Source organism: Dromiciops gliroides, chromosome 5, assembly GCF_019393635.1.
Source record: "Dromiciops gliroides isolate mDroGli1 chromosome 5, mDroGli1.pri, whole genome shotgun sequence".
Taxonomy (NCBI): Eukaryota; Metazoa; Chordata; class Mammalia; order Microbiotheria; family Microbiotheriidae; genus Dromiciops; species Dromiciops gliroides.
The window spans coordinates 117787468-117919268 of NC_057865.1; the positions used below are offsets into that span (position 1 = coordinate 117787468).

Below are 131801 nucleotides of genomic sequence, written 5' to 3' on the forward strand. Positions count from 1 at the left end.
GCTCTGGGGACTGGGAGCAAAAAAACAGGAGGATTAGAGAGCTCAAGGGTCCCTAATCCCAAACTTTGTCTTCAGGATTTAAGATCCTCGCTGATCTTCCAGGGGATCCGTAAGTGGCTTTGAGGGACTTTTCAAGGTGGTTTGTGGTAGGGGTGGGTAAGCTATAAGAGGAAGCAAGTGGGCATATTGATAGACAATCCAAGAGCAAGATGTCAGGGGATGAGGAGTTCTACCTGTTCAAGAACATCTCCTCGGTGGGGCCGTGGGATGGCCCTCAGTACCACATTGCTCCTGCGTGGGCCTTTCACTTCCAGACGGCTTTCATGGGCTTTGTCCTCTTTGCAGGGACGCCGCTCAATGCTGTGGTGCTTGTTGCTACACTTCGCTATAGGAAACTGCGCCAGCCACTCAACTACATCTTGGTGAATGTCTCCTTGGCTGGTTTCATCTTCTGCACCATCTCCGTCTTCACCGTCTTCATCTCCAGCTCCCAAGGCTACTTCATCTTTGGTCGCCATGTTTGTGCTATGGAAGCTTTCCTGGGCTCTGTGGCAGGTACTGGCAAGACAAAGGAAGGCAGGAAGCTGGGCCCAATGTTGGGTCCTCCAAGGAGCAGGCTGTCGGGCTTGGGGGACACTGCCAAAGGAGCATGCTGGGAAGGAGAATACGGGCATGTTTTGAGTTTGGGAGTTAATGAAGCATAGGACAGGGAGAAGGGCAGGAGTCCAGCTTGGTTCTGACCAAAGTGGGATGTCTACGTCCTATGTTTTACATTGAGAGTGTCTGTGTATTTGTCTTTCCTTAGACCAAGGGTTGTTGTTGTTGTTGGTTTTTTTAGTGAGGCAATTGGGGTTAAGTGACTTGCCCAGGGTCACACAGCTAGTAAGTATTAAGTGTCTGAAGCCGGATTTGAACTCAGGTACTCCTGACTCCAGGATAAGTAACTGCGCCACCTACCTGCCCCTGACCAAGGGTTGTTTACTTGGGATCCATGTCCTCCTCATGAGGGTCCACGAATGTGTTATTTCGACATAATGGGTTTCTTTTATCATCATCTGTATTTTATGCATTTAAAAACCCTATTCTGAGGTGTCCACAGGCTTCACCAGACTGTTAAAAGACTGCTCCACACTCATGGAAAAAGGTTTAGAACCTCAGTTCTGACTCTCGATTGTTTTTCCATCTGCCCTTCCATGCCCCACATCCTGCGCGCCATTGCTTTTACTCAGCTTGTCCTCATGTTTGGCCTCAGGTTTGGTGACAGGCTGGTCATTGGCCTTCCTTGCCTTTGAGCGCTTCATTGTCATCTGTAAACCTTTTGGCAACTTTCGCTTCAGCTCCAAGCACGCAATGATGGTGGTCCTGGCTACTTGGGTCATTGGCATTGGTGTTTCCATCCCACCCTTCTTTGGCTGGAGCAGGTGAGAACGAAGAGGGTGTGGCATCGAGCCTGGGATCCTAATGCTAGGAGCCTGGGAAAGGAGCTAAAATATAATATACTCCCACCAGGATTTTCATCCCCTAGAATTTAAAGCTGTGTTCAGTGAGAAGCTCAAGAGCTAGAGCCCTAGGTGGAGGTTTGGATGAGAGAAATGGGTACTGGGAACTGCTCTAGTCAGGGTCACAGATCCAACAAGATGCAGAAATCCTGACTTCCTCCCAACACCTAGGAATTAACTTTTTTTGGGGGGTGGGGTGGGGCGATGAGGGTTAAGTGACTTGCCCAGGGTCACACAGTCAAGTGTCTGAGGCTGGCCTTGAACTCAGGTCCTCCTGAATCCAGGGCTGGTGCTTTATCCACTGCACCACCTAGCTGCCCTCTAGGAATTAATTTTTAAAAAAAATTTCCATTTTATTTTTCAGTTCCAAATTCTCTTCCTCCCTTCCCACCTCCCCCACCCCAAATCCATTCCAAATATGTATAGCAAATACGTGAAACCAATCCTGGCCTTAGCCATGATGAACTTTCCTGGAACCGTCTTCCCCTTCCGAACTATGGACTCCCCTTGCCATTGCAGGTTCATTCCTGAGGGTCTACAGTGCTCCTGTGGCCCTGACTGGTACACAGTAGGCACAAAATACCGCAGTGAATACTACACTTGGTTCCTCTTCATTTTCTGCTTCATCATGCCTCTCTCCCTCATCTGCTTTTCCTATTCCCAGCTGCTGGGAGCCCTCCGAGCTGTGAGTACTTAGAACAGGGTCTGGGCTGCTGGGAGGAGGGCTGGCAGTCAGGGTGAATGTTTTCTTTTCTTTTTTTTTGTGGGGCTATGGGAGGGGGTTGAGTGACTTGCCCAGGGTCACACAGCCAGTAAATGTCAAGTGTCTGAGGCTGGATTTGAACTCAGGTACTCCTGAATCCAGGGCCGGTGCTTTATCCACTGCACCACCTCGCTGTCCTCCAGGGTGAAAGCTTTCTAATATAACTGTGCCATGAATCCAGGCGGCAGAGAGGAGTCCAAAAGTGCTTCACATGAAGTATATGTGTCAAGGCAGGAGCTTAGAAGGCATGGGAAGTGGAAAGGTAGGAGATAAGCTAAGTGTGAGAAACAATCTGAAGTGCCAAGGTGATACCCTGACAGATACCAGAAATCAGCAGTGGTTCTCTCCTGGAACCAATGCCAAAGCTTATGGAAACAGAGAGATCAAGCTAAAATCTGGGGTGAAAGTCTATGAGACTGACAAGACCCGAGCCCTTTGAAGGCCAGAGAGAAGAGGCCTAGGGCTCACCTCTCCTGTTTTTTTCCCTCAGGTTGCAGCCCAACAACAAGAGTCAGTCACAACACAGAGGGCAGAGCGGGAAGTGAGTCGAATGGTGGTGATGATGGTGGGCTCCTTCTGTCTTTGCTATGTGCCCTATGCTGCCCTGGCCATGTACATGGTCAACAATCGGAACCATGGGCTGGACCTACGGCTTGTCACCATCCCTGCCTTCTTCTCTAAGAGTGCTTGTGTCTACAACCCCATCATCTATTGCTTCATGAACAAGCAGGTGAGGCTCTGCTACCCCAGGCCCCTTCCTTGGCAATATCAGAGCTTCAATACATCTGTGTGCCTGAAGAACTAAGCCACAGAAACTCTTAGTGGTTTAGGAAACAAGTACTGGCTATAGAAAGGATAGAGGTCATTATGACTGAACTTGAAAGATGTCCAAAAGACAGCACAAGATTGGGGCAGCTAGGTGGCGCAGTGGATAGAGCACCTGCCCTGGATTCAGGAGGACCTGAGTTTGACCTCAGACACTTAACACTTACTAGCTGTGTGACCTTGGGCAAGTCACTTAACCCCAACTGCCTCACCCCCCTCCCCAAAAAAAAGACAGCACAAGGTTACTCACCAACACGTGACTTTGTGAAGCGAATGGATATTCTCCATGTCCTTAAAAGATGAAAGGTTCCCCCCCTCCCCGGGAGTTCTCTTTCAAAAACTGAAAAACCAGGCATTCTTCCAAACTTTGACCCCGAATTATTTCTCTCATCTCTCCAATTTGGATCCTTCTCCTAGCCCAAGGAACATAAGGAAGCCTAGAGTCATATTAACTGAAGAGACTGACAGCTCCTGCTCAGTCCTGAATTCCCTCTTGGCTTAGACTTCTCCATGTTCTCCAATGAGGAGGCTGGAGTCTGAACAGAAGACCTGCCTAGGTTCGTGTAAGGAAAACTCCTAAATCTCACAAGGCAAAACACCCTGGAATCCCACTGAATATCATTTTGCTCCTTCCTCCAAAAGTTAATTCAATTTCAATTCAATACTAAAGGAGGTTGGATGGGGACTCACATACCTGTAGGAGGTAGAAGTTTACCTGGCCAAAAGTCATCTCCAGAGTATGCTCTGCGGGGCTGGTGCCATTCTAGGGTTATCTCCTGAGCTAGGCTGTTGCTTTGGGCAATACCCTGATCTAGCTTTCTAGGTTTGGAACTTCACTCTACAGTCTAGACCAAAGGTTCTTACCCTGGGGTCTGCAAATTTCTTTACTATTTTGATAACTTTCAATAAATCAATTTCCTTTGTAATCCTATATATTTTATGCTTATAGAAACATTCTGCAGGTTGAAACATACCACTTTTTGTTTTCCATATCTCCTCCACTTGGGTCTGTCTTCTTTCACGTGGCTAATATGTTTTGCATGATTGAACACATATAACCTATATCAAATTGCTTACTGTCTCAGGGAGAAAAAATGTGGAACTTAGGCTTTTAAAATAAATGTTAAAAATCGTCCTGGAGCAGCTAGGTGGTGCAGTTAGAGCGCTGGCCTTGGAGTCAGGAGGACCCCAGGAGTACAAATACAGCCTCAGACACTTACTAGCTGTGTGACCCTGGGCAAGCTACTTAACCCTAACTGCCTCCAAAATAAAATGAAAAATTGTCCTTACATGTAACTGGGGAAAAAATAAATTAAAAACAGTCAATACAACACAACAAAACAGATTATTCTGAGAAGGGGAACATGATACAAAAGGTTAAGGACCTTTGGTCTAGATTAACCCAAAATGAAATGAAGCCAGAAATTTGGATTGGGGAGATGAAGTTTCTCCTCTCCATATTAGACCACTTATATTAAATTTAAGATTGTTTCCTACTCAGTAGATTGATTGCAATGTCTTATCCCTGTAGTTCAATGCCTGCATCATGGAGATGGTATGTAGAAAGCCAATGACAGATGACTCTGACACATCCAGCTCTCAGAAAACTGAAGTCTCCACCGTCTCCTCCAGCCAAGTTGGCCCTAGTTAAGGGATCCCATACTGGCTCTTAATCTAAGAAACCTGTCTGGCGGCAAATTTTCAATTCCTTTGTCTCCTCTGCTCAAGACTCCTACAAGGTGGTGGCCACATGTCGGGGTATTAGCTATTTTCTTCAAATTCTTTCTACCCTCATCTTAATGAGACAATGGTTAATAGATCTTCTCGACTAGCCTCCCTAGTCCAGTGGTTTTCCGGCTGAGATAAAGTCAAAACTGCATTGGTGTAGCTTCTATTCTGAATATTTTCCACAAGGAATTCTGAAATTATTTTCATGTGGCTTGTGGAATTAATCTCATTCCTTTAACACCATGTCTAGGTTTCTCTATCAGAGTTTATCCTGGGATCACTGTATCCTGAGATAATCTCCTTTCCTCCTCTCCCTTTATAAGGCCCTGAAAAATGAGATCAGAAATAACACATCAGGGCCAGGGCAGGGCCTGCCCTGCAATGGCTCGCTCTTCATGCTGCCTCCAGCCTGGCAGGTGCTTTAGTGGCTTGATTACCAGAAACCCTGCAGCTAGCACGAGTCACTTAAGTACCACCTTTGTTCTTTTGCTAAGATCGGGATGTCTTATGTACACACTTTGCATTTTATTCAAGAAACCCCAACCCACAGAACAAAAATGGCAGACTAAGCCTACTTATGAAGTTGTCCTCCTTAGATAAGACAATTTTACTAAATGTCTGACCTCCAAGAATGTCCCTATAGCTCTCAAAAAGTCTAGGGATCGTTAAGAAATAAAGCAATTGGTATTAACGTGCTACGTGTCTCCAGGAGTGGCTTGTGTTTTGGCATCAGGAAATAGTAAGCACTCACATTACATTGGCATGCAGCTGGACCTCATTCTAGCAGCAGAGCGCTGGGGAAATGGAGAAATCAGCAAGATTAGTTACAGCTGGAAGGACAGAGAAAACTGCTTACAGAATTTTAGAAGGATGTTGTCAAGATGGCAGCATGAGTGGATGTTAACTTGCTTGGAGGGTACCCCTCATATCAACCCCACTTCCCTTGGCCCCTTTCTTTTGGGTGACCTCAATACTCATGGTATCAAAGTTACATCCCCATGGCCTGAAGAGGGTATATACACACAGATACAATGAATGTAAACAGTTTTATTGAGAAACAGATAGGAACCTGTTTGCATTACAGAATATAAAACTTGGTTTACACTCCATAAAAAAAACCCAAAACACCCAAATCAAGAAGAGAACTAGCATTTACAGGACACACGCTGTGTGGGGTATGGCCTGTTTGCTCATCAGCTTCATGCTTTCTTGAAACCAAAAATAAGCCAGGGGCTTCATGAGGGATTGAAGTAAAATACACGCCGCTGAGCACCCAGCATGCAGAAATCACTGCTGCTGTAATATGCTAAGATTCACTCTTTGGGTGGGTGATTTAAAAACTAGAGCTGAGCTCTGTGCAGGTAGCCTGCTGTGTGAACCCTCCCCACATAACTCATGACTGAACTGCATTAAGTAAGCCGAGGCTGGGGTATGGACCATTAGGCATCTTCAGCCAGTTTGGCACCAAAACTGGGGGTCTAGTAGGGCACAGGTCCTCAAATCAGGGGTTGAACCTAACAGATAAGAGTCACCCAGACTAACCAGTCTTTCTCAACATGGCCATTAGAAGATCAAAGTCCTGATTTTGTTTAGAGTATTCACCCAGTTCCACCTGATGCTATCAAGTTATATCAAAGGCATGTTATCTATAAAGAGATACATGAAGTAATAAAGGATATATACACGTCTTAGTGACCCAAAAATTGCTCACCTGGAACACAAAATGTGTTTTCATAAGAGGACCTACAATTAAGGTCCCTCAAAAGATATAGTTAGTGTTGTATGAAGCAGCGAGGAAGGGAGTCTGTGGAGTTGAAAAAGAACCATTTCTTTGACCATACTTAACTGGAAAATATAAAGCTTTCCAATTTTTCCCCTTCTCCTCTAAGAAGGGTTGGCAGCCTGCTTAGCCATGAAAAGTTTTATGGGGGGGGGGGATTGTTGGTGTGGGCTATGGCACTCAAACCATAGGGGCCCTGCCAGGAAAGCCATATATTAGGGGTATTCCCATCTCTAGACCTGAGCCATGGAGTTCCCTCGGTGACACGACTGAGGCCTGCGCAATTTTCATCTAGTAGAAAAGTGGGAATAAGTGGTTTTGCATTGTGAGGTATGAGGATCCCTGGTAAATTCGGCAGCATGTGGTTTTAGGAAACCAGCCCACAAGGATATAAAGAACACTGCAACTGAGATTTTTTACTAATACTGTAAGAGGGAAACAAGAATACCCCATCCTGCACCGGGGCGCTTCTGAGCTCAGCAGCTTTCACATGGTGCATTTACAGGAGGACTTTCTCTGCTCCAAACCAACACTCCATTTGAGCCCATTTTCCCTTGGGGTTCCATAAAAGAAATGCCTTCACTGATCATTTCTCCTGGCAAGTAAAGGCACTTCAATGACATGATTGGAAAGGAGTAAATCCTAACTATTTGAAGCAGAAGTCATTTGCCCAGTGCTACCAGGCCGGCCTGGAGAGTCTGGCATGGGGGAGTCTATCACCCGCCTGCAGGCTGGCTGGCCACTCAGCAGAAAGTAAGATGACCTCAACAGCCATCATACAAGCTTGCCCTGGGTACTTCAACGAGCAGATCCACATAGACCTGAGAGAGACAATGAAGAGACTGGTCTCCTTTTCCTTCAGTTCTCCAGCTGTCCCTAAGCAATAACTTTGTGAAAGGAAAGATCAAACCCACTACATGATTGATTTTCAAGTCACTGTTCCTAACCCTTTTCAGCCCAGCTGTGCTCGTCAGAATGTGTAAATACAGCTTCTTCAGCAGAGAAAACCTGCATCAGGGCAAGCTTGGTCTGGGTTTACGAATAAGAATCTTTCCTTGCCCGGACACGCTGAGGAGGGTCAGGCACAGGAGAGCTAACTGGTCACAATAACCAGCTGGGAAATGGCATACTTTGGGGCAGACAAGTGCCAGGATGTTGTCTCTTTGCTATGAAATGCAGGGCACATTTTTCTTTTTCCCTCCTCTGGACTTTTTCTTGTTGATCTTAGGCTTTACAAAATTAGTTAGCTAAGTAAAAAGTACAAAAAATTATAGAAAGGGTTGGGGATGATGATAAACCAATGTGAGCCTGTGAGTGTGAGGTGAGGATGGGCACCCTTCATTTCAGACTCCCAACCAGCAAACAAATACAAAAATAAACACAACTTATTACACGTAAAACAAAGTGTAAATCTAAAAAACACAAGTGTCCTAATTACAGTTTCTCATCAGAAGCACAGAATGTCCCTCCAGTCCCTTTGGGAGGAGGAAAGGGGACGGGATAGGTTTTGCTGTTGTGTTTTTTCACTGCTTTAAAGTTTGTAATAACAGTCTCAGTAGCGAAAACGATTTTCATGTGAAACCAGAAGCTGTAAAAAATAAATTACTTTTGAAGAAAAATGGGTTTTGTCTGTCAACAATTCAGAATTCGTCATGTCGTACTAAGGCTTCACCGAAATCTGTGGCTTGGCTGCCCACAAACAAATCGTACTTGTCAACGATCTCCTCCTTGGTAAGTTTGCCATCCTGAAACCAAAGATTACATGTCAGTACGGTTGACTTTTTCCCACCCCAAGTTCAGAAGCATTAACAAAGTACAGAGGCTAAGCAAGATTTAAGATTACGATTCTCTTCTGCATGATAACCAAGCATGAATCCTAACACCATTATAAAGGAAGTAACCAGTAAGTGATGCATCTATTTTACAGATAAGGAAAATAAACTGTGGCAGAGGGAAGTGGGCAGTCAGTTAGAAATGATTTATTTAGCTTAGTGTGTTCCTGGAGGGAGAGCTCTCAGAAAGATGAGAGACAAATACTTCAAAGTGATTCAAGTTATTATACTGTTTGACTGTTGTCCATTGGAAATCTGCTTATTAAAACCCCAAGAACACTTCCCACCTATATCAGTTGCGATAAAAAATGCTGCTGTTTCTCATCTCTAAGGTTAACATGAGCCAGAGGACAGATTTCAAATACCTGAACCTTTAAGTGGCAATTTCCTTTTCTCAAGCAACAGTCAAGAACTAAAGGAGGGCCTTCTCTAACAAAGACTCCAAGTGAAAAAATTTTGTCTGTGGCCTAGATAAAAGGATACACATTTTTGGAGTTTTGTAAATATCTCATATATCAGCCTAAATGAAACATCCTGGAAGTCTGATTTTACCATGGTTGGGAAATCTCTTCACTGTTCTGTAGGTTAACCTACGACTTCATAAGTAAGAGATACTGAAGAAATGCCAATTAACATCCCAACACACAAGACCATGGCTGTCTCTCCCAGACACAGTAAAAAGTATATCTGGGGGGCAGCTGGGTGGCACAGTGGATAAAGCACTAGCCTTGGATTCAGGAGGACCCGAGTTCAAATCCGGCCTCAGACACTTGACACCTACTAGCTGTGTGACCCTGGGCAAGTCACTTAACCCTCATTGCCCCTCAAAAAAAAGAAAGAAAGAAAGAAAAAGAAAAGTATATCTGACTCGGAAAGGGAAAGGACAGATTTCCTTGAACAGTATATAAAATATCAGCAAAAAATATTCTACCCAATTTCCTAGAAATATGGGTGGACATGGAAAGGTGGTAATCACACCTTAAGAATGCAAAGCAGGTCCTTTTTAAGAAAGCAGCCTACATCAACAAGGCATATTTTCAGTAGCAATGGGCAAGTGGAGTCTAAGTGTGACCAAGAAGGTGCATACTGCTTACAAGAAAAATTAAATCCTTAATTGGTTCAGCTAAGGCCTCAGTTACTCTTTGTGGTTTTATGAAAATTCAGGAAACTGATCAAAAATAGACTTTTGGGTAACTTCCAAGTTGCTAGACTTACCTTGTTCTGGTCTGATTCATAAACCAGGTGCCTGGCCTCAGCTTCTGCATGATCATAGTCAGAAGGTAGGATCCAGTCTTTGGTTTCCTCTTTATCCATCTTCCCATCACGATTTTTATCTCGGAATTCCACAAATTGCTCACGCTCTGTCTTCACCCACTCTGGCTCATCAGCATTTCCATCATGGCTATACATGTCACCTGTTTGTGCCCACAGATAAATGTTAGAACTGTACATACAATTAGCAAAAGGCTGTCTCAGTGCCAATCAGATCCAGCCTTTTCTCCTTCCCACTGGGGTATAGCCTGGCAGATAAGCATCAGCTAACAAAAATTAGTTATTCTGGTCAGAGAAAGCTCAGACATTCTTCAAGTTTCAATACTGCTCTTGTTACTAAACAAGAATTTGAGTGGATTAAGTAGAATAATCTTATAGCTTAAAAATAAAAAATAATGGGAGAACACACACTCAAAAAAAACCTAAAATGATGAAGGGGCTTATAAAGAACTCCCCAAATACCACTGAGTATCAAAGCACCACCAAGAAACATTTCTTTAAAATATGAGAGATCTGGGGCAGCTAGGTGGCACAGTGGATGGAGCGTGGGCCCTGGATTCAGGAGGGCCTGAGTTCAAATCCGGCCTCAGACACTTGATGCTTGCTAGCTGTGTGACCCTGGGCAAGTCACTTAGCCTCAATCGCCTCACCAAAAACCAAAACAAAAAAACCCAAAACAAACAAACAAAAAAATATGAGAGATTTGTAAAAAGTCTGTATTTGATAGCTGAAGGCAAAAGAGTATATATAGGTAGCATAAAATTACAGGTCTTTCACTTACCTTTCCTGAAAGGGAAATTGTCCATCAAAACTATGTGCGAAGCATTCTATTAACCACAATGGACAGATCTAAAAACCATGAAAACTTCCAACTCTAGTTGTGCCAATAAGCATAGACATCTATGATCTCATCAATGCAGGTACTCCTTTCACTAGTACAGGCTGCAACCCAGTTATACCTTCTTCTGGGAGACTGTTACCTCACAGGTAAACAAATTCTTCTAGCTCCTCCCCAGAAGATCTGAACTGATAGGCTAGCATTATTCCTTTAAGTCTGTGTTTTGTTTTTGGTTTTTTTTGGGGGGGGCCCAGGTAAACCCTTGCTCTGACCCTTTGCTACCTTTCACCAAATGACTCACCTCACTTCCATTTCTGATCATACATGTACTTGAAGTAAATGATGGGCCAGCCTTGGGAGGAGGAGAGTGTATTACACGCAAGACTTCTACTTCATCAAATGAATCTCGTACTGAATAATCAAATGCTTTTTGGTAAGAATCAACAAATATGTGAGGAGGAACTTGTATTCTTTGTACTTTCAATCAAACTCTAACAGAAACATTTCCAGTCAATTGTATTCATTGTAAAAGGTGTGGTCAGGCTTGTGTGATATGTGGTACTGGATAGGGTTAATAACTGTCTCCAAACTCCTCTAGCAGACACAAAATGTTGTTATTCAGTCATTTCAGTAGTGTCCAACTCTTTATGATGCTATTTGGGATCTTCTTGGCAAAGATACGAGAATGGGGGGCAGCTAGGTGGAACAGTGGATAAAACACTGGCCCTGGATTCGGGAGGACCTGAGTTCAAATCTGGCCTCAGACACTTGACACTTACTAGCTGTGTGACCCTGGGCAAGTCAAGTCACCCCCCACCTCCTGCAATGGTTTGACATTTCCTTCTCCAGTTCATTTGACAGATGAGGGAAGTGAGGCAAATGGTGAAGTGACTTGGCCAGGGTCACACAGCTAGTGTCTGAGGCTATATTTGAACTCATGAAAATGAGTTGTCCTGACTCCAGGCCCAGCACTCAATCCACTGAACCATCAAGCTGCCTATGACCCAGTAACCAGATGGTCAAGAAATGGTCATTTTCCAACCTGCTTCTCTGAACAGTTAAATAGCAATTAGTAGTTCTAACCTTTCTCCTCTGAATTCCTGTTATTGAAAGACTTAATTTGAAAAAAATAATTTTAGTCAAAGTCAGAATTTTCAATATCACTTAAGTGCTTCTTCCAATCAAGTGGTTAAAAACAAAGGTGATCGAATGAGATTCAATAAGTGACTCCTAATTTCACTAGAAGTGGCAAAAGTCCTCTTCCATTAACAATCTCTTTTAAATAGGGCAGAAACGGCTTTGTTAGTTTCCATGCACTAAAATGTAGTACAAACCTCTCTAACAGTATTTAAGCTGGCAGGTGATCTTCATACATAAATTCCTACTCTATATACCCCAAAGGGTAGAGAAGGCCCTATCAGTACCAGAAGCACCCCTTCTGCCTAAGAACCAGCTGAGATTCTGAACCTTAAATTTTTCTTCCTGAAACTAGGTATAATCTGAATGAAGGGCTTAGCACCTAAAAGAGCAAGGCACTAATATATATATATATATATATAGTTTCCAAGCAAACTTCTACCTTCCAAATCTTTTTGTAAATATGGCACTTACTTTCACTGTATCCCAAGAAATCACCCCCAAAATGCTGTTCTCTCCCTCCTTCCTAAGTGGTCCAAAGTTCTTTATAGAGGTTTGGAAGATGACAAAATGTCAGAATTATTCGTCTAATGGGACTGGGATCATCTATTCCATTCCACTAGAAAGTCTGAAGAGGTTATTTCTGGAAACACTAAAGCTCATGACAAACTTGCCCAATGTAATTTGAGAAAACTATTGGTATGCCTAGCCAGGGCAAAGGTCTCCCCTTCAGAAGTGAACTTTATTTTAAAAGGAAGAATTCCTGGTAAAGCATCAGGAGCCCTAAAGTGGCCTGTGAAACTTAAAGCAAAGGCTTCATTAATACATGAGACTGGCCATACCTAATTAGGAAGAGAATAAGGTATTGCTAATTGTTGTTGACAAAGGACAACAAAATTCTACAAAGTGTGGCACAAGCAGATGCTGTTTCTCAAACAGCCTATACGAGGAGTCATAACTGTGTAACTGATACCACAGCCACATGATTCCCATTAGCTCTCCTCTGTTCCTTGTCTCTTGGGTTCCCAAGATGCAAACTGGGCTTATTGTAATTTTTTTCTGTACCATAAAGCAATATGATTAACTATTATTAAATGTCTATGCAGGGGGCGGCTAGGTGGTGCAGTGGATAAAGCACCGGTCCTGGATTCAGGAGTACCTGAGTTCAAATCCGGCCTCAGACACTTGACATTTACTAGCTGTGTGACTCTGGGCAAGTCACTTAACCCCCATTGCCCCGCGCAAAAAAAAAAAGTCTATGCACATCGGTTATTGCTAATGCCAGCCCCTAGCTTTCTTCTTTGCTGGATCTTTAAAAAAATTGCTGACACTTATGACTGGCCTAGAGTAAAACCATTTCTGTGGTTGGACACAATTCCCAACAGCTTCTTCAAGGAACAATTCTCAAAACAGGAACTCACCAATGTATTCTTCCAGATCAATGAAACCATCGGCATTCTTATCTATGTCCTCCATTGTTTCCTAATGAGGAGAAAAAGGGATAGTTTGTACTTGTGAAAATTTGTGGGACAAGGAGTATAATCTGAGTATAACAGAACAACCACTCTACACACATACAATTTTTTTTGACAATAACCCTTTGAGAAAGATAGTGCAAGTATTATTACCCTATTCTATGGATAAAAAAATCTGAGTATCAGAGTAGTTAAACATCTTGCCCGTGTTCATACATCCAGTAAGTGCTGGACCTGGAATAAGAATCCAGGCGTCCAGATTCCAAGTCTAGACCTCTTTCAACTACAGAGATGAGATTAAGCAAATTTTAAAAACCCACCAAAAACCAAGAATGAAACTGAGAGGATTCTGTACCATCAAATTAATCTTCATCCCCTTTTCTCTGTACCTGTGATTCTCACAGCCAGATGGTGTTGAGTGACTTCTAAAACCATGAAACCTGTTTACCTCAATACATTCAATTCAGTTCTTTTTCAGTGGTGTCTGACTCTTTGTGACCTGACTCTTCATGACCCCATTTGGTATTTTCTTGGCAAAGATACTGGAGTGGTTTACCATTTCCTTCTCCAGCTCATTTTACAGATAGGAAACTGAGGCAAACAGTGTTAAGTGATTTGCCCAGGGTCACACAGCCAGTAAGTGTCTGAGGCCAGATTTGAACTAAGGAAAATGAGTTTTCTCTCTCAGTTAAAAAAACCAAACCAAACCAAACCCCAAACAAACCATGAAACTCATAATTACTTGGTAATTAGATAGCCTGTCCAACCTTTGGTGAGAATCACTATTATTCTTATGATGTCTGATAGTCATAGGTTCACAGTCAATTAAAGGTTATAGGGAAAGTTAGATCTTGTCCTTTTATAGAGGTCACTATCTGGACTTCAAATAACCCAATAAAAAGTGTTCTCTATCACATGGTAAAATTGAGGTACACTAAAAAACTGTCTCCTCAAGGTCACAGTGAAGTGTTAAAGCTCTGACTAGAAAGATTAATAGTCACTCTATACAGAAGACCATTCAGAAAAAGGATAGAAAAGAGAAACAGCACTAACAGCATGGAAAGAAGTTTAGTTTATAGTTATGGAATCAACTGGCCTGACAATCACCTGAACAACTATATCTTTCATGTAGTCATATTCTTCAGGGTGAAGAAAAGCTGTGAACTCTTCCTTTGTGGCAATGAGATCTCCATCTTTGTCAGCCATTTTGAATCTCCGCTCATCTCTCATCATCATCTGTTTATAGTTAAACCCATCATCAGGGTCTGGATCATCTGGACAATAATAACAGGTCATATTCATTAGAATCCCAGAAAAAACCCAAAAAGTATGGAACAGGGAACACACCAAGGTAAGTACAAACCTCACCAGCCTAAATACCAAGACATATTTTAGGCTGAACCAAGAGAGGAGGAAAAAGCTATTAGGCCCAAGCTTTATATGAGGAGCTGCTGGGCCAAGCTGGAGGCCTAGTTCCTAGACTAACATAGAAGGCTTGATAGTAACATAAACATTCTGGCCACTGAATAACTGGAGTTATAGAGGCCATATGTAAATGCATCTGTGTGAAAAAGAATGAGGCAGCAAAAAGAGTTTTGTCTTTCGAGTCAGAGGACTTGGGTCAATTGCTTAATACTTATCATTTGCATGAACTTGGGGCCAATCACAAATGAGCTGGACCTCAGCTTTCTCATCTATAAAACAGAGCTCAGGATGGATGACTTCTAGGGTTCCAACTCCCTTCCAAGTTAAAAGCCCTTTGGCCTTAATCCTAACTCCTGCGTAAGTTCATGTAATAGAGTCCTATGTATTGAAAAGGTAAAGAGATTTAAGTTTGGCTCTTTTTCGTTTGGAGAGGCCATACTTGGGCACATTTGCTCTTCTTCCCAAACATAGAAAGTTCAACTACTCATGGAACTACCAGAATCTAACATGGAGATGTGTGTCTGCCCTCAAAATAAATTCATGAAGATTTTAACCAATCTGGCTTTGGACCCACCCAGATTTTGTATAAACTAAACTGGGGGAAAAAAATAAATAAAACAGCTGAGTTGAAGAACAACAATTTATTCTCTATAGATAACAGTGGCTCCCTTTGAGAAACTATGAAGGAACCATTTTAAAAACAAGAATAAAAGTTTATTCTCTATCTATCTCACAGGATTATTGTGAGGATAAAAGATGACAGGAAGAGTGCTGGAACTGGAGTCAGGAAGACCTGGATTCCAATCCCACCTCTCTGATACAAGCTACATGGTCTATAAAATGTGGGGGTTAGATAGATGGCCTCTAAGGTCCCTTCTATGATCCTACGTATCAGAACACGCTTTTTTTTTTAGTGAGGCAATTGGGGTTAAGTGACTTGCCCAGGGTCACACAGCTAGTAAGTGTTAAGTGTCTGAGGCTGGATTTGAACTCAGGTCCTCCTGAATCTAGGGGCAGTGCTTTATCCACTGCGCCACCTAGCTGCTCCCCACCCCCAACACTCTTAAAAGTAAAAGGCATTATAAAAGTGTAAAGTATTATTAAAACAAATCGAATTCAATCTGATATGCCATCAGCTTTATAAAAAGAACTGTAGGGCCTCTTCAGCAGTAACACTGCACTGGCGACCTACTAAAGTAGTTTTGAGACCAGCCTTTCTATACACTTGGAATACAGCTGTAAAAATATTACTGCTCTATTTTAAGAGTAGAACTTAAAGCTTCACTTTCTAGTGTCAAAAAATTCCATAAGGCCATAGGATCATAGATTTAGAGCTGGAAGGGACATTAGAGGTTATCTAGTACCTCCCCCCATTTATTTTAAAAAAAAGGCCACTGAGATCCACAGAGATTAAGTGATTTGTTTGTGGTGATATAGCTAATGAGTGTCAGGTAGTATCTGAACCCAGTTCTTCCCAAGTACACTTAACTATATCACATCGCCATAATAACCTACAATTTTAATGAAAGGAAATGACACTTTAAGAAAGATCATTTTAGTAACTATTTTGTTCAAAAGCAAGACATCTTTTCACTCCTAAACAAAAATATAGTAGCAACTGTGAAAGAAATATATGGAAGATACAAGATTAATATTGGATTCTTAGTAAACAATCTTCCATTCCTTCTTTGAAGGCTTAAACAAAATCTAAGACTCCTGAACTTTGATGTGCAAAAAGCAAGAGAAAAAGGAAGCAAACATAAATTTAGATGTCTATTATTACTCCTTATCTTACCTAGGCAGAGATTTATTTACCCCAGCTGAGGTATACAAGACCATGAACAGAATCTAACTCTCTTGCTCTAAGTAGGGTAGATTTCAGTCTTGGTGACTTATTTTGCTTGTAGCAGAGATAAAGCTTTCTTTCTCTTCCTTAATGAAATTTGTCACATTATGACAAACTTCAACTACGTATTACTAAACCAAAACTGTTAACTAAGAATAAAAAATTTACACAAGGCAAAAAAAAAAAAAAAAAAGACTCCTAATCCTTTGAGAGCCATACCTTCTCCACACTCCAGGGAGGGATGCCTTATAAAGACACTGCTATTCTCAGCCAGTGCTTCAGAACTGTGTAGTCTGTCCACAGCAATACAAATACCCTTTATGTTGAATCATCTTCTCTGTGAGGCAACAGAGCTCTCAAAGGGTACATACGCATTCAGTGAAAAAGGTGCGAGTGCACCTCAGACTGAACCACAATTTATTATCGTGCCATTTCACTTAGATCACCAACAGCCTAGTTTCTGCTTAATATTTGTTCTTAATACCAGATAAATCAGGAAGATGTCTGCATGCCAGCTATCTAGCCATGCAAGCCTTACTTGATGTCTCCCCATCTGCCCTGACTTTTGCATACACAAGTTCTTAAATTAGGTGAAGGGATCTGTGCAGTTCTTGGCTATATGCCAAGCATTTGAGAGATTTCTACTTTAGACTTAGGCATGAGAACAAGTTGGTCACAGACATGAAGGCCTCCTTACAAGAAATGCATACAGTCCTACAATTAACATAAACAGTTGGTTATCTAAGGGGAAAAAGATTATTACACAGGCATCAGCTGTTAATACGTATGTATTTTTGTGAAACAGAACACTTAAAAAAAAGAAGCTTGCCTAATTTATAGGCTAATGGTGTAGCAAGGAATGACTATTTGTATCATATCTGCAGTTAGTCACCAAGGCGAGGGGGCTTCCTCACCACTCACTTCCTCAATATAACCCTTAAGATCCAGTGTTTAGCAGTAAGCAATCTAAAACATGTAAACTGCTAACAAGTAGTTAATCATATAGCAATGGTAAGGCTACCGACCAAGCTAATAGAAAACAATCAAAAGTACCATTGCTTTGGGGTTTTTTTGGTGAGGCAATTGGGGTTAAGTGACTTGCCCAGGGTTACACAGCTAGTAAGTGTCAAATGTCTTAGGCCACATCTGAACTCAGGCCCTCCTGACTCCAGGGTCGGTGCTCTATTGACTGCACCACCTAGTTGCCCTGGTACCACTGCTTTGTAAGTACACTTGCAAAGCAGTCAAGTAAACCCATGAGCCTGAGAATGTAAGAGGAAAAGATCAATCTTCAAAAAGATTTGGGAGAAAATGCTCCACAGAAATTAAATTTTGTCAGGAAAATAAAATTACATATCCCACCCATACCTTGTATGTAAAAGGCACTTAAAGCTTTTTTCTTTTATTCTCACTAATTATTAAGACACTGACTGATGTGAATTAGGGATGCAATGTTGTTAGTTAATCAAAGTGTATGAAGAGTTGTAGTTTTTTATTTTGCATCCCATCTGTTTATGTGAGGTCTACCACAAACAAATCTATGTGACGGACATGGAAGAAAAAAGGAAGAAGGGAAATGTACTTGCAGAAGAAATGTTGAACCTGGCACAATAGCAAAGCAAAAATCACAGATGCTTAAAACAATGAAAATTTATGTAAACCAGCTCAGTTTTTGAACCGAAGCTGTAAAAGGCACAGCAAAATTGTTTTACCCTTTCCCTTATTTTGCGACCCTTTTATTTCTTTGATTCAAGCCCGTGTCGGCCTCGTTTAGGCTGACATCTTGCCCCTTACCCAGGTAAGTGCCATAGGTCACGTTTCTGTACTCATCCCAGGAGATTAAGCCGTCTTGGTTCATGTCAAACTCCTGCCATTGGCGTTCAACATTGTCAGACATGTATTTCTTCTGGGTGTGCTTAAGCCAGGATTTCAGCTCCCCCTCGGTCACAAACCCATCTTTATCCACGTCTATTTTATCTACAATCATTCTACAAGACAAAACAGTTACGTTTCAAGGTGCCGGCTCCATAAGACTTTCACCCAGACAAGACCTACCTAATATGTAGCCGTAGGTGGCATTTTTATATTCCTCCCAAGAAACGAGGCCGTCCTCATTGAGGTCATGCCCCTTCCACTGTCGTTCTACATCCTCGTAAATCCAGCGCTTTTGTGCAAATTTAATCCAGTCTTTGAGCTCATCCACAGTGACAAACCCGTCCTTGTCGCCATCTATTTTACTTACAATCTTTCTGTAGAAAAATCCAGCAAGAGGTTAAAGGATACAAGGTTCTAGATTTGCCAGTGCTGAAAGTTGTGACCATATGTGCAGTCTCGTACTACAGCAACAGAAGTAAACTAATTGTCTCCAAAGCAGAACAACAGGAGCCAAACAGGCCACTATTGCTCTTGCTGTGATTCACCAAGAGAAGTTATGGTCTGCCTCTTCTAGCACTGGCATCCACATGGACAGCCTAGTGCGAGTAGTGGGCCACAGGCCATGACTAGATCACAAGAGTACAAATAGAGTTTCTTCTAGGTTCTCCAGACTTTGTGTATATAGCACTCTAGTCTCAATACTTATTTACTTATTCTAGAAGAAGATTCCCAGTGCTTGGTAAAGCACAACCACTGACATATTTTCATAATCCACAACACTTTAAGATTTAAAGCAGATTTCATTGGAGGAGGGTGAGAAAATGTTGGTGAAATGGACAAAATTCTGAAACTGGACCCCGCCCCCCAAACACTGTTCTGGGATAATTTTTACTCCAATAATGTTCAGGGGCACAACAAACCAGGGCAGGAAGTCATTAATGCTGCAGCTTAGTCCAAGCCGTGAAAAGGGTACTTTCTACATGGTGAGTTGGTTGACTACAGAGTAAGCTGTTAAATTTGATGACTCTTATGTGTGGCTATAGAGAAAGACAACATCCAACAAAAATGTGCCCTACACGTATTTAGTTTACTTAGTAAGGCCACACACCCTTCAGTGAGCATGTTATGCTGGAAAGAGGAAGAAGCTAAAGTGGCCTGTGAAACCGCTTCCCTCTTTTCATTAGTCCTTCTTTCCTTCCAAGTTAAACTAGCCATTTTCAATGTGAAGATTTCACAGCCCTGTGTGCACCAATTTATCTGTGTTTTACAGGAGGCATTCTATATAGTCCTCATCACCTGAACAGTTACACATAGGCACCAGCAGGATGAGCCATGTAGCTGTCTTGTGCCACAGCTCAGCGGCTGGCCATTCTGAAAGACACTCTCCTTGGTGACACCCACTGTTTTTCCTACTTACATAGGATTCATTCTATAAGAATCTGGAAGAATGGTGGCACTTAGAGGTGTTTCCTGTCCCTATGTTGGTATCAGCCTTACAACAGAGGGAGTGACAAGCAACAATCACAGTCTTCAGCAAAGTGTACTTACTGCTCTAGTTCTTGCTAGAGAATTTCTAGGGAGCTGTTTGTGGGGAGTCAGAGCCTTGGTTTAAGTCTACTATTCACTAAGTGTGGGACTTCGGGGAAAGCTAAAAATTTCAAAGGTGATTTCCTCCTGCAAAATGGGGACAACCTACACAGCAGGAGTAATCAAATTAACTATTTCATTTCATGCAAATTGGAATGGGAATAAGTAAAAGGGGCCTGGATTTGTGATTTAAATGGTATAAGGTACTCCTGGGTAAGGAAATTCCTCTACCAATGCAGGTGAACCTCTCCTCTGCAATTCAGAATTTAAGAAAGCTGTCTAGAGTGCTGAGAGATTAAGAGTGCTCAGTGCCTGATGTGTGAGGGCTTGGAACCCTGCTCTTTCTAGCTCTGAGGCCAGTTCTACGAACTTGAACACAGGACTCTCACTTTCACATAAATATGGTTACAACAGTAACTTGCTATTTTGATTGAGGCAGAGTATGATGAAAGCTTTGGCAAAATCTCAACTACAGCTGTATTATACCCATAATTAAGCTTTGAATCTTTTCTATGAGAGGAATGAGTGCTGAGCTTAGAATGATACAGATTACCAACAAAACCACAGAACAAGTATTACCAAACTAAATAAAAAGGGCATGTACAACAACAGGAGAAAGATTCCTGAAATAAGGGAAACAAAATTTCAAAGATGGAAATACTTTCTTGAGACTCAATTTTATTTACATCACTAGCAGAAACAGCCTAGCTGGTTTCTGTATGTATGTATATATGTATGTATATATGTATGTATATATGTATGTATGTATGTATGTATGTATGTATGTATGTATGTGCACACACCCGCACATGCACAGGGTAATGAGGGTTAAGTGACTTGTCCAGGGTCACACAGCTAGTACCTGTCAAGTGTCTGAGGTTGGATTTGAACTCAGGTCCTCCTGAATCCAGGGGGGTGCTTTATCCACTGCACCACCTAGCTGTCCCAAGCTGTTTTTTTTTGTAAAAGAGGACTAGCTTTCTTTGTCACAAGGAAAAAGTACAGTATATACAGAAAAGATTGTTATATAAAAACAAAAGACAAGATAAAAACTTATTTTGTAAAAACTGGAAGCACTAGAAGATGGTAAAGTCCTATTTTTTTTTCTTTTTCTTTTTTTAGTAAGGCAATTGGGGTTAAGTGACTTGCCCAGGGTCACACAGCTAGTAAGTGTTAAGTGTCTGAGGCCGGATTTGAACTCAGGTACTCCTGAATCCAGGGCCCACGCTCCATCCACTTCGCCATCTAGCTGCCCCGGCAAAGTCCTATTTTAAGAAAAAGTTTTAAATTCTGATCTTAACTTATTTTTACAAATACATAAAGTTAAAAATAACATTAGGATTCCAGAGATCTTTCAAGATACTAGAAAATTATGTAATTATGATAAGCTACCATACTATTTTGACAACTGAGATTATGTCACTCTCCTTAACTGACTGGCAGCTTTGCATTGCAGTTGACACAAGCAAACCCAACATATTTCTCTTTTTAAGTTCTATAGGGGTAGAAGGCCCTTTTTTCTATTAAAAACACTGACCTACAAAGAAAAAGAAATAAACACCTTCCCTGACAAAAAATGCAAAAGCTTAGTTAGAACAAGAGCAACAAAAAAATACTGTTTTCATTCATATTTAAGACTATATATATTTCAATTCTCTATTATGGACCGTTTAAGGAAGAACTGGCAAATGGGAACAGGAGAGAAGAAAATGGAGAAGGGGAGAAAGCCATGAAAACAAATCAAGACTCACAGGGTTGAAGTCACCAAAGTGGTTTGTAGAAAACTTTTAAGTGCAATGTAAATATTAGTTGTTATTACAAAAGAGAGAGAACAAAAAGAGCTGACTTTCATAGATTAACATCTTCATCTAGTGGCTGTTTGGGGTATTACATTTATACTTAAATAGACACTACATATTTGCACCAATAAGCATCAAGAGTGTTATTTTCTCTTAAGCACTGGCCTCACAGTTCAAAGTTGAGGACCACAGCATATGGTTTACTCAAGTTTTGTTTTCCACTAATATCCTATGACTGCCTTGGGCTGGAAATTGAGGGGATTGGATTAGATGACCTCTTTGGTTCCTTCTAGCTCTCAATCTAGAATTCTAGGATACTATATTTTCAAAAGGGGCTACTCTTGGTTTGGTGATCTTCAAGTCAACAGATAAGTTTTGTAATCAAAATTTCAGGAAGTCATTCTCATGAAAACAGAACCCGAATCTCATGGCCCTTAATAGTTTAAGAGTAATCCTGGGGAATGTATTAAAGCAAAGTGGGCCGAGCAGGGCACAAAAGGAAAATGGAAAAGTGAAGGACTGGCAGATGCTTGAAGTACAATTAAAAAACAAAAAACCCCCAGCTCAATACATTCTTACCATCTTTCCAAGATTTATAAGATACAAAGTAAACATGCAACTGAACGTGAAACTTTTGTGAGCGTAAATCATTCTGTTTAATAGCTTTTTTGTGTGTAGTACTTGTTCAAACTGAACTTATTTTGTGCCACGAATTCAGTTGGCAATCTAGTGAAGTTTATGGATCCTTTCTCAGAATAATATTTAATAATAACTGAAGGAAATGCTAAATTTCAGTGAAAATAAAGATGTAGTTTTTTTTCTTATGCAAGTTCACAGAACAACTGAAATAAGTTAAGAACCTTTGCTTTATAAAGTAAAAACATCTGATTGCTTTTTTTAAATCATTCAAAGATATATGTCCTTTCCTGTAAACAAGTTTGTGAGGAAGGCTTAATTATAATAAACAATATCACACTAAAATAGAAACAGGAATAGCTTTGCAGATTGACAGATTAGAAGCAAATAGGATTTTTAAAAGAATAGCTTCCTGGGGCAGCTAGGTGGCACATTGGATAGAGCACCAGCCCTGGAGTCAGGAGGACCTGACTTCAAATTCAACTTCAGACACTTGACCCTTATTAGCTATGTGACCCTGGGCAAGTCACAACCCCAACTGCCTCACTTAAAAAAAAAAAAAAGAATAGCTTCCTGGCAGGAAAAACTTAATGATAAACTTTTTAAACTAAGGGCCAATTCAACTAAGATGATCACCCAAAGATAACAGGTGATAAATTTTTCAGCTCTGGAAAACATGAAATTTATCAGTAAGGAGAACCAATTTGCTAGTGAAAGCATGGATCATTCAAAAGTTTGAAATTTAATGTATACAGAAGATATGCTCCCAAGGGCTATGGAACCTGGACTTTCAATAAGCTCTCAACTATAAGGAACTGAAAAGGTTCAGGCCCTAAAAGCCACAATGACAAATGGAAAGGCTTCCAAAATTATAATGGTCCCACTCTTACTGTATCAGTCCTTGTGTCCTGGCACTAAAAGCTATAATTGTCATGAGTCTGTAACCATCAAAAGCTTTTTAGCAGCAACTGGAATATCTGGAAGATGAGAGCTAACAGAAGGCATAGAATCCAAAATGTAGCTTACTACTCACACAAGAATGTGACCTCAGTTATAGATCTTCTAACAGCATGCTGGTATTAAAACTAATACAAAGCAACATCATTGTATCAAAATAGTCTAACACAAGGAGAAGCCTTTAGCCACTCTTCATTTTTATGTAAAGATGATTTAATTTTACCAATATGTACTGGTATGAAAATGTCTATAAGAAGATTTAGGAAGCAGGCTCTCAACTTTCAATGGCATTGGTCTGTAGCCAGGCTTCAGAGGTTACAATTAATATAGATCCAAAGGAGAGGAAAGCTAGAGAAGAAAAAGGGGAATGATTTAGATAGCTCTCACAGGACTAACCCCTTACCCAAGCCGCTCCTTGCTCTCCTCTGGTGTCAGCTGATCAAAGGTCTTTGCCTCTTCTGCACCCAGGAATGCATCATGGTCATAGTCAAAATTCTGGGCATCATCATGAGGCTTGTCACTGAGCTGAGGCTCATGGTGTACTCTTTCCTTCTTCTCTGTGGGTTTGCTCAAGGCACAGACTGTACATAGGGATAGGCACATGAGAAACTGTCGCAGGTCCATGACTTGATCAGATCTTAAAGAAAGGAAGAAGCAAAGGATTCATATTGCAGTATTATTTACTAGTTATAGCACTAATTTGTTTTTATCATATGAATCTGGGCAAATCGCTTTTAAGTCTTCCTGTTTTACTTTGTATTTTCAAAAAAATTAGGGTGTTAGCACTTAACAGATACTATGTAGTACAGTATTGGGATGTGTTGTCATAGCTTCCTTTATTTGTTTGCAGGTTGAAAGTTAAGAATCTGGAACTGAAACAAACACCAAAGTATATGGGCAAAGTACAGCTTCAGCTGAAGGAACAGATCAACTTTTGTTGAAACTCATAGATCCTACTATCAATCTGACTAAAATTAAGTCCCTACTATATAGCCATAATACTTGATAGGTATGAGACTCAAAAAGCTTATAATCCAGGAATTAATACATTATCTTCTACCCCCCCCATACTGTCCATTATTATCTCAGTAAACTATAGAAAGCATCTACTCCTTGAATTTCTGTTATAGAAATGTGAGGATTCAAACTAGAGGGATCATTAACAGAGAGGAGCTAGGAGCAGCTAGGTGGCACAGTGGATAGAGCATCGGCCCTGGAGTCAGGAGGACCTGAGTTCAAATCTGGTCTCAGACACTCAACACTTACTAGCTGTGTGACCCTGGGCAAGTCACTTAACCCCAACTGCCTCACCTAAAAAAAAAAAGAGAGAGAGAAGAGCTAATGATATGCTATGCTGATTAGAGGTATGAAGGACCAGGGGAGGAAAAAAAAAAACCCCGAAAAATGGCTACAATCATGTAAAGGTCATTCTCCTCCCATTAAACCTTTTATATTTTTCTGAAGCCTTAAAAAGAAAAAAATGTTACCTAGATTTGTTTTAGTTCCCCCCCTGGCTTTTACATTTCAGAGGACCAGATTTAAGGCTGAAAAGGACCTTCAGAGTCATCTGATCCAATAAGTAAGGAATCTGAGCCTTAGAGAAGTTGTGATTTGTCTATGGGTCAATCATTCAGGTAGTCAAGTGGCAAAATCAGGATCTGACTCCCATCTAGCACTTTTCCCCCCTGTACTTTTCTACTAACTCACACACAGATTCCATTCATTTCATCAGTACTGAGAACACGTTTAGGCTCATTCATTCACTTACTCATTCATGACCTCTTTCTCCATTGCGATGGTGACTAAATGCACTGACAACTCTGGTAACTGAATGCACAGTATGTGGTACTGAACAAAGGGGAGTAAAATGGCCCACGTGGAACATAAATCTACAATCCTGCCTAAAGAGTACAGTGCTCTTACCAAAGGGCTTTTAATTCATCATATAGGAAGTCACTGGTAGTGGATCTGGTCTAAGTCCCTACATGTCTGTAAGACAGAAGCCAGTTCTTAACCAAACATTAAAGAACCTATTCTGAGTACAGAGTACATTTAATAAATACAAAGGAGTATTACCTATCCCAAACCACCCCATTAAGTTCTATGGTTTAGCCAAAATTTGGGGACTAGAAGGTAAAAGGTGTGGGGGGATTTGGGGGAGCTGGAGGGTTAAGTATGGGTAGCATCCTAGGAAAAAACAATGGCAGAAGAAATGTAGTTAAGTTTTCTTCGTATCTGAATTTCTGTAATCAACCAACCAACCCACCCACCCACCCACAAACATTTATTAAGGGCCTACTATGTACCAGGCCCTATGGATACAAATACAAAGAATGAAACAATCCCTACACTCAAACGAGGGAGTCAACAAGGACATATGTAAGTATAAACAGAACAAACATAAAGAGAATAAATACCAAGTAGTCAAATACAAAGCAGTTTGAGAGGGAGGGTTCTAGCAACTGAGGGGATCAGAAAAGGCAGTGCTTGAGCCATGTCTTGAGGAAAGACAGAAATCCTGAAGCAGAGATGAGGTGAAAGAGTATATTTCAGGTAGGAGGGTCAGCCAACAGAAAGGCAGAGACAGGAAATGGGGTGTCATGTATGAGAACAGAGTGTAACTAGATCACAGAGTATGGGTGAGGGAATACATCTAGAATGCTCCCAGTTCTCTAAACTGAAAATATAAAGTTCTACTGGATTACATTCTATCAATGCATTTTTTAAGCCAGAAAAAATAGCTTTTCCCCTAAAGTATCTCAAAGGATAAATGATAAGAATGTTATTTAAAGTCATGGGGAAAAAACCCACAAAAATAAAGTCACGGAAAGGAAGGAGAAAAGATGGAAGTAAAAGATAACTTACATTTTTTTTTTTGGTGAGGCAATTGGGGTTAAGTGACTTGCCCAGGGTCACACAGCTAGTAAGTGTTAAGTGTCTGAGGCTGGATTTGAACTCAGGTCCTCCTGACTCCAGGGCAGGTGCTCTATCCACTGTGCCACCTAGCTGCCCAAAGATAACTTACATTTTAAGATAAACTTGGAAGTTAACTGCACTAAGGTGTAACTCTGATTCTTCATTAAAGATTTCCAGATCATCAAAGAACAAAGCTAGAATTCTGAATGCTTTTTACCCTATACCAATACCATACTCTTTCTCCCCCCCCCCCCTTTGGGCAGGGCAATGAGGGTTAAGTGACTTGCCCAGGGTCACACAGCTGGTGTCGAGTGACTGAGGCCGAATTTGAACTCAGGTCCTCCTAAATCCAGGGCCAGTGCTTTATCCACTCTGCCACCTAGCTGCCCCCTGATACCATACTCTTTGCATGCTACCAGCATTTCCAGTCTCTAGGTTATGGAACCCTGAGGTGGGTTGAGGGAGAGAAATCCTTGAATTCATGCCCTGAATGTTCAATGTTTTTCAAATATGTAGATTGTTGTAATTATGAAAATACAGATTTTAAAGCTGCTGAATTCATAATATCTCTGTTGTTATTCATTTTCTTAATGTATACTAATAGTATAGACATCACTGTGAATCTGTGAAGGGATTCCCCCCCCACACACATTAAAAGCAGTTATACTCATCATACTCAAAGGCTGGGAACTGTTATACACACCAGAGCTGCCTATGGTAAGTCATACTTGATATATATATTTTATATTTCACTTTCAAGTTTGCAAAGTGTTTTTTCCTTATAACCCTGGAGAGTTGAAGTGGTTATTATTATCCTATTATCATTGCTCATTTTACACATTAGGAAATGAGGGTGGAGATTAAATGACTTGCCAAAAGTGACATAATAAATATCAAGGCTGGGATTTGAACTCATTTCTCCTGACTTAAAACCTGTGCCCTTCCACTATACCACACCTCTTAAGCCAATTCTACTTGATGACATCAGTAAACTGCAGTTTACTAGGCAGGATACCACTGTACTAGCAACATATAGACTCTTAGAGAATACTGGCTTTAGCCATATTTCTATCTTATTAGTCTAAGAAACATTTTGGCAGAGAGACTATTTCCCTGAAAAACCACTCTCCTACAGTAGTCTTTTTAGCCATGTGTTATTATGTGTTCACATGTGGACCCAAAGCAGTTAACCAATTTTATAAATACATATTATGTATCTTAAAACAGTCAAATGTTAAGTCATCACGTCTGGGGAGCTTTAGATTATTTTCATACCACGGCTCTCAAAAGAATTCATAGCATTAAAATTTATTTCAAATCTTTTTTATAGCATTTTCATTTTATTGGCAGCTTGGTGACATAATGGACTTGAAGTCAGGAAGACTGTGACTTTGGACTAGTTGCTTAAATCACTTTGGCCTCCAGGTTCTTCATTTGTGAAATGAGATGAGATAATACCCACACTGCTTCTTTCACAAAGTTGATAGAATCAAATGAGATGATGCATAAAACGTTTTGTAAACTACAAGGTGTTACAGAAAGCATCAGCCACAATGACAGTACTGATATTGGTATGGTTATGCAGCCAATACAGCCAACACTAGGATTTGAATGCACAACTTGTTATATCGGAAGCTGTTTTGTTCATTATTGGCAAAAATCTTAGTCAACCTCAGAAACTCAGTAAGGCAAATTAACTTATCTGATTTCATCAAGTGTCTAGATAACAAAAGAACAAGGACAAGAGAGAGTCTGTCAGTCAGAACACTCAGGCCTCTGTTCTAACCTGGCAGCAGAATCACTTCCAAAGCAAACCAACCAATCAAGACAATTTTAAAAGGAATCATGACCCAAAGCCCACTTTTCACAGCAATAAATAAAGTAGGAAAAGCATCAACTAGGCCAGCTAGAGCTTCATTTGTAGGTTATTATTCTTTTTTTGGGGGGTGGGGGGAATATATGTGTATATAGTGCCAGGCACTGTGCTACAGTTGAGGAAACTGAGACAAATAGAAAGTTAAATGACCCAGGGTCACACAGCTATTATTAGTAGTATCTGAGACAGCATATGAACTCAGGTTTTCCTAATTCTAGGCCTAGCTCTCCATCCACTGCACCACCTTGCCAGTTGCCTCTACTTATTAGAAACCTGAGCCGTGAACCAATTTGTTTTTGATTTAGAAACCAATTCAAAAACATCGAAGCCAAACTTTCAGCTTTTGAAGAAAAAGAGAATGTATGTGTGCATGAATGCTGTGTTGAAGTGTTAAATAAGGAGTAACCCTTAATGAGGATTAAAGAACTCTTTAGCTAAAAATATTAGATTGGGGTACTTCTTGGCCAAAATTCATTAGAGGGGGGGAAGCTAGGTGATGCAGTGGACAGTTCATTGGCCTTGGATTCAGGAGGACCTGAGTTCAAATCCGACCTCAGATACTTGACACTTACTAGCTTTGTGACCCTGGGCAAGTCACTTAATCCTCATTGCCCTGCAAAAAAAATTTAAAAAAACAAAAACAAAACCAAAATCGGTTAGAGAGAAAGAAGTCTTAGTAGCCAGATCCCTTCTTTACCACCACCACCAATAGATGTAGAAAACAAGCTAAAGCAGACACACAGACTAAGGAGATCTGGTGTTAAGAATTTCCTTTTAAGTTGTTATAATAGTGAAACACAAAGACATATGAACAGGGAAGAAGGATATGCTCTTTTGTAGTTTTAGCTAAGATCACCATCCAAAGACTAGGCAACAATTTGAAGTTGCTAGGTGCTGTGGTGCGGTAGCCCAAAAAACATTCGGGTTTTTGGACCTCTGAGGTTTACTTGTTACAGGATGCCTCTGTTCTAAGAACACCTCTTCCTCAGGTCCTGCTGTCTTCTATATATCTTGCTTCCTTTCACAAAGTCCTTTGTTAGAATGGAAACCTCCATGCTCTAGGCCTGGAAGAGGGGAAGTGTTGCTTTCCTGGCCAATACCTAAACTTCCTGCTTATGACATCATAATTAAAAAAACAATCAGATGTGCCTGAGACCCCATAAAATTAATGGTCCTCTCAGGTGGCAACATTGCTCCTCTTGACTGCCCAGAGCTTCCTTCATGAGAGCAGGCCTAATTAGGAGGATACTTTTTTGCATCCCTTCCTAGGTTTTAAAAGTATTGGAGGTTGCAGGTACTTATTAAATGCTTCCTGACGCATCAATTGCTGTGGCTCCTTCTGGAGGTTTATGGAGGGGGTTTCATTGGTTTTGAAAGTAAAAGTGTCAGTTGCTGCCAGGTTGTCAAACCTTTCTTTACTCCTACCCCAGGGTTTCTCCATAATTTGAAAATAATCTCAACTGTTTATTACCTGTGTGACCATGAACAAAATACTTAAATTCTCTGGGCCTAGGTTTACTCATCTGTAAAATAAGAGTGCTGGACTTTGATCAAGTATTCTTAATCTTGTTTATATCATGAACCCCCCCTTTTGGCAGTCTGAAGCCTATGGATCCCTTCTTGAAATGTTTTTAAGTAAATGAAATACTAAATTTTAAAAAAGTAATAAAACGCTTTTTATTTAAAGTTCTGAGTTCCAGATTTTATTCCTCCATCCCTCCCTCCCAGAGGGGGGTAAGGAGATATAGGTTATACATGTGCAATTATGTAAAACATTATCATACTGTCCTTTTGTATAAGAAAACTTGAATAAAAGAAAAAAATGAAAGAAAAAGAAAAATACTAAATTTCAGTTAAGAGATTAGTGAAAATAAAGATCCACCCCCCCCTTCCCATCCGAGACACCCCCGCCCCCCATCTATGCACAGAATCTTTGAGAAGTTGGTCCTTGGACTCTAGGCTAAGAATTGAAGGACTGGATGATATGCTGTAGAAGTAGTCTCAGGTCTATGCAAGCTGGGTTAGTTTCCCTTTAAGGGAGTGGGGAGAGCCATTCTTAGTATTACCATTGGTTTGGCTTCCTTGCTGACAAAGACATAAAAGGTCCAGCCTATGAGGAGTTGAAGTCTGAGAATACCCATTGTCCCATGGGAACAATACCCTTCTGACCTTAGGAACTGCAGCCTTTTAATCCTTTTTTCTGGGGGAAAGTCATCTCTTCGAAATTTATGGTCAACTGGTGCCTGAATGCATTCTAATCTTGAGTTTGAGTCACTGGCTTGGCCTGTTCTAAATGCTAATCTGACTGACCCTACCCAAAACTGCAAAGAATGAGAACAGCTGTGTCAAACTTAAAGAGAAGGGGTGGGGGTGGGCCCTAAACCGCACACAAGGATCCTGGTGGGCCACACAATGACTTAGAAAACCACATATCAACATTATCTGTGTTCTGCTGTATTTTTATGATTTTGTTAAATGTTTTCACATTACATTTTAATCTGGTCACTCTGAGTGCCTGGCACCTCTGGAATGGAACATGGAGATTTGGCACTTAGAACTTATTGAACCTTGCCTTGAAACATGGTACAGTGTTTTTGTAAACACACTGGATGGGGGGGGGGGTGTCAGAGAATTTGGGGTCATATTCCACTTCTGATACTAATTTCCCATGTGAGTTTAGGTAAACTACCTAACATTTATGTGCCTTGGTTTCCTCATCTGTGAAGTAAAAGGGTGGGGGTGGGGGTGGGGGGCTGGGAGTAGTCTAGATGAACTTTATGATCCCTTTCGGCTCTGTAGAGGTGACTGACCCGACTCTTAAAAGACTCTCCCTATCTCCTTTATCTATCTATGACCATCTTATGACCTTCTCCCATAAAACATACTGATGTGAGTTTTCCCCTTCCATGGTGAGTGAGTGATTCTCTCAAACCCTCCCCATTCACGAACCACTTTAGTAGGGCAAAAAGAGAACCTTCCCCTAACCCTGCCACTTCCCCATAGCCTGAAAATCCCTCAATGGAACTAATAGGAAAATATTTTTAAAAATAAACTACGATGGAGTAGATTTCATTTACCTCACACTAAAAAGTACGGCAAATTGTCACATTTGAAAAATTAATACCAATCCATGAACCAGCAACTGGAAAAACCTCATGAATCAGTAATTCTTGGACTACATTTAAAGTATCCCTGCTCCGAGGAAAATATTAAATAGAGGACATAGGAAATGTGGGAAAATTCAAGCAGTTAATAGTTTACATTTATACAGTAAGCTAGAGTATTTACCAAGTACTGCCCTTACAACAACACATACAATGTAAACAGGATATTATCTCCATTTTATACATAAGATCAAGTGACTTGCTCATCCAACTAATTAAGTTTTGAAGCTAGAATTTGAACACAGGATTTTCTGCTTCCAAATGTGTAGTCATTTACATTATATCACTCTCCCTAGAAGTCATACCTCTATTAAATTCAATTGTTCAGTCGTGTCCAACTCTTCATGACCTCATCTGGGATCTTCTTGGCAAAGATACTGCAACACTCTGGCATTTTCTTCTCCAGCTCATTTTACAGATGAGGAAACTGAGGTCAACAGGGTTAAATGACTTGCCCAGGACCACATAGTTAAGAAGTGTCTGAATCCAGATTTGAACTCTGAAGATGAGTCTTCCTAACTCCAGACCAGGCACTCTCTCTACTGTACCACCCAGCCCCCCCCATAGTATATTAGTAATAACCTAATTTTTAAAGTTGATTTTTATGAACTGTTTCAGTAGCTGTTAAGTGGAGAAGATTAATGACTTGTGGTACGAAATTTTTGTTTATAACAAAATCCTATGAATTCACTTTCCTTACAAAATCTAAATCATCTTATTCTCCTCCTCTTTATTCCCACTTAATTTAGTCATTTTGGGTAAAAGGTTATTTGTTGACAGAATGAGACCAACTGAAGAAGTCTAGTCGGTCAGAATTACTTGACTAAACTCAGTAACTGGAGATGGACATGGCAAACCATTCCAGTTCTTTGCCAAGAAAACCCCATGAACAGTAGTACTAAAATGGTAAAAGAGATGACACTGGAAGATGAACCCCTCAAGTCAGAAGGTGTCCAACATGCTACTGGGCAAGAGTGGAGGACAACTACATATAGCTCCAGTACTAATGAACATCTGGGCCAAAGGCTAAAGGGAACTCAGCTGGGGTGGATGCATCTGGTAACAAAAGGAAAACCCAATGCTGTAAAGATAAAGATAGTGCCATGGAAACAACAAACATGAACTTGAACAGACTTCAAGAGACAGTGGAGGACAGAAGGGTCTGGTGTGCTATAGTGTGTGGATAACAAAAAGTCGGATACAACTGAACAACGGCAAAAATAATTTATAATAATACCTTCGAACTATTACTAAAATTTTATTTTTAAATTCAACTTTATTTTCAGCACTCAATTTCTCTCTCTCTTCACCAATGGAGGGGAAAAACCCCACAAATTTCCTCAAACAAAGCCAATTTCCCGATTGGCAATGTATTTTTTTTTTTTAAAGGAGGGGCAGCTAGGTGGCACAGTGGATAAAGCACCAGCCCTGGATTCAGGAGGACCTGAGTTCAAATCCAGCCTCAGATACTTGACACTAGCTGTGTGACCCTGGGCAAGTCACTTAACCCCCATAGCCCTGCAAAAAAAAAAAAAAAAGAAAGGAGGAAGGAGGAGGAGGAGGAAGAGGAGGAGGAGGAGGAGGAGGAGGAGGAGGAGAAGAAGGAGAAGGAGAAGGAGAAGGAGGAGAAGGAGGAGGAGAAGGAGGAGGAGAAGGAGAAGAAGAAGAAGAAACAGCAGCCTCATTCTGCACTTTGAGACCATTACCTCTCTATCTGGAAGTGGGTAATAAGTTTCATCATGAGTCCTCTGGAATTATGATTGGTCATTGTGTTGATCAGAGTTCCTAAGTTTTTCAAAGTTTGTCTTTTACAGAATTACTGTCACTGTATTACGTGTTCTTCTACTCACTTTACTTTGTAACAATTCATAAAAGTTTTTTCACTTGTTTCTCAGAAACCACCCCCTTCATCACTTCTTTCAGCACAATGGTATTCTATCATATTCATATATAACAACTTGTTTGGCCATTCCCAAAACTGATGGGTACCCCCTTAGTTTCCATATCGGACTTTTCCCCCTCTTTGATCTCTTTCAAGGTACAGACCTGGTAGGTGAAAGGGTATGTAACTTTTGGGTACAACTAAAATTTTCTGAGGAACTTTGATGAGCAAACAATTTTTCTGATAGACCAAATATCTAATGTTCAATACTAAATCATGTTAGAAGTGGGTATAGTGACAAACACCTTCTTTCTGAGCTAGATTTGGAAGGGAAAGGATTTCCATAATTAGTGAAAGGGCCTTATTGCATAAAAGCGGTTATTTCAACCCAAAGAAAAGAATTAATGGATTTCAATAACCTTCCCAAACTAAGATGAGCCCAAGAAAGATAAAGGCTATAAAAGTAAAATTCACCCATTATCTAAAATACACAATCTTCACATACAAGACATTCTTTTACAAGTACCCTCAACCTCCACCCCCTGTTACTAGGTCGGTCCTTTCGGTTATCATCCGGGAGCAACTCCTGTGGAGAAGAGGACAACCAATTTCTGTCATTATCAACACCAACTATCAACTTCCTTCTACTGCCAGAGCAGGTTAACCAACCTAGCCAAAGCAACAAGGTGCCAAGCAAGACAAGCTACTGCTAAGCACCTCAGCCACTACAACCACCACTTATATCCAGGCAACATGCTTGACAACATGTAAGGTCCAGCATTTTCCTGACAGATTCTTTCTTTCCTTTCATCCACAATACTGGGAGGCTTTACTTAAAAGATAAATCTGACTCCAGGACCTGTGTCTGACTCCATAACCTATGTTATGTGATAGTCCCTTCTCTGACCACAGCTAGGAAGCTTCCCCTTCCTTTCAGAGGCAGCCAGGTGGCAAAATGGATTAGAGCAGTAGGACTGGAATAAAAAATTCCTAGGTTCAAATCTAGCCTGAGACACTTACTAGCTGTGTGAGCCTGGGCAAGTCACTTAACCTCTGGTTGCCTCAGTTTCCTCAACTGTAAAATGGGGATAAATAGCACCTACTTGGCAAGGGTGTTGAGGATTAAATGAGGTAATATTTGTAAAGTGCTTAACACAGAGCCTGGAACATGGTAGGCACTTAATAAATGCTTATTTCTTCCTCCTCTTCCTAATCTCCCTCTAGTCAACATAGAGGGGGGTGGGGGGAGTCCAAGAGAAACTAATTGCCACTATATTCTTGCTGCATATCCTTGCTCTGTGGGGGCAAAGCAAGCTTGTGTTAAATATTTAATGATTTTCAAGTGCCTCATTTCATCCTAATATCAACTCAGTGTGGGTGTTAAAGCCAATACTGACCCTGCTCCCAGCCCAACCTAGAAGCTATCATCCAGGTGAAACAAAACCTGTAAAAAAGCCCCCTATCCCTGCCACCATCCATACCAACTATAAACCAATGTATACCCAAGGGTCCTGAGTTTAATAGAAACAGATTTGGTATCACTGATGGAGTAACACTAAAGATGCATTACTATCTGTCTTGACATTGTACTCTAAGGCAAGGCTTCTTAAACTTTTTCCACTCTCAACCCCTTTTCACCCAAGAAATGTTTACTCGACCACAGGTATATAAAATAGGTATATAAACCTTTTACTGTTGCCAGATTTTTCATGACCCCCATATTCAGTTATGCAACCTCATATGGGGTCGTGACCCACAGTGTAAGAAGCTAGGCTTCAAAAGTAAGGAACACTATGCCTTTTCGTCTGCTCTACAGCTGAAACTTCCCATATGTGTTCTCTCCCCCTATTAGAATTAATCCTTTGAGACTAGGGATTGTTTTTCTATTTGTAACCCCAGTGATTAACACTGTGTTCTGCACATAGTAAGTGCTTAATAAATGCTTTTTCACTGACCAAAAAAGATGCCTCTGATCCACTGCACATTTTCTTTCTGTTGTAGTCTAGTCTATCTACTTTAGGGGTTCTAATCTGGGGTCCATGAGCTTGTTTTTAAATATCTTGTTAACTATTTCAATATAATCAGTTTCCTTTATAGTCCTATGTGTTTTATCCATTTAAAAATATTCTAAGAAGTAATCCATAGGCTTTATAAGACTGTCAAAAGGTTCCAGAAAACACTGAAAAAAGTTAAGAACTCATGATCCACTTGCTTTCTCTCCATATATACACTTTATGATCAAGCCATAAATAGCTAATAGGATCTAAGAGTATAAAACATATTAATAGAACAGTGAAAAGTTAAATAGCCCAGACGGCGACTGAATCCATGACCCTGAAATCATCACTACTATGCTGAAATAAGCCAACAGGTAAATAAAAACTCACAAAGTCAAATAAAAAATAAATTCTGGAAAACACATTATTATTCTCCATCAGCTAAATATGTGTAACTTTACATTATACGAATAGCCAAATAAAAATACTAAAGCAAGAGGTAGAAATAACTCAGGTTCAGAAAGTTCTTGTGACCTTGGAAATTGACATTTTAGTTCTCCATACTATAAATCCAAGTGACAGACAATATCTGTCTACAAAGAACTCTAAGACCCTGCTTGAAGTGTTTTTTAAAATATTAACCTGTCCATGAAGCTTGCTGTGATCATTTCAGTTCAAAATAATCTTCCTGGCCTCTAAACTCTTATTGAACCTGTCAATATCACTTACTGCTGAATGGCATAGTTATGTATGTATGTATATGTCTTATCACCTATAATAGCCTGTATATGAAGAACAAGAACTAGATCTCACATATCCCTGTATATTCCTACAACAATGTCCTTTGACTTGGCTAGGATCTAACAACAAATAGGTCAATATGTTGTTTCAGCCATTCTAAGGGAAAGACATGCTTCACTGCTGTCACTACTGTTTATTTTTAAGTGTTCACATTAACATACAGCATTAAGCTAGGTGCTATAATCCACACAAGAATAATCTAGGAATGTAGGAGCCAGGAAAACGTTTTCCCCTGGCCCTCTCTCTACCAAATTTTCCCATATACTTATGATTATGATACAGTAAGTGGTACAGTGGCAAAAGGACTATCTTTAGGAGCTGTTTCTGTGATTCCAGGCAACTTTCTGAGCCTAAAAACCTGAAGATGTTTCTGTGGAAGAGTTTCCACACAAAGAGGTCCCCATCAAATAGGAATGATATTTGTACTACCTACCTTATTAGGTTTTTGTAAGGAAAATCCACTTTAAACTGCTGTATCTAGTCATCATTATGTACACCATTTGTGTATTAGGCTCTCAATAAATATTTGATTACTAATGGGTGAATAAAGAACCACCAGTTATTTAGTAGTAATAAAATGTTAACTTCAAAACTGCCTAAGAAATCTGTTTTGGCAGCCTATGTAAGCATACTCAAACAACATGCAAAAAACCGTTTTTGGGTTTTTTTTTTTGGTGCAAAAAAGCTCTTGAGAAATTTCATGCAAACATGCTTTTAGCTTCTCTAACTATATCATTACTATTGGATAAGAGCCTTAGAAAAATCCTAATGAAGACCACTGATATTCAGCAAAACTCTTGTATTGGTTCTAATAGTGTTACTTGAAGTTCAACCTCATTTCAATTTGTATACAAATGTTTCTAAACATTACACCTGGGGATGTTCTGATATAGAGAGCTGACCCTTAAGTCAAAAAGACCTGGGCCTTAAGCAGCCAGAAACCTCTCTTTAACATCACTACTGATGGTTACTGACTGTGTGACCATATGAGTTAGTCATTTAATATCTCAATGCCTGTGCTGCAGAATATTTTGTTCCATTCTTTAAATTCAAAGACGAATTCACTGAAGCATGTATGAGTATGTGTGGTGGGAGGAGTGGTGAAAGAAAGAAGCTAAGAATTGTGTCCTGGATCCAGACCACTTTTATATAGACGAAAAGACCTTACTGCAATGACAAATCTTGGTCCAGAAGAAGATATTACTAAAATCTTTTTTTTCTGTTCTCAGAAAAGAAATTTCGAGAAAAATGTTGATCTCATTGTTCAACTTTTTTTTTTGGGGGGGGGGGATGAGGGAAGGAGGGAGTTAAGGGGGTGGGCTCTGGAGGAATACTGGTAAAATGACTAAGGTGTAAAAAATATATATATTATGGGTTCAAGTCCAGAGTTAGACACTGATTTTCTGACTCAGTGCAAGTCACTTTATTCCAGGCAACTAACTCTCTAGGGGATATAAACTGAAAATCAGTTGTAATACATAAGAGGGAGTGAGTTTCCTGGGGTGGGGCAAGAGGAAGATTCCCTAAGTCAATGAAATCAGGGAGAGGAGGGGGCCCTTTTCTGTACATCATTTTATTTGAGCCTCAAACCAACCCTTCGGAGTAGGTTCTACAGGTATTACTATTTATATATCCCAATATATTTTACCTATATTTTATATACTTATATATCCCAATTTGTTTTTATCTGTTTTATATATTTATGTCAACATTCCGATTTACTGGGACATATATATATATATATATATATATATATATTTATACATGCCAGTTTGTTGGGGTATATACATATACCTATACATATACATATATACATACATACATACACACACACACCCATATATACTTATATACTCCAATTTTACAGATGAGTGACCTTGGACAAATCGCCTCGCCTTTCGGGAACTCGGTTTCCTTTTCTGTAAAATGAGGGGGTGGGGACTAGATGAACCCTCTGGTTCCTTCCCGCTCTAAAGCTGTAGGATCTTAGGACCTGTCCTCATAGTCACACAGGTAATCAACCTCAGAGACTAGTTTCAAGGTCAGGTCTTTCCTAAGTCCAACGGGTTTTCCAAAATACCACGCATGCCTTAAACTTCAAATCTTAAAGTTTTTAAATGGTTTCCCAGTTGTACCCCCTACCTACCTACCTATCTGTTTGGGGAGGGGGTTGGGCGGCCCGCTCTCCCAGCTCTCTCCCACCTGTGGGCTGACGGTTCTTGTAGGACTGGCCTGGGATACCATTGAAATAAAAAGTAGCAGCGGACCAGCACTCATCGGTAGCCTTAAGGCTGGCCGGTCCGGCGTGTGCTGTGCCGCCGTGCACTCCCCAGCCCGGCCCGACCCAAGAGTGGAGGAAGGCCAGAGGTGTCCCAAGAGCTCGGGAGACGACGGGCCTCGGCTTCACAGTCACCAACTTTGGCTCCGCGTCCTCACGCGGACCGTGGCGGGGATTCTGTCGCCGGCTCACCCGGGGCTGGGCGGCTTTGCCGACCAAGAGAGCGCCTTGGTCCCTTCTCTCCCCCCCGGACACTCCATAAATACCCCAGGCCGTGCTTCCAGGCAGGCCGCCGCCCGTCCTCTCAGACCCGGCTTCGGGGAAGCTGCCCGGGAGAAGAGGGGCCCTACGGGATGAGGGGGTCCCGGGAAGCCGAGGCGGCCTCGGAGCCTGTGGGCCCAGGCCCCCGAGGCTCGGCGGACGCTCCGGGAACTGCAGGGGGGTGGGGGCATGCTTACCACGCCGGCGGGGGCGAGCGAGGCCGTGGGAGGAGAGGAGTCTGGGAGAGGCCGTCCGTTACCGGGGCCGCCGCTGCCGCCGCTGCCGCCGCTGCAGCCGCGCCTCACTCGGACCGGTTCGCCTCACGCGCGCACGCACCACCCAACCGGAAGTGGACGCAGGCACCGCCCTCGTCCGCCCAGCCGGCTCCGTGCGGACCAATCCTCGGACATCCCGCCTCCGACGCCCGGACTCCTCGGGAGGCCATTGGCCCGATGGGCACATAGCGCCGATTGGCTGGAAAGCGCCACGTCCCCACGAGCCCGCGGAGTGGCGTGGATCCGATTCCCGCCCAACCGCCTTCCCTGAAACCCGGTCCTCCCCACTGGCTGTGGGTTGTTCCCGGTTCTCTCTCTTCACCAGCCAGGGGACTTGGGTCCTAGTGTGAACGTTTCCATTGTCCCTTTCCCAGGCCCGGGGATGCGCTGTAATAGATTATGAACCTTATGAGCAACAAGTAGCTATTTCTTTGTGGGTCCTTGGCCTCCAGGACCCCTGGTGCCACCCGGCCTCTCATTTTATTGTTTAGTCTTTTCGGTCAAATGTTTCCGACTCTTCTTGAACCCTTTTTGGGGGTTTTCTTGGTGAAGACACTGGATTGGTTCTCTATTTCCTTTTCTAGTCCGTTTTGTAGATGAGGAAACTGAAACAAACGGTTAAGTGACTTGCCCAGGGTCACCCAGCTACTGACTGTCTGAATTTAGATCCTCTTGACTCCACTGTGCCACCTAGCTGCCTCGCCCTCTCATTTTGCAGATGATAAAACTGAAGCATAGAGTGGGATAGTGATCTAACCCCTGATGGGCTAGCAAGGGGCAATCGGAATTCTGATATGGGGAGAAAGCACGTGGGTCCTTGTGAGAAATGGGTAGTTGTCTCCTCTCAATGTGGATATAACAGTCATTCATACTCCCCGTGACCTGTTTGTAGGACAAAGGTCTCAGATCCCCTCCTCCCCCTCAGGTTAGCAAGGTCACATGGTTCAAGGAGCCCTGGTCTCAATAAGGTCAGCTCCAGAGTTGTGTCCATATAAGGAAGCATAAGATCCACTCCTGAGTCATGCCCATACAAGGAAGAGGGGTGGGAATATTGCATTCTGATTAGCTAGTTTTTGCCGTAGATTGTAACCTCACCAGTGATGGAAAAGGGGAAGGTCCATTAGCGTTAGAGACTAGGGTATAAAACAGGGCCTTCGAGCCCTCTTTCTGGGCACCCACTAGCTGCACACTAGGGTGCCTCCTTTTCATGAGAAGAAAATAAAGCTTTTGTCACTTCGCTGCTGAGTTCCTGAGAATTATTGAGAAGAGGATGGATTTTTTCCCTCACAGTCCTTATGATTCCTCTGTAAAGAATTACACTCTAGGACAAGTCCTAGTTAGGAATAAAATAACAGGTTTATTGGGGTACAAAGGAAACTAGCCGGGAGGAAGGTTTTGGAGAAACAAAACGCTTTTCCTTCCTGACCAGCTTGGGGAGTACCTTTTTATAGAGTTCAGATGACTAGGTGAGAATGTCCCTTATTGGGTGGTGGGCTAGGGTAGGTGATGATGGGTTGTGAGAAATCTGGTGATGGGCGTTAACTCCATCGTGGTGGGTCCGAGCAGTCTGCTAGTGAGCAGTTCCAGGTGGTCTCCTGGTGTAGTCACTCCCAAAAGGATTGCCTCATCCGGGTGCTCAGGAGGTCTGGAGCAAGCTCAGTTTGATCTGGTGTTGCTTATCTCTTTTGGGTGTGTATGTCCCTGATTGAGCTCAAGGAGAGGCCTACTTGATTTCAAGGGAAAACTCCTGAGGTTTCAAGGAAAAAGTTCCTTGGCCTCCCCAGACAACTTTTGTGGTAAGGGGCCCATAATCCTCCCATAACAATTCGAACCCAGGTCTTCCCAAGCTAAATCTAGTGTCTTTGCTATGCTCAGAGCTCTCACCTCATTGTGTATTGAAGACCCAAGAAGCATGTTCATTTTAATTTGGTTCCATTAAGTTTAAGAAATATTTATTGAACACTTTAAAAAAGTATACAAATAATTCAATTCAACAAGTGTTTATTGAACAGTCGGTCCACTACAAAATTACCATGTTGCATATCTGTGACCCCAGAGGTACCAGGGCACCAGTACCACTGTGTTCAGGAAGTGTTTAATACTTGGCCCAGAAAAAAAGGGGGGGGGGAATGGTAACAATTAGTAGATGACTTTTGACCCTTTCTACTGTTGCAGGATTTTTGTATGCAGGCTGAACGAGCCCTTTTTCCCTCCCCAGGGATGTTGTAAAGGACATTCCTGTTCAGGTGCTGGTTGGAATAGATGACCTCTGAATCGCTTACAATTTTAAGATTTTAAGATTCTAGGAAATAAATGCTTGTTGATTGACTGATGTATGTTCAGGTTTCTATCCCATAGGAGATCTGGACAAGGATATGTGAAAAAGGTTTAAAAGTTAATACAGGGCAGTGCATAAAGTCCTCTGCTGACATGTCACTTGAGGCAGTGGGGATGAAGCTGACCCTGGATTAACAAAGGCTACATCAGCAGAGTGCAGTTTTGTCAAGTCCCACTAAATTAGAAGTTTTGCCCAGGCCTGGGAACAGTAGACCCAACTAACTAAATTCAGAGCTCATCAATGCAAGATTATCCCTCAGATTATGAAAAAACAATTTTGGCCCTATTAACTCATGTCAATCAAGGGAGAAGCTTATGAGAATTCCATGCTGACATTCTTGAGTGGGGAGAAGTAGAACAGAAGCAAAAGAATAGAGTTAATATCTAGATCAACGTTTAGCTCCTGTTTCCTCTTTACTGACTATAAGGAGAATGTAATTGGTTTGATTCTTAAACCTTTATAATCTTCCTTTGTTGTTTTTTTAGTTTAAACCTCTGGAATTAGTAGCAATTAAAAAAAAACACAACTACCACTCTGAAAGACCTCAATAGAGGTGCAATGTACATATTTACACTGCCCCCCACCCCAGACTCCAAGGTGGGATCAAAGTTGGAAACTTGGCATTGTAGCTTTCCCTTCTGTTTATCTTATAACGTCCCTCCCCACTTTCCCAGTAGTAGCAATAAATACCCATAGAAAACCTAAGACAGTGTTGGGCAGTTATTATCAAGGGCAAGAGGAGAGGGTTAGAAACATGGTTTCCTTTCCAAATGAGACCTGATTGAGAACTCTGGATGGAAAAAGGAGGAACAAGTAAAAACTAAGAGAAAGCAGACAGACATCACCCCAGGGCTCGAACATGTCTTTTTTAAAAGTTGGGAGTCCTCACCATATTTTAAAAGTGCTTCCAGATGTTCAATTCCCAACATCTATTCCTCTCCAGGCTCCCAGTTCCCATGATTAAATGCAAAGATGAGTGATACAGGCAGCAAATCCAGGAATTCAGAAAAAGGAAACTATAGTAACCTAGAGTCATCAAAAAAGACTTCATAAGAAGGGAGGAGTTGAGGAACCTTGAAGGAATTTAGTATACAATTCATTCCCACAAATACTTATTAAATATCCACTGTGATAAGAGCATTGTGCTGACTCTAGGAAAGATACCTGTTGGTTAAGGATGGGGGTTGCTTCCCTAAAGGACTTCCCGTGAGTAAGTATGTGTGTGACATACACAAATTACCCAATAATACTTGTGTAGGAGAGATGTATAAGCAAATGAGTATGTAAAGTCCTTGGTAAGAATTTTCAACTGGGAGAATCAGGGTAGGCTTCCTGAGGAAGTTGGCATTTGAGTTGAGCTTTAAAGGGCTGTAGGAGTTTGGGAGTAGAAGACCATTTCAGGAATAGAGAATAAATAGCATGACCAAGAGCATAGAGTTTCAAAAGTTAGAATGTTTGCTTTATTTTTTTCCTTTAAATATATAATATAAAAGTATTAACTATTATATGGGATGGCTCTCTAGGAAGGGGAAAGGGGTTAAATACTGAGAGAAATTTTAGGGATGTAAAAACAAATATCAACAAAAGTCTATTTTTAAAAAAAGAAAGTATGGGAGGGGCGGTTACAGGGGATGGGCAAATAGTTCAGGCATACTAGAGCATGGAATATGTGGAGGGGAATAGTATGAAATAAAATCTGAAAAGGTAGGATGGCACCAGAATGTGCAGGACCTTAAATGACAGGCAAAGAAGTCAGAATTTTACTTGGTTTGTAGTGCTTCCTACACCCACCTGGGACCAGTAGAACCTGTTTGTACCAACTCCAATTTTCTACTTGGCCCAAGCATGCAAAATCATTAGGGTGTACTTTCATTATCATGGATGGGGGACCTTCTATAATACCAACTACTTTCTCAGACCTCATGCAGGTTCAGTGATAGCCTGTTAGAATAATCCAGCTTCTATTATTGCCTCAAAAACTGAGTTCCCTCTGGGGAACTAAGCTTGAACTCCCCATCATGATGGCCCTTTTTCTTGTCCTGACAGCCATCTCACCAGCTGTACTCACTACCACACATCCAGAACAGCTGGCCTGAGGGTTGGGGAAGAGTTCAGTGCTACTATATTTGCTCACATTGATGGGATGTGTTCGGTTAAAAGTCAGAAGCCAGTTCAAATCTCAGCTCTGTCATTTATCTTTCCAATGCCTCCTTTTTAAAATGAGGAGGTTCTCTAAGGTCCCTTTCAACTCTAAGTCTGGGATCCTATGATTATAGGCTTTCTAGCCCAGTGACTTCAGTCAATCAACAAGCATTTATTAAGCACCTACAGCGTATGAGGCATTATGCTAGGTGCTAGACCTACACATAAAATAACAAAACAATTTCGCCTTGCAAGAGGTCTACATTCTGATGGGGAAAACAACAAGGAAACATATACAATGTAAATATAAAGAGAATAATGACAAAGTGGTTAGGTTGAGAGGGAAGGGTCCAGAATTAGAGTGGGGGGTAGAAAGGTTTCGCAAAAAAGGCAGGGTAGCTAGGAGGTGCAGTGGATAGAGCACTGGCCTTGGAGTCAATAGGGCCTGAGTTCAAATCTTATCTCAGACACTTAGTAGCTGTGTGTCCATGGGCAAGTCACTTAACAAAAATAGGGCCATCTCCAGTCATCTTGATATATGTCTTGCCACTGGACCCAGATGGCTCTGGAGGAGAGAGTGAGGTTGGTGACCCTCCCTCCCTTAAATCCAAAATTCATTGCAAGTCTTGACAGCACTCAATGTCTCAGCCCAATACCAGAATGAAGGACAAATGACAACAATTCTAAAAAGGTGGTGCTTGTGCTGCTTATTAATGGGAGAGAGGGATTCTTTAAGGTAGAGGTGAGAAGGTATGCATTCTAGGTTTATGGGACAGCCAATACAAAGCCACAGAGACCAAAATTGGACTGTCCTATATGGGGAACAGAGAGAAAGCCAGTTTGGCCATATTGCAGAGTGAGGGAGGGGGAGCAATATACAATAAGGGTTGGGGCCAGATTAGGAGGCACTTGAAAAGCTAAACCGAAGAGTTTATATTTGATTTTAAAGTTGATAGGAAGCCACTGGAGTTGACTGAGTAGGGTGCTTGCCATGATTGTATCTGTGCTTAAAAAAAGTCACTTTGGCATCATCGTGGAGGGTAGACTGAAGTGAGGAGAGATGAGGCAGAGAGATCAAAGGGAGATCTTTCAAATCATCTAAGTGAGAGGCAATGAAAGCCTGGGCTAAAGTGGAGAGAAAGGATTGGATTGGAGAAGGGATGTTGTGGAGGTAGAAACAAAATTTGGCAACCGTGATTGGCTATGTGGAGTGACAGAGCAAATAGTGCAGTATAATGCCAAGGTTACAAACTTGGGAGACTACAAAATGGTGGTGCCTTCCGCAGAAAGAGAAGTTTAGCAATTTCCCTTTCCCCTTTTATTTCTTTATTCCCCCTCCCTCTTTACCTCTTCTCCAAGTATTTCCCTCTTAATCTCTCCTATTCTCTTGTCTATACTTCTGTTTATCTCCACCCCATCATTCCTTCTCCAACTACCTCTTTCCCCATTTATTTTAAACAAAACTAAGAATATTTGTTTCTAGGGGTTTTCTAGTGTTTTTCTTTCTTTTTTCCCAATGGGGGAAGAGATACCTGGGAAGATGGAGTAAAGTATAGAGTAACAAAAAAGAAAAGAAAGAGGGTCATTGAGGCATCTTAAAAAGAAAATGTAGAGAAGAGAACAGAAGGAAGTTCAGAAGGAACCACAGACAAGCAGGACAGTTTTGAAAACTACAGTTTAAATTTATCATATACTTAAAAAGAAAAGTAAGTTGTGCTTAATAGAGATCTGTAGTTTTGTGTATAGATCTCTTTTTCTGTTCTATTATGGGTACAGAAATACTCATCTTATTTTATGTTTGTTAAGTTCAGAATAAAAATGTAATTTACACCAAAAAAAAAAAGCATGGATAAAGAATCCTGACAATTAAAAGAAAATCACTCAGTAATTGTTATGGCAATTGAAATTAAACAATTTAAATGTAATTAGTTATAAAACAAGTTTAGTTGGCTCCCTCCTTACCCATTTTCCTACCCTTTCTTCTATCTCCTCTTTTCCTCTGATCTTTAGACCTCTATTCTCCTGCCAACTCTAACTATGGAAAGAGTGAAAACAAGCGAGAATGACTAGGGGCCTCAAAGACAGACTTCATTTACAGGAGAACTACCTAATTCTGACTTCTATCTCTCAGCCTTCCAGCCAGGATTCTGGAATTTGTCTGTAATGGTGGAAAGCCCAGTGTCCTGGATTTTTGTGGGTGCATTTCCCATTAAGGGTATACCTGTTTCAATCACTGGGTCTAGAAGTCTGGGGAGAGCACTGGGTACTCAGCATGTGGCACTTCCTCAGTGCTCAGAGGAAGTCCCAGGCAAGTTGAGGTAAGGGCAAGGAACTTCTACGGAGGTGGAACAATTTCCCCATCCAGAAGGGCTGCTACCAAGTGGCTTCACCAAGAGGAAAGGTTCTGCTCACCATGAAGCAATCCTAGCTTTTCTTTATTTGCCACTTTTCCTCCACTATCTATATATTATCCCAGCAGAGAATAAAATACTAAAAATTATGTATTTGAAGAGATAAGGTGAGGGTAAGAGGTTGAATGAATTCTCTCCTTTTGTGTCTGGAAGGGAGTTCAGTTAATTCCCTCTTAGAACTGAATGGTCCATGGTCATTCAGACAGAAATTAATCCAGTCCCAGGTTTCCCAATTTCCCCAGTTCATTCTCTTATTCATATCAAAATTGTTTTATGTCTGATGGTGTTTCCATACAGATAACCTTAGGAGACTTTAATATAACTTAAACCTTTCATTTAAAATTTGGAGCTGTTGCAGCTCTGAATTGGACAGCTTGATTCTCTTTTGCTTTGGAACAATTCCCTATCTCCGCCCCCATTTCCTGTGCTTTTGCTGAAACAATTGCTGTTAGTCCGGTAAGTTTATTAGCAAATTCGAGAGGTCAAGAGTTGTAATAGAAAGATTGTTGGACTTGGGAGTCAGGCAGGCTTAACTCAAATAGCCATGCTTAAGCTTTTTTCAGTCTGTTTCCTCATCTTTAAAAAGGGGGAATTAAAAACGTTAGCAGTATCTGTTTCATGGGTCTATTGCAATACTCACATAACATAATGTATAAAAAGCAAAAATCGACATGTCTGCCTTTTTTAATTCCCTTGGTTTCCCCAAGATATCTGGCAGAAATTAGAGGAATAATCTGTTGACAGGAATATGATGCTATCAGGAGAAATGATGCCCACATTGGTCAGACCAGATGACCTCTCCCAACTCTAGGATTTTATGAATCACTAATTTCTTTCCACATGTTTAATTTTTCTGGGTTCAATTCAATTCAACAAACATTTATTAAGTGCCTATCATATGCAAGGCACTATGTTAAGCACTGGAGATACATCAAAGACAAAAACAAAAAAAGCTCCTGCCCTCCATGAGCTTACATTCTGCCAGGGTATACAACATGTACACAGATAAATCAATAATATATGCATAGTCATTTCAAGACAGAGAGAGAGAAAGAAAAGGAGGGAGGGAAAGAGAGAAGGAATGAGGGATGTGGAGAGGGAGGTACATACATAGGATTGTATATAGCACCTGAGTTATACTTTGAAGGATGCTAAGAGTTCTAGAAGTTGGAGGTGAGTGGGAATACATTCCAGATATGGGAGGCTATATCTGCTTTGTCTACTTTCTTATCACAATGCCTGTATTAAGAAGACTTTTATGACTTCTTAATTGCCCAGATTGCTTTTCCTTAGTTTTCTCATTAAAGACAGATTGTCAGGGTAGTTGTGTAGCTTGGCCACTTTAGTATCACTTGTCCGATTTCCATCATAATTTTTAAAGGGTCTACCTTGATATTCCTAGTTTTGTACTCCCTTGGGGCAACTTTGAAATTCATTCTTTCCATTGCTGTCGAGTTCATTTCCACTATTGAAATTTCCTGTTGAGCCTTAATAGACTCTAGATATCCATGTTTGGTCATTGATTGCATCTGCCATCACCTGTGTTCTCTGCCCCTCTGGTTACCAGTTGCTGTTGTTGCTGCTGAGTGACAACTACAGGTTTCTGTTGCTGCTAGCTGCTGCTGTTCCTAGACACCTCTACTGGGTAACCTCGAATCCCTCCGTGGCCATCAGCCACCTCTTCGGACAGTTCCAGACTGCCTTCCCTGTTGTTGAGCACCTGATTGTTCTGCCAGCCATCCCTTTATCTGCTTCTGTTAAACACCTTCTGCTGCAAAATCCACGCGATGATCATGGCTGCACCCCCCCTAATTTAGGACCAAAAAAAGATAGGATAAAAAGTGTGCATATTATGTGAGTAAATATAGCAACTTGAGCAATTGGATCTTTGTTCTGGAAACTGGAGTACATAAATAAGAAAGGAGATCATCCTTTGAATGGATACAAAACAGGGCCACCCATGAAGACCTATTCTTGTCACAACTAAAAACACTATGTTCTAGTCTTATTTACCATGGACTCTATTATAATACAATGATGCAATGAAAAGAGTATCCAACTTGGAGTCGGAAGATTGGAGTTTGAGCCTTGGCTCCAACCTTACCAGCTATATATTTTGGGCAAAGCACTGTAACTACTCCTTCAGCCTCTATTTCTTCATGTGGAAAAACAAAAAGACTAATGCTTCCAACACCTACACCTCATAGGGTTGATTGAGTAAGGTGTTTTATAAACCTTAACACTCTAGATGAGTATGAGTCGTAGTAGGAAAATAAGCACTATCCTAGGACTGCACTATTGACAAGAACTTAGAGCAACCCAAGATACAATATTGATACAACAGCAAGAAAACATGATTCAGAAGTTGGAGAAGTGAGCATATTTTCCCTGTCTCTTTTATACAATATTAAGTTTGCTTTAAAAAAAAAAAGAAAGAAAAGAAAAGCCATCCATCTATGCTGTGTTTCTGGCACTGCCACTGGTGACACATTCTCACAGGATCATAGATATACAGCCAAAAGGAGCCTTAGAGATCATCTAGTTCAACCCCCTCACATTTGACAAATAGGAAAACTGAGGCTTATGGGGGTTAAGTGACTTGCCCAAGGCAACTCAGGTAGTAGCAGAGTTAGAATTCAAATTCCTGTTAAAGATCATAGATGTAGATCTAGAAGGGCCTCAGAAGCTATGTTGAGTCCAACCTCCCATCTTACAGATGGAGAAACCAAGACACCCAGAAAAGTTAAATGACTTGCCCACAGTCAGCAGTGATAGTAAACTTCAGAGGGATTTGAATCCAGGTCCTCTGACTCCAAAACCATCATTCTTTCTATTGAACCACAGAATCTTCTCATTCTGCTATTAGTCATTTTAAAGCATTGAGAGCCATGACCTTAAATTGAAATGACCAGATTTCAGAAAAGACCATTGAGACCTAGTTTGGAAGAAAAAGTCCATATCATATTTTTCCCTAGGAGTCCTCTGTACTCCTCAGACTTGGACAAACAACAGATAATTCAACAAATATTTATTGAATGCTATCCACCTCCAGAGAAAGAACTGATAGAGTCTGAATAGAGATTGAAGCATACTATTTTTTACTTTTTTGTGTGTCCTTTTTGTGTGTGTGGTCTGTGTTTTCTTTCACAACATGACTAATATGGAAATATGTTTTGCATGACTGCACATGTTTAACATATCAAATTGCTTGCCTTTTCAATGAGGGAGAAGTGGAGGGAGGGAGGGAGAGAATTTGGAACTTAAAATTTGAAAAAAACACACCAAATGTTAATTGTTTTTACATGAAATTAGAAAAATAATAAAATATTTAAGATTTGTAAAAAACATCACTATAGCAGAAAAATTTTAGTCTACATATCTTACCTAAGACTGTGGACCAAAGTAATAAGTGGAGGCTGCCAGGGTGCTAAGAAGAGATAGTGGTTGTGGCCCAGAGGGATTTTCTCTTTCCCACATACTATGAGAGAAAGAGTCTCTCAAGCGTAGGTCTCCTTCAATTCTTTGAATGCTTTCTTGGGAAGAAGGTTCTTGTTCTAGATTGAAAAACAAAAGTCAAGGAATTTTATTTCCAGGTTAGATCATTCAGCCGTATGGGTAAACCATATGCCTACCTCTCAGAGGCCTGCAGGACTCTCCTTATGCCTTTTTTCCTTTTCAAAAATTATTGATTCTATAAAAATTAACTATTAATAAAATTAATTAAATTTACTTTGAAACTGTTTGATATTTTCTACAGAGATTCTTGTCCCTAGTTACAAAGAACTAGCTGAGGGGGCAGCTAGGTGGCGCAGTGGATAAAGCACTGGCCCTGGATGCAGGAGGACCTGAGTTCAAATCCAGCCTCAGACACTTGATACTTACTAGCTGGGTGACCCTAGGCAAGTCACTTAACGCTCATTGTCCTGCCCGCCCCCTCAAATAATAATAACAAAGAACTAGCTGAGACTCTTGTAATTTGCTCTTCCTAGGGTAAGGAGAATTTATATGACCCAAGGGGATAGTAGGATCATAGGATTTAGAACTGAAACAGATTTGAAAAAATCTAGTCCAACCCTCTTATTCCTATTACAGGTGGAACTATATGTGTGGGGCACTGAATAAGAATAAAAAATAAAGAGGGCAATCAGAAAAAAAGTAGGGCCAATGACCTCTCGAGATGGTTTGATTGACATCAGTCAATCATAACTGAGGGGTATGGTCCCAATGATCCCAGCTTGTCTGATGACCCTACAAATCACATGAACTTCTCAAAATACCTCATCAAGTTTAAGACTTATTCTTATTATGCTAAACCCTGGTGTTAAATGCACCAATCACCATGATTTTTTTTATCCAGACTTCTGATTGATCCCATTCTTATGGAGAAATCCCAGTGTGGAAACTCCCTCCACCAATGCAGATTGGCAACTCATGTGACTTTGAGAGTTTCCTAGGGTGCTGTGAGTTTAAATGACTTGCTCATGGTCATACAGCTAGTACATCAGAGGCAGGACCTGAACCCAGGTCTTCCTAAATCCATGATATGCTGCCTCTATATAGAGAAGGCTTCTGTGAAGACAGAAGAAATGATGGACAGTCTCAGGTCTGTATAGCTTGTAAATGGATTTTAAAGAAACACTTCCAGATGTAATACTATTGTGCTATAAGAAATGATGATCAGGATGCTCTCAGAAAAACCTGGAGAGACTTACACGAACTGATGCAAAGTGAAATGTATTGTGTACAAAGTAACAGCAATATTGTAAGATGTTCAGCTGTGAAGGACTTAGCTCTTCTCAGCAATACAATGATCCAAGAGAACTCTGAAGGACTGATGATGAAAACTGTTCTCCATCCCAGAGAAAGAAGTGATGATGTCTGAATACAGATTGAAGCATATACACACACACACACACACACACACACACACACACACACACACACACACACATATATATTTTACTTTATTTTTCTTGAGGTTTTTTGTCTGTTTTCTTTTACAGTATGACTATTATGGAAATGTTTTGCATGACTACACATGTATAACCCATATTGAATTGCTTGCTTTCTCAAAGGGGGAGGGGGTGGGGAGGGAGGAAGGGAGAGACTTTGAAACTCAGAGTTTTAAAAATGGATATTACAATTGTTTTTACATGTAATTGGGGAAAATACTACAGAAATACTTCCAGACCTCTTATCCTGTACTTACTGCTAAATATTTAGATTTGCTAAATTACGACATTCTCTCTTCTTTTTTTTTTTTTGTGGGGCAATGAGGGCTAAGTGACTTGCCCAAGGTCATACAACTAGTAAGTGCCAAGTGTCTGAGGCTGGGTTTGAACTCAGGTCCTCCTGAATCCAGGGCCAGTGCTTTATCCACTGTGCCACCTAGCTGCCTCCGACATTCTCAATATATCCAGAGCAAAATTTGGAAAAGGACTTGTGTGCTTGCTGATGTAGAGAGGATGTTTGTATATAATTCAACCAACATATATTAGAAACTATTCTAGGAGCTAGAGGAATGCAAAGATAAATAAGACTGGAAACTTCATGCTGATCTAGCAATAGGAGAGATAACATATCTATCCAAATAGCTATAATACAAAGTGCTACTAGAGATGCAAAGCATGAGACATTACTTCTGGCTGATGCAATCTTGTGGGAAGACTTTATGAGAAAGGCAGTGCCTGCATTTGGTCTTTAAGGACAAGGAGGATTTTTAGTAGAAGGAGATCCTGGGATTGCATTCCAGGCATAGGAATGGAAGTAGGAATGAGTAGAAAGAGCAGAGTCTAGAGGGAAGTATGATGAGATGAAGCTGGAAAAGTAGACTAGAACTGGATTGCCTTAAATGTTCTTTATGAATTTTGAGGAGGGCAATCATGTAATCATAGGTGTATGTTAAGTATATTTCCCTGGCAGTGATGTGTAGAGGATTTTTTCCTTGTGGGTAAGAAACTCATTGCAGTATTCTTCTTCTTCTTCTTCTTCTTCTTCTTCTTCTTCTTCTTCTTCTTCTTCTTCTTCTTCTTCTTCTTCTTCATGAGGCAATTGGGGTTAAGTGACTTGCCCAGGGTCACACAGCTAGTAAGTGTTAAGTGTCTGGGGCCAGATTTGAACTCAGGTACTCCTGAATCCAGGGCCGGTGCCATTGCAGTATTCTTAGCAAGGGATAATAAGGACTTGTACTCTGGTAATAGTGGCATTGGTGGTAAGTATGGAAATTAGGACCTTAGTTTCTTCACCTATAAAATGAGGGGGTTGGACTAGATGGCCTCTGATGTCTCTTCTAGCTCTACATCTCTGATCATTGTGAACAAGACTGCAAAGGTAGAATGGACAGGGCTTAACAACTGATTGGAGTTGAGGGGCAAGAAAGAAGGAAAAGACAATGTGGACTCTGATTTCAAGCCAGTGAAAACAGGAAACTAGGAAAGTTAGGGGGAGAAACAAGTTTCAGGACAAAGATGGTGGATTCTGTTTTAGACATGGACTTGAGACATTGGTGGGAAATTTAGGAATATATTCCAGCAGACTTTTAGAGTTCAGGTCTGGAGCTCAGAGATGATGTCTATACATTGTATTTGGGAAGTGGGAGTCATAGAGCTGAGTTGAAGGAATGAGGACAGCTGAGCTCGTCGAGAGAGGGAGAATATATGATAAGAAGTTGAGTGTCTGGTTCAAAGACTTGGGGATGCCTACATTTAAAAGAAGGGAAGCCAACATTTGGAAGGGGAGTCAAAGAGGGAGAAGTCAAAAAGATGGAAAGGGAACCTAAAAGCCAGTGTCAAAGAAGTCTAGGAAGGGGAGGAGTGGCTGTGACGCCTGCAAGCTCCCAGTAAACCCGTCCACTCACTCCCAAATAATGCCATAAAAAAAAACCCCAGAGCAGCCTAACTCACATAAGAACAGAGTGAGACTATTTTCCAGCCCAAAACAGCAATTGAGATCACCTGCTGATTGGGCCAATAGAGGAGCTCAGTGCGTGGCCTGGACCCAACCAGAAACAGACACCTCTGAGTCTTTAGCACCAGTGGCTTCTTCTGAGGCTCAGCTAGTAGACAGATGGGTAAGGGGGTTTGGTAGTTGGCTGGGGTAAAGTGGCTGTAGTCTCTGCTGGAGTTGGGGTGAAGCACTCTGGTTCTGAACCAGTGGGCCAAATCGAGTGGTGGTAGTCCAATGGGGGAGGGGCACAAGCACATCAAGCTTCCCACCATATAGAATCAGATTTCAATAAGACATCTACTTCCAGCTTGAGATGAGTTGGCAAAGAAAACAGTGAACAATAGACAGCTTCTTTGGGGGAGGGGTAGACCAGAATATACCCTCAGAAGAAGATAATAACAAAAGCAAAGCTCCAACTTCCAAAGCTTCCAAGAAAAATATGAATTGGTCTCAGGCCATGGAAACTCTCAAAAGGGATTTTGAAGATAAAGTAGGAGAGATAGAAGGAAGATTTAGAGAGAGGGAGGAAATAATGGAAAGAGAAATGAGAGCAATGCAGGAGAGCTATGAGAAAAAAGTCAACAGCTGGAAAAGCCAAATGGAAAAGAAGATAAAAAAGCTCTCTGAAGAAAATAATTCCTTAAGAATTAGGATTGAACAAATGGAAGCTAGTGACTTTATGAGAAACCAAGACATACTAAAGCAAATCCAGTTGAATAAAAAAATAGAGGGCAATATGAAATATCTCCTTGGAAAAGCAGCTGACCTGGAAAATAGATCCAGGAGAGACAATCTGAAAATCATTGGGCTACCTGAAAACCATGACCAAAATAAGAACTTAGACATCATCTTCCAAGAACTTGTAAGGGAAAATTGCCTTGATATTCTAGAAGCAGAAGGTAAAATAGAAATTGAAAGAATCCACTGATCACCTCCTAAAAGTTATCCCAGAAGGAAAACCTCCAGGAATATTATAGCCAAATTCCAGAGATCCCGGGTCAAGGAGAAAATATTGCAAGCAGCTAGAAAAAAGGAATTCAAATACTGTGGAGCTACAATAAGGATAAAAAAAGATCTAGCAGCATCTACATTAAAGGACCAGAGGGCATGGAATATGATATTCCAGAGGGCAAAGAAACTTGGACTACAGACAAAAATCACCTACCTATCAAAACAGTATGATCTTTCAGGGGGAAAATGGGACTTCAATGAAAAAGAGGACTTTTAATAATTTTTTATGAAAAGACCAGAACTGAATAGAAAATTTGACTTTCAAATACAAGACCCTAGAGAAGCATAAAAAGGTAAATAGGAAAAAGAAATCATGAGGGATATTAAAAGAGTAAACTGTTTATATTTCTATATGGAAGATAATACTTCTAACCCAAAAGATCTTTCTCAGTATTAGGGCAGCTGAAAGGAATATACTTAGACAGAGGGCACAGGTGTGAATTGAATATGAAGGAATGATATCTGTAAAGCATATATCTTTGTTTTTTGTGGGGCAGGTAGGGTGGGGTGGCTTATGTCTGGGGCTGGATTTAGACCTGGGGCCTCCTGGGTCCAGGGCTGGTGCTTTGTCCAATGTGTCACCTCGCTGACCCATGATGACATCTTTAAAATAAAGTTAAGGGGTAAGAGAAATGCACTGGAAGAAAGGGAAAGGGAGAAGTGGAACAGTGTAAAAAAGCTCACATAAAAGAAACAAGAAAAGGCTTATGGAGTGTAGGGGAGAATGGGGAAGGAGTGGGGGAGTGAGTGAGCCTTACTTTCATCAAAATTGGCTCAAAGAGGGAATAACATAAATACTCAGGTGGGTATAGTAATATATTTTCCCCTGAGGGAAAGTGGGAGGGGAAGGGGGAAAAGAAGGGAGAGGTGAAGGAAGGGAGGGCAGATTGGGGCAGGGGGCAGTAAAAAGCAAAAAACTTGAGGAGGGATAGGGTGAAAGAAGATGGAGTAAATATCAAGGGCAGGGAATAAGATGGAGGGTAATACAGTTAGCAGTAGTAACTGAAAGAAATGATGGGCAGGATGCTATCAGAAGGTCATATAAAAATGCAAATCATCAACAGAGAAAGAACTGATGGTATTTGAATACAGATTGAAGTATAATTTTATTTGTTAGTTCCTCTTCCTAAAGTTATTCTGTCTATTTTCTTTCACAACTTGACTAAAGTGAAGATGCTTGGCATAACTGCACATGTATGACATATTGAATTGCTTGATTCCATAGGGAGGGTTGAGGAGGGAGGGAAGAAGAAAATTTAGAACACAAAGTTAAAAAAAAAAAACAATGTGAAGAAATGATGAGCAAGCAGATTTCAGAGAAATCTGGAAGGACTCACATGAACTGATGCTGAGTGAGATCAGCAGAACCAGGAGAACATTGTACACAGTATCAACAATATTGTGTGTTGATCAACTGTGATAGACTTGACTCTTCTCAGCAATACAATAATCCAAGGTAGTTCCAAAGGACTCAGGATGGAAAACGCTCTCCAAATCCAAAAACAAAACAAAACAAAAAAACCCCCCAAACCTGTGGAATCTAGATGCAGATTGAACCATGCTATTTCTACTTTTTTTGTTTTCCTTTTTTTGAGTTTTTCCCTTTTGCTCTGATTCTTTTTTCACAGCATGGCTAATGCAGAAATATGTTTAGTGTGATTTTACAAATATAACCTATATCAGATTACTTGCTGTCTTGGGGAGGGGGAAGGGAGAGGAGAAAGGGAAAAAAATTTGAAACTAGAAATCTCATAGAAACAAATGTTGAAAACTATACGTGTAACTAGCAAATAAAAAAATAAACTAAAAAAAAAAGAAGTCTAGGAGGGAACTGGTCAAATAGTGTCACATGCTGTGGAGAAGTCAGAGAAAAAGGATGGAAATCAAGCAAAGACCATTGGATTTGGTGATTAAGAAATCACTCATCCTTAGAAAGAATCACGTGAGAGGGATGGAGGATGGAAGCCAGACTGCAAAGGGCTGAGGACTAAGTAGAAGAAGTGAAATGTGTCCACAGAGGTCTGTATACTTTTGGAGCAGAGTTAACATTGGCCTCTGGAAGGTTGTGCTAATAGAACACAAAGCCTTAACAGGTCTTACCAAATTGAAAAGCTTTGATTAGGAGCCATAAAATGGCTCATGTACATCTGCCTTCAGAGAAGCTACCTAGCTAAATTTATTGTTATTTTTTAAAATTGTAAACTTTAAGTAGCAAAAAAGGAAAAAGAAAAAAAGTATCTCCATACACAGAGTAGAACACAAAAAGAGGATTGTCTATGAAACAGGGACATTTCATACCACTTTTTAAAAAGTGTTCTGCAGTTTGTCCTCAAAACGGTACTGCTTTGCTTGTCCTCAATTCCTTCTCTAACATCCTTCTGTTCTCTCCTGGCATTTGGGCTAGCTAAGTTTGGAGACGCCCCATACTAGGTCACCTTTGGATTTTTTTTTTTTTGGCAGGGGTTAGGAAGGGGCTCACACCAAGTCTCCAAGACCATATACCAATTCATAGTGGGATTGTGATCTTATCCTAGAACTATAACTAGTATAGGATTGTCCAGCTTTACGCAGACAAGTATCTCCAGACCTATCCCCAGACTTCCACCTTCTCCCTCCCTGCTAGGTTTTTAAAACCCCCAGGACCACAAGGAGGCCAGGTCCCATTGAAGTACTGAGATGAGCCATCAGATTTGCCTAATAAACAGTCAAACATTTGAATTGCAGCTTTGAGTGGGTTTTGAGACTGTGTAAGTTGATTGTGGTAAACTGTGATTTTCCCTTTTCTCTTTCTCCATCCCCAACTTGCCACCCTGTTTTGCAGACCAGGAACATCTAGTTGCATTCAGCTGCAAAAGGCCTTTGAGTATAACTGTCCCTGTATAAGGGGCTAGGTAGAGAAGAAAATAGATCAAAGACTCTGACTTTACCAGAAATGGTTATGGCTTTTGCTTAGCAACTTTAGATGTTAATGAGATTATCATTTACTTTTGATTTTACTTGAATAAATTTCTTAATCTAAATGCTAGATGAATAAATTCTTTGGGGTGGAAAGGAATCATAATTGGGTCTCCATCTGGGTGGGTATTTGAGTCATTGTGATAAATTATTATTTTAAAAGGGGAAAAAAAGACCTCCATGTAGAAAATATACATTATAGTAGCTCTTTTTGAAGTAGCAAAGAACTAGAAACCAAGCAGTACTGGTCTATTGAGATATAGCTAAACAAATGGTGGTATATGAATGTAATGGAATATAATTACATTGTGAGAAAGGATGCAATGGACAACCTCAGAGAAACCTGAGAAGATCTGTGTGAACTGATGCAGAGTAAAGCAAGCAGAACCAGGGTAACAATTGTCATAATAACATTATGAAGAAAAACAACTTTGAAAGATTTGAGAGCTCTGATCAATGCTATATCCAACCACACTATTCCAGAGCACTGATAATGAAGCATGCTACCCAGAGATGTGATAAATTCAAGACGCAAAATAATACATATTTCAGTGAGAGGAGCAGGAAAAACATACATTTTTAAATGTAGTAAATGTGGGGGGCAGCTAGATGGCGCAGTGGATAGAGCACTGGCCCTGGAGTCAGGAGTACCTGAGTTCAAATCCGGCCTCAGACACTTAACACTTACTAGCTGTGTGACTCTGGGCAAGTCACTTAACCCCAATTGCCTCACTAAAACAAAACAAAACAAAACAAAACCCCCCAAAAATGTAGTAAATGTGGAAATTTGTTTTGCTTAACTATGCATATTTAGTATGATAACTTTGTTTTTCTTTTCCTTTTCTCCTCCTAATAAGAGGATAGAGATGGAGGAAGGAAGAAGGAGGAGGAGAAGGAAGAGGAGGAAAAGGAAGAAAAGAAAGTCATTGAGACATCTTTTTTTTTTTAATGAAGAAATTGAAAGGAAGGCAAGAAAGAAGAATAGACAAGTAGGACATCTTTGAAAACCATATGCTTAACTTTAAAAAAAAGAAAAGTAAGCTATACATAATAGAGATCTGCAGGTTCATGTATATTTCTCTTTATGTTTTATATATATATGGAAATATTCATTTTATTTAGTGTTCAAGTTCAGAATAAAAATAAAATTTTTACTATACCCCAAAGAGATTTTTTTAAAAGAGAGGGAAAGAATTAATGTATAAAAATACTTACAGGGGTAGCTAGGTGGTACAATGGATAGAGCACCGGTCCTGGAGTCAGGAGTACCTGAGTTCAAATCCAGCCTCAGACACTTAACACTTACTAGCTGTGTGACCCTGGGCAAGTCATTTAACCCCAATTGCCTCACTAAAAAAAAAAATACAGCAGCTCTTTTGTGGTAACAAAGAATTGGAAATTGAGGAGATGCTCATTAAATGGAGAATGCTGAACAAGTTATGGTATATGAATATGATGGGATACTATTGTGCTCTAGGGAACGATGAAGGGGATGGTTTCAGAAAATCTTGGGAAGATTTGTTTGAACTGATGTAAAGTGAAGTGAGCAGAACCAAGAGAACAATGTATATAACAACAACAACAATTGTAAAAAATAATCATAGCTAAAAGACTTTGGAACTCTTACCAACACAATGACTGATCATAACTCTAAAGGACTCATCTACCTTCAGATAGAAAAGCAATGGTAAGAAAGAAGCATACTTTCTTTTCTTTCATTTCTTTTTTGAACTCAAAGTTGTTGTTTTTGTTGTCGTCATCATCGTCGTCGTCGTTGTTGTTTTGGTGGGGCAATGAGGGTTAAGTGACTTGTCCAAGGTCACACAGCTAGTAAATGTCAAGTGTCTGAGGCCAGATTTGAACTCAGGTCCTCCTGAATCCGGGGCTGGTGCTTTATCCATTGCGCCACCTAGCTGCTCCCCTTTCATTTCTTTTTTAATGGACATGGCTAATGCAGGAATCTGTTTTGTATAACTCTACATATTTATAATGGGTTCTATTTTTCTTTTAAATAAGAAATTCTTTTTTTGCAGGGCAATGAGGGTTAAGTGACTTTCCCAGGGTCACACAGCTAGTAATTGTTAAGTGTCTGAGGCTGGATTTGAACTCAGGTCCTCCTGATTCCAGGGCCAGTGCTTTATCCACTGTGCCACCTAGCTGCCCCCTAAATAAGTAATTTTTAAAAAATCATTTATGAGGCGACTAATTCATTCCCCTAGACTTTAAATGGTAACCAGTAAAGATATAAAAGAGGCATGGAGGAGGTGCATCTGAGCACCCTCAGTCTGCAGGGAGCTGGGGTAGTTAATGATTTCAGCAACACACCTGGTGGCACCTGGAAGTCAATAGCTGCTCTTCTAGAACCACAACCCTTATGGAGAAATGCAATTCTCTCTCTGATGTTTTTTTGTTTCTCCTCCAAGATTCAGTGATGGGCCTCTTCTCTTTTTGTTTTTTGGTGAGGCAGTTGGGGTTAAGTGACTTGCCCAAGGTCACACAGCTAGTAAGTGTTAAATGTCTGAGGCCGGATTTGAACTCAAGTCCTCCTGAATCCAGGGCTGGTGCTCTATCCACTGCACCACCTAGCTGCCCCAACCTCTTCTCTTTTTAATCTATACCATCTCACTAGGTGATCTTGTCCTCTCCTGTAGGTTAAATTACCATCTCTGTACAGATGAGTCTATAAATCTAGACCTCCACTCTATCCTAAAATAGAGTTGAAGCAACTGCTTCCTTTTGGACATCTTGAATTGGATGTCCCATAGGGATCTCAAACTCAACATGTCAAAACAGAACTCGTCACATCTCCTCCCACTCCCCACCCCCCTTCTCAACTTATATTTCTCATTGAAAGCACCAGTATTTTTCCAGTCATGCAGGCTCACACAACCTTCATCCTCAAGTCCTCCCTTTCAGTCACTCCACATGTCCAATCTGTTGCCAAACTTCATATTTCCTACCTTCCCTACATCTCTCACATATCCCCTTCTCTGCACTCACAAGCTGCCACCTTAGTGTAGACCTTCATCATCTCTTGCCTGGACTTCTGGAATAACTTTCTATTTGTTCTTCCTGTCTCAAATCTCTGCCTGCTATAATCCATTCTCTAACTCAGCTGCCAAAGTGACTTTTCTAAAGCATGGGTCTGACTGGGTCACCTCCAATCCTGCTGGCTCCTTGTTCTAAATCTAAATGACTCTGGTTGCCATTTAAAGATCTTCACAAGTAGGCCCCTAGGGGGCAGCTAGGTGGCACAGTGGATAGAGCACTGGCCCTGGATTCAGGAGGACCTGAGTTCAAATCCGGCCTCAGACATTTGACACTTATTAGCTGTGTGACCTTGGGCAAGTCACTTAACCCTCATTGTCCAACCAAAAAAAAAAAAAAAAAGAATTGACATTAAAGGGCGGCTAGGTGGCACAGTGGATAAAGCACCGGCCCTGGATTCAGGAGTACCTGAGTTCAAATCCGGCCTCAGACACTTGAAACTTACTAGCTGTGTGACCCTGGGCAAGTCACTTAACCCTCATTGCCCCGCAAAAACAAAACAAAACAAAACAAACAAACAAAAGAATATGAGTTCCTTGAAGGCAGGAACTGCGATTCTTTCTTTCTTCCTTCCTTCCTTCTTTTCTTTCTTTTTTTCCTTTCTATTCCCAATGTTTAGCACAGTGTGTGGCATGTAGTAAGTACTTAATGCTTGTTGAGTGTGTCCATGAATGTCATCTACATACCAGTGTTTCATCTATACATAACAAATAAGGTCAGCTTAGTGGTAAAGTCTGTGTGACATGATAGAGCAGAAAGTCTTGGATATAGATAAAGTCAGAGGACTGAAGTTCAAATCCTGTCTTGGATTTGCCTAGGACTGCCACTTATTTAATGTATGAACTTGGAAATTCGAGTAAAGTTTCTAGGTCTCAATTTTCTCAACTATAAGACAGGATGCAGGCTTGAGTAGCAGTAGCCCAGGTTGGGGAGGGGCGCAGGCTCATTGGAGCTAACAACCACAGCACACAAAGTTTTGATGCCTGGTTAATTAGCAAGTTGGCCTGGGGTTATCTATGGGCCAGGGAACAGGCCAGGAGAGTGAAGAACCTGCCTCTCCTTAAATCATACCACCTGGGACCACCTGAAGCTTGGGACAGTGCAGTCTGGAAATAGTGCCCCACTTTAAGGAGCTAAAAGTCAAGTAAAAGACAGGCAAGATGAGCAGACAGAGAAAGGTGAGGACCATAGAAAGTTTCTTTAGTGACAAGGAAGATTGAGGTACACCCTCAGAAGAGGATAGCAACGTCAGGGCTCCTACATCCAAAGTTTCCAGGAAAAATATGAATTGATCTCAGGCCATAGAGATGCTCAAAAAGGACTTTGAAGATAAAGTAAAAGAGGTAGAGGAAAAAATGAAAAGAAAAATGAGAGTGATGCAGGAGGATGAAAAAAAGTCAACAGGTTGAAAAGCTAAATTGGCCAAATGGAAAAAGAGGTACAAAAGCTCTCTGAAGAAAATCATTGCTTAAAAATTAGGATTGAGCAAATAGAAGCTAATGACTTAATGAGAAATCTATAAGACAGGACGGGCTAGTCTAGATAACCTCTAAAGTTCCTTCCAGCTCTATATTTATATCCCCACCCCACTAAACTTTTAGTTCCTTGGGGGCCAAGATGGGGGGGTAGATAGTGAGTAGAGAAGATACCATGTTGGTTATTGTTGTTTTTTTTTAATCTTTGTACTATCACATGCCTATAGAATGTTCTGCTTATCCTTAGTCTGTCTCCAGTGATTAGATATAGGTGGGGACAAGGGGTCCTCCTATTGGACTTGAGTGTCTGGAGGCATTCCAGACACAACAGAAGGACCAGGACTAAGTTGGGGGCAATTGTTAGGTGAACCTCAAACTCTGAAATACAATATTTGGGGCTTACTTAAGTAAGGATGACCCCATACGTCAAGGAGGTCAGAGAATTAAGCTATCTCCTTGGTTCCTAGCTGTTGATTCCAGGGCTTGATTCTTTACCTTTGGCAACTTGTTGAATACAGGGGACACAAAGGAGAGTAAAGGATCAAAGAGAATTCCAAGTTTCTAAACCTAGAAGACTCATTGAGCCCTTGACAAAAACCTTGAAGTCAGAAAGAGAAACTAGTTTAAGCACCATGTTCCTTTACTTGTGAACTTGTGTAGATTCTCAAAACAGTGTGTGTGTGTGTGTGTGTGTGTGTGTGTGTGTGTGTGTGTGTGCATATGAGAGAGACAGAGGGACAGAGAGAGACAAGAGAGGGGGGGGGTGCCTTGTATTCTGCTTTACCTGAGTTGCTTGTCTTAACATCTCTGACGACCTCCATGTTGTTGATGTCATTGGTCCTGATGATCCAGAAAATATTGTCGAGGTCAAGAAAAAAGACAAAAGGAAAAGGAAAGCGCATTGAAATCTTATTTCAAACTTGGCTTCCAATAGTGTTCTTCCAAGTGCAAATGCCTTAGGCACAGATATAAATGGAAAAAGCTATATTGGTGAGTATGACCTACTTAAAAAGTGACTAGAGAAGTGAGAAAGCCAGGGAAGAGGGACAGAAAAAAGCTAAGTTCTGTCTTTGCTGAGAAGGAGTGGGTACCTCTCCATCTGCTCACATTCCATGGGAGTGGAGGAATTAATTCGTTTTATCTGTTGTAAATTGCATATATCCCAAGTGCAAAAACAGCCTTGAATACCATCAAGCTAGTATCTGCTAGAAAATAATAATATAGGGCCTTCAATTAAGTTAATTTTTAAAATACAAATTTTTATTCACTTTTGTTGATGCTTCTTACATCACAACCATTTCTAGATATACTCTCTTCCCCTCTCCCTCATTCCATAAGTTTGTCCTTAGAACAAAGAAATAGAGTGAAGCCAAACTAAATAACATAGCAACTACATTGTATGCAAGGTTCTGCTCCCCAAGTTCTCACCACTTCAAGAAAAAGAAGGAAGTTAATTTCCTTGTTTTTTTCTCTGGACCAAAATTGTTCATTATATTAAATTTTAAGACTATTTAATAATTCAGAAAACAGTGAGTTTTTTTAACTAATTAAAATTAGTTTAAATTAGATGGGAGACTATGAACATGGAATATTACATATGTTGTCAGACATGGTTGAATCTATTGGTTGTTTTTGTTAGAACATTTTCCCCCCTTTTAAAATTTCTTTTCATAAGGGATGACTAGATTGGGGAGGAGAAAGGATAGAATTAAGATTCTAAAATCCTTATATAACTACAAAAGATATCAATTTAAAATAATTTCTAAAACCTATTTTAAAAGTTCTTATTGACCTATTTGTACAAAATATTTATAGCAGCACTTTTTGTGATGGCAAAGAATTGGACGTTGAGGGGGTACTTGTCAATTGGAGAATGGCTGAACAGATATATAACTGTGATGAAATACTATTGTGCTATAAGAAATGAGAAGCAGGATGATTTTAGAAAAACCTAGAAAGACTTACATGAACTGATGTATAGTGAAATGAGCAGAACCAGGAGAACCTTGTATACAGTAACAGCAACATTGTATGATGATCAGCTGTGAATGACTTACCTATTCTTCAGCAATACAATGATCCAAAACAATTCCAAAAAACTCAATGAAAAATTCTACCTATCCACAACTAGAGAAAGAACTGATGGAGTCTGAATGCTGATCAATGCATACTGTTTTTCACTTACTTTATTTTTTAAGTGTTTTGTTTTGTGTTTTATTTCACAACGTGACTAATATGGAAATATGTTTTACAAGACTGCACATGTATAACCTAAATCAATACTTACTGTCTCAGGAATGGGAGAGGACAGGGAGTAAAGGAGGGAGAGAATTTGGAACTGAGAATTTTAAAAAATGAATGTTAAAAATTGTTTTTACCACGTAATTGGGGAACAATAAATTATTTTTAAGAGGCCTTTATTGAGGAAACTGATTTTTAAAACAAAAATTTTAAAAGATTCTTGTATCAAAGTTAAAGTGAGAATAAAAATTTCTAAGAATTTTATTTTTTTAAAGTAATTTGCTTTAAAAATTGGCTACACTTTTTGGGGTATATTTCCTACCATTTTCTTAGACAAGTTACACTTCTCAGTCTTCCAATGGGCAGACCCAATTTGCTCTTGGGTTGGTTTTCCCAGCTAGACAATAGTGGCAAAATGACATCAGGCTGCCATCTTTTACTATCTGTCACATTCCTATTGCCTTGACCCAAGGCATAGGGATTTTACTTGAAGACAAAGACTGTTTTTAATTGTTTTCTTTGTATCCCCAGGCCCTGGTATATGGTAGATACCTCAATAAATGCTTGTTGAATTCTGGGGGCTGTGACTTACAGGCAGGACTCCCTTTTATCTCTCCTATATCTTTTCCTCAGCACTATTATCAGCAGGACCAAAGGATTTATCACAATACTAATTCTATACAGGTATAGTAAAAAAAAAAAGTCAATACATATTCATTAAATGCTTATTCTATGCATTAGGTACTCTGTGTGCTGACATAGAATTCATCTAAATCTAGCTTGTCACTCAAAATGGTATGTCTTAGGAGACCCCTTGGTTCTAGATGCCTTTAACCAGTCACCTGAATTCAAATCATTTCAGTCCTGGACTCCCAGATCTTCCATTTGAGTAAGTCTTATAGTCTTATTTCCCCCGTTTCTATCCCCAAACCTAAGTTTGGGCTCTCTCTCTAAGAAAAGGGTTCTTGGAGGCAGCTAGGTGGCACAGTGGATAAAGCACTGGCCCTGGATTCAGGAAGACCTGAGTTCAAATCCAGTCTCAGACACTTGACACTAGCAGTGTGACCCTGGGCAAATCACTTAACCCTCATTGCCCTGCCCCCCCCCCCAAAAAGGGGTTCTTAACCTTTTTGTGTCATGGACCCCTTTTGCTGTCTGATGAAACCTTTGGAGCCACTTCTTCAAATCATGTTTTTAAATGTGTAAAGTGAAATCTATGGGATTACAAAGGAAACTTAATTATATTAAAATACAGTTAGCAAAATATTGAAGAAAAAAGGTTACAATTAAGGTGAACCTGCTCAGCTTACGAAGCCCTGCTCCGAGACTTTTTTTTTTATCAAAGAAATACTCTCCTGTCTGATTTTCTGAGTGTCTGAGCTGTCCATCCTGTGTCCCCCAGAAGCCTGTACTCCTTTTGATTTTGTATTTCTGTCATCCAGCTAATTCTACTAATGATCTCATTCCTGTTCTGTTTTTCATTTTCTTTTTATTCCATACACCATCCTTCAGGACACCTGGGTTTCCCTTTTCATTTTGGCAGACCGTGTTCCTTTTAAGTAAATGCTTTTAATCCATGCTTCTACCTAAGCTGTCTAGTTGGGCAGTTTAGCGAATGCAGGAGAATTTAAACAGATCACTTAGAAGCTGCCATCTTGCCTCTAGTATGTCTAAGGTGGGGGAGGCTTTTCTTACATATGTAAAAACGGAACAGAAGTGCAGGTAAGCTATTCCTCCTATGTTCATATAGCACAAAGCATGTGCTTCTGCGTATGAGGGGACATATGGAGATACTGACCCAAAGACAAGAACAGGAGGGAGCCCATGCATCAATATAGCTCCTCCAGGGAGCTACATGGACCAAGGAGCAAGAAGGCACAGAGCTAGTGAGGGAGGCATGAATCTTTGTGCCTAAAACATAAGCAACCTCTCCCTTTGCTCCTACTCTGAGTGCTGTGGTCTATATAGGTCTGGGTGGTGGGGAGGGGAAGTGAGTCCTTTAGAGTCCCGGAAATTCTTTTTTTATGAGGAAAGTATGAATATTTTCTTGACTACCTATGGGCTCAGATACAAGGTTTTTTCTCTATTTTTATTGTGTAAATAAAGTCTCTCTAATATTTGATGTTTGTCTTGTTAGTGTGAGTGATTTAGAAGGGAGCTGAAGTCCTTTTGGGGAAAGTGCAATAAGCCAGATTTTCTGACATTCCCAGAGCTTCTCTGGGCAGCAGCACAGGCTGGTGATGATTTTTGTGTGTGAGACCTTCCAAATTATACCCATGTCCACTGGGTCTTAAGGGCTGAAGCCTGATTGACACCAAAAAGTATTACAGGGAAAAGGAGCACAGATGAGATTTACATATTTGCCAAGCAGAGGAGTGCTAATCTCTCTCCCCCACACCTCAGTCTTTCTCTCTCTCTCTTTTTTTTTTTTGTGGGGCAGTGAGGGTTAAGTGACTTGCCCACAGTCACACAGCTAGTGTCAAGTGTCTGAGGCCAGCTTTGAACTCAGGTCTTCCTGAATCCAAGGCTCCAGGGCCAGTGCTTTATCCACTTCGCCACCTAGCTGCCCCCAAGACTAGATGATTCTTTTTTTTTGGGGGGGGGGGGCAATGAGGGTTAAGTGACTTGCCCAGGGTCACACAGCTAGTAAGTGTCAAGTGTCTGAGGTCAGATTTGAACTCAGGTCCTCCTGAATCCAGGGCCGGTGTTTCATCCACTTCACCACCTAGCTGCCCCATCTCTGGAGTTTTAAACCAAGTTGCCTGTTGTAAAATAAGAAGGTGACACATGAAGAAACATGTGAATTGTCCGGGGTCATGGCATGAGGATAGAGAGTGGTTAGGGTTCCCGAGCAGTTGACTCCTTAGTCTTGTGCACAGTCCCTATGCTTTCCCTACTGTCTGCCTTAATGACAGAACATAATGCCAGGAGGGGTGATGCACTTACCTAGTTGCTTTCCTATGATGCCTCAAGTCTTCAGAGCGCTTTGAAGTGGCTTCAGACATTCCCTTGGCAATAAGAAGAACCAGGCTTTCACTTGGTCTCGAAGGTGGCAGTCTGCTCATTTCGAGCTGGAGAGAGAGAGATCATAGGGTAAAGTGAGGCTGCGAGGCTCACCCTCTCTTTGGTCTGAAAGGGACCCCTATTGCCTCCTGCCATGTTATGGGGCCCCCAGCCATGAGGAAATGCCCTTTGCATATCTGATTACTATGGGACTCTCTGGAGTGGCCGTGCTATTGATTCACCTGGAATCTGGAGACCGCATCTATTTCTCACACCCCAGGCCTGGATTCCTACCTGTTAAATGTATTGTTCCCACCTGATACTTTTTATTGTAGTCAGACAATTCCATGGTATTCTTGAGTAATAAAGCTTTTTGCTTTCTGTTCATGAGAGTGAAATAATTTCTGTTTCTCTGAGGGAAAAAAGCCACCCCCATATTTACTCGTTCCTTGGTTGTACAAATAGGTTTCTTCAGTTGGCTAGTGACTCTTGATAGACCTCCTGCATTAGATCCCCACATTTGTAACTATCAAAAGACCCACAAAAAACAAAACTGGGGAAGACTGTTTTCAGGCAACACACTGTGGGGCCGAGTAATCCATAGAGTTCTCCCCTACAATGTGCCGGCTGCTGGAGGTTTAGATTGGATGACCTCTGAGGTCTCTTCATGCTCTCTTTCCATGATCCTGTAATCTGATTTTTGCTAGTTGAAGATTAGGGCCCCAGGGAGCCCACTTACTGTTTCTGGGGCATTCCCAGGGGGTTTGCTTGGGGCCTTGGGCACCAGACAGTGGGTCACATGAATTCTTGGATCTTTAGTGGTGATGGACAGTCCCCTTTCCAGAATGTACAGCAGTCGGACCCAGAATTGGAACACAACCTCAGGATGGTCCAAGTGGAGTTTTAGGTAGTAAATTTTTTCAGCCACTGTCCGGACCCTCAAGATTCGCTGGGACCAGTCGCAAACTTGGAGTTCCACAAACTTTAGTGGAAGGATCCTGGGGACATAAGAGAAGAGGCAAAATGCAAATCCCTCCACAGTAGAACTCATCCTTTTATTTTTTTATTTTTTAGTGAGGCAATTGGGGTTAAATGACTTGCCCAGGGTCACACAGCTAGTAAGTGTTAAGTGTCTGAGGCTGGATTTGAACTCAGGTCCTCCTGAATCCAGGGCAGGTGCTCTATCTACTGCGCCACCTAGATTCCCCAGAACTCATCCTTTTTGAAAAAGCCATATTCCCAGTCAGCGGGATCAATGGCACAACGAGGAATTTCCCATAAGGTGATCCCCCAAACCAACCACCCCCCAAAATACTATAGGTACCCAAGGGGGAAAGTGGGTAAGGGAAGGGAAGAGAAAGGGCAGAATAGGGAAAAGAGGGGAGAAGAAGGGAAAGAGAAAGAAAATGAGGAAAGTGAAAGGGAGGGGGAAAATATGAGGAAAAAGGGGGAAGAGCAGAAAAAGAAAATAAAAAGATCTGAGGGAGAGAGAGATGGAAAGGCAGACAGAGACAGACAGCTAGCTAATGGAGGAAGACAGGAGTTAGGAAACAAGGAGGAACAATTCTGGGGCATGGGGAGAAGCAGGTCAAGGTTGGCTAGGAAGGCTCAGGACCGGGAATTTAGCTAAGCAGGAAGGTCTGCAGATAACACAGTTCTAGGCAGGCAAAGGGGCCAAGTCTAGTTAAGTCACACTAAAAGGGAGGAGGGAGCAACAGTTAATTGTGTAGATTTAGACAGACCCACAGGGTCCAGAGTCTGGAAATTAACAGTCACCAAGGATAACACTGGCCCACGGGGCTGGTGAACTTGGATCCTAGGTCAGAGGCTCTCTACTCTCTGCCCTATTTCAGTAGTCTGCTGGGAGCTCCAAGTCCAAGAACCCAGTTATGTTGAGAATGTGAGAGGCCTCCTGGGGAATCCAGGCTTCCAGAGCAGTGAGGACAGAGATGCTGGATCATTTATACACACACACATACACACATATATACACATACATATATATGCACATATAATACACATATACACACCCACAGCACACATACATATACACACAAAATAATAGATGAGAAAATTAATATATTTATAAATATATGTGTATGTGTAGATGTAGGTGCATATATGTATATATGTATTGTATGTGTGCACATGTGTATATGTGTATGTATATCAAGTGCATGCACACGCACACATGTTTGTCCTTCCTCCTGAAGAGGACCATGACATCAGGGTGATGCCATGGCTTGCACTGAATTCGATTTAAGTGAGGGAGAGCTGTGCAAGGTCATCAACTTCACTCTCTCCTCCAGAGCCATCTTGGGTCTGGTGGCAAGATATGCAACAGGATGACTGGAGATGGCCCTGGATGGTTAAGGCAATTGGGATTAAGTGACTTGCTCAGGGTTGCACAGCTAGTAGTACATGTCTGAGGTGAGATTTGAACTCAGGTCCTCCTGACTCCAGGGCCAGTGCTTTATCCACTGCATCACCTAGCTGCTCAAATGCTAGGATTACCTTACAAGAAGGGAAGCAAAGGAGAAAAACAGAAGACAGAGTAACATTAGATTTTTTTTCACTCACTGCTATCTCTTCTACATCCCTCTTACCAAAGAAAGTGATTGGGCTCCAAGCATAAATAATTCCTCCCTCTTCTGATGGGCTGATGGGTAGGATTGCCCTTAGGTAAAGAGCCTAGGAATGAGGTTTATTCAATCCATATGGAGAATTCTGGTAACTGTTATCCAACAAATCCCAGGACATTCTCCTTCCTTCCTCAATAAGGTCAGTGCCCGGCTTACTGTCTTCCCAACTCCTGCCTTCATGGTAGGGGGCTTCAACATATGGCCTGATATTCTCTCAAACACCCTAATTTCCTACTTCCACCTATTTTCCTTGGTTTCCTTCAAGTCTTATAAGGTCCTTTCCAGAAGCCTTTCCTGGTCTTGCTTAATGATTGTATCTTCCCTCTGAAATTACTCCAATTTAACCTGTATATAACTCTTTTGTTCATAGCTGTTTTGCATATCATTTCCCCCATTAGGCTGGGCTATGATTTCCTTGAGAGCAGGCACTATCTTTGGCCTTTCTCTATATTCCTGCACTTAACACAAGACACAATTTTTTTTAAGGTATCCAAATTTTAGCACTGGAAAGAGATATTAGAATTTGTCTAGGCTAGCCCCCTGCTCTTACTGATGAATACACAAACCCAGAGGCACTTATTCAAAGTCACATAACTTTCTATTGCATCTTGTAACAAAGGAAACATTTCCTTTAATTGGAGCCAGTCTCTAGTTCTATATTATCTTTTCTCTCTCTCTCTCTCTCTCTCTCTCTCCCCAGGTAATTTGTCTTTACACCCCTAGCCCTTTTCCCTCATTCACCAGATATTTTTTCCCCTTACCTGTAAAATGGGGGAGTTAGACTGTATGATTTCTAAATAGTCTTAAAGTTCTGACATTGTAAGTCTAACTTACTGGACCAGAAACCAGCATTGCTTCTGGAGACCCCTATGTTTTTTCTTTATCTGTGATAATGGCATAGTGGCAAAATAAAAGACCTAGGTTCGAATTTTAGCTTGGCTGCTTCCTGGCCATGAAACCTTGAAGAAATCACTTAAACTCCCAGAGCCTCAGCTTCCCCAAGTATAAACTGAAAGACTCGATCTTTAATGTCCTTCCCAGATCTAACATTCCATGACGCTGTAATTCAGTTTTAGAGCATGCACTCTCTCAGGCACTCAATAGTATTCACCCTCATTAATTTCCTTACCTCTTGAGGGTGATAGTTGGCGCTTCTATTGGACTGATCCACTTTGGAGATTGCCCTTTGGGCCACTTGACTTTGGCCATCAGGAGGATGTTGGGAAGAGGCAGGCATGCCACTGACGAGGTCACACCAAGAGCCATAGTTGTAGATGCATCATAGATGTTTCTCCAGTTCTTGTACTTTGTGACCTGAAAAGCAGCCCCAAGGGCATGTAACAAGAAGGGATAGAAGGGGGCAGCTAGGTGGCACAGAGGATAAAGCACCGACCCTGGATTCAGGAAGACCTGAGTTCAAATCCTGCCTCCGACACTTGACACTTACTAGTTGTGTGACCCTGGGCAAGTCATTTAACCCTCATTGCCCTGAAAAAAAAAAAAGAGTAGAAGGTACTTTCAACCAGGTTGGTTGAATCAATAAATCAAGTCAATTGTCAACTATCTGCCTTGTAGACAGTCAGTGTTGTTAACTCTCCAAGAAAATTTTAGTCCTGAAGTGTTTCCTCAACCATCTAACATACCAATCATTTAATTTGTCCATTTAGACAAGAAGTTCACCTTTTTTGTGTCGTGGATGGCTTTAGCAGTCTGGTGAAGTCTAAAGATCCCTTCTCTGAAGCATGTTTAAAGTGAAATCTAGAGGGATTACAAAGGAAACCGAACACTAATGAAGACAAAGATGTATTTTTTCCCCATCTAATTTCACAGAGAACTATTTGATGATGACATGGGATGCCACAGATGCCAGGTTAAGACTCTTAGACAGGGGTCTTAGCCTATTCAAATCTAGGTCCTTGGTCTTTTTTTTCTGAAGGGCTCTATTATTTTTATGAAATTTCCTATTCAATTTAGAGTATCATAAAATTGAAAGTTGTGATTTTGGTAACGACTTTAGTTTGGTCTTATTTCCATATTAGTCATCCTTTTATGCTAATGGCCTAAGCTTGGAGGTTAAATTCCAGTTTGATCAATCCCTAGTGTATGATGACCACTGACCCTCTAGCTGAAGGTTCATACTTGGTGCCTTATATAGTAGAAGTCTTGCAGGTGACACTATTACTCTGCATATACAAACAGGGGGACCTTGGGACTTAATCCCTTGAGTTTTTTCTGGGTCCTCATCCCTTTCTCCCCCAGGGATTCCAAAGCTCAAATAAGTGTTTTAGGTGACTCCTGGGTATAAAATTTGGGAGAGGGGAAAAGAATTTGCTTGAATTGCTGCATAAGGGTACCTGGATGAAGTTGCTTTCAAAGACAGCTGAGTTGGGAAACAAGTTAAACTCTGGAGAATGAAGCAGTTGGCAGAGTAACCCCTCTTCCACCCCAAGTCCCACTCCAGGGTCTGGTTCTTCAACTGCAGGTGGGAGGCCCCTAATGACCATTGCTGCATCAGGGGAATGGTAGGCTTGATAGCATTTTGGGACATCCAGTGTCTTCTTTGACTTCCACCGAGATCTTCCACTTAGAGGAGTTGATGGTAGCATGTCTCTCTATCCAGTCAAGGGGCCAATTGTAAGTTCCTGATTTGACCTCCCTTTCCTACTTGCCTGGGGTTTGCTCATCAAGGCCCAGGAAATTCTGTCAGCTCACAATGGATGACATCACTGAGATAGTGAGTGTAGTGTAGGGGAAAGAGTAATGATGGACTTGGGAGTCAAAAGACCTGGGTTCAAGTCCAGGTCTGATGTTGACAAGGCTGTGTGACCATGGGCAATTCACTTAACCTTTCTGAGTCTCAGAGTAAAATGGGATTTAAAATATTTACATTTCATATTAAAATATGAACATTTTAAATATTCAAAGAGTCATGAATAAAATACTTTGTAAACCTTAAAATTCCATACAAATATGAACGATTATGATAACTAAAAACCTTGGCTCCTTAATAGGAAGGATAAATCAGGAAGGATGTTCTTTCTTTCTTATATATAGATAATATTTTCTAATCTATCCTTCTGAATACTAAATATCCTAGAATTTCTATGGACGTGGGCAGAATAGTTCTCCTTCCAGAGGATTATGTGGACCATGCAGTGAACCACTTTGCAGCATTGCAAGACAAAACCCACCACAGTCACTGTGGCGAGGTGTTGGACAGATCACTAGACTTATGTAGTAAGTACAGAATGTATTTGTCACCCCTCAATATACCAGCTAGCCCACAGAAGCAACACCATCTTAGGTAAGATACTTCAAAACAAAACCAGAAACAAAACTTATAATTTACCTCAAGCTTTTCCCTTCCCTACCATATATGCACACTGGCATAATTTCATTCAAATTCTCCCATTCCTCAGCTCTTCCCAAACCCCATACATGTTGACCTTTGGGTAAAGACTTCAGCTACCCATTGATCCATAGAATGGCCTATCAGAAAGAAAGTAAGATTTTGAGATCCACAACTAGCATGTCACTTGAATTGGGAACCCAGCAGAAAAAGAGGGCTGGTTACCACTGGGCCATGGCTTCAGCCCAGAAAAGCACAGGGTGGGCCTGGTAGCAGTATGATGTTTGGATTCACTTTCAGGAGCTCCATCCAGGGGACAAAGTCCCTCCATGAAAGCCTGGTGTCACTAGAAAACACAGGGCAGCAAACAGGTAGAGAGGTCATGCAGTACCAAGTTGCTGATAAACTGGATCAATCTATGCTATAACCTTGGAGAAAAGCTGAGGTTTGCTTTTCTATAAGCGAGATCATACAAAAATCATGCAGTACCACTACTTGCTGCCTCTATGGGAGCCAGGTGGGTTCTTTTGGCAAGCAGGAGGGTACGTATGCATGTCCCACAAAGGCCCTATTGATCTGCTCTGGAGGAAAGCCCATAGAGTGATAATCCAGGTCAGGATTCTGATGAAGCAGAGAAGAATAACAGAAAGGTTAGGGTATTGTTCTTAAGTTCTATTAGGAGAAAAGGATCACAAAAGAAGACATAGCACCTTTATTTAGGGTACATGGGATGGGGATAACAGACAACAAATGAAAAGCAGAGCTGTTCAGTTCTCATTTTGGTTCTGTTTTCTCTAGGTGGCAGCTAGGTGGTGCAGTGGAAAAAGCACTGGCCCTGGATTCAGGGGGACCTGAGTTCAAATCTGGCCTCAGACACTTGACACTTACTAGCTGTGTGACCCTGGGCAAGTCATTTAACCCTCATTGTCCTGCCAAACAAAAAAAAAAGATAACAGTTCAGTGTTGACAGGAGATCCTTAGCAGGTGTGCCTTAGGGGGTTCTGTGTTTGGCTTTGTACTGCTGAATATTATTATCAATGGCTTGGTAAAGAAATAAATGGTATGGATGCTCAGCACATTTGCAAATGATGCAAATTTGGGAGAGATAGCTAACACACTGTGTGTCAGAGTCTAGATCCAATAAGATTTTTTTTATGGGGCAATGAGGATTAAGTGACTTGCCCAGAGTCACACAGCTAGTAAGTGTCAAGTGTTTGAGGCCAGATTTGAACTCAGGTTCCCCTGAATCCAGGGTTGATGCTTTATCCACTGCAACACTTAGCTGCCCCCTCCAATAAGATCTTTTAAGATTACAGTCAAGGGCTGAGTCTTATAAGATGAAACAAAGTAGGGATAAACATAAAATCTTGTGCTTAGGTACAAAAGTCAGCTTTGCAAATACAGTTATCCCTTCCACATTGAGGGGGTTAGGGACGCAGCACCCCTGTGATCTGGAAAATCCATATAAAATTTTTGGCCCTCCCTTTGTACCAGAAAAGAAGTTGAATTATTATGGGATTAAAAGATAAAATATGTTGATGTTATACAATTCTACACATATGTCTTATGCATTTCTGAGTTTCTAAACTTTTTCTGTGCTGTCTACGGCTTCTGCAAAACACCCCCCTCCAAATTCCCATTTCGTTTCTTATGCTGCCCCAGGATATGTTGAAACCACAATAGGGAAAGTCATAATGTGCAAAGGATAACTGTATAAAAAGAAGAAGGCATGGATAGAATAACAGTTTTTCTGAAAAGAATCTGGGAAATTTTAGCGTGAGTCAGCATATGAATCAGGATTGTGATACGGAAGCCAAGAAACGAATGTGGTTTTGAGTGTCCATATCTTCCAGGAAGAGAGAGGTGTTAATCCTACTGGATATTGCCCTCACCAAACCTCATCTAGAATACCACGTTCAATCTGGGACACCAGAATTTAAGAAGAACATTGATAAACTGGAGATTGCCCAGAGGCCCTCGGGTACTAAGGATGGTGACTACTCTTGAGTCCATAACAAATTATCCATTGGATTAACTGGGGTTGGGGGCAGCTAGGTGGCGCAGTTAATAAAGCACTGGCTGTGTGATCCTGGGCAAGTCACTTAACCCTCACTGTCCCACAAAAAAAAAAAATTATGTGTTGCCATTATTTTCTAGGTGTATGAAGGTGTCATCTGCTCTAGAAACCATTCCATAGAGTATTCAAACTTAGGTCTTCCTGACTTCAAGTCCAGTACTTATGTACTGCTTAAAACTGCTTCATATTATCTACAAGATATTGTGCTAGCTACTGAGGAGAGGTTGGGGGCTTAGGACATCCTTTTGTGTCATGCATGGACCCCTTTGGCATTCTAGTGAAACTTATGGGTCCCATCTCAGAATAATATTTTAAACACAAAAAAAACCTCATAGGTTTACAAAGGAAACCAATTACATTGAAATATAGTTATCCCTAATGCAGAAATATGTTTAATGTTATTATGTATATATAATCTATATCAGATTACCTGCTGTCTAGGGGAGGGGTGGAGGGAAGGGAGGGAGAAAAATTTGAAATTGGAAATCTTATATAAACAAATGTTGAAAATTATTTTTACATGTAATTGGAAAATAATAAAATACTTTTATTTTAAAAAGAAAAGAAATATAGTTATCCTGTCTGTGATAGACTTGACTTTTCAGAAGTACAATGATTCAAGTCAATACCACATTCAGAAAAAGAACTATGGAGTCTGAATGCAGATTGAAGCATACTATTTTCACTTTTGTTGTTTTTTTGTTATTGTTCTTGTTTATTCCTTCTTGCATTTTTTCCCTTTTGTTCTGATTCTTCCCTTACAACATGACTAATGTGGAAATATGTTTAACATGATTGTAACATATAACCCTTATCAAATTGTTTGATGGCCTAAGGAGGAGGGAGGGAAGGGAGAGTGGGAGAAAAATTTGGAACTCAAAAAAACCTTTACATGTAATTTGGAAAAAATTAAATTTAATTAAATTTTTTAAAAGAAATATAGTTATCAAAATAGTTCACAGAAAGAACTGATAGAATCTGAATGCGGTTTGAAGCATACTATTTTCACTTTGGGGGTTTATTTGTGATTTTTTTCCTTTTGTTCTGTTTCTTCTTTAACAACATTATTAATGTGGAAATATGTTTTACATGATTGCACATGTATAACCTGTATCAGATTGCTTGCCATCTTGGGGAGGGAGATGGAGGAGGGAGGGAGAAAAATTTGGAACTCAAATTCTTTCCAAAAAACGAATGTTGAAAATTGTCTTTATGTGGGATTGGAAAAAAATAAAATGCTATTAGATAAAAAAATAAAAACAAAGAGTTCACAGACCTCAGTTAAGAACCCATGCTATTATTATATAATTAAAAAGAAAAGCAAGTTATACACAACAGAGACATGCAATGTCACGGACAATTCCATTTTCCTGTTTTACTCTGTATATGCAAATGCTCATCCTACTCCGTGTTGGCTAAAATCAGAATAAAAATTAAGATTAGTGCAATAAAAGGAAATTAGGGGGGCAGCTAGGTGGCGCAGTGGATAAAGCACCAGCCCTGGATTCAGGAGGACCTGAGTTCAAATCCGGCCTCAGATACTTGACACTTACTAGCTGTGTGACCCTGGGCAAGTCACTTAACCCCCATTGCCCTGCAAAAAAAAAAAAAAAAAAAAGGAAATTAGGTGGATAACAAAATAAAAATTCAGGATGACAGCCTAAAGGCAATTTCTCTGCCAGACCTCTCTTGGCTATGATCCTTCTGCTGCCTGAGAAATCATCAACTTTTAGAGACAAGCTACTTCACCATAACTATCCAAGGTTCTTGGGGTAGAGTGAGCATATCTATTTATCAGGCTTCTCAAGGAGATGGGGAACTGGGACCCAAAGAAGTTAATTGAGCTTTCTAGAGTCATATAAATAATAACACTAGAATTCAGAGTCAGGTCTTCTGAAAAAGGGCCCATAAACTTCACCAGAGTCCCAAAGGAGTCCATGGTATCGAAAGGGTTAAGAACTCCTTGCCACTCATTTTACAGATAGGGAAACTCAAACCTAGCAACATGAAGTGATGTACCCAAGTTCTACTGACTTAGCGGTGGGAAAGAATTGAGGTCAGCTAACTCCCAGGCCACTCCTCAGGCCCCAGCTTACCTGGCTTCTCTCTGGGTCTCAGTTTCCTCATCTCTAAGATAAAGGGAGGAAGACTCCATGCTCATAGATTTCATCGTAGAAGAGACCTCTGAGGCTGGTTTCAGAGGTGGAAACCAAGGTCCAGTCCCTTAAATGAGATTATCACATTATCATGGACAATGAGTTTCAGGAGTGGGATTTGAATTGAGATTCTCAAACTCCAACACAAGGGCTTTTTCTACCTTACCTTTCTTTGCCAGCTCTAAAATCCTAGCCTTGATTTAAACTCATTTAATCATTTGGGGGGGCAGGGCAATGAGGGTTAAGTGACTTGCTGAGGATCACACTGCTAGTAAGTGTCAAGTGTTTGAGAACAGATTTGAACTTAGGTCCTCCTAAATCCACGGCCGGTGCTTTATCCACTGAGCCACCTCGCAGCCCCTTCCAAACTCAATAAATATTTATGAAAGGTCATATCCTGGAAGAATATTATGCTAGGCATAGGGGAATATACAGTTTGAATAAAACAAGGTCCTCATGGAAAATTATAGTGTAGTTAGAAGATAGGAAAGATACATGTGATTAATACAAATTGATAAGTACACAGTAAATTGTGCACTTATCAATGATATAAGGTATGAAGAACAAAGAGTCATTTATGACTAGGGTGAATCAGGGAGGGCTTCATGGAAGAAATGGTATTTGAGCTTCACTTTAAAGAATGAGGAAGAGGGGCAGCTAGGTGGTACAGTGGATAGAGCACTGGCCCTGGATTCAGGAGGACCTGAGTTCGAATCCAGCCTCAGACACTCAACACTTAATTAGCTGTATGACCTTGGGCAAGTCACTTAACCCCAATTGCCTCATAAAAAAAAAAAGAATGAGGAAGAACAAATGAAAGTCTGAGCAGAGTAGAAGGGAGGGAGAAGAGGCAAGGCATTCCAGACAAAGGAAGAAGCATGAGCAGGAGAAGAGGCTGAAAACCAGAGAGTGTCTGCAGATAACACGGAATAATCCAGCTCTGCTCAAGAAAGCATGCAATAGCAACAGAAGGACTTGTTTCCCATAATGCCATGGGCTGAGTCACATGCACACAAGAGAGTCCATGAGCTCAGATTGACCAAAGCTAGTTATAAGAAAACTTGAATAAAAGAAAAAAATAAAAGAAAGTGAAAAATAGCACTTTCTTTTATTTTTTTCTTTTATTCAAGTTTTCTTCTACAAAATGACTTATGTGGCAATGTTTTGCATAACTGCACATGTATAACCCATATCTGATTGCTTACTGCCTCAGGGAGGGGGGAGGGGAGGAAGGGAAGGAGGGATAAAATTTGGAACTCAAAACTATAAATAAAAAATTTATTATTTAAAAAAAGAAAGAAAGAAAAGGGCCACATAGGGCTGGTGTACCTCCTGTAGCATCCAGGACCCTGCTCACATCATAGTCCCTTGAAAGCTTCCAACACCATAGACGCTCATTGCCAAAAATAAATAAATAAATAAATAGAATTTTAAAAAGAAGCAGCATATTGCTATTCAGCACCCATTTCTTTTCTTTTCTTTTCTTTTTTGCAGGGCAGTGAGGGTTAAGTGACTTGCCCAAGGTCACACAGCTAGTAAGTGTCAAGTGTCTGAGGCTGGATTTGAACTCAGGTCCTCCAGGGCTAGTGCTTTATCCACTGCACCACCTAGCTGCTCCTCAGCACCCATTTCAAACTGTAGCTCACAATCTCAACAGATTTTTTTTCTCCTTAACAGGCAACTAGAAGACCCATTAGTTTAAAGCAAAAGCTATTTAATTCAGGAGCATTGGCAAAATCAGTGACAAGAGAGCTCATCCTGTACCCACTGACCAACACTGGGAGAGGAGGCATATATGCCTGGAACACATATGGTCAGAGAATACTCACTGGGGGGGGGCAGAGAGGGGTGGACATACATAGGCAGCAAATGGGGCTGGGGAATACACATGGACAAGACAGCTTTTAGGATTAAGGTGATGTTCTCTTGGGGAACACTTCTCTTCCTCCAGTACTGCTGCTGCTGGTGTTGTCTTGCATTCTTAAAAAGGACCAAAATGATATCACTATGTTGGGTTCAAGTTACAATGTGTCTGACTGTGGCAGATCAGACCAATAGGAGCTTGGAAGGCTCTACCACAAGTTGGGCACAAATAGTCTGCATGAACATTTGGAGTAGGGAATATCTCTAAATTTGCACATCTCACATTTCTTTTGAGGCTCTGCAATTCTGCTTTGCTCATAAAGTACACCACCTTCTTTGATGTAGGCATGCCATGCTGTGTGGTCCTGTGCTAGTGTGTCCCATGTCTCACAATGGATTCCAGAGTTCTTCAGAGAGACCTTGTGAGTGTCCTTGTAATCACTACTGACTTCCGTGTGAGCACTTGACTTGTATGAGTTCTCCATAAATAGTCTTTTAGGCAAACATGTTTGGCATTTGAACAATGCAGCCAGCCTATCAGAGTTGCTTTCTCTGCAGTAGAGTTTGGATGCTTGGCAGTTTAGCTCAAGAAAGGAGCTCAGTGTCCCATACCTTATCTTGACAGGTGATCTTCAGAATCTTCCTAAGGCAAATCAAATGGAAGTGATTCAGTTTCCTGGCATGGCACTGGTAGACTGTCCAGGTTTCACAGGCATACAACAATGAGCTCAGCATAATGACTCTGTAGACCTTCAGTTTGGTAGGCAGCCTAATACCTCTTCTCTACCACACATTCTTTTTGAGCCTTCCATGTGGTTTCTTGTTTCTGGGAAGAGCTGCTATTGTCTTCTGGCATGTCATCTTGTTGGGAGCTGGGGTCTTTGTGGATCTAGGTGGGGAGGTGTGGTCTTTGCTGAGTTGCTGCTCTCTGCTGCCATCTGCTGGTCTTCTGGTTGCTAAGCTCTAGGGTAGGGATCAATTCAACTTTGAGCTCATAGCCCTAAGGCTCTTTTGTGATTTAGATCCCTGCCTGACACACCCAGCCAGCTGGTTTGGAGGAGCTCTTGAGGTTTGTTTTTTTTTTTAATTAAATTATATATTTTTAATCAGCAAAAATTGTCTTCTCTCCCTCCTACCCCATCCCTTCATCACTGCCCAATTAACAAAGAAACCCTATTATAAGCATGTATAGTCAAGCAAAACAATTTTCTATGTTGGTCATGTCCAAAAAATATCTCATTCAGCACTCTGAGTCTTTCATCTTTTTATAATGAGGTGGTTAGGATATTTCATCATTAGTCAGCTGGAATCATGGTTAGTCATTAGGCCAATCAGAGTTCCTAAGTCTTTCAAAACTGTCTTTTCAAATGATCTCTCCTGGACCTATTTTCCAGGTCAGCTGTTTTTCCAAGAAGATATTTCACATTGCCCTCTATTTTAAAAATTCATTTGGATTTGCTTTATTGTGTCTTGATTTCTCATAAAGTCACTAACTTCCATTTGTTCAATCCTAATTCTTAGGCAATTATTTTCTTCAGAGAGCTTTTCCATTTGGCTTTTCAAGCTGTTGACTTTTTTCTCATGTCTTTCCTGCATCACTCTAATTTTTTCCTTTACCTCTCTTACTTTATCTTCAAAGTCCTTTTTGAGCACCTCTGTGGTCTGAGACCAATTCATATTTTTCTTGGAAGTTTTGAATGTAGGAGCCCTGATGTTGCTATCCTCTTCTGAGGGTGCAACTCGATCTTCTCTGTCACTAAAGAAACTTTCTCTTTTGACCCAGAAATACCACTATTAGGTCTTTATCCCAAAGAGATCATAAAAAAGGGAAAAGGACCCACATGTACAAAAATATTTATAGCTACTCTTTCTGTGGTGGCAAGGAGTTTGAAATTGAGGGGATGGCTGAAAAAGTTGTGATATATGAATATAATGGAATACTATTGTGCTGAAAGAAACAATGAACAGACAAATTTCAGAGAAACCTGGAAAGACTTGCATGAGCTAATGCTGAGTGAGATGAACAAAACCAGGAGAATATTGTACACAGTATCAACAACATTGTGTACTGATCAACTGTAATAGACTTCACTCTTCTCAGCAATACAATGGTCCAAGATAATTCCTAAGGACTCATGATGGAAAATGCTCTCCAAATACAGAAAAAAGAACTATGGAATCTAGATGCAGATTGAACCATACTGTTTCTACTTTTTTTGTTTTTCTTTTTTGAGGTTTTTCCCTTTTGCTCTGATTATTCTTTCACAGCAAGACTAATGCACAAATATGTTAAATGTGATTGTACATATATAACCTATATCATATTGCTTGCTGTCTTGGGGAGGGAGGAGGGAGGGGAAGGAGGGAGAAAAATTTGGAACTAGAAATCTTATAAAAACAAATGTTGAAAATTATCTCTACATGTAACTAGAAAATAATAAAATACTTTTATGATTTAAAAAAAAAGAAAAAAGAAACTTTTTATGGTCTGCATCTTTCTCTGTCTGCTCATCTTGCCTGCCTTTTACTTGACTTTTAACTCTTTCTTAAAGTGGGGCATTGGGGCAGCTAGGTGGCGCAGTCAAGAAAGTACCAACCCTGGATTCAGGAGGACGTGAGTTCAAAATCCAGCCTCAGACACTTGACACTTACTAGCTGTATCATCCTGGGCAAGTCACTCAACCCTCACTGCCCTGCAATAAATAAATAAATAATTTTTAAAATTAAGTGGGGCATTGCTTCCAGGCTGCACTGTCCCAAGCTTCAGGGGGTCCAAGGTGGTATGATTTAAGGAGTGGCAGGTCCTTCACTTGCTTAGTCTGTGCTTTGGTCTGTAAATAACCCCAAGCCAACTTGCTCTTCAACCAGGAAACAAAATTTTGTTTTGCTGGGTTGAAAGCTCCAGCGAACCTGTGCCCCTCCCCCACCCAGGCCAGCCACTCAGGATTGCTTCCTGGCTCCCAGCAGCTGGGATAGAACAACTGAATTCTGCCTCAGCTCCAGCAGAGACCCTTATAGTCTGCCCCTGCCCTCTCACCAGACTGTGAGCTTAGTTCCAGAAGACTTTGATGCTGCAGCCGATTCAGAGGTTCTGGGGGTAAATTTCTCTGGCATGGCCTGCCTGGGGCTGGATCTGTGTTGGCATGACTGTGGGGTTGGGCTCTACTCCCATCCTGGTACAGCAGACCCCTCCCACCAAACTTCTAATCTGTCTTCGACTGGAAAATAGTCTCAACCCATACTTTTGTGAGTTCTGCTGCTCCAGGAATTGTCTTAAGGCATTATTTGGAGTTTTTTGGAGTGACTGTGTCAGGAGCTCTAAGCACTTACTGCCTTTCCTCTACCATCTTGGTTCCGCCAATTGTTCTCCAAAATTTTCTTTACAATATATAGTTATTGTATAAATTGTTCATTTTACATTGTATCTATCATAGAAGTCTTCAGAGGTTTCCTGAAACCATTCCCTTCACTATTTCTTACAACATAAAAGTATTCAATCATATTATATAATTGTAACTTGTTAAGTCAATCCCCAATTTTTTTTGGTAAATGGTACTTTATTTTTTCCAATTACACATAAAGATTTTTACAACATTCTTTTTTTTTTTTTTGCAGGACAAGGAGGGTTAAGTGACTTGCCCAGGGTCACACAGCCAGTAAGTGTCAAGTGTCTAAGGCCGGATTTGAACTCAGGTCCTCCTGAATCCAGCGCTGGTGCTTTATCCACTGCGCTACCTAGCTGCCCCCTAACATTCATTTTTTAATAAGATTTTGAGCTCCAAATTTTTCACCTTTCCTTTCTTCTCTCCCTCCTCCCCGATATGGCAAGCGATCTGATATAGGTTACACATGCACAATCATGTTAAACATATTTCCCCATTAGTCATGTTGTGAAAGAAGAAGCAGAACAAAAGGGAAAAACTATGAAAAAAACAAACAACCTCCCCTCCCCACAAAGTGAAAATAGTATGCTTTGATCTGTATTCAGACTCCATAGTTCTTTCTCTGGATGTGGAGAGCATTTTTCATCATGAGTCTTTTGGCATTGTCTTGGATCATTGTATTGCTGAGAAGAACTAAGTCAATCATAGTTGATCATCACACAATGTTGCTATTACTGTGTACAATGTTCTCCTGGTTTTTCTCACTTCACTCAGCATCAGTTCATGTAAGTCTTTCTAGGTTTTTCTGAAATATGCCTGCTCATCATTTCTTACAGCACAATAATATTCCATTACATTCATATAACACAATTTGTCCAGCCATTTCCCAATTAATGGTCTTTCCCTCAATTTCCATTTCTTTATCACCACACACACACACAAAAGAGCTGCTATAAATACTTTTGTACATGTAGGTCCTTTTCCTTTTTTTTTTTTTTTTTTGGTGAGGCAAATGGGGTTAAGTGACTTGCCCGGGGTCACACAGCTCGTAAGTGTCAAGTGTCTGAGGCTAGATTTGAACTCAGGTCCTCTTGACTCCAAGGCTAGTGCTCTATCCACTTCGCCACCTAGCTGCCCCCTTTTCCTTTTTTTAAATGATCTCTTTGGGATATAGACCTAGTAGTGGTATTGCTGGATCAAAGGGTATGCACAGTTTTATAGCCCTTTGGGCATAGTTCCAAATTGCTCTCCAGAATCAGTTCACAACTTCACCAACAATGTATTAGTGTTCCAATTTTCCTACATCTTGTCCAACATTTATCATTTTCCTTTTCTGTCATATTAGCAAATCTGATGGGTGTGAGGTAGTACTTCAGAGGCCAATTCCTAAATGATGGGTACCACCTTAGTTTCAATTCACTGCCACTAAAAAAAGAACTATGAATATTTTTGTACATCTTTATTTAGAGCTTTCCCCAGTCCCCCCAGAATTATTCCTTTAATCTGTCTTCCCTCTAATTCCCCCTTCTCCCTTTCCCAGCCTACTTTCCTGTTGAGTATGTATTTCTGTACTCATCTGTGTGTATGTGCATTCTTCTTTCCTTTAATTAATTCAGATGAGAATGAGGTGGGGGCAGCTAGGTGGTACAGTGGATAAAGCACCAGCCGTGGATTCTGGAAGACCTGAGTTCAAATCTGGCCTCAGACACTTGACACTTACCAGCTGTTTGACCCTGGGCCAGTCACTTAACCCTCATTGCCCTGCACCTCCCCCCAAAAAATGAGAATGAGGTTCAAGTGTCAGCTACTTCCCCCACCTCTTCCTCCTTGTTTGTATAGACTTCTACTTTCATAGCCCAGTTATGTGCAATAATTTTGCCTAATCTTTTACTCTCTTAGTATACTCTTCTCCTTCCTTTCCATTCTTTTTTTTAAAAGATCATCAAGGGCAGCTAGGTGGCGCAGTGGATAGAGCACTGGCCCTGGAGTCAGAAGTACCTGAGTTCAAATCTGACCTCAGACACTTAACACTTACTAGCTGTGTGACCCTGGGCAAGTCACTTAACCCCAATTGCCTCACTAAAAATTTAAAAAAAAATTAAAGATCATCAAGACATAACAGAACTACCCCAAGGCATTCTGTCTAATTAGACTCTTAGATTCCCTCTAAGGATTCTGATGATGATGGGGTTTAGAGGGGATCCCTGTCATTTCCACATACTAGAATGTAGGCAGTTTATCTTTGTTTAATCCCTTATGATGGTTTGTGTTTTTCTCTTTATATTTCTCTTGACTCCTGTGTTTGAACTTCAGAGTTTTTATGCAGCTCTGGTCTTTTAATCAGGAATGCATGTAAGCCTTCTGTTTTCTTATCATCCTGTAGGTTTTACTCACTTTTGCTGGGTAAGTTATTCACAATTGTAAGCTTGTCTCCTTTGCCTTATGGCATACTGTATTACAAGCTTTCTGCTCTTGTATAGTGGTGTGAGGAATTGAGAGGATTAGGACAGTAAGTGATTAATTGAGGGAATTGAGTGAACCCACATTGACGCCATCTTGTGACTCAATTCTAGAATTAGCTCAGTTCCCTTTCTATTCAATTATGGATCTATTCCAACTTCTATCTTCTGAAAAAACTTTATTCAATGGTAGGAATTGTGAGAAAACTTTATTGCATTGTTTGAACCTAGCCCTGTGTGGCTGGGAAGCTGGACCAACTCTACCTGTTGCTTATAGACCCTTAACTAGGGACCTAATTATGCTAGAAACCCAGTCAGACCCAAAGATTAAGGCAAGGAGTTTTCTCACAATTGTACATCTCAAGCAATGCATATGTCTTCTCTGAGAGCTGGTCCTGGACTGATTGATCATTTGTTGTTTCCATGTTCCTTTGATTGAATGGACACCTCATTTCTCTGGTTTCAGAGAATTGTGCCTGTTCATTTGCCCCCTCCCAAATTGGAAATTCCCTAATCTTTTCTCCAATTAGGAATCAGATCATCTAATACTGTATTGTTTACTTTTAATTAACTAGCTTTATTTGATTAATTGTTTTTAATGTATAAAAATCTGTCTCCCCTAAGCTGAGGAAGGGACCCTGGTCTTAATTTGTTAGGCAATTGCCATGCATTGCTTAATAAATTGAAATGTTCAGATGGATGCTAAATCACGTGTGGTCCTTACTGTGGCTCCTTAGTACTTGAATTCTTTCTGACTATTTCTAGTATTTTTTATTTCACATGGAAACTCAGTATTTTGACTATACATGTTTGTAACAGGTATTTTTTCTTTTCATTTTGCTTTTAAATTGGGCCATAATGGAGGAATGGGGTAGGAAGGAAAGAAGGTTTTTTTGCTGATCAAAAAATAAAATTAAAAGAAAAAGTTCAAGGGGCAGCTAGGTGGCACAGTGGATAAAGCACTGGCCCTGGATTTAGGAGGACCTGAGTTCAAATCCAGTCTCTGATACTCGACACTAGCTGTGTGACCCTGGAAACGTCACTTAACCCTCATTGCCCTACCCCCCCCAAAAAATTCAAGAGCTCCTCCAAACCAGCTGGCTGGGTGTATCAGGCAGGGATCTAAATCACAAAAGAGCCTTAGAGCTATGAGCTCAAAGTTGAATAGATCCCTACCCTAGAGTTAGCAACCAGAAGACCAGCAGATGGTAGCAGAGAGCAGCAACTCAGCAAAGACTATGCCTCCCCACCTACCTCCGCAAAGATCCCAGCTCTGAACCAGATGACATGCCAGAGGACAATATCAGCTCTTCCCAGAGACAAGTGACAATATGGGAGGAAAAGAAGTGTTCCAGCAGGGAATATCACCTTAAATCACAAGAATTGTCTTGTCAGGACAGTCACTGTGGTTATCTGTTCCCTGACCATTATTTCTCTCTCCTAATAAATCTTTTTATTTTATGAGATTTGCGATGAGCCTCCAATTCTTTGGGTGAGCTAGCCCCCTGATCCAGGTCACAAGTCCTCCCAAATATTTTGGTGCTGGAAACCCAGGAAAAGTCATCAGACAGGTATAAAGGGGGCTGCTCATTTGGTTCTTGGATCCTCCGGGCTGGGTATGCACTGTGTTTCTCTCCTGTCAGGAGCCTCAGTCATTTTGGGTGGGCTCCCAAGGTCTGAGGTTGGAATAGCCAGGCTACTTCCAGATTCTCGTTTCTCTACAATTGGGAGATATCCTGACTTAGAGAAATGCCCCTCAGGTTTTTGTTAGTACCCACCTGGATGCAAGTGTGGTTGTCTTTCATGGTGCAGTCTAGCCCAACCCACCATGAAGGGACAAGGAGAGACCATTCTGTGTGGCCCCCACCCCTTGGGTGTATCCTTAAAAAAAAAAAATTGGACTTAGGTGAAAAGAAACAAATGATTTTCTATTGTAACACCAAATAGCCATTATTTGCGGGAGAGAGAATTAAGGTATATAGGCCTCCTGATCAGCTCCTACCACACTCCAGAGTGAGCTAGACAGAATGTAAGATCTCACAGTTGTTCGTTGTGTGCCTACTGTGTGTCTTATGTGCATTTATATGTCTGTCAAACATTGTAATTGTGTGTATGATTTACAGAAATTTTTGGTTGTAACTCATAAAGCTGATTTTAACCCCTGTTGCCTTCCCAAGCCGTAGTCAGGCTCTAAAGGTGGGGAAAGGGCAGTCTCTGACTTCAAGATGTCTTGTAATGTGTAAAAGTTGCAAAGAAAAAAATAGATTTTTTTAAAGTCTCTAGGGGGCAGCTAGATGGTGCAGTGGATAAAGCACTGGTCCTGGATTCAGGAGGACCTGAGTTCAAATCCGACCTCGGACACTTGACACTTACTAGCTGTGAGACCCTGGGCAAGTCACTTAACCCTCATTGCCCCCCCCCCAAAGAATATTAAAAAGTATCTAACCATTGAACCGAACTGCCCTAAGAACAGCTTTTGGCTTTGATTAAATTACTTAATTCTGGTAAAGCGGGCCACACCCTGGTATGGGCAGATGTCTCAGCTCTTTAGAGAGTGGTGGGGTTTTGGGGGGTGGGATTGGTGGGTTTTTAGGGGGTTTTGGGGGTTCTTTAGAAAAAAAGAGTAAAGAAATTTTAAACATAGCTGGGAAACTCACCACGTTATCAAATGTACTATGTGAATTTATGGATAATAATCTTTTTCTTTTAAAGTGCTAAAAGTATTATGCCTTAGAAAGTTAAAGTGTGCCATTTACTGTCTGATAAGACATAATGATAGATTTTCTGTGTAAAGTATAGAGTAAAGCACGTGAAACTAAACTAAGAACACCTGATTGGTAATTAATTGGTTTTGTTAAGTTTAAAAAAAAATCCCAATATTGTTTTAAGGTACTATGTTTCTAAGTTTTCTTATAGTGTATAATTTGGTTACTGTTAAAAAGGGAATAAATGGGTTTAGGAACCTGTTGGTTGGCTGACCACATGTCCTGAAGTACTATGGTTAAGAATTTCTACTGTTGGGGCAGCTAGGTGGCACAGTGGATAAAGCACCGGCCCTGGATTCAGGAGGACCTGAGTTCAAATTTGGCCTCAGACATTTAACACTTACTAGCTGTGTGACCCTGGGCAAGTCACTTAACTCCAGTTGCCTCAAAATAAAAAAAAACCAACAGAATTTATACTGTTAACTAAGCTATTTGGAGTTATATAGATATGTTTATTTGTTTTTTAAAAGGGAAACAATCTTTTTCTCTCTCTTTCTCTCCCTCCTTCCCTCCCTGATGCTGACTACAGCAGTATCACGGGGGTGGGCAAGAGAGAATGTCCAGAGAATTTTATATGATTATTAAAAACAAGTAGAAAGAAAGTTGTGCCCTGTTTGCACAATGCAAACAGTTTGGAAACTTGAGGGGGGGAAAAAGAGCGTACTGTCATTTTAAGTGCCTATCTGCAATTAAAAGGTCTGTAAATCCAGGAAGAACCAAAAAGCCATTGAGTTTGATTGGAAGATCTAGTTGGATGTTTGCAGTTGTGAAAACTAAAGTACTGTTCAATTTTAAAGTAACTTTTAAATTCATGTACTTCTATCCATTTTTGTCATAGACTATGTTAATTGTTTTATTTCCTCTCTAAGACAAAGAGGAAAGCACTGGAGGAATTTTGGAAATAAGGGAAAAGTTGGTAAATTATTGTATGGGAAAAGACACCAAAAAAGAGACCTTCTACACTCCCCTTAATTTGTAAACTTGCCAGAAAAGAGCTTGTTATGGGTTGTGAAATTCCTAGACAAAAGGAAGGTTGCTTATTATTATAAAGAAGTAATTTCGATGTAGAAGGCAAAAAAAGGGGTTAAGAGAAAAAAACCTAAGACCCAAGCTCTAATTCAGATATGAGCTCTAAGAGGGATTCAGACCCAGTTAATGGATAACTTACAAGTTTTGTTTTGTTTTGTTTTTAGTAAGGTAATTGGGGTTAAGTGACTTATCCAGGGTCACACAGCTAGTAAGTGTTAAGTGTCTGAGGCCAGATTTGAACTCAGGTACTCCTGAATCCAGGGCCAGTGCTCTATCCACTGCGCCATCTAGCTGCCCCAATGGATAACTTACAAGTGAGGATGCTAAGTTCTCTTACCCACATAAATCAGTACCCATAACAGGAACAGAGGGAGGCAGACCATGAAGACCTTAGATTATAACAATGATACATTGACAGGCTATAGAAACTCAGACTACAAATAAATGATAAATGAAGATATTTTGAAAACTGGGCATGGGAATCAGAAAGAGATGTGCAGAAAAGGCCAAATTTGTCCCCAGATTCACCTTATGATGTGTAAACCACAAAAACACACCTCCACAGAAAAAGGTACCCGCCTCAAGGGTTTGCTTAGGACCCCAGGAACTCCAAATTAGGATAAGCCCTCCCCTGTACCTCCCAAGGGTGGAGATTATTATAATGAGAAGAACAGGCCCTCCCCTGTACATCCCTAAGATGGAGATTATTATAATGAGACTGATAAATCAATTTATCCATACTATAAATATAACTATCTTTTCTTTCACTATTCGAGAGATACCTTTCCACTATTCTGGTTCTCTCCCTGTGGTCACTCACAGTATTGCAGTAAAACTTGGGAAACTGAGTCACTGAGTCTTGTAGTTCTTTTGGGACAACTCATGATCAGTTTGACCCTAATTACATCCCACATCAATTTCTAACATCTTTATACCAGGATAAGTTTAAACTTGATAAGAAGGAAAAGAAAAAAACAAACAAACAAGTGAAATATGTTATGTGAAACCTCTTACATGTGTATGTCTCCTGGTAAACTTTTGCTCATTACAACTCCATGAAAGTAGAAATTTGCTATTTAAGATAAAATATTTGGGGACTATAATTAATATTGTTTTGAGTTTTGAATTCAGATCTGATGGTGATCCACCTCCCTAGAGAGAATGCCACAAGTTACTCAGAGGGAATGGGAAAAAGCTGAGAGGGCGAGATCTTGGTCTCACCTAAGGTAGGAGGATCCTTCTCTCTCTGGCTACTGGTTGTCGCTTGTGACTCTTACCTGAAATTAAGCAGAGCTAAGGATGCTTTATCCTGGCCATTATAACCATGTCCCTGAGTTTTCTTTTATAGTAGATTTCTATAATCAGAGCAAGTAGTCGGTCGAATTTATGAGCCCAATGCAAGTATGTAAGATCTTACCATTTTCAGTCTAAATATGTGGTCATTGATATGGCAAACATTTATACTCAGGTTTGCCATTTGCCTGCTAATGCTTACATAGTACTTATGATAAGATTAATTAACTGGGTGTCTTCCTTTTTTTTGGTTTAGAAGAAACTGAAATTCCTCCCCATTGCAAACACATTTTGATGAGAAGGGGGACAGTAACTAGGAGGATGTATTTAGGTTAAAGATAGTTATGCATTTCATGTTTTCCATTTGGAAAGAAAGAGGACTATTGACCTCAAAGAATTCTCCTGTGAAACATGAAAAGGAGATTCTGGACTTATTTGAGGCCATAAACCTGCCCAGTCAGGTCTCTGTTATGCACTGACAAGGGCACCAAGCTATCTATTCCTCCATAATACAAGGAAATCATAGGGCAAACCTTGCTGCTAAATCAGCTGCCAGGCCAATCACCTATCTTCCCTAACTCTGGCCTCTTGTGCCCTGCTGTGCCTCAAGGCATTTCCCCTTCTTATACCAAGGATGAGACTAAACAGGCTAAAATTCAAGGTTTTGATCCTGAGGATATACAGGATGGTGGCAGTCTCCTCATTTGCTGCTTCTCTAATTTGCAATGGGCCTCCACAATTCCACTCACCAGGGATGCTCTAACCACTTTAGTAAAAGTCCCTGTTTATGGGCAAAGACATCTCTAAGACCATCTGGGATGTCTGCAATCCCTATGCCCTATGCACCCAAACTAATACCACTGGGGCCCGCAAACCCTTCCCTCTGAAGCCAACCCAAAGATGAGGGGAACTACTAGGGGAAGATTGGTAGATAGATTTTTCTCACCTACCACTTTGCAAAAAGTATAGGGTTCTCTTAGTAACCCTAACACCTAGCCCAGCCAAGGGACCTAGTGTTTCTGAAAACTCGGAAAACAGAGGGACAGAACCAACTAGTGCCTCCATGGGAGGGTCCCCATCGAGTCATCCCCTCAACACCCACAGCTGTAAAGCTCAAGGGAAAGAATACATGGACTCATGTTTCTCACATTAAACCCTCTGTCCCCTCAGACAAACAGTGGGAATAAGAAGGACACATATTCCTGTCAACTGGTAGAGGATCTCAAGTTTCTCTTCTGCTGACAGATACCATGGAATAGTAAATTCCATAAGTATGCCATATGTGACTTTAGCCAAGTCATTCATAAAATTGACAAACAGCACACATAGTAATTGTGTGACCCTGGGCAAGTCACTTAACACCTTGTTTGCCTCAGTTTCCTCAACTATAAAGGAGGGATAATGATAGCATCTACCTTCCAGAGTTGTTTAGAATATCAAATGAGATAATGTTTGTAAGAGTGCTTAGTACAGTGTCTTACACATGGTTCAGTTGTTTTTCAGTTGTGTCCAACTCTTCATGACCCCATTTGGAGTTTTCTTGGCAAAAATACTGGAGTGGCTTGTTATTTCCTTCTCCAGCTTATTTTACAGATGAGGAAACTGAGACAAACTCAGTTAAGTCATTTGACTAAGGTCACACAGCTAGTAAGTCTGAGGCCAGATTTGAACTCACCAAGATGAGTCTTCCTGACTCCAAGACCAGTGCTCTATGCACTATGTTGCCACCTAGTTGTCCCTAACATGTAGTAGGCACAAAGGGCAGCTAGATGGCGCAGTGGATAGAGCATCAGCCCTGGATTCAGGAGGACCTGAGTTCAAATCTGACCTCAGACACTTAACTCTTACTAGCTGTGTGACCCTGGGCAAGTCACTTAACCCCAATTGCCTCACCAAAATTAAAAAACAAAACAAAACAAAAGCCATGTAGTAGGCACTCAATAAGTACTTATTTCCTTCCTTTTCCCCTTTCTTAAAATGTGATGCAGAAGACAATACTCCAGTTGTATTCTCACCAGGGCAAAATGCAAGGGATTCTCATTTGCCTTGTTCTGGATACCCTGGAGTTTTTCATACAACCTAAGATTATATTAGCATTTTTGCCTAGCATGTTATATAGTTCCCTCATATTGACTCATACGCACGAAAATTTTCAGATCTTTTTTTTTAGACCAACTGTTGTCTAGCCATCCTCCCCCACCTTATACTTGTAAAGTTGACTCTTAAGAGAAAAGAAATCTAAGTTTAAGATTTTGCATTTGTCCCTATATAATTGAATCTTCTTAGATTTGGCTCTGTGTTCTAATTTATGAAGATCTTTTTACATCTGGACTCTGCATTCCGATGTATTTGATAAATTAGGTACATTTGATAAGCATGTCATTTGTGTTTTTATCCAAGTCATTTGTAAAATTGACAAACAACATATACCATTGGGGGATGGCTATACAAATTATGACATGTGAATGCAATGGAATATTATTATTCCATAAAATTATAGACAACTATGTGAAAGAATGTTCTAAATCGCTAATAATAAGAGAAATGCAAATCAAAACTAACCTAAAGTTTCACCTTACACCATGCAAATGAGCACAGTTGACAAAACATGGTAATATTTTATACTGGAAAAGATTTGTTGGAAGATATTCACGTTAATATGTTGTTGGTGGAGCTGTAAATAGCACAACCATTTTGTAAAAACAATTTGCAATTATGCAAATAAGGTGACTAAAGTGTCCATACCCTTTGAACCAGAGATTGTATTACTTGACTTATGCAAGGAGGTCATTGATAAAAATAGTAGCCATATTTACCAAAATTTTTATTGCAGTGCTTTTTGTGATAATAAAGAATTGGAAAGGGGCAGCTAGGCAGCACAGTGGATAAAGCACCGGCCCTGGATTCAGGAGTACATGAGTTCAATTCCGGACTCAGACACTTGACACTTACTAGCTGTGTGACCCTGGGCAAGTCACTTAACCCTCATTGCCCCCCCCCCCACAAAAAAAGAATAAACATAAAGAATTGGAAACAAAATTGATGCTCATTGATTAGGGAATGGCTAAGCATTGTGGTACATAAATGTAATGGGATATTACTGTGCTGTAAGGATGAATGTGATGCACAGAAAGATATGCATTAGCTGATGCAGAATGAGGTAAACAGAACCAAGAAAACAAAACATACAATGACTACAACAATGTAAATAGAAAGACCTATACCACACACACAAAAAACCAAAAGTGAATGTTGCAAAAATATAATGAACAAGTATAGCTCAAAAGAATAGGAGAAAATATTCCTATCCCATCCCATCCCATCCCTTTGTAGAGATGAGAGGCCCATAAGTGTACATATATGCATATTTTCAGACTTTTTCAATTTATTGATCAGTTATAGTGATCATTTTCCTATTCTTTTTCTTTTTTGGCCTTCGAAAATATTATTTGTTATATGCGACGGCTCTCTGGGAGGGAGAGGGATGCTGGGGCTGAGATAAAACTTATCTTTAGTTTCATTACTTTTTTTGAAGATTAGACATTTTAATTGTAACAAGTGATACTACTTGTTGACAGGTAAAGATACACATTCATTATTATTTTAATAGTTATTTTATTCTTTTGTATTTTTAATATTTTCTCCAATTATATGTAAAGATGATATTTAACATTTAAAAATGAGTTTGAAATTCTATTCCTTCTTCATTCTCTTCCTCTCTCCCTGAGGGAGGTAAGCAATCTGATATAGGTTATACATATGCAATCATGTAAAACATTTCCACATTAGTCATTTTGTGGAGGAAAGAAAGAAAGAGAGAAAGGAAGATAGGAAGGAAGGAAGAGAAAGAGAAAGAAAAAAATAGTTTGCTTCAGTTTGTATTCAGACTCCATCAATTCTTTCTCTGGAGGTGGATAGCATTTTCCATCATGAGTCCTTTGGGATTGTCTTGGATCATTGTATTGCTGAGAAGAGCTCAGAATTCACAGTTGTTCATCATACAATATTACTGTTACTGTGTATAATGTTTTCCTCGTTCTGCTCACTTCGCTATACATCAGTTTGTGTAAGTGCAGGGTTTTCTGAAATCATCCTGCTTGTCATTTCTTATAGCACAGTAACATTCCATTATAGTCATATATCAAAATTTGTTTAGCCATTTCCCAATTGATGGACATACCCTGAATTTCCAATTCTTAGCTACTACAAAAAGAGCTGCTATAAATATTTTTGTACAAATAGGTTCTTTTCTCTTTCTAAAAATATTTCTTTGGGATACAGACCTAGTAGTGGCATTGCTGGGTCAAAGAGTATACCGAGTTTGACTACCTTTTGAGCATAGTTCCAAAATTGCTCTCCAGCATGGTTAGACTAGTTCACATTTCCACTAACAGTGTATTAGTGTCTCAATTTTCCCACATCCTCTCCAACATTTATTGTTTTCTTTTTCTGTCATATTAGCCAACCTGATAGGTATGAGGTGGTACCTCAGAGTTGTTTTAATTAGCATTTCTCCAATCAATAGTGATTTAGAACATTTTGTATGACTATAATTTCAATAAAAAATCATTTTTAAAAGATCCTACCATGTGAAATGCTTTAGGAACTAGGGATACACAGACAAAAATGAAAACAGCTCTGGCAAATTCTTGTTACACTAGGCAATTGTACCAGATGTCCCTCAGTTGATTAGCTGGGGAGAGCAGACACTTCACTGGAGAGAGATGCAATAACAGGAATCAATGAAACAAGTGTTTTGCACAAGTTCCTGTTCAGTTCCTCATTGTGCTGCAACAGTGATCTGGGGTTCTTGAACGTTATGCCTGGAGAGTCTGAGTTGTGGCATGGTCTTCCAAGCTGGAAAATCTGAGAATGGAGAGGCTCATCACTATCAGACTGACTGTCAGAATGGAAGGACAAAAGGACCATTCTCCTTTACATGGAAAGGATGGTTGGATTAGACCTTTTCCCACCAAGCTGGGCATATGTTCTTTGGCTCCTCGAGTACAGACTCTGGCCCCTCACTGAAGAGCCTGTTTGACCAGAGATCAGTCCCTTAACCCTCTAGAGTCATGGGCAACAAGTTGAAAATAAAGATTTCCCAGCTTCTTTTTTTTCCCCCTAGGTTCTATTCATGGCAAAAGCAGTGTTTCTGATAGTGATTCCATCCTATTATATCTCCCTGAGATAATTTTAATAACCCAACTTTTGGCTTAAAATTTGTGTAAGGGACTTATGTCTAAGAACTCAACTACCCTTTGCCCCTAAAGCCTTCTGGGAGACATAGCCCTTGGGATAAAGTTCTTAAATCCCCAGACAGTTGTAAGCCACTCCCCATTCTCAGCTGTTCAAGTTATCTTTTGAAGAACTGGACTCTGAGGTTTTTACCCTTTCCAGGTCCTGTCCCTCCCAGCTTCTCTAACACAATTATTTGTTCTAAGAGTTCATTAGCTCTGAGCATTCCCAGTATACTCATCAGTACAATTAGTTTTTAATCTATTCATTTTTCCAGGTTCTCTCTTACCCCTATTTGTTTATTGTATTTTTACATTTTTATACAATTTACAGTATTGTATATAACTCTCACTTTTTATTCTTCATATGTTGAAATATGTTTTTTGATATTTATTAGATTCACAATTTTTAAAAAAAGACCCACAACAACTGTGTAGCTTGTTGGTTTTAATTCCATTTCCATCTCAGTTTTTATAGGTGTACCTTGGTATTAATAGAGTCTTCATTCTTATTTTTCTTTTCTTGGTACTCCTTTTGGGATGCTTTAAAATTCATTTCACATAATTTTTGGACTTTTTTTTTTTTTTTTGCAACCTGTCCTTTGTGACTAATTGATTCCAGATATCTGTGTTTGGGCTCTTCTCTCCTTTAGTATGGCCTTTACAATCAATTAATTCTTTCAGCAATCCTGTGTCCAGCAAGTTCTTCTTCAGGAGAGCACGACTATCACAGGGACGGATTGACCGGGGTCTTGGCTTAGAGTATTGAAACTTAGAAGGCTTTGGTTGGACTGGCACTGCTTCTGCAGGGCACTGGTTAATGAACTTAGCACCTAGTTAGCAAGAATAATCAGTTAAAATGGGGAAAGGTAAAAAAAAAATCAATCAATAAAAATAAAATGGGGAAATCTATCAGATGACTTTTTCCTTTCCTGAGGAACTCCACCAAATTTAGCTTCTTGCTCCTCTGGTTTGCTGGGCCCTACTGGTCCTTTACCTGTGACCTTCCTACCACCTTGCAGTATGGCATGATATCTGCCCACAGGGGCTGGATGTGCCCAAGTTTCTATCTCTCTGCACACAGGTCAGTATTCTTTCCCACCTCCCCCTGCCCCATCCGCGCCCATTGCAGTTGTCTTAAAAGGCTAATTCATATTATTATCTTTTGAGGAAATCATCACATAACTCCCTACTTCTTATAGAGATAGGAGCCCCAGGAGTAAAATATTGTCAGATTTCATTACTGTCTCTTGGGTTTTCCTTCGTTACCAGGGGGACTGAAAAATGGCTTTCATGTTATTAAAAACAAATGATGGGGACGGCTAGGTAGTGCAGTGGATAGAGCACTGGCCCTGGATTCAGGAGTACCTGAGTTCAAATCCGGCCTCAGACACTTGACACTTACCAGCTGTGTGACCCTGGGCAAGTCGCTTAACCCCCACGGCCCCACAAAAAACCACCAAAAAACGACATTTTCAAAAGGAAAGAAAAAAAAATTGATTTGAGGGCACCTTTCCTGCTGCTTACCCTGGGAGTCAAAATTGTTTGTTATGGTTTTGCAGGCAAGTTTAATGAAGCATCAATTTGGCTAACAAGTGTGTCTGGCATGTACAGTACTGCTCCAAGGAACTAGTATTTCACTACTGATTGATTACAGGTCATTTTTTATTTGAGACAGGATAGAGGGCTGACGCTGGAGACAGGAAGAATGTTTAAGCCCTTCCTGTGATACATGATCTCTGTGTGACTGAGGGATTCACTTAACATCTCAGTGCTTTTAATTAACACTCAAAGAATGTGTTATCCAAAGGAACATTCGTGTCTATTGATGTCTGTCGAGTTCATAATGAAAAAAGGGAAATTAAAAACAAAACACAAAGACCATAAACTGCACACAAGTTGCTGATCTGCATTGCTTTGAGGGAGTTTCTACACCAGCAGTTGGCCACATTGACAATTCTGGGCCCCCTCCCTCACCAGAAAGCAATTTGGAGAACAACATCTTGAACTGTGCTTTATCCAATATGGGCTCACTAGTAGAAAGCGGGGGCATCACTATATGAAGGTGAATTGGGCTTCATCCAATATGAGTTCAGCAATAGAAAGCTGGGGGATTACCATTGTGGAATGTTGCCTCTACTGTCAGATATAGTCACATGCTTTTCCTTTACTGGTTTTCTTTGTTAAAAGGAAGGATTCTATGAATTGGAGTATATCAGGAAATGAAATCAACAAAACTTCAAAATATATAAATAAATATGTTAAATATTTAAATATTGTTTTAAAATTTAAAGAAAAAGGGACAGCTAGGTGGTGCAGTGGATAAAGCACCAGCCCAGGATTCAGGAAGACCTGAGTTCAAATCCAGCCTCAGACACTTGACACTTACTAGCTCTGTGACCCTGGGCAAGTCACTTAACCCTCATTGCCCTGGCAAAAAACAAAAACAAACAAACAAATAAAATTTAAAGAAAAGCTGGGGAACAGCCTGAGGGAGAGAGGATGGATGAATGTTCATTGAGTTTAGTGTACATACTGTCATGTCAACTCTGCCAAAGGGCTGAGAGCTAGAAATGATCTCCTCTTTCCCCCACCCCCACCCTTTCTTCAGATCAGAAACCAAAATATAGTGGAGGGTTCAATGGAGGACAGGTTTGGGAACAAAATGTCAAATTAGTTTGGGGCTGAAATGGGGTGGGGTGGGGAAGAGTCCTGCTTTAACCAGAATACAAAGGGTAATCATTGGTAGTGGCCCAAAATGGCCACATAGTAAGACCAAGCCTAGATGCTTGTTGGGACTAAGGGACAACCCCCCCAAAACAAACAAAACCCCCAAACCGGAAATGTTGGTAGAACCAGCTTCAGCAACAGTCGAATATGAGTGTGTTTGGTTTTTTTGTTTTCTTTTGTTTTTGGGGGGGGTTTTTGCAGGGCAATGGGGGTTAAGTGACTTGCCCAGGGTCACACAGCCAGTAAGTGTCAAGTGTCTGAGGCCGGATTTGAATTCAGGAACTCCTGAATCCAGGGCCGGTGCTTTATCCACTGTGCCACCTAGCCGCCCCTGTGAGTGTGTTTGAAGCAGACCAACCTAGAGATAAAGTAGAGACCCAAGCAAGGACAGGCCTTCCATCAGAAGGAAGCTGATGGGGTATGCAAGGTGAGTAGAGGAAGGCTGAAAGTCTAGTGAATTGGATCTATAGGCCCATACAAGGAAAGGCCATCTTCCTTACAGACAGGGTTTCTTACATAGAGTTGAGGTAAGAGATAGGAAGGGGGAAAAGGGCACTGCTTTAGGCTGTGCTCTCCAAATCAATCTGTGTTTGTGTGCCAGTCAGTCAACAAGCATTTATTAGACACTTTAGCTCAAAAGAAGCATGAGATGTGCTAATTTAGAGAAATCCAGTGCCCGACCTGTGGTAGAGCATTCCAGGCTCATATTGGTCTGACCAGCCACAGTCAGACGCACTGTGACTTGACTCTAACATGGTGATGTCATTTCAGTTCTCTTCCAGAACGAAGGACAACCACCATCTGATTAGACAAGAAATTGCTGTGGCAAGCACCAGAGATATAAAAAAAGGCAGCATGGTTTCCTGCCCACAGGGAGCTCCTGTTCTAATGGAGTTAGGGTTAGGGCAGTTCTAGTAGGAAAAAACATACAGGCATTACACTTTTCAGCATAATCTGATTTTTTTTTTTTTTTAGTGAGGCAATTGGGGTTAAGTGACTTGCCCAGGGCCACACAGCTAGTAAGTGTTAAGTGTCTGAGGCTGGATTTGAACTCAGGTCCTTCTGAATCCAGGACCGGTGCTTTATCCGCTGTGCCACCTAGCTGCCCCCTGTGGGGCTTATTAGAAAAAAATGGAAATCTCCCATAAACCAGCCTTTGATTCAGTCAAGGCTAACTTTTCTCCAGCTATTCCCATGCTTTCAAATCCTCCCTCCACCCCACCCCACCCCCATTTTCTCTCCAGGACTTTGTTTCATTACTTAGACTCTTTTCTTTTGCTTCATCAGTTATATTTCTTCTCTGCTAGGTTCCTTCCCAAGTTCTACAAATGCATAAAACTTGGAACCGTCAAATCCTAGGATCCTTCTTCAATGTCATCTAATCCATACCTCCTCCCTCATTTTACATGTTTAGTTCTCACTAATCCTTAGGAAAAAAAAGAGTCTTCCATTTTTTTTCTTGCATCTCCTTCCTTGCATTGAAAAACTCCTAGAAAAAGCTGTCTACACCATTTCTTTCATTTTTTGACCACCTAATTAATTCACTCAGTTCCTTAGGATTTGATTTCCATTTCTATGACAACACAGAAATTACCCCTTCAAAGTCCTTCTATGACTTCTTAAATACATTGCTTTCTTAAATTCATTAATCAATCAATTGATGAACATTTTATAAGTGCCTACTATGTGTCAGGTACTGTGATAAGCACTGGAGATACAAAAAAGAGGCAAAAGATAGTCCCCTGCCCTCAAGGAGCTTATAATCTAATAGGAGAGACAACATGCAGACCAACATACAAAGCAGGCTACATTCAGGATAAATTGGAAATAATGAACAAAGGGAAGGTGCTGGAATTAAGAAGGTTTAGGGAAGGCTTCTTGTAGAAGGTGAGATTTTAGTTGGGATTTGAAGGAAACTATAGGGAGGTCAGGAGTTGAATAAGAGGAGGAAGAGCATTCCAGGCATGGGGGACAGCTAGGAAAATGCCCAGAGCTAAGATATGGCGGGTCTTGTTTGTGGAACAGCCAGGAGACCAGTATTACTGGATAGACGAGTATGTGTTGAGGCAGCTAGCTGATGCAGTGGATAAAGCACCGGCCCTGGATTCAGGAGGACCTGAGTTCAAATTCAACCTCAGACACTTGACACTTACTAGCTGTGTGACCCTGGGCAAGTCACTTAACCCTCATTGCCCCACAAAAAAAAAAAAAGAAAGAAAAAGAGTATGTGTTGGGGAATAAGGTGTGAGAAGACTGGAGAGATAGGAGAAGATGAGGTTATGAAGGGCTTTGATCTCTGCATTATTTGGCACTGTGGCCAGCCTTCTCTCTTCTTGTTATCCTCTCTGTTTTCTGTGACACCGTATTCTGCTGGTTCTTCTTCCGTTTCTCTGATTTCTTCTTCTTTGTCTCTTTTGTTGGCTCATTTTCCAGCTCTAAGTCTATGATGCTATAATAGTTAATGTCCTCAATTTTCTCAATGAACTAAGAAGTGAGGTCCTCACTCGAAAGGGAGAGGGGAAGGAGAGGTGAAAATCTCTTGTGTAAGTGTCACAGGATTTTTAGAGGAAGGATGACTTAATGAAAAGAACACTAGATGTTGAGTCAGGAAGTTGCTGTTTAGTTGCGTCAGTCATGTCCAACTCTTCACTGACCCCATTTGGGGTTTTCTTGGCAGAGATACTGGAGTGGTTTGCCATTTCCTTCTCTAACTCATTTTATAGATGAGGAAACTGAGGCAAACAGGGTGAAGTAGCTTGCCCAGGGTCCCACAGCTAGTAAGTGTCTGAGGCTCAATTTGAACTCAGGTTTTCCTGATTCCAGGCCTGGTGCTTTAGCTACTGTACCATCTAACTGCCCCCAATCAAGGAGACCAGGGTTCAAATGCTGTTTCTGACACTTCCTAGTTCTGTGATGTTGGGCAAATTGCTTAATCTCTCTGAACCTCAGTTTTTTCTTCTATAAATTGAGGGGTTTGGTACTAACTGGACTCTGAGGTCTCTTCCAGATCCTATGTTTTTCCTGATTCCAAGTCCAGCACTCTGTCCACTGAAAATTTACATAATCCTGAAGGTAGATTCTTTCTACCTCCCCAAAATAGATTTAATATTTCCTTTCCCAGAAATGGCTCCCTAGTTGTCTAGGCATTAGAAGCACCTGAATTTTGCACCATTTCGCTGATATTAGGCACTGGGTAGTATCAGATATGCTCACTGCCCACTAGGATGGTGTGACTCAGGCAGTATAAGGCAAGGTCTGACCACAAGTACTCATCATTTCTCGTTTCTCCAGTTCTGAATGAATGGATGAGCAAAGCACTGTGCTAAGGGCCAGAATTACAAAAAGAAAAGTAAGACAATCCCTGTTCTCAAGGAGCTCATTTTCACATGGAAGAGATAACGCACATAGAAGGTTCTTAGAGTATAGTAACAAAGTAGATGTTAATGCCTCCTCTTTACTGTCATTTCCACAGAGAGAATTACAATCCTATTAGTTTCAGAGGCTGAACCATATGACAGTGGCAAGGACTTGAATGACAAGAACACTCTTTTCTTGGTCTTCAGTAGCAGTAACTGTAGCACCTGCAGAAACAGTTTTCAGAATTCATCTCCATAAATGTTGATTTCCAGGATGATGGCTGAGGGTCCTGGGCTGGAGGCACTGCTCTTCCCAAGGCTTTTGAGTTCAGGATCCTAGGCTGTCTTCATCAGGGTCTGAGAAGAAATAATGGTCAAGGTGGTGATAGCTTAACTTGCCTGACCCATGCTGTTTCCTCTCTCTCCTTCAGGTTGAATTGCTACTTCAGCTGGACTGGCTTGCCTACCCTTTGTGTGACAATTGGCAGAGGCAGTCGACTGGTCCCTTCGACACAGGAACCACCTCCCCAGATGATGCCTGTGAGGATTGGACTGGGTCTTGGGGACGGAGAGTGGTGGGTAGTGCTACTGATCCCAGAGCTCGTGTGCCTATCTCCCTCTTGGTGGTAGTTGGTTAGCAGTTGTTGCTGATAGTGATAAGGAAGGTGGGTCCCTCTCCCCTCAATGATGGTTGTGGAGACTGGACTAGAAGTAGTTCTAGCACTTTAGGGAGCATTCTTGGGCTCTAAGTCCCGGGTTGAATCCATTGGGGTCTGAGGGCAGATGTTGGTCAAGGTGCTGGTGGTGGTTTGATTTGCCTGGCACATGTTGCCCCCTCTTTTTAGGGCACCATATTGCTTCAGCTAGGTTGGCTCGCCTGTTCTGTCAGGATCATGTTGTCTATGTTTTGCATGCTAGGATGTGATTGAGGGGAGGAGATAGTTCTTGAATAGTATGAATCATAATCATCTATGAGCAGCTACTCTCATTAACCACCATGAAAAAGGCACAACAAGATGATATAGGGTCAGAGATCTAGAGTTAGAAGGAACCTTAAACATCGATTTCAACAGCCTTGTTTTAAAATGAGGAAACTGAGGCCCAGAGAGGTTAAATTACCAGGCTAAAGTCACCTCTATCTATATGTACAGGGCCCAGGGATTCAAAGTCCAAATTCAAAAACTTAAGAGACCCAGCAGTAAACAGAGCAGGTGCTATAGATGCACTGTTCTTCTAAGCCTCAAGAGCTCTATCCTCAACACACATGGCATCCACTTTGCCCACAATATTCCTTCTTACCACCACATCCGCTGTCTGTTATTAAATGCTCTTTGTCCAGAAAGTTTATATTGATTCCCCCAATAGACAAGTGGTCAAAAGACATGAATAAACAATTCTCAAAAGGAGACTTGCCAAGTATTTACAACAATATAAAAGAATAAATCGGGGGCAGCTAGGTGGAGCAGAGGATAAAGCACCAGCCCTGGATTCAGGAGGACCTGAGTTCAAATCTGGCCTCAGACACTTGACACTTACTGGTTGTGTGACCCTGGGCAAGTCACTTAACCCTCATTGCCCCACCAAGCAAAAAAGAAAGAAAGAAAGAGAGAGAGAGAGAGAGAGAAAGAAAGAAAGAAAGAAAGAAAGAAAGAAAGAAAGAAAGAAAGAAAGAAAGAAAGAAAGAAAAAAGGAAAGGAAGGAAGGAAGGAAGGAAGGAAGGAAGGAAGGAAGGAAGGAAGGAAGGAAGGAAGGAAGGAAGGAAGGAAGGAAGGAAGGAAGGAAGGAAGGAAGGAGGGAAGGAAAGAAGAAAGAAAGAAAAAAGAATACTCTGAATCATTAATGATAAGAGAAATGCAAATAAAAAACCCCTGAGGTGTCAGTCATACCTAATAACTTGGCAAGGATGATTAGAAAAAATGTGAATGGTCAGTGTTGGGGAGGTTATGTAAAAATGGCACACTAATCTTTCCTCCCTGGCTAAAACAGAGAGAAGACATGCTATATGCAATCTTCTGGGTGGGAAGAGTCCTGGGAATTTAATTTCCCAATCAGGGCCAACATGTGATCTCTAAATCTAAGTCTATGTTCTTTTCCTTTTGGTATTTGTTCTTTCTTTTTCTTGGAGAAGGAATATTGGACTAAGCTGTGACCTTGTGATCTCAAAAGGTCAGAAGAAGCAAGCCACCAGAGTCTCAGAGTCTGGAGCCCAGGGAAGATTGTGTGAACAAACGCAGGACTCTGAGCCTTAAACAACAGCTGAAGTCTCAAACAACCTGCTTGACCAGCATAGAAGTAGACTGAAAGCAGCTAAAAGGGAATTACAATGACATCCCTTATACTGCATTTGGAAGTGAACTTGGTGGGGAAAATGCTTTGTAAGCAACTGATTGTTGATGAAAGTTGAACCCACTTTCATCAGAGACTGAAGTAGTATAGGGGAAAGTTTGTCCCTGGGCATATTGAGAGGAATGATCTAAACTTCTTGTTATATCTTCTCAGTAAATATCCCTTTATAAAAGATTTTTTTTTTTAAATGGGCGGTAGGGGCAGCTAGGTGGCACAGTGGATAAAGCATTGGCCTTGGATTCAGAAGGACCTGAGTTCAAATCCAGCCTCAGATACTTGACACTTACCTAGCTGTGTGACCCTGGACAAGTCACTTAACCCTCACTGACCTGCCAAAAAAACCAAAACGACAACAACCAAAAAAAAAAAAAGATGGGTGGGGCAGCTAGGTAGCACAATGGATAAAGCGCAGGCCCTGGAGTCAGGAGGACCTGAGTTCAAATCTGGCCTCAGACACTTGACACGTACTAGCTGTGTGACCCTGGACAAGTCACTTAACCCCAATTGCCTCACCAAAAAAAAAAATAAATAAAAAAGATGGGCACCCTAATGAACTGTTGGGTTCCTTCAAGAACCTCCATTTTGAGGAAGCATCCCAAGCTAGGCATCCTTCCTTCCTTCCTTCCTTTCTGGTTCTGCTTCTGACTCTTCAGACTTCATAATCATACTACTCATCCTCCCCAGCCCCACCCATGCCCTGTCCTTTTCAGCTCCTTTTTCTATGTAATCTTTCCCCCATTAAAATATAAGCTACGTTAGGGTAAGAACTATCTTTCTTTTTGTGTGTATTTGTATACTTGACTATGTCTGGCATATAGTAAGCACTTCATAAATGCTTGTCTGACTAATGACTGACTGAAGCTATGAAATGTTACAACTATTCTGGAAATCTATTTGGAATTATGCAAACAAAATGACTAAAACATTCATGTCCATTGACCCAGAAATTTCACTGTTGTCAGGTACCCAAAGGAGATCGATAACAACAACAAAAAAAGAGTCCAAGATTCACCAAAACATTTTTGTAGTAGCAAAAATATGGTCATTGATTAGAGAACGGCTACACAAATTGTGGTACCTGAATGTAATAAAATGTTACTATGCTGTAAGAAACAATGAACATGCTGAAAACAGAAAAATACACGGGAACATTTCTATGAACAGATAAAGAGAAGTATACAGAACCAGGAAAGTGATGCGAAAATGTCTAAAACAATGTAAATTAAAAGAACAACAACAAAACAATCAAAACTGCATACTGACAAATTATAAGGACTAGGCCTGGTCCAAAAGAAGGAATTTAGAAGACACTTTCCCTTGCTTCTTTGCAGAACTGAGGGACCATTGATGTGGAATACTGTATCATCAGACTTTTTTGATATTTTAGTTAGTTTTGTAGAACTTTCCTCCATTTTTTTTCCTCTTTTAAAAATTCTTTATTATAAGGATGACCTCTCTGGAACGGGATTGGGGGTAGAGGCAGGGAATGGGAAATATAGTACAAATAAGAGATAGGAGTAGAAATTTATTTTTTTTATACAAGATAACTCGGTCCAACTAAGAGATACACCAGCAATCTTCCCATTGACTTCCTTAAATACTCTAGCAGCAATACTCATGTTGTTGAAGTCAACTACTGTTAGATGCTCTTGTTTCTCACAGGCTTGGGTACAATGTGGAGCATCTCAAAGGCTTCCCTGATGCCAAGCTCAAGGCACTACGTAAGTCTCTTCCATCTTTATCTACTGGCAATTCCTTATTTTTCCCCTGCTGTAGTGACAGCTGGGAATAGTCAAATCACCTGGTTCTCTCAGAGAAGAAGTAGGAATCAATACACCCCTTGTCCCAGATGAAGGGATATTCTAAGTATCTCTCCTTAAGGATGTATGTTGTCCTCCTGGCTCCACTTCTCCTAAATAAGCATGGCGGGGGGCAGCTAGATGGCGCAGTGGTAAAGCACCAGCCCTGGATTCAGGAGTACCTGAGTTCGGATCCGGCCTCAGACACTTGACACTTACTAGCTGTGTGACCCTGGGCAAGTCACTTAACCCCAATTGCCTCACCAAAAATAAAAAAAAAAAATTTAAAATAAAAAAAACACTAAATAAGCACGGAAGGAGAGAGATCAATAATCCTTACTTCTAGGTAAACCTGTATCTGACTTGTGCCCTACATACCAGTTAAAGTCACCATCTTTCATAAAATCCCTTTCTTTGCCAATCTACTACTTACTGTTTCCTAGACTTTGAACCTTTTGTCACCCAAGGATGGAGTTCTCTCTTCGTGTATTCTGGCACCTATCTTACCACTGTTTAACTTCAAATGGACAATCAAAAAAATATATATGTATATGTATATATGTGTATATGTATATATAGGTATGTATATACACATGTGTATGTATGTATGTGTATGTGTGTATATATATATGTATGTATGTATGTATGTATGTATGTATGTATGTATACACACACATATATTTTTAACTTATTTTTCCCAAGGGAATGTATGAGTTCCCAGGTTCGTTCCCTGGCACCTCCATTTTGCCTTATAGCCATCTCTCACTTAAATCCAATTCACTGCAAGTCATAACATCATCCGATGTCATGGTCCTCTTTGAGAATGAAGGACAAACAACAACAAGCCAAGAGTCACTAGTTGGAAGGGACACTTCATAATTCAAAACCACACCTGAACAAAAATTTCCTATGTAACATGCCCAACAGATGTTTATTCTACCTTTGCTTGAAGAACTTCCGTGATGGGGAATCCATGCAGTACTTCCCAAAGCAGCTCATTTCACTTTTAGGAAGCTGTAATTATTAGGGAAGTTTTTCCTTATGTCACACTGAAATCTGCCTTTTTTGGTAACTTCTTGTGCCTTGTGCTCCTAAATCTGCCCTCCAAGGTTGAGAAGAATCTCTCTTACTTTTTTCACATGACAGTCCTTTAAATATTTGCTGCTCGTGACGTACCCAGATGTTCAAATACACCGAAGCCTCACTATAATATAACCTATGAGAATATGGAATTCTTTACAACATGGGCTAGCCTTGCTTCCCAACCAAGGGGGGTTTATTTAGTGAAAGGATAGGAAAAGACTTGTTCTAACCCTGTTTCAACTCTACGTTGATTTTATGGTAGGGCCTAGATGATGGTATTATTATAGTGAGGTTTTAGTGTAGTGAAGAAGAGGGAGGGTCACTCTATCACTTCTGGGGTCAGTCATCAGTGTTGAAAGACCCTCTTCCTAAGGCTGTGGCCAAACTTGCTGGGTGGAGGCTGCTAGGGTGCTGAGCCGAGAAAGTGGCTGCACCCCAGAAGGGTTCTCTTGTTCCCAGAGGCCATGATTCAAAGACTCTGTCCACTTTAGTTTTACTTTGTCATTCGAGTTGTACCCAGAATATCGCTGAATATCCCACTTGTCGTGTTTTTCTTTGGCATATCCTGTGGACCATAAGACCAAGTAAGAAATACAGATTGCTGAAGTGCTCAGTCATACAGATAAACAGCACCTATGGATCATTCTCATGTGTCAGAGGATTTTTAAAAAATTAAATAATTTGGGGGGCAGCTAGGTGGTAGAGTAGATATAAAGCACTGGCCTTGAATTCAGGAGGACCTGAGTTCAAATCCAGCCTCAAACACTTGACACTTACTACGTGTGTGACCCTGGGCAAATCACTTAACCCTCACTGCCTCACCAAAAAAAAAAAAAAAAGAAAGAAAGAAAGAAAAAAGAAAAAATTAAATAATTCAATCATTTTTAATTCTAAAATTTTTATCTTTTGCGAACTTGGCAAATACCAAACCAACATGGATGTTCCCATACACAGTGAAGAAAAAAGAGAACTGGATAGGAAACTGTGACTATTACATACTGTTTGTTTTTTTTTTAAATATTGAATTTTATATTAAATTAAACACAGAGATACCAGCAATGACCCTGTTGTCTGTGTTCCCCTCATTTGCTCGTTTGAAAAAAATGTTTCACATGACAGGGAATTTTAACATGTATATGGTGCTTCAAAGTTTGCAAAGCACTTTGCGTGCATGACTATTTGAGCCCCACAACAGCCCTGTGAGTTGGGCAATTACAGGTTTTGTTATCTCCATTTTGTAGTTGGGGAAACTAGGGTTAAAAGAGGTTAAGGATGGGGCAGTCAGGTGGCACAGTGGATAGAGCACCAGCCCTGGAGTCGGGAGTACCTGAGTTCAAATCTGGCCTCAGACACTTAACACTTACTAGCTGTGTGACCCAGGGCAAGTCACCTAACTCCTAATTGCCTCACTAAAAAAAAAAAAAAAAAAAAAAAAAAGAGGTTAAGGGATTTGACCTAATATCACAGGCAGAATTTGAACACCCAGGTCTTCTTGACTCTAGCTTCAGCATTTTAGCCACTGTGCCAAGCTATTTTTCTAAAGTCCTTAAGTTTGAGGCTTTTTCTTATCTAAAACAGCTCTGTTAACTTGCTTTATTAATTTCCTATATTTAAATAGGGAAGCTAGGTCTTGTGGTGGATAGAGTACCAAGCTTGAAGTCAGGAAGACCTGAGTTCAAATCCAGCCTCACACACTGGCTGTGTGAAACTGGGCAAATCACTTAAACCTGGTTGGCTCAGTTTCCTTCTCTGTAAAATGAGCTGGTCAAGAAAATGGCAAACCACTCCAGTGTCTTTGTCAAGAAAACCCCAAATGGGGTCACAAAGAGCTGGACACTAATGAAATGACTGAACAACAACTGACAATTAAGGAATTGATACCAATAAAGGACAAGATCTATTAGAGATGGATGTGGCATTATGTTCTATTTTACCTGAGTCGCTTTTGGCATCTCTTTTGATCTCAGTTTCTCTACTTTTATTGATATTAGAACTTCTCCTGGAATCCAGATAGGGCAAAATCAAGCAAAGAGACAAAGGAAAAAGGAAAATTAGTAAAACTGTGTTTTGGGGAGGGGAGCGCATACCTGTAATTCCTGCTTTTAGGGGAGAGCTGAGGCTTATACATCACTTGAACTCTGGAGTTCTGAGCTGCAGTAGGGTTAACACCAATCACAGGGGTCTGATTTCTAAGTTCAGTACCAATATGGTACACCCTGGGGAAGCTGGACATCACCAAACTGCTTAAGGAGGGACCGATGCCTCTCAATACCTCTCCAAAATGGAACAGGGCAAATCTTCTTTGCTTATCAACAGTGGAAACAGCCTGTGAGCGGCCGCTGTAGTTCCACAGCCTGGGCAAGATAGAGCTACCCAGAAACCAAAAAAGGAAAACAAATTCAAAACCAGCGTTTGTGTTTTACCAAAGTAGAAATATTTTAGGCATAGATGAAAATATAGAAATCGTTAAGGCATGATTCTATTTGGTGAGTATGAAGCTTCTAAAAATTACCTAGAGAAAAGATGGGAATGCCAGGGTGGAGTGAGGGAAGGAAGAAAGCCAACCTTTGCCTCTGCTGGGGAATGAGTGGGTACCACTCCATCTGCTCTGGCCTCTGCCTAGGGCAGTTACTTATTTTGTGTGTTGTCAATTGCATATGTCTTGGCCCAAATGCAAAATCTGGTGTTTTTGCTATCTGGTGGTCCACCCTGTCATCCAAGTACAGAGAAGGGCCTTAATTCAAGTCTCTAAAACAATGATTGAGGGGAAAACTGCACAATCATACAACATGTTATAGGATTTACCTTTTTTTATTACAATTTTTGAACTAGTAGAACTAGTTAAAAAACTAGTATTTAGGGCAGCTAGATGGCGCTGTGGATAAAGCACTGGCCCTGGATTCAGGAGGACCTGAGTTCAAATGCAGCCTCAGATGCTTGACATTTACTAGCTGTGTGACACTGGGCAAGTCACTTAACCCTAATTGCCCTGCACAAAAAAAAAAAAGAAGAAGAAGAAGAAGAAGAATCATCTCAAATCTTTGAAGACAGAAGATAGTTAAAAGTAATGAAACATACAAAGTAGAGGAAGGAAGGAGGGAAGAAGGAAAGAGAGAGGAAAGGAAGGAGAAAGGAGAGACGGAAGGAAGGGAGGGAGGGAAAAAAGAAGGGAGGAAAGGAAGAAAAATATGAAGAAGAGTAAGGAATAATATGTAGCAACCTCAAAGGAAAGGAATGCAAAACAAGGGAGGTCAGGAGAAAAGAGGAGAAAGAGAAGAATCAGAAAGAGAAAAGAAAAAAAGGGGGTCAGAGAAGAATTTAAAGGAAGTCATAAGCTGGAGAGATAGAAGGTAAGAAAAACATAGATGAAGAAAGGGATAGGAACATTGAATGACAGTGATATGGAATATGAATGAAATGATTGCAAGTAAGACTCTACAGTGTGTAGAGGGGGAAAGGGGATAAGGGCAGAGGGGTGTCCCAAAGACAGATTTGGCTACTTCACTATTTAAGTCAAGCCTATTTCTCCTCCTCAAAAAATCTCCACCACTGCCCCCCCCCCAGTTTAATTATATATTATTCTGTCTACTATAAGGAAAGTGGGGGATGGGGGAAGGGTCAAAGTGAAACATGGAGAACAGAAAAATGATTTCTTAAGGATCAGTTCAGTCCAATCCAATCCTACAAACATTTTTTAGATACCTACCATGTGCTAGCCATGGCAATACAAAGATTAAAAAGGATTTGGTTCCTGTCCTCATGGAGTTTGCAATCTAGTTGAGAAAGTATTCTAAATATAAGGAGGGAAACAGTTAGGGAGGAAAACTCCTCCAGGCCACATCCCTGTCAGCATCAGTTAATGGACATTAATTAAGGCTCTTCCTCTCCTCTCTCTTTTACATACTAGCAACACATTTGCTTCAATGTAGTAATTTTATATTTAACCAGTGAATTTCCTGATTCCCTTTCATGCAGCCCAAGATCTCTGTGGAGTGGGGATTGAGATTCTCTGAGCTGTACTTTACTGAAATTGCTCTTGCTAATATTACTATGATTTGGTTTTTTTCCTGATTAAATGGGTTTGCTTTCACTTAAAAATATTTTTGAGTTTTCTAAACATAAATGAACAGAATGTAAAACAGAATATAATGCATAAGAGACGAAAACAAAATGCTGGGTGAGAAGAAGGAAACTATTTCTCACAGGGTCTCATTCCTCACTCCTCATCCCTACAGTCATTAATTAACCCAGCTCCCCCTACCCCCTTTTTCTAGAGGTTGACATTGGCTGTGGGAGAAATTGTCAAGGACTAACTGTTGGTACAAACCACTTACTTTAATTGGTCTTTCTTGGTGGTAAGATCTATAGAGAGATCAGATAAGGTGTCATGTACCTCTGTGGCCATCAGCAACATCAGGTTTTCATTTGACTGAGAGATTGATGGATCATGCTTTGTTGACTACATGGAAAAAGAATTACATGGTGAACCAGGTTCCTAGGCCTGAGAGTATGTGACAGCAAAAGGGATCTTCTTCTTACTTCTGAAGTGCAGAGTTATGAAAGAGTCCAGAAGTCATAGCTATTTTTTTTCATACTCTGACCTTTAGCTTTACTCTTGGTTAGAGGACAACGATTTAAGGAGTTAGAATTCCTTCCCTCAAATCAGGGGTAAGAAATTTGGCCAGAGACAACCTTCCTTCTTGGAAAAGCAGTGTCAACATGGTGTGTTCAAAACAGAAGCCTCACGGCCCTACTGAAGAATAAAAATGTACTTGGCTTCTCCCTTAGAATTTAATGAGAACCTTTTCCAGACAGAGTTCCCCAATTCTTTAAACTCCTTTTCCTTCTTTTTCTATTCCTTTAGATTTCATTCTATCCTGCTTGTAAATGTTTTATATTGGTTTATCTATGCACATGTTGTTTTCCCACATAAAATGTAAGTTCCTTGTGTGCACGGACTTTTTCATTTTTAGTTTTGTATCCTCAGCACTTAGCTTAGTGCTTAACACATAGCAGATGCTTCATAAATGCTTGTTGAATAATCCTATGATCCTGCTTTTTCTATCTGTACCTCTGTCTCTCTTCCCAATGTATACTTCTTAATCAGAATCCTAAAGGGACCTCAGTAGCCATCGAATTTATCACCTTCATTTTCCAAATAAGAAAAGTGAGGCCCAGGGAAGCTCAGTGATTGTCCGAGCACATACAGGTAGTTGATGTGTCTAAGTCCCTATTTTCCTCTGTGTCTGCCTCTTTCCCTTCTCTTTCCCCTTATTCTTTCCATTCTCCACTCCTTTAATTCTATACCTAATTCCTAACATTGTTGTGAAGATTAAGTGAGATATTTGTAAAGTTCTTAAAAAGGTACAATGCCTGGCATAAAGCAGGTGCTATATAAGTGTTTCCTTCCTTCCTTCCTTCCTTCCTTCCTTCCTTCCTTCCTTCCTTCCTTCCTTCCTTCCTTCCTTCCTTCCTTCCTTCCTTCCTTCCTTCCTCCCTCCCTTCCTTCCTCCCTCCCTCCCTCCTTTCTTTCCTTTCTTCTTCCTTCCCTCCTTACCCCTTCCTTTCTTCATCCTACCTCTTTTCTTTTCTCTTAATTGACCATAATTTGTAAGCACCAGTTTTTAAAAAGCTAACATGCCATTAAATTTACTGACTAAATACATTTCCTATTCTTAATTTTAAAATCAATTACATTGAACATGTGCCTTCTACGGAAAATAAGTTTTATTCGTGCAGGGACACACATTATCTTTACCTCCTATAAGTCAATTACTCTAACAAAGCAACGAGCATTTATTTATTAATTGACTACTATGCACAGAGCACTATGCTAGGATCTGGGAGAAATTTTTCTTTTAAAGTTTAATTAAGAGGGGCAGCCAGGTGGCGCAGTGGATCGAGCACCAGCCCTGGATTCAGGAGGAACTGAGTTCAAATCCAGCCTCAGACACTTGACATTAGCTGTGTGACCCTGAGCAAGTCACCTAACCCTCATTGCCCCGCCAAAAAAAAAAAAGTTTAATTAAGTTTAATTAAGACACAAGTCCCTGTCCTCCTGAAATTTACATTCTAGTGATAAAATAAATTTTTAAGAGTGATAAAATTGTCCACTCAAGACTTGTTATGTCTATCGCTATCAAAGCACTCATAAATAGATTATCAGTGGACTGGATACTCTAAACCATCCCCTAATGACCGATCCCCACTTAAAGATTAGGGAAAGAACACTCTTACTTCTTCCAGAAAGGTTTTGCTAGGGGTTTTGGGCACCAAGCAATGGTTCACATGGATTCTAGGATCTTTGGTGGTGATGGACAGGCCCTTTTGTAGAATGTTCACTAGTCGGATCCAGAAATGGAAGACAGCTTCAGGGTGTTTGGGATGGAGCTTCATGTAATAGATCTTTTCAGTCACAGTTCTGACCCTCAGGATGCGTTGGGCCTTGTCATAGATCATGATCTCCACAAATTTCAGTGGGACAATCCTGAGGGCACAAGCAAAGACACCACCAGAGAGAACTAATCACTTTGGGTAAAATGAGTCCGCCCTTCATCGGGAAGTCTCATTTTCTCTGCTTGCCATTCATTAAACACCGTCTAAGGCCTAGATTCCCTTTATCTAATCCAGCAGACCAGTTTCATAAGTGCCAGGTACTGGGCTAAATGCTGAGGGAGTGACTAGGGATCTGAATATAGGTCTTCTTTCTGCTTAGGAGAATTCTCTTAAGAAAAGAGTCTCTAGCATAAATGGAAAGGTCCAACCAGTCAACAAGCCCAAGACATCTCTAACTTTAATAATTCAAGAAAAAGACATCAGTCTATTTCCCATCATGATAGCAGAGGATGGACTTCCTAGACAAGGACCAAAGGTGAGTAGAATAGTTAGGGGAGTAGAAAGAGAATACATGCTACTATTCTCAAAGCACTTCCCTTTTCTTTAAATTAGCTTCTTAACCTCCTAATCCTTCTTCTGACACCTAGATAATAAAACAGTAATAGTAATAAAAACAATATTATTATTGTTGTTAATATGATACATTTATTACCTTCCTCAGCTCTGCCTGGTTTCCTTCAAGACTCAAATTCTACCTTCTACCTGAAAGCTTTTCCTAATCCTCCAGCTGCCAATGTCCTCCCTCCCCAAACTATCTTGTATTTATTTTGGAATATGTATTTCCTATATACTTATATATGTACATGATGACTCCCTTCACTAGAATCTGTGAAGGCAAGGACTGTTTTGTTTTTAAGTCATCACATTCCCAAATTCTAATATAATTCTAATAGTGCCTGGCACATAGTATTTTAATAAACACCAAAACAGGAGGGGAGAAAGAGGAGGAAAAAGAGGAGGAAGAGGAGGAGAAGAAGAAAAATAAGAAGAAGAGGAAGAAGAGAAAGAAGAGGAAGGAGAAGAAACAAAATAACAAGGTTATTTAAATCCTTAGTGACCCTTTACAGGTTTTTTTCCCTGGACCCCAGCTGTTGAGTAGCCCCTGTGCCAGACAATCATATATGTCCACTTCCAATGCCCCCCCTTCAATTGTTTATTTATTTTACTTATTTTATTTACCTATTAAGAGTGATGGTTGGTGCATTGATGGGTTTGGTCCATGTTGATAAATGTCCCTGGGGCCAGGTGACCTTGGCCATCAGGAAGATGTTTGGCAGTGGCAGGCATGGCACTGAGGAAGTCACTCCAAGGACCACAGTTGTGGACCTATCCTCAGCATCTACCCAGTCCTCTGTCTTTGTGACCTTCAAATCAATTCCAATTGCAAAGATCAGAGAAGAGCTAAAACTTGGTGATTAAGGAGGGAGGAATTAAGGAAGGATGAGGGAGATAAAGGAAATAGTAAATTGACAGCAATAAATGGTCTTGGGGCTTGGCTTGTGGCACTCAGTGTGGCAGTGTTTAGGTGTCAATAGGTACTTATATGGATGGATAGATTCCACTGAGGCTGGTCCAGATGAATGATTTGGTCCTACATCTATCTTTCCATTCATATTTGTATGAGTCCCCTCCATATATTCTATATTGCTGCCAAACTAGATGACTCTGTCCCCTGCATATCTCTCATACCTTCCCCCATCTCTGTACCTTTCCTCACATTGTTCTCTCTGCCTGGAATGCCCCACCCCCCTTATCTTTTCCCAACCACAACACTCAGTTGTTGAGTTCCTTCTTATCCATCTGAAGCCTAGCTTAAGCATCACCTCTTCCATGAGACCTCATCTGATACCCCCAAGTTGTTAGTGATCATTCCCCTCAAACCTCACAGAATTTTGTGCCTCTCACTTATCGTGCAATTTTGTGAATTATAGCTGTCTGTACACTTGTCATATACCCTTAATTAGACGGTAAATCCCATGAGGGCAGGGACTTAACTTTCTGTCTCCCCCATTGTGCTTAATAAATGTTTAATAAGTTGCATTGTTATTTATCCTTTTTTAATATATGTTTTGCTTCCTCAACTAGAATTTGAAGTCCCAGGGCAGAAATCGTGTTTGATGAACGTTTAATAATGGAGTTGCTGTTATAAGAAGAAATGAAGGGCATCATGGTGGTTCAACAGGAAATTCAATTGAAGTAATGAATACTCTTCAAGTACTAGGGAATTCATACTAGGCAATTACTTCGGAATATTTACAAGTTAATTATCTACAGCAAAATTTTAATCCCACATTGGCTTCTTTTGTCAACTAACACATTTCTGAGGCTGTTCTCATTGTTGTCTGTGGTAACTGAGATCTCTGCCCTATGACAGCCATCCACTAGGTAAATTATAGCTACTATGATCTATCTGCCTGCTTGCTGAAAGTCAGTGAAAAGTGCGATGAAATTTGTAGGGATATGTTACCCAATCTGTAATAAATCCTAAACTCTCTCTGCAAAACTGACCAATAACAAATGATAAGCAATTTGCCCCGTCAAATATAAATGAAAGCACTTTGCCCCTAGTCAATTGATACTGCTTAACCCGACACTCCTCATTACAAGCAATATACTAGCATTCCGTGACTCTTCCTGAGTGGATGCCTTCCAAGGAATGATGGGTCCTGCCCCAACCCCAACGCTGTAGGTGAATGAATTCATTTTGATAAGTATCCTTAAGTAAAGTATGCAATGGTAGACTTTTTCCAAGAGTCCTTAAGATCTATCTCACTTTCCTGCTATCCTCTCACTAAACTTTTCTGGGTATAAAAGGGTGTGAAATTCATTAGAATCCTATTTCCACCCCCACCTGGAACTCCCCTTCTCAAATACAACAGTTGTCACTGGGTGTGAGCTTTTAGAGTATAGCTAACTTTATCATTTGCTAAAACAAAACATGATTAAGTGGATAAATCAGCTGCCAAAAAACCCACGTCCTTCCTTTGTTTCAAAGCCAAATAGACATTTTTTTTGAGGGTGTTTTTTATTTATTTGCGGTGCTGCTACTACCCTTGGTTAATTAGAATGGATTAGGTATACAATTGAGCTCACTTATTTGTTAACAGAGCCACTAGCTATTTGTATGACCTGGGTTCTCTGGAATCAATTTCTTCATCTGAGAAATCAAAGGGTATTTAATACGAGATGATTACTGGCATTTGTGTGGTTCTCATAAATGTCAGAGCTGGAATTTGAACATACTTCATCTTCCTGATTCTGAGTTCTGAACCCTAGCTTCTACCCCATGCTGCCTTCTCAGGATAAAGTCTAAGGTTCCTTTGAGCTTTGATATGAGATTCTAAATAGTCATTTTACTACCAGTTTAGCCCATTGCTATCAAATACTATGGACACAATATCCTGGGATCTGTATGAACAAGTATTTGTTGTAAATTTGAAAGGAATAGCAAGTTGTGCATTGTAGATTTGAAGTTTCATGTGCAATCATCTTTTTAAAAAAAATTATACTATGAGGGGTAGCTAGGTGGCCCAGTGGATAAAGCACTGGCCCTGGAGTCAGGAGGACCTGAGTTCAAATCCAGCCTCAGACACTTGACACTTATTAGCTCTGTGACCCTGGGCAAGTCACTTAACCCTCATTGCCCCCCACAAAAATAATAATAATAAAATGTGCTTACTTATAAAAATTATACTATGGGGGCAGCTAGGTGGCGCAGTGGATAGAGCACCGGCCCTGGATTCAGGAGGACCTGAGTTCAAATCTGGCCTCAGACACTTAACACTTACTAGCTATGTGACCCTGGGCAAGTCACTTAACCCCAATTGCCTCACCAAAAAAAAAAATATATATATATATATATATATATATATGCTTGTTTTATTCCACAAATTTTCTTTTTAAAAAGAGACTGTACTAGGGGCAGCTAGGTGGCACAGTGGATGGAGCACTGGCCCTGGATTCAAGAGGACCTGAGTTCAAATCCGGTATCAGACACTTAACAGTTACTAGCTGTGTGACCCTGGGCAAGTCACTTAACTTTCATTGCCCCCCACAAAAAAAATAATAATAAAATGTGCTTACTTATAAAATTATACTATGTTATGGAAATGCTTGTTTTATTCCACAAATTTTCTTTTTAAAAAGAGACTGTACTAGGGGCAGCTAGGTGGCGCAGTGGATAGAGCACTGGCCCTGGATTCAGGAGGACCTGAGTTCAAATCCGGCATCAGACACTTAACAGTTACTAGCTGTGTGACCCTGGGCAAGTCACTTAATCCCAATTGCCTCACCAAAAAAAAAAGAAAAGAAAAGAAAAAAATTTTTTAAAAGAGAGAGAGACTGTACTATACAGGACCTGGGACTCAAACAAGCAGCATATAAGACATTTAAGATAAATCTAAACCAGTATCCCAAACCCATAGTGGTATAATATTTCTTTAAGCCCCTAAGGCTCAGTTTTGTGGGTTATTATGATAATTTCCCCCTGATTTTGAGGGGGAAAAAGGTTCTATAGACTGGTAGAGTCAATGCATATCTGATATTGTTCATCTCTGACTTTCCAGGAATACTTTCTAAAACATTCCCAATAGTGCAAGGTAGAATTCAGAGGCATAGCTCTACCATTGAACTTTAACTGGGTCTTAATTTCATTACCACTTTAGTTACCTCTTTTGGGCTCATGAGAAAAGAGAGAAGGTAGATACAAGTACAGCGATTCGAAACTAAAGAACTTTTTCAAGTGGTTCAGACCTGATCTCTCATACAGCCAAAACCCTGTAAGTGCTTCAATTACCTTGAGGAGAATTCAGAACTCAACCCCATTCTTCCCTGACCCTCTGTAACCCCCATCCAGGAATTCCAAAGTTTATATGAGTCTCTCAGTCATCTCCTGAGTATAGGACTTGAGAGAGCTCTTCTCTCTCAATGGAGAGTTAACCTGAAGAATAGAACAAGGGTACCTGGATGAAGTTGCTTTCAAATACAGCAGAATTGGGGAATAGGTTGAACTCTGGAGAATGAAGCAGCTGGCAGAGTAGACCTTCTTCCACCCCTAAAGCCACTCCAGGGTATGGTTCACCAACCATGATGGGTGGGAGACCCCTAATGTCTGTCATTGAATCCAGGGAAGAGCAGGCTTGATAACATTATAGGTGCTTCACACTGGCCTGGCCCAACTGTATGGTTCTGGTGTGGTCACTGAACTCCTGTGTGCCACCCATCACCCCCTTATTATAGGCTGTGTCCATCAGGTCCTGGGCAGGGTTGTCAGATCACAATGGTATATGGGTGACATCAAGGGACTTGAGTTGATAGCAACAGGAAGGGGAAAGGGTGATGCGGGAGGAAATGCCAATATGTACTGATGATTAGGACACTGCTATGGGACAAAAAAGTTGAACTCCCTCCTTGGAAAAGGGATTTCAGTCCCATTGACTTCAACAAGCATTTATTAAATTCTTAAAATATTCAAAGGACAGTGCTAGGTAAGTAGATACAAAGACAAAAATAGAATAGTTGATGCAGAGATGGTTTAACATAAGGAAAACTTAACATAATTGATTATATCAGTAACAAAAGTAATGAAAATCATATGATTATATCAATAAATACAGAAAAAACTTTTAAAAATACAACATTCATTCCTATTAAAAACATTCCAAAACATAGGTATAAATGAATTTTTCCTCTAAATGATAAGTATTTACCTAAAACCATCAGAAAGTATTATTTGTAATGGGGATAAGCTAGAAGCCTTCCCAGTAAGATCAGGAGTGAAACAAGGATGACCATTATCACCAATATTATTCAGTATCATTTTAGAAATGATAGCAATAGCAATAAGAGAAGAAAAAGAAATTGAAGGAATCAGAATGGGCAATAAAGTAATGAAATTATCTCTTTTTGCAGACAATATGATGGTATACTTGGAAATCCTAAAGATTCAACTAAAAATTTAGTTGAAACAATTGATAATTTTAGCAAAGTAGCAGGATAAACCACATAAACCCACATAAGTCATCAGTATTTTTATATATCACCAACAAAAACCTGCAAGAAATAGTAAGAGATACCTCATTTAAATTAACTGTAGACTGTATAAAATACCTGGGAGTATGCCTTCCAAAACAAACCCAGGAACCACATGAGCATAATTATAAAACACTTTTTATACAAATAAAATCAGATTTAAATAATCAGAGAAATATTGTTCAAGTGTGGGCAGAGTCAATATAATAAAAATGACAATTCTAGCTAAAATAATCTATTTTTTCAATGCTGTCCCAGTTAAACTACCAACAATTATTTTATTGAGCTACAAAAAAATAATAAAATTCATTTGGAAGAAGAAAAGGTCAAGAATATCAAAGGATTTAATGGAGAAAATATAAAGGAAGGAGGTTTAGTAGTACCAGATCTTAAACTATATTATAAGGCAGTAATTATGAAAAATATCTGGTACTTGCTAAGAAACTGAAAGTTGGGGGCAGGTAAGTGGATTCAGGAGGACCTGAGTTCAAATCTGGCCTCAGACACTTGACAATAGCTGTGTGACCCTGGGCAAGTCACTTAATCTTCATTGCCCCACCAAAAAAAGAAAGAAATTGAAAGGTGGATCAGTAGAACAGAAGAGATATGCAATACATAGTAGTAAATTATTATGGTAACCTTATGCTTGACAAAGGTAAAGATTTAAGCTTTGGGGATAAGAATATACTCTTTGGTTAAAAAAAAGTATTGGGAAAACTGGAAAGCAGTCTGGGAGCAATTGGGTAGAGATCTTACACCATTTACCAAGATAAGGTCAAAATGGATACATGATCTGGATATAAAGGGAGATATTATAAGAAAACTAGAAAACTAGTAGAACACATTAATTACCTATCAGACTTATGGATAGGAGAAGAATTTATGAATAAATGAGAGAAAGCATTGTGAGATGTGAAATGGATGGTTTTGATTACATTAAATTAAAAAGGATTTATACAAATAAAACCAATGTATTCAAGATTAGAAGAAAAGCAGAAAATTGGGGGAGGGAGGAACTTATTGACAGTTTCTAAGATAAAGGTCTCATATCTCAAATATATAAAGAACTATGTCAAATCTATAAGAATATGGGTCATTCTCCCAGTTGATAAATGCTCAAATGATATGAACAGGCAGTTTTTCAATGAAAGCAAAGTCATATAAAAATGCTCTAAAGCATTATTGATTAGACAAATGCAAATTAAAACAACTTTGAGGAGCAGCTAGTTGGTACAGTGGATAAAGCACCGGCGCTGGATTCAGGAGGGTCTGAGTTCAAATGCAGCCTCAGACACTTGACAGTTACTAGCTGTGTGACCCTAGGCAAGTCACTTAACCCTCATTGCCCTGCCTCCCCCAAAAAGTTATAAAGACAACTTTGAGATATCATCTCACACTCATTGGATTGGATAAAATGACAAATGTTGGAGGGCATGTGGAAAATTTGGTAGAGTAATACACTGTCAGTAGAATTGTGAACTAATCTAACCATTCTGGAGAGCAATTTAGAATTATGCCCAGAGAGTTGTAAAACTGTGTATATCCTTTGACCCAGCAATGACACTATTAGGTCTGTTTCCCAAGGTGATCAGAGAAAAAGGAAAAGAATCTCTATGTTCTAAAATATTTATAGCAGCTCTCTGTGGTGGCAAAGAACTGGAATTTGGGGGGATGCCCATCAATTGGGGAATAGCCAAACAATTTGTGGTGTATGATTGTGATGGTATACTACTGTGCTGTAAGAAATGATAAGCTAGTTGATTTTAGGAAAACATGGAAAGACTTGTGTAAAATAATGAAGAAAGAAGTTAGCATTCCAAGGGAATGTTCTATAGAGTAATATTGCTACATTGTTCAAAGAACAATTATGAACAACCAAAGTATTCTGAGTACTATAAATACTCAAATCGACTACAAAAGACCCATGAAGGAAGCTGCTATCCACCCACAGAGGAAGAATTGATAAATAGAAGTACACATATTATGGTTTTACATATATTTATAAATCTGCATCAAATGGTGGCCTTCTCTAGTGTGGAGTGGGGAAGGAGGAAGGAAGACCATTCAGAATTTAAAATGTAACCCCCACAAAATAAAAGTAAAAAAAAATAATAAAAAAGCAAAAAGCAAACAAAAGAAAACAGCTCCTCCTCTGGACGAGCTTACTTCCTGCTCTTTGGAAATAACAAGTTCATAAATAAGTAGATATGAAATGTCGACAATGTCCTTTTGGCAGGGGTAAAGTCACTACAGTGATCCAGGGATGAAGGATGAGAATAGGAATGGTCCCGTGTAGGATGTGGGACTTGAGCCAAACCTCAAAGGGGCGTGATGGGTTCCAAGAAGCAAAAGGATGGAGAGGAGCATTCTGGGCATGTGCAAAGGCATTGAGATAGGAAATGTATAGGACGTTGTGTACTTAGAATAGTAAGCAGGTCAATTTGGTTAGAACATAGGGTGTGTGAGATAGGCTAATGTGAAATTAGCAAGAAAAGGGGGCAGCTAGGTGGCGCAGTGGATAAAACACTGGCTCTGGATTCAGGAGGACCTGAGTTCAAAGCCAGCCTCAGACACTTGACACTTACTAGCTGTGTGATCCTGGGCAAGTCACTTAACCCTCATTGCTCCGCAAGAAAAAGGAAAAAAAAGAAGAAATTAGCACAAAAAGATAAAATTGAGATAGACTATTGAATAGGGCTTCAAATAACAGGCAAGAGAATTTGTATCCGAGTGGCAAAACACTGAAGCTTTTATTTTCCTTTTTAGCACATAAGTCTAGCTTCATGCAACAGGAGAAAAATTACCCAACTCTATGCCTCCAGATGCCACAATGCATTGAGATATGAATGTCACATGAATTAAAATATCTTCTATTTAAAGATGTATAGGAGAGATAACAAAGCAAAGCATCTCAGAAGAATAATTAAGGAAACAATGGTAACACCTGGTAAGAGGCAGCATTCAGATGATTCTGTCATTTGTAATTTGGATTTCTGGGTCATAGCTAAAAATACAGGAATGATAAACTCCTGGCTAGGAAATGGAATATATTGAACAAAGACTGGTAAGGATATGTATGCCTTATGCTCCATGATTGTAATCAAAGGGGCTTTAAAAAGAGAATGGGATGATGATGGTACCCTCCAAGTTAGATCCCATACAAACTATTTAAATGAAGGAAAAATAATAAGTGAGATAACCAAAGGTTCAGAGGAAGAGATAAAATCCAAGAAAGGAACCTGTAGAAAAAAAAACAACATATGGTCTAAAACACTTTATATTCAAGAATCCAATGTTTAAGCAATAAACAGGATTTTTTGAACTGGAAATCCTGGTGCAAGGAAGCAAATTTGACCACCACTGACACTTGGTCAGATAAAATCCACAACAGCAAACAGCTCTGGCTGGTTGCTTATTTGAAAGAAACAGGATAGCTAAAAAGGGTAGGTTGAGGTAAAGTAAAGGTATTCCAGGACCTGGATGGGAGAAACATAATGGAGAGTATTTTAATGAAGATCATTGGAAGGAAAAATACAAATAGATGAGGAGTTTGGGAAACATCACAAGACTAGTGTAGAAGAATGGTATAATAATATGGAAGATTTAAATAATCCAGACATCTACCCCACCAACAATGGGAAATGATATTCTGGATCTGATTCTCATTCCCAGGAAGGACTAGCTTGTTGTGGGAGAGATATGTGAATCTTGAGGAAAAGACAAAGTACTCCAGAATTTAGAAAGAAACAGATCTCAAAGGGTTCAGAGGAAACCTAGGTATGATCCCACAGTCCAAAATTCTTCAAGAGGAGGAATGGGAAAGTCTCAAGAACATAGCTCTGAAATCACAAAAGGGAACAATCCTGATGAGGACCAAGTTTTCTGAAGAGACTAATATGGATGTACAAGGAACTCACCAACAAACTTAGGTTTTAAACTGGTATGGACAGAAGATGGAAGTAAGAGGCAACCACAGGACAAAAACAAAGCTATGGCACAGTCCTGCAGAAATGATGTCAGGAGTGTGAAAGCTTGTGAAGAATGAGCTTAAGGATGGCAAAGAAACCCAAAGACAAGTAAATATGGCGTGGTTTGTTTTGACTATCCTGGAGGGAAAGATGAGGATCAAAGAAAACATAGAACTGTGCTTGGGGTGGATGAGACAATGACGACTGACAGCCTGGGGGAAGACAGAGCTGCTCCATCCTGGTTTTACTTCTGTCTTCTCTGTCAAGGAGAATGTCCTTTGACTAGAAATTGCAAAACAAAATAACTAACAAGAAGTTGATACCCACAATAAATGAAAAGTTAAGAGAATACCAGCTGACCTTGATGACTTAGGGTAATAGATTCAGAGGCCCCAAACTCCAATATGTTCAATGAACAGATAATGAAACTTAATCCCAGAGAAGTTAATTGCCCAGGATCTCACAACTAGTAAATGCCCTAGATTTGAACTCAGGCCATCCTGACACATAATTCTTGGTTTATCCACTATATTACCTAGCTGTCCCCAAGAGTCCTATTGAATGGGAGTTTTTGACAACCACAACACACAAAGCTGGTGGATTAGCAAGTTGGTCTGGGGTCATCTACGGACCAGGGAACAGGCCAGGTGAGTGAAGAACCTGATCCTTCTTAAATCATACCACCTGGGACTTCTTTTTTTTTTTTAATTAAAAAAATTTTTTTTCGAGATTTGTTTATATAAGATTTCCAATTAAAAATTTTTCTCCTTCCCCCCCACCCCAGGCAGTGTGTAATTTAAGATTCTAAATGTGGATTCTAATCTGTTCCCCCAGTTTTGGGGGAAACTGACTAAAATCACTGATAAAATGAGTTTAGGTTTTTAAGGGTTTATTGGAAAATAGAAAGAAAAAGATTGAGAACAGAATTCCAACAGCCTGGCATTCCTATCTTTCCTCAAATTTCCTGTGAAGTCCTCTGCCGCCACCACCACCAAGTCAGGAACCCAAAAGCGCAAGAGCTCTCCGCCCAGGCTCCCTCTCCTCCTTCCTGTCTCCTCCCAGAAAATAGGAGGCTCCTCAAGTTGATTGGCTGGTAGCCTTGATAGACAGCACCCATGAGCAAACATCATTTCCTGACGCCAAGGAAAAGCCACAATGCCTCTGAGGCATTTTCCTCATGGTGGAGCTTTCCCACAGCAAGTCTCCAGTAGGTGGCATCATTCCAATCATTACAGTAGCAGGCAATCTGATATAGGTTATATATACATAATAACATTAAACATTTCTGCATTAGTCATGTTATGTGAGAAGGATCAGAGCACAAAGGAAAAATCTGAAATCAGAAAACCAACAGCATCAAAAACAAAAGAAATAGTATGGTCCAATCAGCATCTATATTCCACAGTTCCTTTTTTTTCCCCTGGATTTGGAGAGCCTTTTCCTTCATGAGTCCTTTGGAACATTCTTGTACCATTGGATTGGTGAGAAGAATCTAATCTATCACAGCTGATCAACACATAATGTTGATGATACTGTGTATAATGTTCTTCTGGTTCTGCTCATCTCACTCATCATCAGTTCATGCAAGTCCTTCCAGGTTTCTCTGAACTCCACCTGCTCATTGTTTCTTACAGCACAATAGAATTCCATTGTATTCATATACCACAACTTGTCCAGCCATTCCCCAATTGATGGGCATCCCCTCAATTTCCAATTCCTTGCCACCACAAAAAGAGCTGCTATAAGTATTTTTGTACATGTGGGTCCTTTTCCCTTTTATTATCTCTTTGGGAAAAAGACCCAAGAGTGGTATTGCTGGGTCAAAGCACCTGGGACTTCTTAAGCTTGGGATACTGCAGCCTGGAAACGGTGCCCCAATTTAAGGAGCTAAAAGTCAAGTAAAAGAAAGGCAAGATGAACCAACAGAGAAAGGTGAAGACCATAGAAAGTTTCTTCAGTAACAAGGAAGACCAAGGGGCACCCTCAGAGGAAGATGTCAACATCAGGGCCCCTATATCTAACGCTTCCAAGAAAAATATGAATTGGTCTCAGAGGCCATAGAGGTGCTCAAAAAGGACTTTGAAGATAAAGTTAGAGAGGTAGAGGAAAAAAATGGAAAGAGAAATGAGGGTGGTGCAGGAAAGACATGAGAAAAAAGTCAACAGCTTGAAAAGTCAAATTGGCCAAATGGAAAAGGAGGTACAAAAGCTCTCTGATGAAAATAATTGCCTAAGAATGAGGATTGAACAAATGGAAGCCAGTGACTTTATGAGAGTCCAAGACACAATAAAGCAAATCCAAATGAATAAAAAAATAGAGGGCAATGTGAAATATCTTCTGAGAAAAACTGCTGACCTAGAAAATAGTCCAATAATTTGAAAATTATTGGACTACTTGAAAACCATGATCAAGGAAAGAGCTTAGACATCATCTTCCAAAATATTCTCAGGGAAAATTGCCCTGAAATTCTAGAAGAAGAAGCTAAAATAGAAATTGAAAGAATCCACTGATCACCTCCAGAAAGAGATTCCAAAAAGAAAACTCCTAGGAATATTATAGCCAAATTCCAGAGCTCTCAGGTCAAGGAGAAAATATTGCAAGCTTCCAAAAAGAAAGAATTCAAGTACTGTGGAGCCCCAGTCAGGATAACACAAGATCTAGCAGCTTCTACATTAAAGGACCAGAGGGCATGGAATATGATATTCCAGAGGGCAAAAGAAATAGGATTACAACCAAGAATCACCTACCCAGCAAAACTCAGCATAATCTTTTTCAGCGGAAAAAAATGGGACTTTAATGAAAAATAAGACTTTCAGATATTTGTAATGAAAAGACCTGAACTGAATGGCAAATTTGACTTTCAAATACAAGACCCTAGAGAACCATAAAACATTGAGCTGGGGGACATACCTGGGGTCGTACAGTGGGTGACTGTCTTATGTCTGAGGCCAGGTTTTGGCTGGGATCCGCCTGGGTCCAGGGGTGATGCTTTGTCCACTGTGTCACCTAGCTAGGTGATGACATCTTAAGGGTTAAATTGAGGGGTGAAGGGAATGCACTGGGGGAAGGAGAAAGAAACAGGAAAAGGCTTATGGAGTTGGGGAAGAGATGGGAGAGGAACAGGGCAGTAAATAAATTTTACACTCATCAGAAAAGCCTCAAAGACCTTAAACTCATCAGAGCTGCCTCAAGGAAGGACTAATACCCAACTGGGTGGAGTAACACTCATTAGAATTGGCTCAAGGAAGGAATAATGTACACACTCAATTGGTTGGAGAAATCTCTCTAACCCTGCAGGAAAATAGGAGGGGAAGGGGATAAAGAGAGAGGGGCAAAAGAAGGAAGGGCAGAGTGGGGGAGGGGACAGACAGAAGCAAATCCCTTTTGAAGAGTGATAGGATGAAAGAAGATGGATAATAGAATCAATATCATGGGGAAGGGAAGAGGATGGAAGGGAAACAGGTAACAATAGTAATCATGAAAAAGAGAAAAGGGGGAAAATTGTACAAAAAATATTTATAGCAACTCTTGGTGGAGGCTAAGAATTGAGAATCAAGGGAATGTCCATCAATTGAGGAATGATGGAAAAAGCTGTGCTATATGACTGTAGTGAAATGGTCTTGTGCTACAGGAAATGACAAACAGGATGATTGATCCCCAAAAAACCTGGAAAGACTAATGAACATCGATGTATAGTGAAGTGAGCAGAGCTGGGAGGACATTGTGCATAGTGACAGCAGTATTGTTCAATGAGCAATTGTGAATGACTTAGCTACTCTCAGCAATGCAATGATCCAAGACAATCCCAAGGAACTAATGAGGAAGCTTACTATGCACCCCCATAGAAAGAACTGATAAAAAGAACACTTGTGGATTGTACATATACAACCTGGTTGCGATCTTGTGGAGGAGGGAGAAAAGGGAGGGAGAAAACTTTGGAACTCTAAATCTTATGAAAATGAATGTTGAAAACTACCCTTACTTGTAACTGGAAAAAATAAATGTTTGTTGCTTAAAAAAAATGCAATGATGACCAACTGCAAAAGACTTAGCTATCAAAATCAATACAATGATTCAAGACCATTTCAGAGGGCTCATGATGGAAAATGGTATCTACCTTCAGAGAGATCTAATGAGCTCTGACTATAGACTGAAGCATTTTTCGACTTTATTTTTTTTTGCCTTTGGTTTTGGGTTTTGGTTTTTTTTTGTAACTTGGCTAACATAGAAATGTTTTGCATGAGTTCATATGTATAATTGATTTACTCTCTCAATGTGGGGGGAGGGAGAGGGAGGGAGAGAATTTGGGACTCAAATTGTTTTTTAAACGTTAAAAATTTAAATTAAAAAACACCTTAATCTATGTTACCAAGTTAATCTACTGTTGGTCCTTATCACTTCATCTGTGAATACTGTCAATATTCTGCTAACTTTCTCTCCTGAATAAATATTTTTTAAAAATCTATTCTATCCACTGCTAACAATTTATTTTCCCAAAATACAGGGCTTGCCAATCATTCAGTAAACATTTATCATTCCATAGTTTTTCAGTCATGTCTGACTCTCCATGACCCCATTTGGAGTTTTCTTGGCAAAGATACTGGAACAGTTTGCCTTTCCTTCTCCAGCTCATTTTTCAGATGAGGAAACTGAGACAAACGGGGTGAAGTGACTTGCCCAGGGTCACACAGCTAGTAAGTGTCTAAGCTCAGCTTTGAACTCAGGAAGATGAGTCTTCCTGACTTCAGGCCTAGCAATCTAATATACCACCTAGCTCCGCATTTATTAAGGGCCTACTTTGTGTCAGGCACTGGGATACAAAAAAAAAAAAAAGCAAAAGACAGTCCCTGCCCATAAACAGCTCACAGTCTAATTGTGTAAATAAAACATGAAAAGCCAAAAAGAAAAGGGAGAAGGGAGACATGATTAAGTCCAGAGGAGTTCAGCTGGGTGGGAAATGAAGACATTACTTCCCGAATGCCTTCCTTAGATGGAGGAGTTAGAAGGAGCTCTTCACTGCTCAGCTTCCATCTGCTCCTGCCAAAGGCAGGGAGGGGTCCCAGGGGCAGGGGTATAGAGGAGGTCTCACAGTTGATATGATCTTGCAGGATGATGAAATTCCAGTGATGTTCAAGAGTACACCTGGCTGAACAAGTGGTGGTATATGAAAATAATGGAATACTACTGTACTGTAAGAAATGATGAGCAGGCAGATTTCAGAAAAACCTGGAAAGACTTAAGTGGACTGACGCTTAGTGAAGTGAGCAGAACCAGGAGAACATTGTACACAGTAACGGCAACATTGTATGATGATCAGCTATGATAGCCTTAGCTCTTCTCAGCAATACAATGATCCCAGCTGAATGCAGATTGAACCATTCTGTTTCTACTTTTTTTTTCTTTTTTGAGGTTTTTCCCTTTTGTTCTGATTCTTCTTTCACAACATAACTAATGTGGAAATATGTTTAATGTGATTCTACATATATAACCTATATCAGACTTCTTTCTGTCTTGGGGAGGGGGAAGGGAACTCAAAATCTTATAAAAACAAATATTGAAAACTATCTTTACATGTAACTGGGAAAAAACAAAATATGATTAAGATTGAAAAATAAATAAATAAAATGATCAGATTGGGGGGAAATAAGTACACCTGGGTGTGAATTGATACCAACATAACAGATATCTCCTAAAGGCAAACTCAAAGCCCAGAAAGCTCCCTCTCCTTGAACTTCCACAGCACATATCTGTATCATGGGGCATCAGTTCTCCCTCATAGATTCTCTTTTCATGTGCAGACTACTCTCTCTATCTATGCCGTAAACTCTAGGTCACGGAATCTGATTTCCATACTTAGGATTATAGTATATAGAGCTGAAAGAATCTTTGTCATAATTGAACCCAACCCTCTCTTTTTACAGATGAAGAAACAGAGGCTTAGAGAGGTCAAATTTCTAGCTCTAGACCACACAGGTCTAGCAGAGCTGGGGCAGCTAGGTAGCACAGTGGATAGAGCACCAGCCCTGGATTTAGGAGCACCTGAGTTCAAATCCAGCCTCAGACACTTAACACTTAGTACCTGTGTGACCCTGGGCAAGTCACTTAACCCCAATTGCCCAGCCCAAAACAAACAAACAATAAATAAATAGCAGAGCTGGGATCTGAACCCAGGCACTGATTCCCATCTGTGTTCTATAATTAAGTACCTGAGGTCCATAGGCATTTGTTCAGGAAATGTCACTATATTGCTGCTGTTAACCATTCATCTTGAAAATGGAATAACCACCTGACCTACTTGTTCAATCTCCTCCAGTAGAGATTGGACTCCATGAGAACAGGTGCTTGTCCACAGACATCTGTTTTGCCTAACACCGTGCACTACACACTTACTAGCTCTGTGACCCTGGGCAAGGCCCTTGACCCTGGTGGCCTCTTTTCCCATTTGTAAAATGAGCTGGAGAAGGAAATTGCAAACCACTTCAATGGAGTCACAAAGAGTCGGATACGACTGAAAACCAACTGAACAATAAATATTTATTAACTGACTGGCAAGTGAGTATTTTAGGAAGGTACATTGGTGGATAGGGCAGATTTTATATATATAACATCTATACATACAAATACATGCACATATACATATGTATGCATATATGCATGCATAGGTGCATGCATGCATAGAATAGTTTCTGTTTAGTAAATGTTGGCCTTAGAAGCACATACATAGCCAGTAATCTAACTATAATATAGATAGATCTTTACATATATGCCTATACATATATTATAGCTATATAGCTATATACATATAAATGCATGTGTATAGATTATATGTGTCTGTGTGGAGGGAGAGGCAGAAAGGGAGAAAGAGGGGAAAAGAGTGGGGAGATAGAGAGAATGGGAGAAAAAGGAGAGACAGAGGAGGAAGATGGAGAGGGAGAAAGATTTGCAAGAAAGTGCCATTATTTTCTCCACTTTTTTTGGCCAGTAGATGGCAATGGAGTTCAGGCTTAGTTTTCTTTGAAATCACTAGCTTGTTGTTAACATCACTTGCTGTTAAGTCATTTTTCAGTTGTGCCTGACTCCCTGCGACCCCATTGGGGGTTTTCTTGGCAGAGATACTGGGACTGGTTTGCCATTTCCTTCTTCAGCTCATTATACAGATGAAGAAAGTGAAGCAAATAGGGTTGAGTGACTTGCCCAAGGTCACACAGCTAGTGTCTATGGCCAGATAGAGTTGGGTTTGGGGTGTTGTGGGGTTTTTTTTTTTTTTTGGAGGGAAGACAGAATAAAAAGGACAAGCTAAGCGAGCCAAGGTAAAGAATGTCATCCAACCACAAAAGTGGTGAACTAGGCAGCTTTTGAGGAATGAGGATTAAGAAATAGGGAAAAAATCTGAGATTAATAGAGGCAGACAAATAGATTCAGCACCAAACAGCACCAAAGAGATGAACTCTTTGAGAAAAGATACCCAACTGTTTATACCTTCTGACTCAGGTAGTATTCCACTGCTGGTCACATACTAACCTCAATGAGCTCCTGTGCATCATAGCAGGACTTCTGAATGCTCATTTTTTTTTTCTTTTTCTTTTTCTTTTTCTTTTTTTGCAGGGCAATGAGGGTTAAGTGACTTGTCCAGGGTTACACAGTGACCAGATGCCAGGTATCTGAGGTCGGATTTGAACTCAGGTCCTCCTGAATCCAGGGCCGGTGCTTTATCCACTGCGCCACCTAGCTGCCCTGCTGAGTGCTCATTGATTAGGGAATAGCTGGTTGTTGTTCTTCATTCTCCAAGAAGACCAAAATGACATCACTATGTCAGAATCAACCTACAGTGTGTCCCACTGTGGCTGATCAGGCCAATATAAGCTTGGAAGGCTCTACTACCATAGGTTGGGCACAAATAATCCATGTGAACAATTGGGGTGGTTTTTCTAAATTTGAGCTACTGCAATTCTGCCTTGCCCTAAAGCACAGCACCTGATGTGGACACACCATGCTGGGCAGTCCTTTGCCAGTGTCTCCCATGTCACACAATCCATTCCAAAGTTCTTCAGAGAGACCTTGAGAATGTCCTTGTATTGTTTCTGACCATGTGAGCACCTGCCTTGTGTGAATTCTCTGTAAAATAGTCTCAGATGTATATTTAGCATTCCAGCGTGGCCAGCCCCTCAGAGTTTTGCTCTCTGCTGTAGAGTTTGGTTGCTTGGCATTTTAGAGAAAGGAACTCTTTGTCCAGTACCTTATCTTGCCAGGTAATCTTGAAAAAAATCTTCCTAAGACAATTCAAATGGAAGCGATTCCGTTTCCTGACAAGGCACTGGGAGACTATCCGTGTTAAAGGGAATAGCTAAACACACTGTGGCACATTAACTACAATATTATTGTGCTGGAAGTGGACTGATAGTGAATTAAACTGAACCAAAAAAATAATATACAAAATAATACCAATTAAAAAGAGTACCTTGATGGCAAGGAATTGGAAATCATAGGGATGTCCATCAACTGGGGAATGGCTGAACAAGTTGTGGTATATGAATGTATGGAATACTATTGTGCTGTAAGAAACAATGAGCAGCAGATTTCAGAGAAACCTGGAAGGACTTACATGAACTGATTCTGAGTGAGATGAACAGAACCAGAACATTCTACACAGTATCAACAACATTGTGTGCTGATCAACGGTGATAGACTTGACTCTTCTCAGCAATACAATGGTCCAAAATAGTTCAAAGGACTCCTCACGGAAAATGCTCTTCAAATTCAGAAAAAAAAAGAACTATGGAATCTAGATGCAGATTGAACCATACTATTTTTTTTCTTTTTTGAGGTTTTCCTTTTTGCTCCGATTCTTCTTTCACAGCATGACTAATGCAGAAATATGTTTAATGTGGGGATAGCTAGGTGGTGCAATGGATAGAACAACGGGCCTTGGAGTCAGGAGGACCTGAGTTCAAATCTGGCCTCAGACACTTGACACTTACTAGCTATGTGACCTTGGGCAAGTCACTTAACCCACATTGCCCAACAACAACAAAAAGAATATGTTTAATGTGATTGTACATATATAACCTATATCAGATTGCTTGCTGTCCTGGGGAGGGAGAAGGGAGAAAAATTTGGAACTAGAAATCTTATTAAAAAAAATGTTGAAAACTATCTCTGCATGAAACTAGAAAATAATAAAATACTTATATGAAAAAAAAATATAGACAAGAATAAAGTCATAGGTGTTGAAAAAAAGAGTACCTTGAGAGATGAGAAAATGGACCTTTATTCTTTCATTGAAGTAAAGGATTATGGATGTGGTAGGTTTCAAATGAGCTCATCTAGTTTTGGGTCTTGGCTGCCCTGGCTATTGATTAAGGAAGAGGAGGTTAAGTCAAATTTCACCTTAAAGACAAAGCCTCACCCCATGAGGACCTAGCTCACATGCCACCTTCCTCTACTATGGAAAAAATAATCTATGAATTCAGATCTGGATTCAAATCTTGTCTTGGACACTGTTCGTCTTGGACACTGTTCAATGATGGTCAAATTACTTAACTTCTCTGGG

The 131801-nt window shown here is 40.4% G+C and overlaps 4 protein-coding genes across 5 annotated transcripts; 1 reads left to right on the forward strand and 3 right to left on the reverse strand.

The window, feature by feature from the left end:
* The first annotated feature begins 209 nt into the window (after positions 1-209).
* Positions 210-5486, forward strand: OPN1SW (opsin 1, short wave sensitive). Its single transcript, XM_043968232.1, has 5 exons — positions 210-555; positions 1253-1421; positions 2019-2184; positions 2753-2992; positions 4619-5486. Exons 1-5 carry the CDS (start codon positions 210-212, stop codon positions 4736-4738), a joined length of 1041 nt encoding a protein of 346 aa, XP_043824167.1. The 3' UTR covers positions 4739-5486.
* Positions 5487-5842: 356 nt separating this feature from the next.
* Positions 5843-38785, reverse strand: CALU (calumenin). 2 transcript variants are annotated; one of them, XM_043965832.1, is made up of 7 exons: positions 38647-38785; positions 23678-23911; positions 18215-18408; positions 14257-14423; positions 13096-13156; positions 9643-9842; positions 5843-8340 (listed from the first exon to the last, which is right to left on the reverse strand). In XM_043965832.1, exons 2-7 carry the CDS (start codon positions 23896-23898, stop codon positions 8236-8238), a joined length of 948 nt encoding a protein of 315 aa, XP_043821767.1. In that variant the 5' UTR covers positions 23899-23911; positions 38647-38785; the 3' UTR covers positions 5843-8235. The 2 variants fall into 2 exon arrangements, with proteins under 2 accessions (XP_043821767.1, XP_043821766.1); XM_043965831.1 differs by lacking the exon at positions 18215-18408 and adding an exon at positions 18476-18669.
* A 10214-nt stretch (positions 38786-48999) lies between these two features.
* LOC122728805 (protein FAM71F1-like) lies at positions 49000-71541 on the reverse strand. The gene is made up of 6 exons (XM_043967570.1): positions 71290-71541; positions 70065-70249; positions 67033-67291; positions 66237-66361; positions 61834-61889; positions 49000-49169 (listed from the first exon to the last, which is right to left on the reverse strand). Exons 1-6 carry the CDS (start codon positions 71539-71541, stop codon positions 49000-49002), a joined length of 1047 nt encoding a protein of 348 aa, XP_043823505.1.
* Positions 71542-106225: 34684 nt separating this feature from the next.
* On the reverse strand, positions 106226-117376 carry LOC122729556 (protein FAM71F2-like). Its single transcript, XM_043968502.1, has 6 exons — positions 117215-117376; positions 113433-113617; positions 112095-112344; positions 110192-110316; positions 107792-107856; positions 106226-106422 (listed from the first exon to the last, which is right to left on the reverse strand). The coding sequence occupies exons 1-6, from the start codon at positions 117368-117370 to the stop codon at positions 106226-106228; spliced, it is 978 nt and encodes a 325-aa protein (XP_043824437.1). The 5' UTR covers positions 117371-117376.
* Between the last annotated feature and the right edge of the window lie 14425 nt (positions 117377-131801).

What these genes read in the sequence shown, in the direction of transcription:
- OPN1SW (XM_043968232.1), top strand. Translation starts at nt 210, where the DNA reads ATGTCAGGGGATGAGGAGTTCTACCTGTTCAAGAACATCTCCTCGGTG. An exon ending in TTTCCTGGGCTCTGTGGCAG is followed by an intron (nt 556 to 1,252) that starts GTACTGGCAAGA and finishes GTTTGGCCTCAG; the next exon opens with GTTTGGTGACAGGCTGGTCA. An exon ending in TGCTGGGAGCCCTCCGAGCT is followed by an intron (nt 2,185 to 2,752) that starts GTGAGTACTTAG and finishes TTTTTCCCTCAG; the next exon opens with GTTGCAGCCCAACAACAAGA.
- CALU (XM_043965832.1), bottom strand. Translation starts at nt 23,898, where the DNA reads ATGGACCTGCGACAGTTTCTCATGTGCCTATCCCTATGTACAGTCTGT. An exon ending in GACCTATGGCACTTACCTGG is followed by an intron (nt 14,424 to 18,214) that starts GTAAGGGGCAAG and finishes ATTATTGTCCAG; the next exon opens with ATGATCCAGACCCTGATGAT. An exon ending in ATGAATCAGACCAGAACAAG is followed by an intron (nt 8,341 to 9,642) that starts GTAAGTCTAGCA and finishes CTTTGGTTTCAG; the next exon opens with GATGGCAAACTTACCAAGGA.
- LOC122729556 (XM_043968502.1), bottom strand. Translation starts at nt 117,370, where the DNA reads ATGACAGACATTAGGGGTCTCCCACCCATCATGGTTGGTGAACCATAC. An exon ending in TTGAAAGCAACTTCATCCAG is followed by an intron (nt 113,618 to 117,214) that starts GTACCCTTGTTC and finishes ATTGATTTGAAG; the next exon opens with GTCACAAAGACAGAGGACTG. An exon ending in CCAACCATCACTCTTAATAG is followed by an intron (nt 112,345 to 113,432) that starts GTAAATAAAATA and finishes TTGTGCCCTCAG; the next exon opens with GATTGTCCCACTGAAATTTG.
- LOC122728805 (XM_043967570.1), bottom strand. Translation starts at nt 71,541, where the DNA reads ATGCTACCATCAACTCCTCTAAGTGGAAGATCTCGGTGGAAGTCAAAG. An exon ending in CTGGGAATGCCCCAGAAACA is followed by an intron (nt 66,362 to 67,032) that starts GTAAGTGGGCTC and finishes CTCTCTCTCCAG; the next exon opens with CTCGAAATGAGCAGACTGCC. An exon ending in CATCATAGGAAAGCAACTAG is followed by an intron (nt 61,890 to 66,236) that starts GTAAGTGCATCA and finishes CTGGATCATCAG; the next exon opens with GACCAATGACATCAACAACA.